At 37.6% G+C, this 108,859-nt stretch overlaps 1 protein-coding gene across 3 annotated transcripts; it reads right to left on the reverse strand.

Annotated features, from left to right (window-relative positions):
• Positions 1–31,297: 31,297 nt before the first annotated feature.
• LOC149934922 (uncharacterized) lies at positions 31,298–92,469 on the reverse strand. Of its 3 annotated transcripts, XM_090154391.1 has the most exons (31): positions 92,394–92,469; positions 91,998–92,069; positions 90,460–90,755; positions 44,048–44,291; positions 42,897–43,244; positions 42,699–42,828; positions 42,254–42,378; positions 41,502–41,774; positions 41,334–41,434; positions 41,208–41,266; positions 40,977–41,128; positions 40,778–40,915; positions 38,745–40,691; positions 38,590–38,685; positions 38,178–38,519; positions 37,977–38,105; positions 37,004–37,114; positions 36,614–36,910; positions 35,864–36,014; positions 35,424–35,716; positions 35,217–35,353; positions 34,917–35,152; positions 34,617–34,837; positions 34,092–34,550; positions 33,923–34,021; positions 33,714–33,837; positions 33,547–33,654; positions 33,418–33,473; positions 32,869–33,348; positions 32,683–32,813; positions 31,298–32,611 (listed from the first exon to the last, which is right to left on the reverse strand). In XM_090154391.1, the coding sequence occupies exons 3-31, from the start codon at positions 90,490–90,492 to the stop codon at positions 32,453–32,455; spliced, it is 7,179 nt and encodes a 2,392-aa protein (XP_090010517.1). In that variant the 5' UTR covers positions 90,493–90,755; positions 91,998–92,069; positions 92,394–92,469; the 3' UTR covers positions 31,298–32,452. The 3 variants fall into 3 exon arrangements, with proteins under 3 accessions (XP_090010517.1, XP_090010518.1, XP_090010516.1); XM_090154392.1 differs by lacking the exon at positions 92,394–92,469 and having other exon boundaries at positions 91,998–92,151; XM_090154390.1 differs by lacking the exons at positions 90,460–90,755; positions 91,998–92,069; positions 92,394–92,469 and adding an exon at positions 44,504–44,665.
• Positions 92,470–108,859: the final 16,390 nt, after the last annotated feature.

Genomic DNA, 108,859 nt, shown 5'->3' on the forward strand with positions numbered 1-108,859 from the left:
AACGGCCATATTTTGGAATTGGGAGAGGAAAACGCTGGCGGAAAACGACTTAAGAGATTTGTGGAAAACCATGCCCTGGTCATTGGAAATTTGGCGCCGATATGCGAAGGAATATATACAAGAAAAGGCCCAAAATCATTAACGACAGTGGACTATGTGCTGTATTGCGAGACTTTACTCGAAGCTGTAACCATAGATATAAGAAATGTATATAAAGGTCTAGATAAATTTCGGGGCGTCTAAGCCTAACATAAAATACGGAATTGACACCTAGCAGACGCCGAGGAAGGCACGTGACCAAGAGCGCGAGCTCTCTTAGCATTTTAGTACTAAGAAGTAGTAGTAGTACCTTTCCGCAGGCCGTAGTCTTTAGACACCATCTGTTGGTGACTTTTAGTATAATTTTAAAGCAGGAGACAATGGCTCTCGCGACGATAGCACGAGCTTTCTTACCGATAGATAGCGCCTTATAAGGATAGCCTGCAGAAATTACGCGTTTCTGCTAGCTGTCACCTTCGTATTGACTCCCTTTGAAATATTTTATCTAGACCTTTATATACGTTTCATATATCTATGGCTGTAACCCATGTCAAAATAGACGACACTGGAATGGAAAGTGTTACCAGTGATCATTTTGGGATTTTTTCTACTTTGGACCTAACTGCTCTGCACCAGATGAAGAAACCGGATGTCGGGAGTACTCACGAAGTATTACACCCTAAAATCTTTTGGGATTTTAGTGACGAGGAGGGTTTGAAAAACTTCTCGCTGGCAATGGAAAGTGAAGCGGAAGCGGGACTGCACTCCTACGATAGTTTCGTCGACCGCCTACTGTTGTGCCTGAAAATGAATCTTAAGACCAGGCGGGTGAGTGGGAATTTGAAAGGTGGTTTCACGCCCAAACTCTGGTGGGACCAAGAAGTAGCCCAGAGCATTACAGACCGGAAGCTAGCAAATAGGGAACACCGACATGCCATTTCAATGAACATGGGAGTGGAAGAAATTCGATATAAATGGCTTGAGTACCAGAAGGCTCGAAGGATCTCAAAGACCTTAATCGAAAAGAAAATAAACTCCCACAAGTCCAAGGTTGAGAGAGAAATTGAAAAATCTGGAAAGGATAAAGGGAAAAAATTCTGGAAGTTTATGAAGGGTATCCGTAATCAGAACAAAGTTGAAGCCCGAAAGTTTCAGGGGGTCAAGGCTAGAGACGGTTCGATCCTAGTACGGAGGAAAGACATTGCGAATCGGGTTACCGAATATATGAAAGACTTGGAAAACGCGCTTCTTTCCCCTGGAAGACAGGACAGCAACCGGGAGAATGACGTGCAAAGGCCTGTTGAGTATAAAAATAAAACTGCTGACCCCTTCACAATCCAAGAACTATTGACAGGCATTGCCAATTTAAAAACTGGCAAAGCTGCGGGAAGATATGACATCTATGCTGAATGCCTCCGGGCATTGGGACCCATAGCAAAGGAGAGCCTCAGACAACTTCTAAACACAATCCTCGAAACTGACAATGTACCGGCGGCTTGGCTGGAGGCTCGGGTCACTCTGATCTTCAAAGGAAAAGGAAAAGATGAACTAGACATAGAAGCGTCATCTATAAACTATATACGATTATATTGAAGAATCGCCTCTCGACGCTTCTTGAAGATAAAGATCTACTTAGTGAAATGCAGAGCGGTTTCCGCCCAAATCGGCGTATAGCGGACCACCTATTTGTTATCACACAACTTATAGAGCTGTCCCTCACCCAGGGTAAACAGCTACAAATTGCCTTCCTGGACATCCAAAAGGCATATGATACCGTAGACAGGAAACAACTCTGGGAATGTATGAAGAATAAAGGGATACCTCCCGCTCTTATAAGAGCAATCTCGGCCTTATATGCGAAATGCTACTATTTCTATACCATCGGCCAAGTAACAACCCCAGCGTTTGAAAGTCGGGTAGGATTACGACAAGGATGCCCACTCTCCCCGGTGCTATTCGTAATATTCATAGATGAACTGGCCTCCAGCCTTTTGGAGAGGAAAGTCGGCGCAACTATCGGTAAAGAAAACTATAAACTAATGATCACGTGCCTTATGTATGCAGACGACATTGCTCTTTTCGCGAACAATGCTCAGGACATGCAGAAACTCTTAGACGCCTGCACGGAATTCGCTACCCATACGGGTCTGTCTTTCAGCCCACCAAAATCAGTAATCCTTGTTATCGGGGGGGGGGGGGGGCAATCAACATACCGCGCTATACCTACAATCAGCCGAACTGAAGTATGTCGATAGTTTTCAGTACCTAGGGGTTACCTTCAACTCTAATGCCAACTATATGGATCTAATGGAGATAATACTCATTAAACGGTGTAACAAGTTAAGATGGCAGTTCGAAATATGGCGGAAAAGTCGTACAACAAATACACAGTAGGAAGACTCTTATGGAAAGTCGTCGCAGTGCCGGCGTTAACGTATGGGAACGAGGTACTCTGTTTCTCCCCACGCCTTGGTCGAGTACTAGAGAGAACCCAGTTCGAAGTGGGGAAGACAGCCCTCAACGCAGGGCTGGTCGACCATGATAGACAGAGAGGCCCGTAGCAAATTATGTTACGGTGGTCGCCTGAAATTCTTACCTGACTCGAGCCTCCCTAAACAAATGCACGACTTTATAAGGCAGAACGGGCTGGAAACTAGCTGGACAAAAAGATTTGCGCAAATGGACAAAGTGGCCGGAATTGGTACAAAAAGAGGCGCCCTCACCACTTACAAGGACTGGCAAACGACAGTTAACAGCGAGGCACAAGACCACGCTGAAACGAAATGGCGAGCAGATGTGCGATCAAAACGAAGCCTGGAGCTCTACTCAGTGAAAAAAAAACCCCAGAAAGAGGGTTGTTATAGGGGTACATGGAGCAGTGGGTTCTTATTCCAGGCCAAGACAGGCTCTCTCCTCACTAGCCACAGACAGTCGGAATTGTTCGATTTCTCCCCTCACTGCCACCTCTGTGGCGCGACGAGGGAAAATCTGAGACATGTATTACTCGAATGCCCAGAAACAGCAGTGAATGACGACGCGGTAGAGTGGCGAAAGGCAAATTTAAACACAGACTTGAAACATCTTTTAGGCCTAGAAGCGGCTGACGAGCCTAACTGGAACCCCTCGGTAATCTGCTCGATTCTAATTACGTGGCAAAAGAGAAAACTTACTATAAATTCGGGACACCCGGCCGCAGGTACTACAGTTACCACAGTGGCCATTTGACCATTTGAACAATCTAATAATTTAACAATTTGACAATTTAACACTGGAACACTGAACGTTGTTTGGGATATATGATCTACCCGAAGTTTTTGTATTATTTGCTAGGTTACTTTACTTTATTATATTATTAGTTTTTATCTTACTAGACTGTCCATTTTGTCCCATCCTTTGGATGTATTGAATATATTATTGTATTTTGATAGCTGTGCTCACTTTTTGTAGAGCCGCCCTGTTTTAAAAGGGTGTCATCCTGACGGCTTAAATAAAACCTTTAAACCTTTATATGGCTAAAAATAAATAATTATTAACTAACTCACCGTAACTTGAGTTAAAAAGGATCGTGTTGACAGAATAAAATTATTTTTAAACAACTTCAAAGGTTTGTTTGTTACATTTCAATTTCGCATCAAATTCGCGAAAAAATTAAATTGCCATATAGCTTCCACCACTAGAGACAGATGCCGCCACGGTAGAACGATAAAGTTGATAAAGTCTCCTTATTGAACGAAATTGGTCCCGCGCTAGCCAGATTTAGTTGTACCTCTATTTATTCCCAACTCAATGATTGGAACTATACTTATACCTAAGTATAGATTCTTTTACGCGTGTTTTTCATGGGTGTCGCCATTACCGTGCTATACGCGAGAGAACGGGTTTTGGGGGAAAGAACTTTCCACGGTAGAGCTACGTGCAGCAAGTCGATGGCAGCTGCCTGTGGAGCAAATCGTGGGAGGGTCCTTAATGGGGGGAAAGACGCGCGTAAAAGAGTGTTGGTTTAGTTCCTATGTCTATGGTGCTTTCACTTGGACAATCTATAATAATACTTTTATTGTCAGGATAGAGAAAGTGAAATACACTTATTGGGCTCCTGAGTACGCACTTATATTACCAAGCATTCAAAAACAATATTAACATAAAACAAAATAATACAAAACAAGATTACCAACACAAGACAGAGATATAGATAAAAAACAAACCAAGGGGATAATATGAAAACTAAGCGGAACCGTATAAAAATTTTGTACAGACAAGAACAGGTGAATTGGGGAAGCTAAAGAGATTAAGCGGTACATAATACAACACACTATACAATAATATAAAACTAAATCAGATATTTACAAGGGGGAAATGGGGAATGACTAGAAGGTCCAGCCCCGAAACTTGTCCAAACGTGATTTAAAAGAACCAACCGAGGATTTAGTTTTGACGGCAGAGGGGAGCTCATTCCAGTGGTTTATAGTACGTTGAGTGAAAAAGACCCGTCTGGTTAAACAGCTGCACCTGATTTTGTACAGGGTTGGTGCTTTTCGACCAGACAACTTAATTGTAAAGAACTGGTCGGCCGTCAAGTCATAGAAACCATGGAAAATCTTAAAAGTTTCAATGAGGTCAGTTCGAAGGCGGCGATCAGAAAGGGACAAAAGGCCCAGAGGCTTAAGGCGGTTAGGATAGGGGAGGGTACGCAAAGCCGGGACAAGTTTCGTGGCTTTCCTTTGCACACCGTTCCAATCTTTCAACGTCTTTAACAAGGTGAGGAGACCAAATGCTCGAGCAATAGTCGAGTTGAGGACGGACATAAGCATTATACAAAATCTTAAACGATTTAGCACTAAAAAAAGAGAAAGAGCGCCTTAATAGATAAAGGGCTCTCATTCCCCGGGCTGAAGCAGCTTTGCTGTGAGTGTCCCCTAACATTCGGCCCGTGAGCATCACTCCCAAATCACGAATGATATTTTGAGATTCTATTAGTCTGCCACCAAGACGATACTGGAAGAGGGGGTTGTTACCATAGAAATCTCATAGGTAACTAGAATGCTGCCGTGTAACTGGCAAATGGGCCAAACGCCGTGGCAGACGATTGCCAGATCTCAGCCAATCAGAGCTCAAAGAGTGGTTCTGCCAAGAATTTAATGTCACCAGAGAGAATGACGTCACCTATCTCCCGCTATAGTAGCGGATCCAAGGAGGATTATTATCCTCCTTGGCGGAACCACTCTACGGCCTCTCATTGGCTGAAGGTTCAAGGCGAACTGGCGTCAAGCTCGGCCGTAGGCGGCAGCATTCTAGTTACCTATGAGATTTCTATGGTTGTTACCATTGAGTTGGGAATATTAATCTGGAGATCCAATCAAATCTGCTCCCCGCGAAACAAGTTTTTGAAAAATACGAATGTGCCGTCTGCTCTAAAATGACGAGCAAACGTTATCATATGACCCGTGGCGCCATCCATTATTTTGAAGAAAAAAAATATTTTTGCTTGAAAACGCGTATTATTTGAACGAATCATTGAGAGATAGACGGCGCCACGGGTAGAATGATAACGTTTTCTCGTCATTTGGGACGCCGATGGGAGCAGACGACAGTATTCGTATTTTTAAAAACTGGTTTCGCGAAATACTGAAATCCGACGTTTCGATTGGACCTCTAGATTAATATTCCCAACTCAATGGTTGTTACCCCCACAATGCAGAACCATGGAGTCGTTTTTGAAACTTTTTGCTGATGACAGCAAGGTTGGCCGTGGAATTACCTCAGTGTCTGATGCTCTTTTACTTCAAACCGATGTCAATGCATTGGATTATTGGGTGGGCTCGAACGGTATGAGTTTCAACTCCACCAAATCATTAGTTCTGCCATGGAGGAAGAGAGAGGAGGCTTTATGAATAACCTTTTTACCCCGGGAGCTTGATGCCAACTCCCACAGGGTAGGAAAGTGGGGGCTGACAAAAAAGGGGATCAGCACCTGTCAACTCTCACGGCCTGGCTGCGCGTTCTCTAGTTGGCTCCCTCTATTTTTGTTGAAATTGTTGCCCGTTGTGAAATTACACCGAGTACGCCTAAACACTAAAAGAGGGCGCCAAATAGGGAACGCGTGAGACGACACGAAAACCGACGGATGCTGATCCCCTTTTTTTGTCCGCCCCCACTCTCCTACCCTGTGGGAGTTGGCATCAAGCTCCCGGGGTAAAAAGGTTATTCATAAAGCCTCCTCTCTCTTCCTCCATGGCAGAACTAATGATTTGGTGGAGTTGAAACTCATACCGTTCGAGCCCACCCAATAATCCAATGCATTGACATCGGTTTGAAGTAAAAGAGCATCAGACACTGAGGTAATTCCACGGCCAACCTTGCTGTCATCAGCAAAAAGTTTCAAAAACGACTCCTTGACAAAAATTACAAAAAGTGTCGGGCCCAAAACAGACCCCTGGGGAACGCCACTAGTGACCGAGCACCAGGACGAGGTGACGCTATGAAGAACAACACGCTGAGACCTATTACCAAGGAAATCAGCAATCCAGTTAACAATGATTGGGGGAACCTCTAAGAGCTCCAATTTGCGAATAAGTAGGGAGTGCGGGACTGTGTCAAATGCTTTTCGTAGGTCGAAGTAAATAAGGTCAACGGCGTCCCCATTATCAAGACAGCGCGTGACAGCCTCCATAGTCGAGAGCAGATTCGTGAAGCAGGAGCGTCGGAGGAGAAAGCCATGTTGGCCATTTGAAAAGAACGACCGTTTTGAAAGGGAAGGCACAAGAGTGTCACGAACATTTGTTTCGAGCTCTTTACTGGGGAGACAGGTCAAACTAATAGCTTGGACAATCTCATTTCTCCCTCTGTCGGTTATCCCTTTCACAATTTTTTTTAATAAAACAATAAGATTTCTATGCTTAGGCCTTATATAAAGAAAAATTTTTATCTTAAAAATATTTTAAAATCTATGACACACTTCCGAATCCCAGTTAATTTCATTCGTGGATTCCAATAAAGGTAGAGGCGTGGTATTTGAAGTACTAGACATAGAAATAGGATAACAAACTAGAACGCTTAATCGAATGGCTTACAAGGCACCGATTAGATTCTTGGCTAAAACGACAGTAACGCCATCTGCGCTGCCTCTAGAGGCGCGCTCGCGCGTAACTTGGTTAAAAGTTTTCCCCCGCCCCATTGAAATTAATGTAAAGTTGGCGATAATTAAACGTTAATTAACCTACCAAATGATATAAGAAATATTCCACTGACAATTTTTCCCGTTTATATGAACTTAAATGTAATATACAATCGTTTTGAAAAATCGTTTATCGCTTTATAACATTCAAAAATAATATTTTTCCCGCACCATGTAGATAACCGAACATCTGCTCGTCTAGGTAAAGTTTGTGTTGTCAACGCGCGTATTAGAAAGCAAAATGAGATTTTAGAAAGTAGCTAGGTTGTAATTCGGAACGATATTAATACTTTTCACGAATTTTATCATCAGTGAATTATAAATATGACTTGAAATCAGTTTCAAGGTTTATTTAAAAGCTAGTTTCATAACTTTTCATCCATAATTGGTTCGTTCAGAATGTATCTTTAAAGTAGACGAAAATTTTAAGGCGCTGAATCTTGCCCAGTCTTAAGCCTCGGTTTAATCTACTGCGTATTTTGAAATGAAAAAACCCGATTACTATCGTTCAATCTTGGTTAAATGATGGCGAACGAACCTTGTAATAAGAAACAAATAACGAATTACGTTCTAAGCTTATTTAACGCCAAAAATTGCACGTATTTCGTTATTTGTTTCGTATTAAAAATATTATAACTAGGCGACGAGCCCGCGAAGCGGGAGAGTCGTCGCCTGGTTATATATAGGTACCTTGACTTTTAACATTAAACACGTTGCCTTCACGCTATGGGAAAGTTAAGGGGAAAAGTAGGCGATTTGGGTGGTGAGATGCCGTTTTGTTTTTTTTACTATAGAATTTTTTCCACGCGGGTACAGGTAAAAAGGGTTGTTGTATAGTGGTAAAACTTTTAAAGGAACTTCGATTATAGTTTCATTGAGTGCCTTTGCTATATAATTTCTATTAAATTTAAATAGAAAATTTATAATTAATTTTCTAAAAATATTGAATATTTCCAGATAAATATAAATAGGTCTCACCAGATGGCGGTAGCGTTTTGGTCAGAAATTTTTACTTTGTTGTGTTAGCCTCTTTTAGACTTTTACTGACTTTGGTCCATGAAAAATAAAATAAAATGGCGTCCATATGCGATGCATAAGCTCGAGAATCTTAAGCCTTGGTCTTTTAGTAAAAAAATATGTGATAGGTTAATGAAAATAAGCACTCATCGTGGTAGATTGTGGTGTAGTGTTTATAAGCGTTAAATTTCGTCGTAATGTGGTGGGTTCGAATCTAGTAAGGGCGAAAATTGTTAAATGTACGAATGTTTTAAATAAATATTAAATGTAATGAAATTAATATATATGTAATTTAATTATTTTAAATGTAATTAAGTTATTATAAATTTAATTAAATTATTATAAATGTAATTAAGTTATTATAAATGTAATTCTTTGAATATTTGTATGCTCTCACTTTCAAGTTAAACTTAGTGTGGCGTTGGTAGCTCCTACTGGATTGGCTGCTCATAACATAGGAGTAGTTACTCTGCACCGTTTGCTAATGCTACCTGTCCAACGTGGCAGAACTGCGAAATATTACAAATTAGGTCCAGACACTTTGTAGATAATGCAGAACACACTGGGCCTATTGAAGCTACTAATAATTGATGAGTTTTTTATGGTATCTTCGGCTTTGCTAGCTTATATCCATTTAAGATTATATGAGATAACTTGTAAAGAAAAACCGTTCGGTGGCATTTCAATTTTGGCTTTCGGGGATTTGTTGCGATTACAAAAGGGGATCGTATATTTTCTATGCTTACTCATATAGAAGCTCGTAAACTTATTGGCTCAGTTGGTGGATTCAATTTATTTCGTCAGTGTTTCAAATTTGATGAGTTAACAATTAATAAAAGACAGAAGGGAGACTTTGCCTACGGAGAAATGTTGAGTAGACTGAGGGTTGGGAAGGTCACTTCTGAAGATGTTGATCTTTTGAAGACGCCTCATTCCAAAAGCAGACAATATTGAGGAGGTTGCCAGCTATTATGATACATTGTGCAAAGAAGGTAAAAAACCTGTTTGTCTGTTATAAACCATCAACATGACTTGTGCAATGCCATAAACAGTGCTATGCTTAAAACATGTGGTAATCCTATTTTAGAAATATTGAGTGTGGATAAAGCCTATGGGCAGCAAGAAATGCATAAAACAGTTAAAGAGCAGCTTGGGAAGCTTGAGAGCAATTTATCAGTGACAGCAGGATTGGAATCCAGACTTCTGCTTTGCCTAAATGCACGTATTATGTTAAGGAGAAATCTTGATATGGATAAAGGACTTGTTAATGGAGCCATGGGTACTGTAAATGGGTTTAAAAAGAGTGCGAATGGAATTATTTCACAATTGGTTTATTTGATAATCATACCATTGAAGAAAAGATTTAAAGAGTTACAGTTAAGTTTGAAATTATGACAAGAAGTCAATTTCCAGTGGTTTTGGCTTATGGGGTTACTATACATAAGTGTCAAGGTATGAGTGTGGAATGTGCTTTGATAAATATAGGACCGAGCTTCTTTAAAAGTGGGATGGCACGCGTCGCTCTTTCGAGAGTCACATCTTTGGATGGCCTTCATTTGCTTGATTTTGATGCGTCTAAAATTTATCCTGATTGTAAAGCAATAGTTGATTATAATCGCCTAAGAATTGAGTTTAGGCCTGATTTACCACAAATAACCTTTAATCTAAAAAGATCAGCAAAAACAAGTTTGCCCGTGTCAGTAACGGCATTTGAACAAACTGGGAATGAAATGGATTTGGGTATTGAAGCTGTGGTAAGCAATGAAGCTGGTCCCTCCAAGGCTAGAGTGCCTAAATCTGAAAGTTGAATAACGATAACTCCTGCTATGCTATCTCCACTTTACAAGCTTTTTTCCAAATTCCAGAATTTGTCAGAAGCATTCGAGAAAAAGTTATTTCTCCGGGACCAGCAACTGTTGCATTGCAACAATTGCTGCATCATGGAAGATCCTGATATTTCACTTTTAGGAACTTCTATTGTCAGGGGTACACTTGATGTACAATTTCATAGATCCAGTGGAATTTTTGATTAATCTGTTACGAAAACTTGAAGATTAAAATGTTCGTATTGATAATTTATTTTCAAGTCGTATGCAGTATCAAAGTAGATGTCCAAATTGTCCTAATGATATAGTTTATAATCAGCAACCTCATGATGGTAATGTTTTCTTTGTTAATGTATTAGCTGTTAAAAAAAACTTTAGTTTTAATGAATTGTTGGACTACTGGGAGTTGTTTCAACACCCTTGTGTTCAGTGCCAAAATAAAGTGAAGGAACGTCGAATGATTTTGTATTCTTCTAGTAAATATTTAAATTGGAATTTGGTCAGTTTTACTAACCGGGGGCTGAACAAATTAAAATTCACACTCCAATTAAAGAGTTTAGTTCTGATAAAGTAAAAATTAATGAACAAAAGCTGCTGTAGTTCATATTGGAAAAGATTGCTCAGCGGGGCATTAAATAGCTGCTCTAAAGGATCCTGGTTCTGGAAAAGGGTGGACACTTTGCAATGACAGCCAAATAAGTCAAAGAAAAAGGTTTTTTTAATAATTTGACTGATGTTTATTGTTTATTTTTAGAAAAACTATAATTTCATAAATGGCTGCATGTATTGGAAATTTTACTTGGTCGAGATACTTCAGTGTGTCCTAAGAACTTGGATCAAAAAGTTGGATTCCCTTGTCATTCAAAAGTGGCTGATGGCAAAGTAGTTTTCACATAAAACGCGAGTGAAATTCATTGGTGGTATTAGTTAGTTACCAAAAATAGTTTCCAAAATTGGTTAAGTAATATATATTGCTCGCTATTAGTTTGTAGTCTTATAGATAGTACTATTTTTTTTAAGTTATGGGAGGGTAAGAAATGAACTGGAATACGAGCGATGTATGAGACAAACCCTGCAATCATTTTTTTGGTTTAGAAAATGCAATTTATCATATTAGAAAAGTTTATGAAAAGCTGGTAATTTATTGACCTAAAGTAAGTAACAAAGCATTAGGATTATGTTTCATGTATAATTTTATTATTTTTACTATTTGTGTGTTTTTTACCTCTCCGATGGGACTATGTCCTCTAGGAGGGGTTATACAATCACCGTGTCTGTCTGTCTGTGTGTGTGTCTGTCTGTCTGGGTGTGTATATGTGTGTGTGTATGTATATATGTATATGTATATGTGTGTGTATGTATATATGTATATGTATATGTATATGTATATGTGTGTGTATGTATATATGTATATGTATATGTGTGAGTGTATGTATATATGTATATGTATATGTGTGTGTATGTATATATGTATATGTATATGTGTGTGTATGTATATATGTATATGTATATGTGTGTGTATGTATATATGTATGTGTGTGTATGTATATGTGTGTGTATGTATATATGTATATGTGTGTGTATGTATATGTGTGTATGTATATATGTATATGTGTGTGTATGTATATATGTATATGTGTGTCTGTCTGTGTGTCTGTCTGTGTATGTATCCTGCGAATGGGTTTGGTTTGGATGGTTTTTTTTCGTTAACGCTCACCGTCGCGACGGTTTTAACTCAGTTTGATTGTTGTAATGTTTATGTGTAGGGTGTGAATGTTGAGTTTGTGTTATGACGGTTGTGGGTGTTGAGTTTGTTGTGTTCGTGTTATGATGGTTGTGGGTGTTGAGTCTGTTGTGTTTGTGTTTGTTGAGTCTGTTGTGTTTTGTGAACTTGTTAAAGTCTAAATATTTTACGTATGAAAATTTAAAGGTCAAATCTTGTTTGTCTATTCTTTGATCTTATATTTTTATCTTTTGTTTTTTGAGGTTATTTTTTTCCACGAAAACGTTCAGTTTTGGAGGAACCTTTACAGTGTGTACGTCGTGTTATTTAGCTTATCCGGTTTCATAATAATAACGTCGAAAATTCCTGTTTGTTAATGGTAAGGTGTCTAAATTTTTGAAGGAATTTGTTGCTTGATTGCGTTATATTTTTCTTCCGGTTATTTATTCTTTGAAGCCTGATCGATGGAGTTAATATTATATATTTTCTATTAAGTATTTTTGTTTTGAAGGCTGATCGATTGGGTTAATATTAAATATTTTTATAGGTTATTTTTGCTCTGAAGCCTGATCGATTGAGTTATTTTATATTTTTCTATTTGTTATTTTTGCTCTGAAGTCTGATTGATTGGGTTATTATTATAAATTTTTCTATGAATTATTTTTGCTCTGAAGTCTGATTTGGTTACTATTATTTATTTTTCTTTTAATTTTTTTTGGCTCTGAAGCCTGATTGATTGGGTTGTTATTATATATTTTTCTATTGGTAATTTTGGCTCCGAAATTTGGTCGATTGGGCTTTTGTATTTTAATTCGTTAATTGTGTTGAGCTTTTGGGCGGTATTGTTAGCATTAAATTATTGTTCTTTGTGTGAAATGGTTTAAAGTAGGTTTTTTGTTGCTATTAAGGAATTGTTTTATGCCACGAAGTTTGTTTTATTGAATTTGGTGAAGTGCTTTTTAAATAAGAGTTAGCAAATTTTGAATATTAGATGGCAGGAGAAGAACTAAGAAATGGTATCGGTTTTACCCAGGTTATCTTCATCATGGGCGAGTGTTGAAATAAAATGAGCGTTAAAGATGCGGCAAGTATTGCGTAAGTGAGAAAACTAATAACAAATACCCTCTGTAGATATTTCTTTCATTGAAATTGGCTTCGTATTAATTGATAAACTTGTAATGTTAAGAGGGTTCAATTCAATTGTGCATTGTTTTAGTACGTCTAACTCACTGTTGTAACTACTTAGTTTAAAATATTCTGAATAAATTAATTTCGGTTGTTTCGTCTCAATAATTTTTATTATAATTAAAATTTTATACCGGGTGGGATCGAACCAGGATTACGTTTTCAGTAAATAACTCTGAATTGCGGAGATATATCTTTAAGGGTCATCTCGATAAATAAATACAACTATGGACAATTCTTCTGAGGAGAGGTATATTTTGGCTGGCCAACTTGTTTTTTAATGTAGAAAGAGCCCCCTTCCCCGTATATTGTAGTGTCTTATAATGCATTTAGGGTTAAGTTATGTTGAAAGTTTACAACTAATCATCTATAGGACTAGGAGTTACTGATTAATTGTTTAGCTTGCTTTGACTAGACAACAATATTTTACTTCACAAACACTACTAATTATTCATTTACTATATGCTATTGTAACAATCAAGAAAGAAAACGTTTTTGTACTGTAAAATTAGTGGTTTAACAATGCAAAGCAGATATCATTGGACCAGTGCCGTATATTTTGCTAACCCGTGGGACTGTGGGGACTGAAGAATATGAAAGATCTTGTAAAAATATTTTCTTGATGGGAGTAGTGGCATAATTCTTCGTATCAAATGGCTAGATAGCAGTTTATTTAAAATCATTCATTCCTAGATAATTCTCTGTTCAATTACTGCCAAATATTCATCTACTAAGTCAGTAAAGGTTTCGTGCTGCTACATTACTGGAATTGCTATACAATGTAAAGCAGCTGTCATTGGACTAGTGCTGTATATTTGTCTAACCCATGGGACTGTGGGGACCGGAGAATAAAAGAGACCTTGTAAAAATATTATCTTGGTCGGAGAAGTGGTGTACTTCTTTGATATCCAGTGGCTGGAGACCAGTTTATTTCAAGTCAGTTAGTCCATACGACATCAATGGAATGGATACACAATGATTAGCAGATGTCATTGGACTAGCGCCGAATATTCGTTTTTTTCTTTGATTGTGAGATTATATCAAATGGCTGAGAAAGTGGTTTATTTGAACTCAGTTAGTCCTTTATAACTCATTGTGCAAATGCTGCCATATATTTCTCTTTTATATATCAGTTGGATATCCAAAAGAAAAAAGGTGTGTAGAATTGAGCGATTGCCGAAATTAGAATTCTAGTGAGCTTACAAAGCTGATGTACCATTTCTTGTGAGAAAAACCTGAATAAGGTATTTTCACAAATCTTCCTAAACAATTCAATTCAATTAAATTTTATTATTTAATTACAGCTCAGGTTGGGGCCGAAGTCATCCTGCGACTTATTTGCAAGTTTTAATGACTGCTTTTTTGACTTTTGACTGTCTAAATTTTTAATTCACACCATAAAGACAGCAAACTAATGAAATAATAATTTTTTTTGAGTAAAAAATAACCCAAATGTAAATGAAAATCTTGAAACGGAAAATTTGGGTTAAACAAAATTAGGTTGTTCTTAAGATAATATAATAGCAACTCAAATTTGGTCATACTATCGAACTTAAAGTTCCCATAAAACAAGTATACTTGTTTTATTCCTCCAAGATTTTGCATCGTTTCCATGAGTGCTTGAAAGGATTCTTAATTTTTGATTCTAAAGGTATAGAATATTTTTAATTTTATTTACTATTTATAATTTAAATTTTTCCAATATTTAAAATTTATTTTTATGTTGTGTTGATATTTCAGCGGAAGAACATAATGAGCTCCCTTGTTTAAATTTATTGCAAATTGCCAAGGCCCTACGATGATCAAATTTATAAACAAAAATAATTGTTAATTTATAACCCAAAATTGAGTCATATATTAACCATATTTTGGGAAACTTATAAATTTAACCCAAAATATCGTTATTAAAATAACCCATTTTGGGTTAAAACGAAAACCACCCAATATTTTGTTTGGTTAAATACTGACCCAACAATGGGTAAAAAAAAACCCTTTAATTGTTAAATTATAACCCAAAATGTAGTCATATATTAACCATATTTTGAGCTAATGTTCAACGCATATTTGGGTAACTTATAAATTTAACCCAAAATAGCGTTATGAAAATAAATCTTTTTGGGTGAAAATTAAAACAACTCAATATTTTGTTTGGTTAAATACTGACCCAACAATGGGTAAAAAAACAACCCAATTTGGGTCAAAAACAACCCAATATTTTTAAGAGTGAAGCTTCCCAAGCTGCTCTTTAACTGTTTAATGCATTTCTTGCTGCCCATAGGCCTTATCCTCACTCAATATTTCTAAAATAGGATTACCACATTTTTGAAGCATAGCACTGTTTATGTCATTGCACATTTTGATGGTTGATAACAGACAAACAGGTTTTTTACCTTCTTTGCACAATGTATCATAATAGCTGGCAACCTCCTCAATATTGTCTGCTTTTGGAATGAGGCGTGTCTTCAAAAGATCAACATCTTCAGAAGTGACCTTCCCAACCCTCAGTCTACTCAACATTTCTCAGTAGGCAAAGTCTCCCTTCTGTCTTTTATTAATTGTTAACTCATCAAATTTGAAACACTGATGAAATAAATTGAATCCACCAACTGAGCCAATAAGTTTACGAGCTTCTATATGAGTAAGCACAGAAAATGCAGGCACCACCTTAGGCCCTAGTCATCTAGCGACTTATTATGCCTTAACTTCTCCAAGGCATTCAACTCTATCCCTCACTCTTGCCGTCTGGATGCCCTTCACTCTGCAGTTGTCGTGGGGGACGAATTAGCGTGGATTGAAAACTACTTGCATGACCGTCGTCATCCTCTTGGAGTTCTATTTGCCAGGGGGTACCCCAAGGTGAGATTCTGATGCCCCTCCTTTTCAATGTCCTGATTAACTCAATGCCAGATGCAGTCATCTTCGGGCTATTATTGCTTTTTGCGGACGACTCCAAACTTTCGGATAAATTAAAGTCGCTCTCCGATTGTTTGCGTTTGCAGGCGGACCTTGATTCGGTTACAAACTGGGCCACTAACCATGGGTTGTCCTTTAACAGTTCAAAGTGTTCGGTGCTCCACTTTGGATCCAAAATTCTTAACCATACTTACTGCATCGCTGGGGGGGGCCACTGAAGACTACTCTCTCTCTCTCTCTCTCTCTCTCTGAACGTGATCTCGGTGTCATTATTGATCCAGCCCTAAAATTTACCTCTCAAACCAATAAAGTCACTAACAAGGATACGACCCGAGGTGGTTCCCACCGATTTGGTTCAAAGTTGGGGGATTGTTAGACCTAGATGTAACATGCAACCCATTAAAGGGAAAAGTTACGCTGGGCTTCCGTTTTGCCATGGCAACCAAAAATGTTTTTGATAACATAAAATAAGAAAAAGTCTGTGTAATATAACATGCGAAAATGACAAATTCTAAGGCCCCCCCTGTGCAAAACTTCAATTAATCAAAAAAAATTATTTAAAAAAAAACAAAAAATAGTAAATTTAACATTTTTGGATTACTTTGGACAAATAGGGGGGAATAAAAACCCTTTTGGGTGAACTCGAGCTAATTATTGGTAATTTGGAAAATGATTGTTAATTCAGAAAATGGTTGTTAATTCAGAAAATGGTTGTAATTCAGGAAATTTTGGGTAATTTGGAAAATTATTGGTAATTTGGGAAATAATTGGTAATTTGGGAAATAATTTGTTATTCTGGAAATTATTGTTAATTCTTGAAACTAATGGTAATTCTGGAAACTTTTGGTAATTCTTGAAACTAATGGTAATTCTGGAAATTATTGGTAACTCGGGAAATTATTGGTAACTTGGGAAATTATTGGTAACACGGGATATTATTGGTAACACGGGAAATTATTGGTAACTCAGGAAATTATTGGTAACTTGGGAAATTATTGATAACTCGGGAAATTATTGATAATCGATAATTTTTCTAATAACAATCAAGATATATATTGTTATGCGCTATTTTGCATACGGCAGATTTCAAATTAATGTACAAATAATTTCGGCAGTTATCGCATCATAAGTTATATTTATATAAACCTTATTTCAAAATGGCGTCGGATTATTATTGGAAAAACCATAGGTCTAATTAACTCGGGCAGGTAATGAAACGTAGAAAATTTCTGATTAATCGACGAATATTTACGGAACTTATCGCACGATGAGTTTTATTGATATCCACCATTTTCCAAAATGGTGTCGGATTTCTATGAAAATCTATAGTACGAATTCGTTCGGGCAGATAATGTAACGTAGAAAATCTCAGGTTAATCGGATACAAATTACCTAACTTATTGCACCATGATTTATATTTGTATCCGCCATTTTATAAAATGGCGTCGTTTTTCTATCGAAATCTAAAAATCTATTAACATCGTTCAGATAATGTAATGTAGAAATTTTAAGATTTATCGGTGAAAATATATGGCAGTTCTCACGGCATAAGTTTTACAAATATTTTGTATTATACCTAAAATTTCGACGTATTTATTCAAATTAGCTCGAGTTCACCCAAAATGGTTTTTATTCCCCCCTATTTGCCCAAAGTAATCCAAAACTGTTAAATTTACTATTTTTTTAATTTTTTTTTTAAATAATTTTTTTTTTTATTAATTGAAGTTTTGCACAGGAATTATAATTTGTCATTTTCGCATGTTATTTTACATAGACTTTTTCTTATTTTATGTTGTCAAAAACATTTTTGGTTGCCATGGCAAAACGGAAGCCCAGCGTAACTTTTACCTTTAACGGGTTTCATGTTACATCTAGGTCTAACAATCCCCCAACTTTGAACCAAATCGGTGAGAACCACCTCGGGTCGTCTCCTCGTAAGTGGGTTCACTTTATAGCAGGACTAGAGCGCCGCAACCTTTACTTTCACTCCCCGCATATTATTCGCACGTTGTATAACCCTCTGGTCAGTGGCGTAAAGAGCACCAAACGTTTATGATTAAAATCGGTGGTATTTAAAAATGGCCCCGAGTCGTTTTTCGTGGGGGGGGGGGGGGGGGGTTCTTAGTTACGCCTCTGACTCTGGCTCACCCAATATTTGATTATTGGTTCCCTATTTGGACCCCACCTTGTAACTGATCAATTGGCACTTCAAAAGGCCCAGAACCGCTTTTCAAAATTAGCCTCCAAATTTTCAATCCCTTCCTGCACCCTCTCGACTTAAATCTTTTAAAATTCAATCAGTTTCACTTCGCCATAAAATTAACAACCTTAGTTTGCTACATAATTTTTTTTATAACGACTTGGTTCTAGACTTTGATGAATTTTTCACCGTACCTGTTGGTTCGCGTACAAGGGGTCATTCCTTAAAGTTGAATAAGACCCGAGGTCTTACTACCGCTCGACTTAACTCATTTGCTCACAGCGTTATAAACGACTGGAATTCTTTGCCCCAAGAACTTATTTCCCTCAAAGACTATTCCAAATTTCGAAGCTCTTTAATAGAACATTTCAATAAGGAATAATGATTATTTGTATTCGATTACCTGTATAATACTGTCTACTGGTCATTGCCCACCGATAATTTTTTTGGATTGATTTTATATTTTTCTTTTTTTCTCTTTTTATACTGTCCCTTTAATAGTATTATAAACTATATGCTATACAGGGTGTCCACTAAAAAATGAACCAGGGTGAATATCTCAAAATCTGTTATGAGTACGAATTTGAAATTTTCAGGTCGCATAGAGCGCATAGGGGGAACACCTACTATGAAAATGTCGATGACCTTGAACCATGTCTTCAAGGTCATTCAAAAATTATCCCGAGAACCGTAAGTGTTAGAAAGTTCGTTCCAATTAGAAAACTAATACACATCACGTTTTATGTCTAAACAGCTTTGACTCGATCGGATTTGACCAATAGGAAGTCGAGAAAATGTTTACTAAAATCACAAAGGTCGTAAAAGGGAAAATTTCAGTAAAGCTATAATAACTCGAAAACAATTCGTGTTACATTATTGAATTTGGTAGACAAACTCATCATAGTGGGAGTCTTCTAAGTTTGTAAAATTGGATGACCATGAAAACACGGTTCAAGGTCGTTTATCTCGCGATCCAGGTTTCCATTAGAAAAGTGCGCATCACCACATTCTCGTCCAAGTAGCTTTGAACCATGTCTTCAAGGACATTCGAAAATGACCTTGAGAAATAACTCGAAACTTAATTAATCTTTAATTTAAAAATTAAAGGTCAAAGTTTTAATTTTACGAGAAAGAATTAGAAATGCATATCATGAAACCACAGAAGAAATTTATAAAAGTTATCTAATCCAACAATTTCGTGTTTAGGTTTGGTTTTGTATCCTTTAACTGATTCGTGTAAAATGTCCATGATATTTGATCTAACTATAGGGCGTCCTTTATAAATAAGTTCACCACTGTTAGACCATTCAATTTTACTGTTTCTTTCAATCTACTTGTACAAAGCAATGACGTGTTTAAGATGAGAATCTGGTATCGCGAATTTCGCGATAGCTATTTCGAAATACCAATCTTTCTTTCTTTTCGGTTCTTCAACGATTTTTGCCTTCTTAGTTCTTTTGTTCCGTTGTAATAAATGGTTGTACAACTCTACTTTTTGTGACTGATTAAGATTCTGATTATTTAAAACAGTTTTCGTATCCAAGTTTTCGTCAAATTTTGGTTGCGAATTGAGTCGTCGATAAACGTCTTCGGGGACTAAGATCATCGTTCTAGCCATTTTTAATAGCTCTACTTATAGCCGCGCCTGCTGCACTGCTCACAATTGAACGAAGAGGTGCTAAGAGTAACGGTAAAAACCCGCCCTTCTGTATAAGAATCTTTTTCCGTTTTGCTATTGTATGTCAACACGCATTTCCCAGTCGTCAAGACAGTTGTGTTGCGTCTGCGACGGATGTTCTATTTGACACCCATAACAACATTTACGTACACCATTCGTCAGCTGTTCAATAATGTCGTCTTTTACAAGGTATACACTCGTCTTGCTTCATTGAGATACGTGGTTACGTCATCGTGCATATCCATCATGGTCTTGGTGAGCTTATATCCAATACATAGACCTTTTTGGTTGGTAACATCTTACCGTACAGCTCGTCGAATCCTGGTCGCATTTCCCTGATGGCTAATATCTTGGTGTCCCTATACGTACGCAGTTCCACTCGCTTTGTCTCGGAGCCCGTGAAAAACCAAGTAAATCCCTGGACATCAGACTTTTCGAAGAAAGACAAAATTTCATCCTTTTTCCGATAAAGTTCGTGAAAATCCGCTTCGGATAATGTAATTCGTGTAGCCCCGTTTCTGAGTCATAGTCGTACATCTTGATTTGTGGTAATTTCAATGAATTTTTCTGATGACAAAGCAAACAAAAGTTCTGCAGCCATTTTGTTTATAGTACTTGTTTTCTTCTGGGCTATATTCACTTTTCTACTTATTGCAGTTGTTTTGGGCTCGAATGATTTTTCTCTCGGATATATTCCGCTACTTATACTATTACATTGCATAATAAATAACAACACTTAAACAACCCTCTTTCTAGCAGCATCCCAGCCCTTCACAGCCTCTCTGTTTTTCAATCACAACCTCCCAGCCTCTCACAGCCTTTACCAGGATCCCAGCCTCACGCAGCCTCCCAGCCTCATTGTTTTTTAATTACAGCCTCCCAGCCTCCCGCAGCTTCTTTTGGGCTTGAACCGGTACTTTCCTACTACTGTTGTTACTTTAGCCTAAAACTTGTTTGAATTACCGTATTTTTAAAGGGGCTTTTTTAAATTCATGATCTTGCGTGAAGTATAGTTTCTGATCTGATATCTCGAATAAAAACTGATAGTAAATTGGGATAAAGGAAACTTATATAGTTTATTATTTTTAGATTTTAATTCAGATTACTTTGAACCAGCTAGCTGTTGTCTATAGATGAATAAAAAAAATTGATTTTGATACGGTAGAAAAAATCTTGAAGTTTTATAGGCAAAATAACCGATATTCTATCGTAAGTAGAACCATCACGTTTATTTACAATTACACATGGTGATGATATTATCATCGGTCAAAGAGTATTTACCCCACCCGATTATTTTGGTTGTTGAATAGTCAATTTCTTGAAATTAAACACTCATCTTGCACAAAGGGTATATTAAAAATCTGTGGTTTCGTCATATCCACGTTCTATAAACAGTGCTCGAAACGGATGAAACTTGTAACGGCGAAGGGTTCGCTACAGTGGCGTAGCGTACACGGGGTTTGCCAGACAGGTTTCCCTGGGCCCCGACCTTTTGGGGGCCCCATCGCGATCGCAAACAAGAAGAGGTGGCCCGCGTGGGAATCACTGCAGGTGGAAAAATATTATTGTAAAAATAATTATTTCAACTATTCCATTATTTTATCTAAAATATTCTATACATTGAATTTTTATGAGTAGTGCCCCATTCAAAGCTGGATATTATTACAGTAGAAAGCTATAACAAACAATGCGATATTCTGCTTTTCCTGCACAAGTAGTTTTCAAAAACTGTTTCTTATTGCACTTCAGACTTTGTTTTTATGTTTTATAAGATATCTTCAAACTTAAAGTAAAGTGGGATACACGAATTTAATAAGTGTACAAATTATAGTTCGTAGCTAGAACAGCTTCCTTAATTAAATTAGGTATATTTGTTACTGTGTTTACGTTTCTAGGCCTACTTGAAATCATAGGCAGTATATATATATACTGTCTATGGTTTGGCCTTAAAAAAATTACTAAAGCAGGGTACATGAAAATGTAAAATGTGTCTGAACTAAACTCACTTTGTCACGTGAAGTCGAGGGTAAAAATTGATTTTTATAAACTACATTTTGTATCTTTTTTAATTATTTTTTTTTTTTAATTTTTAACAAGGCACCACCTTAGGCCTAAGTCATCATGCGACTTTTGAAGCCATTAGTTCAGGTGGCCGGGTTACAATGCGTAGGAGGGTGGTGGCAAGCCCTGCATGCCACGCGTTCGAGCCAACAGCTCCCTACACTAACTATTACCGTTAACCTCAACAAGTTTTTATGGAAGGGGAAACCGAAGATCTCGGGGGAAAACCCCTTAAACCAGTGGGGAGAGAACTTGCAAACTCTACGCAGAAGGAGTTGTTCCGAGTTTTCACCCAGTGCCACAACGTATATAATCATTAAAGGGATATGCAAGTGATTTTGCATGGGCTTTGCGTCGTAATTTTAGGAATTGGTAAATTTGTAGTCATAATTTTACCCAAATTACCTAAAATCTGAACCGTTTAGAATTTAGTAATAGTCTGAACTTGTTTAAGTTGACATTTATGGGTGCGTTTTAAAAACACCTAGGGTGGGGGCCCCTTTTTCGCGTTTAAACCTGGACCCCACGTCAATTCGTTACGCCACTGGTTCGCTACAAAAATAAACAAACAAAGCGTATTTAAATTAGTAACACTTAAGAATGATTTTGATTGAATAAAGCTGTTGCTTTAATATTATTCGGAAATCTGATCTTAGAACACATATTTAAAAATGTGAAAAACCTGCTTTGTAAAACAATGACTTTTGCTTAAGGGTAAACATTTCCTGCATTTATGGAAAATGTTCTATAAAAAGTATAGTTTCCGTGTTAAGTTTAGCCATAAATATTTGGTCAAAATCGTGAAAATCACTTATCTGAATTTTACAAGCGTGTAGCGTACCTTACTTAAGAAAAATACAGTGAAAGGATTCACAATTCTAACTAAAATAAATTTTTGGTGAGAAATACAAATTTCTTTTTTTAAGAGCCATATTTTTATTACCTCTCCGAGGGGACAAAGTCCCCTAGGAGGGGTTATACAACGACCGTGTCTGTCTGTGGGTCTGTGGGTGGGTCTGTGGGTGGGTCTGTGGGTGGGTCTGTGGGTGGGTCTGTGGGTGTGTCTGTCTGTCAGGACTGCGAACGCGTTCGCATTTTCGGTGCAAAGTGTAATCACTGCGTACGCAGTTTCTCAAAGGGTTGGCAAAACCACCGTGTGACGGTGAGCGTTAACGGATGCATTTGCGGTTTGGTTTGGATGGTGTTTTTTCGCTCACCGTCGTGACGGTTTGGTGTATAACGTTTTTGTAATGTTTATGCGTAGGTTGTGAGTGTTGAATTTGTTGTGTTTGTGTTCTGATGGATGTGCATGTTGAATCTGTTGTGTTTATATGGGCGTTTTCTCTCCAACTTCTGCTTAATGACTTTGGGACGGACCGAGTGCTGAGTGTAATGCTACCTCTCAACGTTCAATGGCAGGGTTTCCACCAGTTGTACACGGTATTCGTCTTAGTATCAATTTGCGATCGCATCGGGCGGGATTTGAACCCGAGACCTCCTGATTGACAGGCGGACGTTCTACCACAGAACCACCGACACTTGTTACGCCTTATTGAAAATTAGACCTTCAGCTTTATCGGAAGCGTATTTAATAGAGTACGAAATTTTGGTTTAATTGAAATAGAATTGAAATTGAAATTATTGCATCGAAGAAATTCTAATTTAGCGTTTCTCTATTGATTAAAAACAAATGCGCCACCCAGGTTTCGAACCCAGACCATTCGGCTTGGCAGTCGAGCGCTCTACCACAGAACCACCGATAGCTGCTTAGATTCACTGAAATTAAGACAGGCATCGTAAGCATAATAGGTAATAAAGTCTTTTTTTATTAATGAATTTATGAAGGCCTAATCTGGTATTTTTTAAAGGTTAAATCTTGTTTTAGCGCAGTCAGCCGAGATTAGAGGGTTAAAGGGTAGACCCTGTGGGTAGTCCACTTTCTTAACGACCTATATATAGTTCTGTTAATTCAAAGGAGATAATTTAACGTTAATTGCTATAAAAGCTGGCGGTTAGTCAAGTGGCTCTCTGTGCTTTGTTGATGGTAAGGTTTTTGCTTCTTGTAAATACATTTGGTGTGGATATTTGGATATCTACGATTTCTTGGGTGTGCGAGTCATTATATGATATTGGAAATTGGACGGCATTGGTCTTTTTCATGTGGTATGCGTCACAACGTCAACAGGAAGTGAACGAGTCGTCCACTACCAGATATCTACGGTATCTTCATCAAGGGCGAGTGTTGAAATAAAATGAGCGTTAAAGATGCGGCAAGTATTTCGTAAGCGAGTAATTCCAAAAAGCCTCTGTAGATATTTCTTTCATTAAAATTTGCTTCGTATTATATTTAACTGATAAACTTGTTCTGTAAAAGGGTTTAATTCAATTGTGCATTGTTATAGTACGTCTAACGTACTGTTGTAACTACTTAACTTATGATATTCTGAATAAATTAAAATTGGTCGTTTCGTCTCAATTATTTTAATTATAATTAAAATTTTATACCGGGCGGGATAGAAATGGGTTAATATTTTTAACAAATAACTCTAAATTGCGGAGATATATCTTTAAGGGTTATCTCGAGAAATTAATACCACTAGGGACAATTCTACCGAGGAGAGGTATATTTTGGCTTGCCAACTTGTTACCTCTCCGAGGGGACAAAGTCCCCTAGGAGGGGTTATACAACGACCGTGTCTGTCTGTGGGTGGGTCTGTGGGTGGGTCTGTGGGTGGGTCTGTGGGTGTGTCTGTCTGTCAGGACTGCGAACGCGTTCGCATTTTCGGTGCAAAGTGTAATCACTGCGTACGCAGTTTCTCAAAGGGTTGGCAAAACCACCGTGTGACGGTGAGCGTTAACGGATGCATTTGCGGTTTGGTTTGGATGGTGTTTTTTCGCTCACCGTCGTGACGGTTTGGTGTATTACGGTTTTTGTAATGTTTATGCGTAGGTTGTGAGTGTTGAATTTGTTGTGTTTGTGTTCTGATGGATGTGCATGTTGAGTCTGTTGTGTTTATATGGGCGTTTTCTCTCCAACGTCTTCTTAATGACTTTGGGACGGACCGAGTGCTGAGTGTAATGCTACCTCTCAACGTCCAATGGCAGGGTTTCCACCAGTTGTACACGGTATTCGTCTTAGTATCAATTTGCGATCGCATCGGGCGGGATTTGAACCCGAGACCCCCTGATTGACAGGCGGACGTTCTACCACAGAACCACCGACACTTGTTACGCCTTATTGAAAATTAGACCTTCAGCTTTATCGGAAGCGTATTTAATAGAGTACGAAATTTTGGTTTAATTGAAATAGAATTGAAATTGAAATTATTGCATCGAAGAAATTCTAATTTAGCGTTTCTCTATTGATTAAAAACAAATGCGCCACCCAGGTTTCGAACCCAGACCATTCGGCTTGGCAGTCGAGCGCTCTACCACAGAACCACCGATAGCTGCTTAGATTCACTGAAATTAAGACAGGCATCGTAAGCATAATAGGTAATAAAGTCTTTTTTTATTAATGAATTTATGAAGGCCTAATCTGGTATTTTTTAAAGGTTAAATCTTGTTTTAGCGCAGTCAGCCGAGATTAGAGGGTTAAAGGGTAGACCCTGTGGGTGGTTCACTTTCTTAACGACCTATATATAGCTCTGTTAATTCAAAGGAGATAATTTAACGTTAATTGCTTTAAAAGCTGGCGGTTAGTCAAGTGGCTCTCTGTGCTTTGTTGATGGTAAGGTTTTTGCTTCTTGTAAATACATTTGGTGTGGATATTTGGATATCTACGATTTCTAACGCAGTCAATGATTTCTTGGGTGTGCGAGTCATTATATGATATTGGAAATTGGACGGCATTGGTCTTTTTCATGTGGTATGCGTCACAACGTCAACAGGAAGTGAACGAGTCGTCCACTACCAGATATCTACGGTATCTTCATCAAGGGCGAGTGTTGAAATAAAATGAGCGTTAAAGATGCGGCAAGTATTTCGTAAGCGAGTAATTCCAAAAAGCCTCTGTAGATATTTCATTAAAATTTGCTTCGTATTATATTTAACTGATAAACTTGTTCTGTAAAAGGGTTTAATTCAATTGTGCATTGTTATAGTACGTCTAACTTACTGTTGTAACTACTTAACTTATGATATTCTGAATAAATTAAAATTGGTCGTTTCGTCTCAATTATTTTAATTATAATAAAAATTTTATACCGGGCGGGATAGAAATGGGTTAATATTTTTAACAAATAACTCTAAATTGCGGAGATATATCTTTAAGGGTTATCTCGAGAAATTAATACCACTAGGGACAATTCTTCCGAGGAGAGGTATATTTTGGCTGGCCAACTTGTTAAATATTGTATGGAATTTTCATAAAATAGCTACTGGTGTACTCGGCGTGTTGTATCAGTCTAATCTGCAAACAAGTTGGCAAGCCAAAATATACCTCACTATGGGGTGCCAAACCGGAAAAAACTAAACAAGATAGTTCTAGATATATTTCAGTTTTCTAGACCCATTTCAGTTTTCTAGACCCGTTTCAGTTTTCTAGACACGTTTCAGTTTTCTAGACCCGTTTCAGTTTTCTAGACCCATTTCAGTTTTCTAGACCCATTTCAGTTTTCTAGATACGTTTCAGTTTTCTAGAGACGTTTCAGTTTTCTAGACCCATTTCAGTTTTCTAGACCCATTTCAGTTTTCTAGACCCATTTCAGTTTTCTAGACCCGTTTCAGTTTTCTAGAGACGTTTCAGTTTTCTAGAGACGTTTCAGTTTTCTAGACCCATTTCAGTTTTCTAGACCCATTTCAGTTTTCTAGACCCATTTCAGTTTTCTAGACAATTTTCAGTTTTCTAGACCCATTTCAGTTTTCTAGACACGTTTCAGTTTTCTAGACACTTTTCAGTTTTCTAGACACATTTTACGAAGCTCTCTCTAGGTATTTTACGCGACGTTCAATCTGGATATTTTACGAATCTCTCTAGGTATTTTACGCGACGTTTTCTATGTATGTTAGGGTTCATTTTTAAGCAGTTGTTACATTACAAACTCAATGTAATATAGCAACTGCTTAAAAATGAACCTCGGTTCGAAAGCTCGCCTTTTTTAAATGGAATTTTAACATTTTAATTCTATTAATTAAATTTTAGTCGTGAAATATCTTGTCTCCATTATTATCCATTTTTAAACTATAACTTCTAAGTTATATATACCCACAGCTAACCCAAAATTAGGTCATTTGGGTAGGCCCCAAACAGGTGATAGCCCAGGTCCTCCAAAGTTAACGGTCTACCCTTGGTTATTGTAATAAACTATTGTAAATATTATAAGGTAATTATTAAATAAGCTATTCGCCCAGTGGCGTAGCTGATGGTCCGCAGGGCCCGCGAGGCGGGGGGGCCTCGAGCTTCGGGGGTGCCCCGCTAACCATAAAAAATAAATAAATAGGGGGGCCTCATAGAGATTTTTGCGGGGGGGGGGGGCTCTGAGTTCTCAGCTACGCCACTGTATTCGCCATTTTGATTGAGATTAGCCCTGATGATAGGCCTGCGCCTAGTGAAAACGAAGAAGGCAAAACCAACTTGATTCAATTGTTAAATACGTGAGTTAAAAACACGAGTAAAACACGTTTAGATATTTCTATTTTAGTATGTTTTACCAAGGAAGATGAGATCTTCCTTGGTTTTACGAAAACAAATATGTGGCCATAAAACAACCCAATGAGCAAAGTTTAAATTGAGAGAAACCCGTCAGTCTATCGAGATTGAAACGGAACGAAAATTCAAGGTCGTAAGCTAGAGAGGATAGAAAGTAGATTGGTCTACTTTTATGACAAGGGGTGATAATATATTCAACGGAATGAGACGTGTTTCCGTTGTTGTATTTAGCGTTTTTCAGAGTTATTTATTTCGCAAGCTATTTCGGGATTTTGAAAGCGATTTCGGGATTTTCAACGTGGTTTCGAGTTTTTGTGGGGATTTTCAAAATCATTCTAAACGATTTGATGATTTTGAGATTTTGACGTTGATTTCAAGATTTATAAAATCAACTTGTTGCGATGTGTACGGGATTTTGGCAAATGTCGGAGCCCTCGGACTAAGTAATGAATGGACTACAAGACTAGTACAAGTGCGTATCAAAACGGCCAGCGCGAGAATCTATAACATTTAAATTCACGTGAGGATTGCTATTTGCTACAATAGTATCACGTGACCCATTTGTTTTGTATTCCGACCGCCTAGGGGGCGCCGATTTCGTTTATTCTGACGTCAGGGCGTCGTCTGCTTACCGACAAGCTCTCATTAAAGCAAATCGCGGTCTTGTAAGAACCTTGGGTTTGGTGTAACTCAATTTTCGTTTAAGGGAGGTCGCCACCGTAGAAATATAAACAATCACTGCCCTAATCTACAGCTATTGGTTCAAATTAGGACACGTGTACCAACCATCCTTGGAAATAACGGTGGTCAGGTGGTCAGACCAGTAAATTAATTGATCAGACCAGTTTATTTATTCAAAATTAGGGGGGTCACTGGTCACCGTGTCCAGTTTATTAATTCGAAAGAATAACAAAAAACAGAAGGTGACCAGTTTAATAATTCCAAATAATAGGAGATGACCTATTAATTCAAGGTTTATATCAATTTGGATTTCCCTATTCACTGGATTTCTATGTACAGCGACTCCTCTTACTACCGCCGGGGCCGCCCGTCGAGGTTTTATGTAGATTCCCTTCGCTCGCATCCCTCGAACGAGTCGAACTGTCTAACCCCCCTCTGGCCTCAAACCCTCAATCCTCTAGTCTCGCTTTCCCCCGAGTACGGTAGGCTACCTGGCTACGCGGTAACGGACCGGGGACGCTGGAGTTACGGGGCCTAGAGAAAGAGAGGTAATACGGTAAATTACGAGGGTCTTCTAGGCTATGGTAGTAGTCTTAGGTGAGATAGTACTATATTGTACTATTCTGGTCGTACTCGTAAAATAAAGTTAACTATTTTAAATACGAGTAAAGTTAATGTTACCAACATAATCTAACTTCTAAACATGTAGTATATGTTTTTTTAGGCATATAAATGACATCAGAACATTTTATATAAGACCAGTTTAATAATTCATAAGCAAGGGGGTCACTGGTCATAAGGACCAGTTTAATAATTCATATGCTAGGGGGTCAGTGGTCATAAGGACCAGTTTTAAAAAAAAACCTTATTTCCAAGGCTGGTACCAACAATTTGTTACAATTTCTTAGAAAGTAGAAATTGGTAAAATGGGTATATGCCGACCAAGAAAATAGATAATTTTAAGTTTCAACAACACTAAAAACCAACATTCATTATTCGATATTAAAGCAGCGGCGCGTTTAGGTAAATTGTGGCACTAGGCGCATTTGTATTTTGGGGCCCTTTTTTCACAAGGCCATTTAAGCCAAGGATTTCATTTCGGGGGATGGGGGGGGGGGGGGGTTCTTTGGGAATTTACAGATAACGTATAGCGTAGCTTAGTATGGTCTGAAAATTTTATTTCATGTTGAAACTAGTGTTGAATGTAAATAAATCTTTTTTTATATAAATTTAATTTTGTTTAAAATATTTATTACGAAAAATAAAGCTATTTCGCAAATTTCAACATTTCTAATGGAAGCGTTATGTCGCATTTGGTTGTGGCGTATATACAAATTACTTTTCAATTTCACCGATTTTGTTGAAACTAGGTGGGTATGTAGACCTTATGGTAACATGAAATTTCACCAAGGGAAAAATTGCAATGGGCATTAGTTTTGCCATGGCAACCGAAAATGTTTTTGACAACACAGTATGTATATTTAATCATTGAAAATAACATGGGAATCTGAAAAAATTTCAAATTTCAAAACCAAAAAAAAATAGATCAAAATTGACAAATGAAATGACTTTTATGATATTTTGATGAATTTTGGTCAATTTGATCAAAATATGTTGAAATTGATCAATTGTTATTTTTGGGGTAGTTTTTTGGGAGCCCATATCTCTGAAACGAAGCAATTTAGGACCCATGTTTATGAGACATTTTTTACTCATAGAGACCCATAGAACGCATATAGAAAGTTTCGGTACTCTTATCCGTAGAACCCTGTATAGCATGGACTAATTAATTAGTCCTTGTACATAGCGTGGCTCAGCTGAAAAGGACGTTGAGCAGTATTTTTTTGTTGTGATTCACTGGTAAATGGAACACTTTTTAATATAATAATGTGGTAGGGCACACGACGACGGGAATTTTCGAATAAATGGAACTAATTTATTTTAGTATCAGCTTTGGATTTGGAGCTTCTCCGGATTTTGGTTTTTCGGCTAAAATGAGGCCCCTAAAAATCGGGGGCCCTAGGGCGCGCGCCTCGTGCGCCTGTGGGGAAAATCGCCACTGTATTAAAGTACCCTTAATCAAGCCGCGGGTTGCTTCAAAGATTTCAGCTAATTCGCAGACTTATCTATGACCTTATGGATTACGTCACACCTATTAAAGGTTAAAGACTTCAGATAATAAATACCACCGCAACGGTACAAGTACCATTCGATCCTCCAAAATGTAAGCCCGTGTCTGCCATCTATAGTCTTTATCCGAGATGAATTTATCAGTCACCGCGACGACGCGTTCTTTTGGTAAGCGCGATCGTTCAGTTGAATACGCGGTTGAAACCGTTGAATGCAGTTTTCCCTCTCTCTCACTGGCGAAGGCGAAAATTTTCCCTAACCTAAAATACATAGAAAACGTCGCGTAAAATACCTAGAGAGAGCTTCGTAAAATGTGTTTAGAAAACTGAAATGTGTGACACATTTCAGTTTTCTAGACACATAATTTATGTGTCTAGAAAACTGAAATGGGTCTAGAAAACTGAAATGGGTCTAGAAAACTGAAATGGGTCTAGAAAACTGAAATGGGTCTAGAAAACTGAAATGGGTCTAGAAAACTGAAATGGGTCTAGAAAACTGAAATGTGCCTAGAAAACTGAAATGGGTCTAGAAAACTGAAATGGGCCTAGAAAACTGAAATGGGCCTAGAAAACTGAAATGGGCCTAGAAAACTGAAATGGGTCTAGAAAAATGAAATGGGCTTAAAAAACTGAAATGCCTCTAGAAAACTGAAATGCCGCCACCCCCGTACTACCTCTGCCTCCACTATTGTTTTTTTTCCCCTAACGGGTCCCCTCCCCATGTAGTCAACCTATGGATTCCCCCAGGAATATTCTCCGTAAAAGAATCTATAGCATGAATCCATACCTCTACTTGGAATGCGTATCGCGGCATATTTCCGTCTCGATGTGGCTGACAGTTTTTTTGACGCACTATGTGAGAGGGGATTGTGTCTCTCGTAGGCGGGGTCAAAGCCGTCAGAGTGATCTTACCATACGCGATAAGCCAGGATAAGCATTCCAAGTAGAGGTATGGAGTCCGGCGAATAGTAATTATATTATCTATAGTTTAGATAACTAGTTTTAAATAAGCTTGAACAACACATTATCTTGTTTAACAGTTTAATTGACTCATAACAAAAATAATAATGGAACAATAGCAGAAACGATAGCATTTTGAGTTCAAGTCTGCATCATTCCTTTTGTAGCTGCGGAGGAATGTTGAATAAAATTCAGCTAGAATTAACATTGAAGCGAAAATGGATGGAGAAAATAAGGGTCCCCAAAAAGCACACGATTCTCACACAATAAATCACTAGTGTTAAAGGCACAAAAAACATTCGGAACATGATCGCGCAACGAGTACTGTCCAAAACAAAATTGTTGTTTAACGTGGTTAAAAATGTTTTATCACAGTAGTTAAAATGGAGGGTATGGTTTACGGTAAAAAGGGTCTTGTAAAATACTTACGTAGCCTGTTAGTTACTTCTTGTAAATCCTTTTAAAAGTTTTTGCGCGAAAAAGAATAAAAAACTACCGAAACAGCACCGAATTTAAGAAAATACAAAGCAATGAAAGGTATTTGAATAACGGGATACACTTCATCTTGACGTATATGTAGTTTAAAAACCATGTCTTCTGTGGGAATATTAGTCATTTGGTTAATTCCTTTCTAAAACTAATATAATAATACGAGTGTTTAATATAAACCTCGCATTTCCAGCAAAATATAAGCTCAAAAACTAAAAACAAAATGGGTTTTTCATGATTGCCCCAAAAGTTCCCATACACCCCACATGATCCAACATCGGCAAAACGTAAATACGTCATTAGGGAAAATATAGATTAAAAAAACCTAATAGGAAAATGTCGCTTTGGTTTTAATTTTATTTGGTATTTTTTTGGCGTAAAAAAATACGTGATGTTCGTAAAAAAAGGCACTTGTTTTGAAACATCGCGTCCAAGTGTCCGAATCAGTTCGGCGCGATTTCGAGAAACTTTTATAAATACTAAGAACTATTTACGTGCTACCCTCAAAATGTGGGTACTAAGAAAATGAAAAAGATTTCGCGATCAATTATTTAAAGTGTTTTTCGCACTTCGCGACCTAAAAACAAATAACTAGGGGTTCGGTTGAGCACATTCCCTTCGAAACACGAAACTGGCAACAAAAAAACTTGAAAAATTGTTATAAAGTTGGCTAAGACTAACGTCCCGCGTTATTTTTTTGCACACTGATTTTTTTCCAGGATTTAACGCGTTAATTTTCCTTAATTGTAGCGGCGATCCATTTGGAATGCGAATATACGTTAGAGTAGGTGGCGTTGGAACCGCAATCATTGTTCTGCGCGGATAATAAACCGTGAAGTTCCCAATGGTGACTACGGTTTATGCACATTAGGGCGGCTCCTGGTTCATTCTATAAAAACATTTGAGGCAAATACACGGTTTTAGACTTGTTTTACGGTTTTAGCGCCATTTGTAAATTACCTGTTGGTTGTAACTGGGTCCATCAACCAGTCCGGGACAAAGGATGTCGTCCGATTCGAGACGAGTAGAGTTGCATTGGTTCTCGGTATCAACCATAGTAGACACGGGTTTGTAATATAAATTCAAGCCGTCTGAAAAAAAAAAAATTAGTCCATTTTTCGAACAATATCAAACGCGAAGACATACCATCACTTTTTTCCCATATCGCAACCACGCAGAGTTCCCTCGGTTGGAAACTTCTTTGAGGGAGGCACACGGCGCTAGTGAATCGACCGAATCCGAGTGATGTTGAGAGTCGTACTAGCGCCACGTCATTTCGGCTACAAGCGACGTCAGTGTCGTTATTCTGGTCGCGATTCGACGGGTGAGGGAAAATGGAATCAACGACCGTTATCGAAGGACCTGGATCTTGGTCACTGGAGCTTGATGTTCCGGTTATTGCCGTCCAGTTGGAAGAACTATTTTGAAGACAACTCCAAGACGACAGTAACCATCGTTTGGACAGTACGTTAGCGCTGCAGCGTCGTTCTCCGTTTTTCAAGATGGCCATGGACGGCCATTCGCCGTCTCTGGCCTCTGTACTGGTCCCACCAGACCCTACGCGTCGTGCCTGCCGACCTTCCGTAGAGTCGCTTTCCTCACTCTTCAAACTCCATAGGCCACATTCTGCGTTTGATTGAACCGTAACTTATAAGTTATTTTCCCCATTAATAATCTAAGATAATTGGTACGTACGAAATTCGGAACAAGTTACTCCTACGATTTCGTCACTGACACATTCAGCTGTTTCGCTGGAATAACAAGGTCAATAGGTTATTTACCATATTTTACTTTGATTACAAAACAACAAAACGGGCGACTTACTTGGCAAAAACGATGCCTTGAACTAGTTTGCTATTGGAGTTTTCCACTTGTAGGTTCATGTCATTCGACTGGTTTTGAAGGGGAACATGATCTGTCACTAAAGCGCTCCTAATATGAATAATTATTATTAAAAACTAATATTTAAATCAAAATAAATAATTTATTACATGTATCCCAGCTGGTTACAGACTTTATGACTGAGATCACCCGTCCAATTGTCCGCGCAGATAGTGGACCACCCGAAACTGTGATGACGAACTTCAACGACGGAGGTCGACTGGTTTAGACGAACTGGTTCGAAAATGGGAATCGGTTATTTTATTCGTATGTAAAAATACACGAAAAATATAAACCAAAGAGTTAATTGATTACTTACCACAACTCCATTCGTCACTCTGGTCGGGACAATGATAAACTCCGTCGCAGACATTTTCCAACGGAGTGCACGAGTTACTTCCCAGACAGCGAAATACATCTAGAAAATGTAGATTTCAGGCAAACAATATTAGTAGTTTGAAATGTAACCTTTTTTGAAAATTAATTACCTCCATCACATTCGTCTGTGTTGTTGGAAACCAAGGGCCAAATGGTGGTCACTGATTCGTCAGTTACGTTTTCCATGACGCGTAGGCCAGAAACGTCCGTGACAGATTCGTTACCGCGAGAGGTAGTCTCTACGGGTATAACTGTCGTTATGGTGGCGTTCTCGTCGATAACGACAACTTCGGTGGTCGTAGCGGGATCGTAAACTATAATGGGCTTCGGGATTCGTTGTTCGTGGGTAGTCGTTTCGACATCGCCGTTGATATTGGCGGTAGTCGTATTGATGGATTCCGAAATTGGTTCATCGTCGATAGAATAGGTTTCATTTGAAACGTCGATGCTATTGATTGAGCCTCCATCTATTAACGACACGGACGACATGTTGGAAAAGGTTGAGTTAATACTGTCCACAAGTTCGACTAAGGACATATTAAAGTTTCCATCGGAGTTGCTAAGTTCATCTATTTCGGACAAAATAGTTATAGACACAGAGTCCGTAAAGTGTAATGAAATGAAGGTATGGTTACCGGGAACGGTGGTGTTGTTGAAATCAAAATCTTCACTTTCGTTTCCTGTTTTGGAGACCACGTGCGATTCTACGGTAACTACGTCCAACGTCTCGTTATCTTCTCGAGTAAAAGGATCAGTCGAGTTGAGGTACGTATCGATTGATTCGGTGCTGTTATCGCTCGCGTTACGCTGATCCGAATAAGGTGACAACGGATCAACGCTGTTGTCTATTGGGTCGCTGAAGGTTTCCAAATAAAAGTCCAACAGTTTTAATCTACGCCGATAAAAAATATATCGTTAAAATTGACTACACTTACTTTCCGGAAATAAGGGAGGCGTCCTCTTGAATCCTGTAGGGGAGGATGGCGTCCGTCCTGGATTTGTACATCTTCATTCCCACTACCTTCTCGATATAATTTCGCATGGCGAAGACGTTAGTGTAAACGGCGGGGTGTTCCTTGTAGGCGCCACAATGTCTCTGGTAGCTTAGAAGTCCAGCCAAGTACCATTTCTCATGAACCGAGATACAGGCTAAACTAGCGGCGTCGTCTTTCTATATTTTCGAATGATATTATTTAGTTATCGAGCAAATCGAGTCAGACAACCGGGTGACTTACGTGGCACAATCTGTCACTCTTGGTACACAGCATTCGTATTCCGACTCCACCGTTATAATGTCCTTGGTCGTTGCAGTGCTCGCGTTCTTTCACCATCAGAGGCAAGTAAGTTATTGACCCTTTACGGGTGCTAGCATCTGTTAAAGAAATGGCTTATTTATTTTAAATGCCGTAATTACTAAAAGGGGAAAGTAGAAAAATTCTGACCTAAAGCGTTTGGATCCTTCATGCTGCTCGTGAAACAAGTAATTCCAGATTTGACCTCGTCGTCTGGAAGGCAAACAGCGGCCATATTCTGGTCGAAGTTTAAAGGCTGGGTCAATCGGATCAAAGCCATGTCGAAATCGAAGAGAATGCGTGATCTGAAGATGGACGAATGAGGATGGGACACCACGTTTCGGATTTGTCGAACTTGAGTCAGGTTGGAGGATAATGTTAGGGATATGAGATCGACCTGCTCGACTTTGGCTTCCCAGTTTGTATAGTTGTTCGGTAGTTGTCTACAAAAAGACCGAATTATATAGAAGACAAATCTCGCAAGGGGACATAATTTAGACTAAAAACCTTAAGAGACATAATTTAGACTAAAAACCTTAAGAGACAATTTAGACTAAAAACCTTAAGAGACATAATTTAAAATAACATACTTAAGACAGCCAACTGATGTGATCAACCACAGTGGGGTCAAGATTTCCGCCCTGCAACTACGATAACCATTTTCACTACTAATAGTAGCCATAAATGGCCACTGTTCAACTTTTTTACTAGTACCATCTTCGTGTTTCAAATCGCCGCAATCTAGAAACATTTAAAAATACTTAGTTATTACGGAATCCATCAACAATTTTAAGACGCCGTTCTGCTTAAGCGTAGTATGACAATCTTTCTATTAAGAGGTCAGCGCACTTGCCCAATAACGAATTGCAACTAGTCACATAGTAGTCCGTTACTATAGAGAAAGGGAAAATATAATTGTCTCGTCGCTCCATCTAATGACCGCTAGTGGAACGTAAAATTTGTAGCGTGTAAATTATAGTAGACTCAAAGGCTGTCAGGGCCGGCCCTAGCTAGGGCGCACGGAGCGGCCACTCCAGGCGCCAAGTCTCAGGGGGCGCCTCAGTGGTAAAGAAAAGGGAAAAAAGGATTTTTATATTAGGGGCAAGCAAGGGGAGTCGCCATAATCGGATTTCGTTCCATCCTAAAACTTGCCTCGGGCCGGCACTGAAGGCTGTACACTACGATACACAGTCTGATGAGTTCGAAACTGCCGAAAGAGTTGCACAAAAAGGGAGTGCGCTGACTTTCCCATAAAAAGATCATGGTATCAGGGCTTTAATTTATTTTTTCTTTAAGTTATACCGTTGGAAATCAAATCTTAAGTGAAGTGAATACCATACCGTATTTTACGCAAGATACAGTAGCTACCGCATCGGAGTGGCAGTTATTTCTGGCTTCGGCGTTGGATAGCCAGTAGCCGGAAGACAAGTCGTTCTGAGGAATCCATTGGTAAAAGCTGCTGATATTGCTGTAAACTTGCACGTGTCCGACACTCTCGGCGGAGCTGAAACCTAGTTCCTGGCAGAGTTCATCGCCACCTTTTTTGTTCCATGGAAACTCAGGGTCGTTACAAAGAAGGCCCCAGATATTGGCCTTGGCGTCAAAAATCTGGATGACACCGTTGGAATCCACTTTGACTGCCAAAGAAAAAGGATTTCCGGTGTAATAGAAGCTACCGACAAAACGTCTAGAAATTTCCGATTGAATTATTCATTAGAAGGATGGCCTACCGCATTCCATTTCGTCGCTTCCGTCGCTACAGTCTGGCAGACCGTTGCATCGTTTTGATTCGGATATGCAATCACCGTTCGTGCACTGAAATTGCTGCTCCGCTTGACATTCTGTTTCGAAACCCAACGAATTAGTTTACGTTCTTAGATAAAAGGCCGTATAAATCTCGACTACATAGACGAAACACTAAAGATAAGCTTTAGAATTACTACACTCACAATTTGTCAGTTGCGGGTTAAGAAAGGCAACATATCTAGTACATTTGGCGAAAGGATATTAGCACGAATTTCCAGTAAATGGGTGGCCGGAATTTCGAATTTAGCTTATTTTCTGTTGAATTCCTAAAGGTTCCTACGAGTGTTATATTAATCGATTTTAGAAATGTCTATTGAGTAAATTTCAAAGTGATAAATATTTATGTAAATTATTATTTTTAAGCTTTATTATAGCGTATTTTTAGCATTATGCTCCTAAACCATCCTCGGCATTACCCGTTCTATACTTACCTTGAACTCGCCGAACTGAATTTTTTTAGATATGCCTCACTTTTAGTAACAAAATTAATTATTACAACTGTTTTAAATCTTATCTAAGTTAATTACCACTTTGAAATATAACGCAATGGACGGTATTTTCAAAATTTATATTACCGCGGATGTATACTTAGAAATTCCACCGTAAACAGGTTAAAATCCGAAATTCCCGCCGGTGATTTACAGGAAATTTGTGCTGGTATCTATCCGACGAATGTACTAGATATTTTACCTTTCTTAAGTAAAGTAAGCTAATTTTTCTTTGCTTTTGGAACAGTTATAATTTTTAATAGCCGTTGGTCTCATGCAAAAATCAGATGGAGCCATCGTTATCTGGAAGCTAACGCGGTGTAGTGTGAACTAAGTAATCAGGTACATAACTGTTTTTAAGTGTAATCGTGGGTTAAAGGACCTTTCATGAAAATAGTGGTATACGTACTACACTCTTTCTCTTCTTCGTCTTCGCCTCCTTTGCAATCCTTGGAACCATCGCATTTCAAACCAGGAGGAAGACATAGACCGTCATTACAGAAGAAACTACCCGATGTCTGACAAGCTGATCTATCCACTGTAACCAAACGAACAAAATTACTTCTCCGCGTTACGGTCTTCGTTTTGTAACTGAAAATAGCGAACTTACCACAATCGCGTTCGTCACTCTTATCGAGACAATTGTAATGTCCGTCGCAAATTTCCAGCGGTTTGATACAATAGCTGTTATCGCTGCAACTAACTTTCTGGATGCGATCGCAATAGGCTTTGCCACCGCATTCTTCCTCGTCACTGCCGTCAAAACAATCGCTGACGCCGTCACAGCGGACCTTCCGCATGACGCACTGGCTGGTGTTAACACACTTGAAGTTTTCGCCGCAAGATTCCAAACAGTCGCTTTCGTCGAAGCCGTCTACGCAGTCACTAATACCATCGCACAGTTTACTTTTGCTCAAACATTCTACAGAAAAGTTTGTACATCTAAATTTATCTACGATAAAGGAAATAATAAATTAATGTGGAGAAAAACCAAGACTGTTAGATTAGGAAGATAACGCTACCATTAGGGCAGCCTTCGATGAAAGAAGCATTGGTCAATTCGTCCAAAACATTCTTTACGACGTTATCAACGGGCATAGCGTCAGTCTCATTATGGACTATTCATTGGAAATAAAAGTTAGAACTGCCTCAAAACTAAAAGTACAAAGAATCTTACCTCCGACTTCATCTTCCGGCGTAGTCCAGTTGTTACTAACGTACTCAGTATCGTTTATATAAACGAGGCCGTCGTAAGCGGTAGCGTTCCTAAGCAAATCATCCTCGTACGCGATAGTAGAATTGGCATCTCCATCTAACCTTCTCCCACTGATGGATGCCACGTCACTCATAGTGCTATTTTCCAAAAACGCATTGGTTAGCAACTCTTCGTCGGAGGAATTAGTGTCCAATCCGAAATTAGTCGCGTTTAAAATAAATTCTGTAGTGTCATTCATAGGTAAAGCACTTTCAGTTACTGAATTATCAGATTCGGTGCTGTCGGGAGCGGTCGAGTTGCTCTGATCGATTACTTTAGTGGTGTTAGCCAAAGTTTTAGAAATCTCACCGACCAAAGTGTCGTTCGGTAGAAGAGTCGCGAATTCATCAACCAAGGTATCGTTCAGTAACGATTCAGTCATCCAAGTTTCGTTCGCATCTAAGTAAACGTCAGATGTGAGTGTGACGTTAAGATTCTCATCTATCTCCGTTGAGTTGTTGACAACGGGAATCTTAACATTATCATCAATCTCTATGGAGTGGTTGACAACAGAAACCGACTCTGTAGTCTCTGTAGTATTCACCTCTTGGTATGATACGTTGTTGGCGGTGGTGAATTCCGTATTAACGCTCGCTGCGTCTTCGGTGACCTCGGTAGAGATATCATTGGTAGAGTTGACACCGTCGTTACCCAAAACTGAGTTTAAAATGGTTCCATTTTCAGCTGGTACTACTATTTCCGTGAAGAAAGCGCCAAAATAGGACGGCGTGGCTTCCGAATTTCTCTCTGCTCGCGTATTTTCCTCTGGTCTAGAAACGCCGGGGGTTCCGCTAGACAATGTCGTTGTTTCGCTAGAGAGAGTTATCGTGGTAGCTTCGGTGGATGACACCGGAACGTACGATTCCGTGATGCTTGGTCCACTTACTGCAATTTCGCCCACTAGTATAGTTTCAGTAACAGACTGCGTTTGAGTCGTCGTTTCCAATTCCAGCACCGAAGGTTTGGTGATATTTTCCGTAGTAGCCGAAGTGGTTTCGATGTTCTTTACGAAAGATTCCAGTGTTGTCGTATTTTCTAGTTCAGTAACTACTAAGGAAACGTCGGATTCCGCCGTGTGAGAGAGGGTGACACTAGAATTGACTTCAGTTTGAGTTTCCAGAGATGACGTTTCCGAAGAATTAACTGGAAACTCTGTCGAATTAAAGTGGCTGGTTACCTCATCGACGTTAAGGGAGTAAATGGTTGTATCCGGTATCTGTTCAACCAACGTGGAAGTTGAGGTTGAGAGAAGCTTTGTGTTTTCTTCCGTAATGGTTGTGGCGTTCTTAACCGTTCCTTCAGTTACAATCTCTACGGTGGATATATTAGTTTCATTTCCGGTAAAACTTCGTCCTTCCCCTCTGTCCGATGCCGTGACCGTTGAGAGTACTGTTATAAGTATATCCTCGTTTGGAATGGGCGTGGTGTCCAAAATGACGGAAACGGAACTAGCCGTTGCATCTGACGTTGTACTTGTTGTATCGTTTGTACTTTCGTTTGACGAATTCAACACTATCGAGTCGCTAATCGTAGTTTCAAAGGGTGGACTTCCGGTGGTCAAAGGCGCAACTTTTGTCACAGGTGGAAAAGTAGTTGACGAAAGAGACGTAAGTTCCGCAGTAGAAGTAGTTGTTTCCATAGCGGAAATAGACGAAGCATTTGCTTGAACTTCATTTGTTTCCGTTACAATGATTTTGACACTTTCAGTAACCGTCGTTGGTATTTCGCTAGAAGCTTCCGTCTCCACCTGAACAGTAATCACTCCCCCCATCAGCGTAGTTGCAGCCCGAGACACGGTAGTTGTTGCCGCTGTAGAGGAACTTTCAAAGGTCGAAACGGCACTAGTAAGACTAGGAACGGATGATTCGTCTGAAATAATTTCAAGATCAATTAACTTCATTAAAGGTATACGAATGGATCATTTATATCTTAAAGACCAAAGAAGAAGCGCTTACTTTGATTTAGGCACGTGACTAAATCGGCTTGCAAATCTCTATCGTCGAAACAGGAACAAGTCTTAATGTACGTCTCATCATCCCAACTACAAACATCGGAACATCCACCATTCGAGACTTGGCATTCGTTTCTAGGGACTAGAGAAATCTTATTATTACCCACTCACAGCAAATACTATAAATTACGAAATAATATTACTTTGAACGGCGATTGACTTCGGGTCGACTAAAAATTCGTTCAAGTACCCATTATGTTTGTCTAAATATGCCTGAATGACCTTCTGGATATCTCGCGGGTCGTAATTTTGATGAGCAAAAGAGGTCACGAACTGAACTTTGATGGAACCTTGCCTGGGGAGACACGCGTTATGTTATCACTGTCCTTCGGTACCGTACCGTATGTAAAAACAGCGCGAAGTTTGAAACTTACTGGAGGCGGGTGATATTGACTTTGATAAAGCCTTCCGTTTCATTAAAGACTTTTCTCAACTAAAGGTATTAAATGTTTAGTGAAGGTCATTGCTAATTTTAGAGAATACAAGCGTCAGGCGCATACCTCTTCGTGTAACTCGGAAATAATTTTATCGTAGTTACTATCCTTTAAATCCGTGAGGTTACGGTTGACAACTGAGAGTTGTCCGCTAAGAACGTATGGCACTGGAGGAAAATTACTTAAATGGTTACTCTTAATCGTTAACGGAATTGCGAGGAGACAATTTCATACCTATCACAGGCGCTTGGGTAGTGACTATCGGTAACTGACTGACTAAATTATTAGCGGCGGTTGTGGCACTCGCGGATTCTTCCGCGTGGGCGGCGAGTGACGTCCTCCTAGGCGAAGGTCGAGGGGTCGAGGTGAGGGCCGCCGGCAGAGTGGACGTAAGAGGTAGGACGGAGTCGTCGCGGCTCCCCATGGACACTGAGGCTTGCGCCGGAAGTTCCAGCGACGGACTAGACGCGCTAAACATTTCGGACTGTCCAGCCGGTAAGATACCCGCTAAAGAACCGAAACAAACAATAGGAAAAAGTCAATAAATCAGGAACATAAAATTCGTTGAAAAGGAAATAGGAAAAGCTATTTTGTTTTTGTTATTTCAAGGTTTGCCAAGTTGTAAATCTCGTTTTCTGCCGGTAATTTATTTATTCACTTTCTATTGTTCGGTTCCCAATATATATATATCTATTAAAAGGCGCTTGCTTGTAAAATTTTCAGGATGGAGTCTGCCTGGATAATCCAGAGGTTAAGCGAAAGAAACTTCTAGGATTTCGCTACGCATTGTCAAAGCGTACCGAAGTTCCCGTTTGGACTTCACCAAAAGCTTCGCTTAACCTCTCTATCACGGCGTTTGCGGTTTTTGTATAGAGTTGTATGTAAAAGGAAGGGTAACCTATTTGGCGGCGTCGTGTAAAGGCAAATCAAAACACTTTAAACACACACGCAAAACAAAAGCGAAATAGAGGAAATGGAGTACTGACTGGCAGCCAGGACGCCAATGAGCACAGCTGCCGCTAGAACGGCCAACAGACAGGCGGACAGCGCCACCTTCTTCCAACTGCATCCTCCCTTTCTCTTCTCGTTCGTCAGGTAGAGCTTTTCACCCCTGTTTAAAACAAACAATTATTTTCATCGCGTTTTAAATATCACGCGGGCTAACAAACTGGGAAGGGTCAGCGAGTAAAGCGTGAAAATTTAAAACCCCGCTAAACCACGATTCGCCGAAACATAAGCCCCGAAGTCACAAATAAATTCCAATGTTCGAATTAAAGCGTAAACTGCTGGGGCAAGTTAGAGAGCCTCGTAGGGCTATTAGCATTGACCAACAACTTAAGAGTTTGTCGCTCGCGGGTGGAATCGAAGGGAGGACATTCTACAGTTTGAGAGCTAATTAGTATTCGGGCGCACGCGTGACGATTAACTTACCTCAGGAACTTTTTACGTGTATTGGCCGGAATGAAATATTCTTCTAAAGCGGACTTTTTAGGCGCCGTTTTCTCGCTCGTCAAAGGACTGGAAACGGGCACTCCGTCTTTGACTTTCTGTTGAGAGTTGTCTACAAAGATTTCAAAAGCGCGGATTCTATACACTACGTTCCCAAAGAGCGAAAAGACAACGACCTACCCATTATGGTCATGGTGGTTTCTTTATCTCCCCCTTTCTCCTTGATGTGACCATTGACGGGAAGACCATTCATGGGAATGACCACGCTGTCGGAGACGGGACGCGCTTTCTTCTCCTGGGATTCGGGCGTCCGCGTCTCCTTTTTGTTGTTGCTGTCGTCTTTATTATTGGCCACTTCTTTCTTCTTGAGCCTGATTCGACCACTGTGGTGATTGAGCAGAGCGTCTTCCGGGATGGTGATATGGTTGGCGGTGCCATTTTGTTTAATGGCATCGTTCAGGGTCGTCCCGTTCAGATGACCTCCGCCGTTCATCAAATAGTTTGGGTTGGACGTCGGCGTTTCTGTTTCTAGCGACGATAGCAAAAATATCGTGACTATTGGAGCCCTGTAGCGATTATATTTGGCCACGCAAAATAAAGTACGGCGGTTGCGATAAAGAAAATTGAAAAAATACGGACATTCCAGACTGACGTCTTTCGACAACTCATTAAAGCGAACGAAATTTACCGTTTATAAACAACCTAATTTAAAACGAGCGATGGACTCTTCCTTATCTATCCGAATAAAGGTTAGTTTTCACTAGGGCAAAAACGACCCGCCGCCGCAAAGACGGAAAAAACGTATTAGGCCTAGCGAAGATTTAAAAAGTTGGAGCTCACCGTCGCGGAGTTTTTGTCTTAGTGAAAACAAGCCTTTGCTGTCGTATAAAAAGAGAACTGAAGAGAAAAGCCGCTCGGGTAAAAACAGATTCCCAGTGGCCACATCCGCGTACGGTAGTGATACTGATAAGTCGTAAAAAATGATCGAGCCGCAGACTCGTTATCATCAAGGTCGTGCCGGCGTATAGCTACTTGAATCTATTTCTTCCGTTAAAGTGTTGAGAAGTATAACATGCCACCATTTAGAGTATCTCCCCCGTCGCCAAATAATATCGCGAGGAAACTACCCTCCAAATCGCGCTGAATACTAAGATGCTTAACACCTCATTCATCCTCACCCTTTTCTGGGACACCACTATTTCACTCGAGAAGGTTAAAACGACGACGTCTCCTCGAATGAAACCAGGATGGATTTACGCGAGATTATCCATCCGTTCGACAAAAATAAGCTCGCAATTCGAACGTTGATAATTTGCTAAAGCGATACTCACTAGTGGGTGTATCCAGCGTTGTACTACTGGTGTTCAAATGGTCGTCACTGTCCCCTAGGAATGCGGGATTTACCGTGCCATTGCAGACCGTATCGGAATCCGTCGTTTGCTTGGCCTCTTTTTGACTTCGTTTGGACGCCCTTTGACGGCTGGACCTCCTAAGGTCACTACCATTTTCAGTGGGTACTCCGTTGACCGTGGAGGTCAGTTTGCTTGACTCTTTGGCATCGTTCATTTGCGAATCCTGCAATTTGAAATATACGTCTTATTAACCAAATAAAAACCTCTTGGGTATATCGCGCAAATTGGTAGGTTGGTCTTTTCTCAAAGTACTGATAAACTAGCTATGGCACTGAGGTAGGCCACATATTACAACCAAAAATAGCCAGCCTTGACAAGGCTTAAAACAATATGGCGACACCCACGGTAAATCGTGCGCAATCGATTGATAGCTACATGTATGAATGTGTAGCCCGAAGCCCATTTTAATGTTATTGATATTTGGCCATTAACCCTTTCAGATTTTAAAAGCGGAATAAATATCCCCGTGAATATAAATAATTCATTTGATTTTCTCTCTCTCTCAACTCTCTTTTTCATTGAAATAAGTCATAGTCTACATATCGTGGGCGTTGGGAGTTTTTTAACACGTAAAATGTTCGAAATGGGGCGTTCGATTTATGGTAGACGTAGCTTAGTCAGGACACCGGGAAATTTCGGTAGCGAAAAAATAAAACTTTTCAATAAATCATCGTGAATAGGCTAAGGTTGGGTCTTGTCAGATTATCACTCAAATAAGATAAATATATAAGGTCTATATACTTAAAATTGTAAGAAGCTAAAAATAATCTCCATTAAAAAGGTAAGCGGGGAAATTCGCGCGACATTCTCAAGCCGGTCCTGAAAGCAAAATTAACGACCGCCGCGGTTTTTTCTCTTCGTGTTGTGATAAAAAATTTGTAACATATCTGAAGGAGGAAATAGACCAACTATATCGCGTCTAGCTTCTCTCTTTCTCGTCTGGGATCGTTAAATGGGACACGCGGTCAACCGTCATTTCGCGTCTGACCACGAAACGAAAAAGACTTTCAAAGACAACGCCGATCGTATATTCTAGTGACCCATCCTAAATTTATACGACGGATAAAGGACACATTTGTTTGCCAAAATTTATAGCTTAATTATAGCTACAGGTTATATAAAAATAATAGGTTCAGATGGCGTGTGGCGTTAGTACCGCAGGGTCGAACGAAACCTAGCGTGCCAATTCTCTAAAGGCAGATAAAACTTGCCTAAAATAGCCGAAATTTATTTATACATTTTTACCCGAGATGGAAACGTAAAATGCACAAAATTAAAAAGCGTGTAATGTGGGCAAATCCAAACAGCGGGATTGTTAAACGAGATATAATTTATACTCGCAATTAAACGCTCACCGAACACCCACGGGGGGAAATTTGGGGTACTATAATATTATATTAATGGATTAATAAAGCAAAAAAATACCCGATTTCAACAGACCGTAACGTTATTAATCATCGACTTAACTTAAATAATTTCCCAAAATACGCTAAATAAAATTATAAATTATAAAAAAGCTAAACTTTATTTGTATATTTTCACTCGTTCCATATATTTGAAAATTTATTCGTAACAAACAGCCAGTTTTAATTCAATGTTAATATACCTTAAGTGTCTTAGTTTTGAGATATATTTATCGGAGAAATTAAGGTTCTTTAAATTGAGTATAGAACGCGTTTCAGTCTTATTTTTAATCTATCTTCATCGTGGAAAAGAAGAAACTGAAAAATAAAAAAGCCGACACCGGTTTTAGGAAGGTATATATTTTGATGGCGGGGTTGGTTTCGTTCATCGTCTTCGAGAGAAGATGAATCCCCGCAGGCCATAGACCTTGTTCCGTAGAAAATAGGAGGCGATTTACATGCAGATGAGTTTAAAAAAATGGGTGTTTCGTCTTATTTCTCTTAAAAAGAGAAAAGCGTAGCAGCCTTTTTTTCCTCTTGAAAAAATATCTTGGGCCCAATTTCAGATATAAATTTCTCGAATGAAACAGTCTTATACATTTACTATTGTTGTAAGTGCGCTAGGCCATACACCTGTATGGATAACGCGTGCTCTGGGGTATCATTTCTCAATATGTTATATTAAATGAAATATTTGATTGGTTTCCATGGAGTCATTGATACCCGTTATGTCATACGTTCCAATGAAGAACGCAATGTGTTCCCTTGGTAGGCATTGTCTAGGTTTAACGCGTGGTAGGTGGATACTTCACTTGTTCTTGGGTTTTGAGCTGTTGTAGCGCAATTTTCGTGTTGAGTTCGTGTTAAGTTAGTGTTTTTTAGGCTGATTTTAAGATTTTGGAACTAACTTTCACCCAGATATCAAGATTTCAAAGCCAGCGTTGGCAAAAATAGGTTTTTGCCGGGACATGTGGGAAAAAACGGAAGAAATTGAAAAAAAACCCTTTTCATGCTAAATCAATCATTGAGTTACTAATTTGGTCATTGCAAATAGGAGATATGAAGAAAAGCCAGAAGAAGAGTGAATAGAATAGAAGAATATCACTGTTTTTATTATTTATTTTTTATTAAATTTTTCCACTAGACGTGAAAAAAACTATGGAAATACGTTTTTCCATACGCTTTTTAACAGGAAAACAACAGGTGGAAAAAACTGCCGATTTCCAGATTTTTAAAATCATATTTTTCTAGAGTTTACGGGATTTGCATGAATGTCGGACCCCTCGGTTCTGACACTAACAGTGCCCACTTAATACTCTAAACAATTCGCCAGTCACACCAATAGAACAGCACCAATATCGACTTTTAAGCAGATGATAAAATCAGATATTATCTTATTTACTCTGGCTTTTGAGATGTAGAAAGTGTAGTCCGAATTCCTTGGCAAATAGTTCATAATTATCATTACCGAAAGAGGCGAAAAGTTTGATTTAGGGTACAAAAGTGTACACTTTTAATTCCAGAACAAGCGAAAAGTACCATCTTCGACATCGGTACATCTTGTTGCATTTTCTCTATACTTCTTAAAGTACCTTAAAAACAGCCTATTAACGGAATATTACGATATAATGTACCTGGCCTCGTCTTTTAACACACTATTACTTAAAAATAAGACGCTTCGGCAATGTTTATTGAGGTTACCCAAGATAACTAATTTGACTAAGCGCTTATTCTGGAGTAGCGTGAAAAAATATTCCTTAAATTGAGATAGCGTTATTTCTTTTCCCATTCAACGATGATATTTCGCAAAAAAAAAAAACGAAATTATCTCCTGGGACAACACACCGCGGGGGGATCGATACGGTTGTGTCATCTCCGATATTTTGGACAATCGCGCCTTGACGACACCAGGGAAGACCAAAATGTGGGACAATATAGGTCTTTCCCTGGATCTTCTCGGAGACGTTCAACGAATTAATTACGTGATTTTCGCAACATCCACCTCAAAGAAATGTTAACGCGCACACTTTCGACCGTGGTTCAAGTAACTTCAAACTATTTGCCAATCGCGTACCTGGGTAATTTCAAATTCTTTGCCAATCGCCTATCCGGCTAATTTCAAATTCTTTGCCAATCGCGTACCTGGGTAATTTCAAATTCTTTGCCAATCGCCTACCTGGGTAATTTCAAATTCTTTGCCAATCGCGTACCTGGGTAATTTCAAATTCTTTGCCAATCGCCTATCCGGGTAATTTCAAATTCTTTGCCAATCGCGTACCTGGGTAATTTCAAATTCTTTGCCAATCGCCTACCTTGGTAATTTCAAATTCTTTGCCAATCGCCTACCTGGGTAATTTCAAATTCTTTGCCAATCGCCTACCTGGGTAATTTCAAATTCTTTGCCAATCGCCTACCTGGGTAATTTCAAATTCTTTGCCAATCGCGTACCTGGGTAATTTCAAATTCTTTGCCAATCGCCTACCTGGGTAATTTCAAATTCTTTGCCAATCGCCTACCCGGGTAATTTCAAATTCTTGGCCAATCGCGTATAATTGTACATGAAATACGTATTATATATACACATATATATAAAACTAATAAAAAAATATGAAACTTATTCATCATATAAGCTAAATTTCGTCCAATTAAACGACTAATATTTTAATGACCTTGCAATTCTTCAGACAGAATATAAAATAGTTTCGAGTCCTACAAAGAAAATCATTCTCAAATAGCGCATTCCACTTGTGAAAATAACAGAGTCCGCTCTCACCAGTACAAGAATCCGAATGGACTAACCGTAAGCCCTGGAAGAGTCCATCGTTTAAATTTATCAGGAGCAAAGCGAGACAAGAGTCTACCCTCAAGAGAGCTCACTTCAGTCATTTGAATCGCGATGCTTCGAGAGAGAAAAAAATTGAATATTCATGTACCGGATAATTTATTAATTTTCTTCCCCTTTGGGTAGAGCTTGTCCTACATACATAAGAACGACAAATTCACGAAATAGCAATTAATAAAAATGTATTTTTTTTATATACAGCCACATGACGCCCCCCTCTTGTTAATTCTGTCGAAGGGCCGATTGTCAGCTAGCCCTAGTTTCTCAAAGCGGGGTAAAAATAATCCGAGGTGGCGCAGACGTCTAAAAAACAGCGCCACCATCCGCGTGATTTGGAAATCGTTTTAATTTACCCAATGCAATTGCGAAGACTTTCGATTTTTTCTCAGACATTTTTTCCCGGTCGTAGTGTTTACATTAGCAGAATGAAGACGTTCATTAAAACGTATTCTCCATTTAGTCTGACCCACATTTCAGAAGTCAATAGATACGATCATCCCAGCGGCAATAACTTTCTCTGTTTAACCAAAGTGAAAAACCCTGAATGTAGGCTTCACGGATGGTTATCAATTGTTAAAAAAATCGAAACTTCCGGGCCCCAGAGTCACCGAATTGGAAAAACCACAACCAGTGGCGGATTAGCTACCATCCGGGGACCCTAGGCTTCAACTTCACTAGGCTCCCTCTAGGCTTCAACTTCACTAGGCTCCCTCTAGGCTTCAACTTCACTAGGCTCCCTCTAGGCTTCAACTTCACTAGGCTCCCTCTAGGCTTCAACTTCACTAGGCTCCCTCTAGGCTTCAACTTCACTAGGCTCCCTCTAGGCTTCAACTTCACTAGGCTCCCTCTAGGCTTCAACTTCACTAGGCTCCCTCTAGGCTTCAACTTCACTAGGCTCCCTCTAGGCTTCAACTTCACTAGGCTCCCTCTAGGCTTCAACTTCACTAGGCTCCCTCTAGGCTTCAACTTCACTAGGCTCCCTCTAGGCTTCAACTTCACTAGGCTCCCTCTAGGCTTCAACTTCACTAGGCTCCCTCTAGGCTTCAACTTCACTAGGCTCCCTCTAGGCTTCAACTTCACTAGGCTCCCTCTAGGCTTCAACTTCACTAGGCTCCCTCTAGGCTTCAACTTCACTAGGCTCCCTCTAGGCTTCAACTTCACTAGGCTCCCTCTAGGCTTCAACTTCACTAGGCTCCCTCTAGGCTTCAACTTCACTAGGCTCCCTCTAGGCTTCAACTTCACTAGGCTCCCTCTAGGCTTCAACTTCACTAGGCTCCCTCTAGGCTTCAACTTCACTAGGCTCCCTCTAGGCTTCAACTTCACTAGGCTCCCTCTAGGCTTCAACTTCACTAGGCTCCCTCTAGGCTTCAACTTCACTAGGCTCCCTCTAGGCTTCAACTTCACTAGGCTCCCTCTAGGCTTCAACTTCACTAGGCTCCCTCTAGGCTTCAACTTCACTAGGCTCCCTCTAGGCTTCAACTTCACTAGGCTCCCTCTAGGCTTCAACTTCACTAGGCTCCCTCTAGGCTTCAACTTCACTAGGCTCCCTCTAGGCTTCAACTTCACTAGGCTCCCTCTAGGCTTCAACTTCACTAGGCTCCCTCTAGGCTTCAACTTCACTAGGCTCCCTCTAGGCTTCAACTTCACTAGGCTCCCTCTAGGCTTCAACTTCACTAGGCTCCCTCTAGGCTTCAACTTCACTAGGCTCCCTCTAGGCTTCAACTTCACTAGGCTCCCTCTAGGCTTCAACTTCACTAGGCTCCCTCTAGGCTTCAACTTCACTAGGCTCCCTCTAGGCTTCAACTTCACTAGGCTCCCTCTAGGCTTCAACTTCACTAGGCTCCCTCTAGGCTTCAACTTCACTAGGCTCCCTCTAGGCTTCAACTTCACTAGGCTCCCTCTAGGCTTCAACTTCACTAGGCTCCCTCTAGGCTTCAACTTCACTAGGCTCCCTCTAGGCTTCAACTTCACTAGGCTCCCTCTAGGCTTCAACTTCACTAGGCTCCCTCTAGGCTTCAACTTCACTAGGCTCCCTCTAGGCTTCAACTTCACTAGGCTCCCTCTAGGCTTCAACTTCACTAGGCTCCCTCTAGGCTTCAACTTCACTAGGCTCCCTCTAGGCTTCAACTTCACTAGGCTCCCTCTAGGCTTCAACTTCACTAGGCTCCCTCTAGGCTTCAACTTCACTAGGCTCCCTCTAGGCTTCAACTTCACTAGGCTCCCTCTAGGCTTCAACTTCACTAGGCTCCCTCTAGGCTTCAACTTCACTAGGCTCCCTCTAGGCTTCAACTTCACTAGGCTCCCTCTAGGCTTCAACTCCACTAGGCTCCCTCTAGGCTTCAACTCCACTAGGCTCCCTCTAGGCTTCAACTCCACTAGGCTCCCTCTAGGCTTCAACTTCACTAGGCTCCCTCTAGGCTTCAACTTCACTAGGCCCCCTCTAGGCTTCAACTTCACTAGGCTCCCTCTAGGCTTCAACTTCACTAGGCTCCCTCTAGGCTTCAACTTCACTAGGCTCCCTCTAGGCTTCAACTTCACTAGGCTCCCTCTAGGCTCCCACTTCACTAGGCTCCCTCTAGGCTCCCACTTCACTAGGCTCCCACTTCACTAGGCTCCCTCTAGGCTTCAACTTCACTAGGCTCCCTCTAGGCTTCAACTTCACTAGGCTCCCTCTAGGCTTCAACTTCACTAGGCTCCCTCTAGGCTTCAACTTCACTAGGCTCCCTCTAGGCTTCAACTTCACTAGGCTCCCTCTAGGCTTCAACTTCACTAGGCTCCCTCTAGGCTTCAACTTCACTAGGCTCCCTCTAGGCTTCAACTTCACTAGGCTCCCTCTAGGCTTCAACTTCACTAGGCTCCCTCTAGGCTTCAACTTCACTAGGCTCCCTCTAGGCTTCAACTTCACTAGGCTCCCTCTAGGCTTCAACTTCACTAGGCTCCCTCTAGGCTTCAACTCCACTAGGCTCCCTCTAGGCTTCAACTCCACTAGGCTCCCTCTAGGCTTCAACTCCACTAGGCTCCCTCTAGGCTTCAACTCCACTAGGCTCCCTCTAGGCTTCAACTTCACTAGGCTCCCTCTAGGCTTCAACTTCACTAGGCTCCCTCTAGGCTTCAACTTCACTAGGCTCCCTCTAGGCTTCAACTTCACTAGGCTCCCTCTAGGCTTCAACTTCACTAGGCTCCCTCTAGGCTTCAACTTCACTAGGCTCCCTCTAGGCTTCAACTTCACTAGGCTCCCTCTAGGCTTCAACTTCACTAGGCTCCAACTTCACTAGGCTCCAACTTCACTAGGCTCCAACTTCACTAGGCTCCAACTTCACTAGGCTCCAACTTCACTAGGCTCCAACTTCACTAGGCTCCAACTTCACTAGGCTCCAACTTCACTAGGCTCCAACTTCACTAGGCTCCAACTTCACTAGGCTCCAACTTCACTAGGCTCCCTCTAGGCTTCAACTTCACTAGGCTCCCTCTAGGCTTCAACTTCACTAGGCTCCCTCTAGGCTTCAACTTCACTAGGCTCCTTCTAGGCTTCAACTTCACTAGGCTCCCTCGAGCTTTTGGCCAGTGCCGGCACTTAGTTAGGTGGCCTACTCAGCCTATCGATTAACGCACCACTGACCACTCCGGCGTTTGAAAAATCTTGGTAAAAACTCATGATAACAGATCCGGACCATCTTACTCCGTTTATTTTTACAGTCCTATTTCCAACGCCAAAATTATTAAAATTCAAGCGCTGGTGTGGCCCTAGAATCTGCGCGAAAACGACAAAAAGTCCAACAAACTTTAGAGGGATAAAAATCGTAAAACTAAACTATTAAATTTAACTCGGTACTTCAGTCACTAGGCTAAAATCAAACTGAAGACTACATATAAATCATTAAATTATTGCCGCCAAAGCCAGATGAAGCTATAATACGTAGAAATAGTCGTTTACGAAGGTCGAAGATATTCTTGCGCTAATGGACCGTAAGTTAAACCCAAAGTCAATGTCTATATATTGCCGAGGTCTATTGTCAAAGTTGTATCCGTAAAGGGCGGATTTATTTGGCTTTCAGTCAATCTACAAGATAATGGTCTTCTCCCGTGTATGACGTATTGGTAACGATGTTACACACTAATTCCTCCCCCCAAACGTTAATGATACAGCTGTAATAACAACCTATAATTAGCAAAAGCTTAGCCGAAAATATATACTTTAGAAATACGAAATAATTATAGTATTCTACACTAAAACAAAATTTATTAATACTTAAAAATTTTATAAATAAATATTTTATATATTTTACCATTATAATTTATTAAATATTATTTATACAAAAACATAAATAAATTTACCTAACCAATAATTTAATAAATAACTTTACCTAACCATCAATTTAATAAATAACTTTACCTGACCATCAATTTAATAAATAACTTTACCTGACCATCAATTTAATAAATAACTTTACCTGACCATCAATTTAATAAATAACTTTACCTGACCATCAATTTAATAAATAACTTTACCTGACCATCAATTTAATAAATAACTTTACCTGACCATCAATTTAATAAATAACTTTACCTAACCATTAATTTCATAAATAACTTTACCTAACCATTAATTTCATAAATAACTTTACCTAACCAATTAATTTAATAAATAACTTTACCTAACCATTAATTTAATAAATAACTTTACCTAACCAATTAATTTAATAAATAATTATAAATATCTTACCATTAAAATTGAAGGTATTAATCCTCCCGCTACAATCCGGACGAAACGTTTAAATCACTTTCAAACAACATTACGAATATGAAATTTAAATAATTTCTATTCCGCAAAAGCAAACCGCGAAATGTAGACAATGGGGCGACGGGTGGATGATCCAAAACTATCAGATACCGGAACAGGATAAACGGAGAAGCGAACAAAAGACCGACCGTTCTTCGTACGGCACCCCGAGCTATTGAAATGAAAATTCGCTTCATACAATATAAAATGATTAAAACAAGCAAACGGCTACGTAAACATCACGTCATATCCGTTATGAAGGACGATTGAAAAACAGGTCCATCAATTTCGTTCGCACCTCGATCTGAACGCGCGCTATTTTTTCCAAGAAATTTTAACGCTTTTTAAATAACGTATAAAAAGAAATAGGCATGGCGTAATTGCTATTGTCGCACGACGAAATTTTTGGGTTGGGTTGGGTTGGAAAATTAAACTGAAGAAATTAAAGATTCATAGCCCAGCTATTTTTGAAATTTGTCTTTTAATGAAAATAAAATATTCCACTGTGTATAATAAGAAGTAGTTTTATTATACACAGTGGACTAATTTATTTTCATTACTACATGTATAAGTGCCAAAATGTCTTCAAAAATGTGTCTTTTTTTCAACCAAAATAAATATAAATCGCAGGGTCTCCGCTTAATTTAAGTTGGATATTGACCGTAAAATTCAATACCGCGTTATGTCACCGATAACAATTATTTCAACAAGAAAACATTTTTATAAATATAAGTTTTGTACTTTCTTTCTTGGAATTACGTTTTTGTTTTAAATAATATTTTTTTGTATTAAATAATATATATTGTAGCAAGAATGTCTTTACTTATAATGTTACCCAAGACCACTAAAGCAGTCGCCACTAATAAATCAATAGATGTTTTTCAAAGGCACAATTTTCCAATAAGAGCACAACTTACTCAAGCTCTCGTAGAAAAATCATTATGTTCATTTACTTAGACAAATTATCCGTTTTTTTTGTCCAATCGTTTTATTTTAAACAGGGTTTCCATGATCTTTTAAATGTAAAAGCGAATGCTAGTACGAACTTGTAGGAGTGCGGATCGTAAAGAGCTAAAGCTACGTCTACAAGTTTTCCTTTCACGTTTTCGAGGGGTAGCTTAACCCGTCTGCTCTTGGGTACTTGAATGCATTCTTGATTGTAAGTCTAATTAAAATACGTAACGCAATTTGTATCCCTTTGTTAATGGTTATAATATGTGAATATTTTAAAACTTCACGTCCTATTTATGAAATATTCCACAGAAGTTAAAGGTCACACGCGAATACTGAAATCTGTTTTTTTAGGACAACAGATATCAGATTGCGAAGCGGCGACAATTTGTTCATTAAGACAGTACTTTTTATTAGCACAGCCGGTTCGTAGAAATCTAGTCGTGTCAAAACTTCGAAAAGTGAAAGGGAATTGAAACATTTCAAAGTGACAATTATATATTAGAAATCGAGGAATCGAAGTTCGGAATGTCAACTTCGACTCCTCCCCCCAGTCTCCCTTTACCGTCGATATTTTTGCGTCACTTTGATTGCAAAATTAGACATTTGTGGGCGGAGATCAGTAATTATTGAAATAAGATATTTAACTTTGGATATAGTGGGACAAGGCTTCAACCGTTAAAATTTAATTTTTCTCCGCAAAGCGATTTGTGTTATTAATTATTTTAGGATTGAGTTTCAGACAGTACAGGGTTCAGGCGCCATTCAGAACGTCAATTCGACGCTGTTTGTCGTCAGGAAGTTGATAATATACTACCGCCGGTACGCCCCCCCCTTACAAATTGTTTTTAAAAGCAACTGTCCCACATTTAAATAACGCGTTGAAATCCATCTTCTATTTGTAAAAATAGGCCAAACGTGTTTTAACAGTCTCTCTACAAAGCACAATGGAAGCGGTAGAGGCTCTAGGGTAAGCTGCTGTAGGCTACGATCTTCTGGAATTTACAAAATACTCAGATTTGTTAAAGCTAGGAGCAACAAACACAAGGAGAATGCAGCTAGCCTTTAAACACGCTAACGCAGTGTTGTGTACAAATTTCATTGGACGAGCTTTTTCACTGAACGTTTTATAGAAAGGGGGAAGACAACTTCCGAATTTCCCCCTTCCGACGGCAGCAGGCGCTAAAGCGTCTAACCAATGAGAAATGTACGCAAAAAATGCACAACTTTTGACAGGTTGCGTTCTCCTTGCGTGGGGTGCTGTGTTTGTTGCTCCTAGGTTAAATGAAGTATTGATAAATCAGCAAAACTATGTAAATGTACCGCTAAAAGACAATCGACGTGTGAAAGCTTAGCGACGCTATTGCTGTAAAACAAAATTGCATTCGACACTGAGAAGTATACAAAAAGAAAAATTTATTTCTAAAAATAAATGATAATCCTATCAATTTCAATAGAATATAAACACCTAAGTTAAGAGTTACCCAAATATCAATCGCGGTCAAATTTAACATCGATTACGTATGAAAGGAATGAAATTGTATAAGAATGAAGAGAGAAAAAACACCTTTCAAAAATTCTTGAAATGTGTGTCACAAACGATAGCGAAAACTGGAAAAGATGGGCAATGTCTGATTAAAGAGAGAGTGAATCTGATCTTCACTTTTACAAATTCCACCGAAAAAAAAACACGTTAATTGGAAGGGGGTTAAATACCATTTAATGGGTCCTAGCTCTTAATTCAACCCCTCCGAATAAAATCCACATTCTTCGGAGTATGAGAGAGAGAGAAAAAACCACCTCGTTGAAAATGTACGCTTTGATATTACACACGCATGTATAAAAAATAAAGATAGTCATTTGTAGGGCAAGAGCAAAGGATAAGTACAGAAATTCTTAAGAATTTTTCAAAGTCTCGTCGTGCCCGGGGCGGGTTTACCATATAAAACGAACCAACCAAATGATAGTGAAAATAAAACTAGATTTATATTTATACGCGTTAGATACGCGTGATATATGTACATTATACTTTTATTTTCGTTCGCGAAGTAACGAGCACCCAGCGGACGATATATATATAAATTCTCGCGTAAAAAACATGATCAAAGAACGGTTTAGGCTTAGAGTAAAAAAAGCTAATTTCCTCATTGCCATAAAGGTTCAATCAGCCACAAGGCATTTCTTAGGAAAATAATTTGAATGCCTTTTTTAAACATTTCACAAAAAGGATACGTCAGTGTTTTCTGGGTATAAACGTTAATACAGCTTAAATGGCCGTCGATTTCGCAATAACAAATTACCACAAACATGTAAGACTAAATTCAACCGTTGCAGCGGTCACGAATTTACCATAAAATTATTAAGAAAATAGTAATAGAAGACCGATCCTACCAATTTGAGGTTCACAAATTCTTAAGAAAGGTTTGAAGGAAATTATTTTTTTTTAAACGTAGTAAAGTTATAGCATTTAATGTAACGATTTGAATATAGTGGCTCAAAGTATTTTTAAATTATTAAGTACAGACTTAAATTCTAGGCATATAAACGTAAAAAACATCTCTAATAGTTGTTCAGAAGTTAATGTTCGTACCTTAATAATCCAGGAAAACACCGGTAAATACAGGTGTATATAATAATTTAATTAATATGTACCAGAAGTTGATAATATAACACTTTCGAAGTATGCATATATACTGTGTATAGAAAAGTTGTACTATCGCAGACTCCCCGCTAATGCGGAGCTAACTAACTTTCTAAAACTATTACAGACCGGGTTGGCAAAAACAGGTTTTTGCCGGGACATGTGAGAAAAACTGGTAAAAAGCGGAAAAAACTCTTTTCATGCTAAATTAATCATTGATATATCTATTAAGTGACTAATTTGGTCATTTCAAATAGGAGAGATACTGCTTTTATTATTTATTTTTTATTGAATTTGCCACTAGAGGTGGAAAAAACCATGGAAGTACGATTTTCCACACTGTTTTTAACAGGAAAACAATAGGTGGAATAAACCTCCGGAAAAATCTAGCTTTTTCCACCCGGTTTTTTCCACCCTTGGCAAAATTGTGCCAACCCTGATTACAGACTAAATATAGTTTATAAATAAGTAAATATTTCCAGATAGGATAATTTTCACATTTTACATATTACGTATTTTCAATACAACGGGGTATTTTTCAATGGTGTATGTAATTCGCGTTAATTGAACACTGTTTCGAACCCGAGTTTCATTTTTAAGACATCGATGAAAACTTATCATGCAAGATATTTCATATACCATAAAATTATTAAAGTTGTTAAAATCTTTTATTAATTAAAGTTTTGTTTAAATGCCTTCATTTTTGACCAACAGGGATACTTCTTTGGGAAGAATATTTTTGTACACTTCTGTATATATATATAGAGAGACACAGACGATGCAAAATAATACGTGTCCCGTACGTATATCATAAAAATCAAAATCACGAAAATAAGAATCTTTTAACAACCGGTTTCCGTATTGATTAGATTTTAAATACAGCCTTTTCTTTCAATTATATCATGTACTTTCTAAAAGAAAAACGGAGATTATTTATTCATTGGAGAGTCCGATTTCCAAGGTGAAAATCGTAGTCATTGCCGAAACTCAGGGGCCCAAAAACAACCTTTACATAGAATTTCATGCAAATTTACCTTCGAATTTACCGCAATATCTAAAACCTATAAATCTAGCAATTAGAATTAACCGTTTTAAATATTTTTGGCCTAGAAAAAGTAATAAAATGAGGGCGCACAAGGTAGATACTTTAACAATAGATACTGTATGGGCTATATAAGTTTTTAATAATTTTTGGAAATAAGAAGAAAATAAAACACGTATCTCAATGGCGATTGCCAACACCTTAAATGTTCAAAAGGGCTACGTGGAATGGCAGGGCGTATACCCCTAAATTCCGCGGCCAAGATTCGAAAAATCGACCCTACAATAATTCTACGAAATTTTGTTATGCAAAACTAGTTTAAAGAGAGTAAAAAATTTAAACTAAAATATATTTAACACGCGCTTAAAATTTGTCTTCGGACAAAGATTGGTCAGGATTATTTAATTCAAAATTGGTTTGATATATAACTCAACGTCGGATTCGACCCAAGGACGACCTGGCATTTAAAAGGAAGGCCCACATCGCCCCTCCCCTTCTTTATACAAATTATCAGTTAATCTTGAAGTAAGACTAGTTTTAAGATGGTTAACTATACAATATCGTCCTTCCGAATCAGAGGACATGATACAATTACTATGAGATCATTGGGCTCAATGAAAGGTCAATTTCCAGTGACTCGCCCACTAAAAAATGGGTGAATTTGTCCCGCAGGTATACGTAGGTGTTGAAATACAAATTAACGGATTAAAATCAGCGTGAGCTTCATAGGCAGTTTAAATAAACTAAAGTAACGTTCGGACTATGCAATTTTATCGGTGCTAATTAGTTCGCGTCCGATGAATCAACTAGTTGGCCTCCTTACGTTGTTCACAACTTTCCACTGAAAAATGCATCTACATTCAATTTTGGTGGGTCGTAAAAGAGGACTAACGTTTTGGGTTCATCCTGTTGGATTATCGGGATTTTTAATTGTCCTATTTCCTTTGAAAATTATATCTTTTAAATAAAAATCCATAACCATTGTGTTTTTAATAATAACCATATATACTAAGCAGATGACCGGTCAAAGGTTACGTAGTCACCTAAACGAAAAACGTGAGTTGATCCCCAAATTAGTGTATCAACTTTGCTGAATACGCTGCTTATTTCATTACAAATGAGATGGACCCATTTCCTTAAAGTTTACCCGCAGAAACGTATACTGTATTATTTCCATTTCAAACTACGATAAACGGGGTTTTCAATTATAATTTAATAGATATATTTCTACGTACTAAATACGCAGAGACAATTGCGGAATCCAAATACCTTTTCCCTACAGCGAACGAGAAAAAATATTTTACAATTTACCCTTTCATTCGCCAAGATAGGTATATTTCTCCCGGGGCTTCAACAACACCGCGTCTTAGCAGCGCAATAGTAGCAAATGATTTCCCCTAAATTTATTTAATCCCAGGTTTTTTTCTCTTAAGATTTTTAAGACGAAGTTATTATACCGAAAGTTTACGAAGTAACTAATAAAGGGGCTTACCTATTTCGTTCGAGGAATTCGCAGTTAAGGGTTGTAATCGCTTCCTAAAAATTATTATTGATAGCCGTTCCAATTTTACTACAGTACTCCTTTTTTCTAGGTATTTAATTCGGAGGAGTGTCAGACTTTGGGAGCCAGCCTAAAAGACCACGCGAGCTACTTCCTGAACAGATTTTTCTACGGAGAAACGATTTCAGTCCGAACTGCTAATAATTTAAACGCGAAGTGTCTAGGGAAATTTTATAGTACAATTTTTATTTCTTATATTTTCATTCTCGTATAGTTTTTGAAAGTATATTGCACGTAGGAATGTCGGAGATTACACACGGTGATTCATAGCTTAAATAACCCTAATTTTCTTACATGTAGAAGGCCTTTTCCCCCACTATTGTCGAAGGTCAAATGAAACACTAAAATAGGTTATAAACAAAAGTTTGCTTCGCGCATCGAAACTCTCGTAGAATTTTGTATTTTGAAATCGAGTTTAAATCGAAGCCATTTGTTATTTGTTATTGGAATATTATCAAAGATAAAGTTAACAGCGTAAATAAAAGTAACCTTGATTTACTTGAATTTAATATAAAATGTGCCGGAACTATGTTACGTTATTGTACAGGAAAATGAGTAATATGATTAAATCAGGGACGGTTATTAAAAATGAACAGAACCCTAATTTAAATCGTATAAACCAAATCACATTTTGCTTACATGAAAATATCTAATGAAGTCATTAGAGGTTCGATTTAAATGCCTATTTATACTAGATTAAATAATTTAAATTTTGGCGCCATCTAGTAAAACTTGGGGTTTTTAAAAATCGAACCTTCAATGGCGTTACCCATAGCAAAGGATCTTCTCACTAAATGTGTATTGGTCCACAGTATAAGTAGCTTTCCTAGTTCCGTTGATATTTTTAATGAACTAAAAATGAACAGTTGGCGCCATCTGGTAAGACTTCAGTTATTTAAAATTCGGTCTCTAATGGCGTTACCCCCGTCACAGGATCTTTTCTCTGGGCTTCCTAAATATGCATTGGTTTTTAGAACTCTCCAAGTTCCGTTGATATTTTAAGAAGGTGTTTTTATGAAATAAAAAAAAAATAGTTGGCGCCATCTGGTAAGACTTCAGTTATTTAAAAATATGTCTCTAATGGCGTTACCCCTGTCAAAGGATCTTTTCTCTGGGCTTCCTAAATATGTATTGGTCCTTCAAACTTTCCAAGTTCCGTTTATATTTTGAAGAAGGTGGGCTAATGAATTTTAAGACTAGAACTGGCGAGAGAGATAGTAAAGTGTTTGATTGTGGGAAACGTTTTTCCTTCTCATTTAAAGAAAACAAAAGGTCAGGATTGCGTGACTGTCCGTTGAGTGGACACGCTTGAAGACCGCCACTCCGCACCGCAAGCTTTCTTTTCTCCTCGATTCATACGGCTACCGAAACTGTCTTTAAGAAGCCGCGATTGTCTCTAAGGTCTCCGTCTCTACACCACGTAAAGAACAATCAAATTGAAAAGGCTCTAATTTGCGAGAAGTCAAACTAAGGAAGATGGCTTCATCCCCTCCAAAAAAAAAACCTAAAAAAAACAGAGGCTTGAAACTATAGAATTTTCTTGGAAATTAAAGTTACAGCTCTGAAACTATTTTTTATAAATGATATTTGAACCGATCAGGCCCCAGTGAAGACATTGCTGCGGGACACGAGAGTTGTAGACTAAGTACCTTCGCCATCCGAGTCACGTAGAGACCATCATAGATAATATGACATACCTTAAATGAAGGAAATGCCACAAAGTATTATTCGAAGTAATTAAAGATAATATGGACAATTTCTTTCTTGAGTAAATGGAGAATGATACAGGGTATATTCGAAGAGTGGAATTCTGTCACCAAAATGATAAACGGTATCGTTGGCATATCCGCCGGAAATGGCTAATAGTTTTATACGCGCGCGCCCTTTTTTTAATTATCCAAATTATTTTAATTGAAAAGTGGATATATGGCGAGCCAGGGCTATGTTTTTTAATTTAAAAAATTTTGATTAAAATCGGTTTTTTATTGATTTTGAAGCATTTTGTGCCTCTTTCTTATGAAAATTAAAATTAACCTTACTATTTGTAATTTAGTTTGCTCCAAACTGACATTGCTATAATAGGCATACTTTGATCAAAATTTTGAAAATAACTATGTAAACTGGGATATCAATTTCTTAAAATTTATTTAAATCAGACAACACTGTGGCAAAGAAAACCGCTATTTTCAAGTAAAACGTGGAGTCGTGGACCCAACCACACTGTCTCCTGCTAGTTTGTTAGTAAGCAGTATATTGAATTTTCAAAAATACCATCTCGCATCATGTTGTTAATCATAGTCTAATTTAAGTTGGTATTTATTTATGAAGTTTTACCAGAACTGTTTATATATTAACCAAATAGATCAATTAAATATTGAAATCTGAGAGATGGAGCAGGTATTCCACTTAAAATATCGTTTGATTTTGGGCGAGGGGTTATTCACTGTTGCAAAATTTTGTACACCTGATTTCAGAATTCACTTTGGATTTAACGTTATGAAAGCTACTGATTTGAAGTGATTTCAGTGATTTCACTGCTGATTTGTAAACCTGATTTCAAAAGTGGTTAACCCCTCGATTTTGGGATAAATGCAGGTTACCTTAGATCTTAAAAATAGACAATAAACAGGGCGGCGATTGAAAATACCAAATAAAACCAAAAAACCGAAACAGGTAGCTCGATTTAATTCGCATTATTATTGAAGTCTTAATAGTGTTTTAATTTGTCGAATTTGTTATCAATTAGCTATTAACTACACTAGTTGGGAGTATTTTACATTATACCTTAGATATATTATACCTTAAATATACCATACAAATCAACCTAATTGCTCAACAACTGCAAGTATCAAACGAATGTAGGAAAGGATCATGTTGAATTCAGTGGAGGCGCCAGGATATGACATAGAAAAGAGACTATTTTTTGGGGCCCTTAAAAGGATTTTTGGGTCCCTTTATTTCCTAAATGCTAAACCTAGCAACAGTGATTTATACTTCATTTCAAGGCTCCATATTATACATTTCTGTAGACTTTTAAGGAATTAAAAAGATGGGCAACAATGGTTTTTGCTCCGCCCCATATCCCTGGCGCCGCCACTGAAAGAATTGAGGAATTTGCAATTTTTGGGTACGGGATTTCGAATCTCAGTGATTTAAAGAAATAAGAAACTGATTTCGAGATTTTGGATCTGATTTTCAGATTGATTTCAAGATCTTTAAAATAATTTTTCACTATGTGTGTACTCTATTTGTACGGATGTCATACCCATCACTACTACAGTCACCTACTATACTACTCAGTAATTTAATAGAACTACGTAGCATTAACCATTGCTGTCATGTAGGTATACAATTTTCCTTCAAAAACTTTCAATGACGTCACTGTGTCAAGTCCCTATAGTGAGCAGTAATGGCGGCGATGGCGGCGCCCACTTTTTGGCGCGTAACTAACTTGTAAGTCTATAGGGATACGTCTAAATAAGAACGCTGATGAAATAACGGAAAACGATTTAATGCGCAGATAGATCGGAAACTTGCTCATCCGCAAAAGCATTAAAAATTGCAATTGTTTTGTCGGAAATTTCGTGAATGAGAAAATAAGCGATTGCACGAATGATTTTGCGCAATCTTCTATTTTGTTTTCATCAATTTCTTTAATATAATATTTATGGAAGCTTAACTTCCATAAAATTATCATTAGAAACCTGCCGGATTCGCCAAAAAGCGCTATTCTCTTCGAGTTCTCAATCAAACTAGTCAATTTGAACATGGACAGAATGGCGCCGAGGTTTGAAAGGCGTTATAGACACGAGGAGTCATGTATACATCGCTTATAGCAGTAAAACTATACAGATATTTTCATCTTAAAAGAAGATTGGGACTGTTCTTTAAGACAAGCTGAGCTGGACCATTTTACGCAATGGGCACTGTGCCCAGGGCTTACGAACAGATTTGCCACAATATTATCAAATTCAAATTCGTGTTTCTGACCATTTTAAGTAATTTTCACTTTTACAGAAGTTAATAAATTTAATCAACTTACATTTCAGTACAAAAAACCTTACCAAGATCTAAATAATAATAGCTGAATTTGCCATAGATCTAGACTAAAATTACCTAGAAAGTGTTAAATTTCCGAAACCTTTCAGGCCCATTTTTAATTTCCGACTTTTCCCTGACATGTGGCAACCCTGACGAAGGTTTGAAGGGGAGTTGAAAAGTTCGAAACGGCCTACGAAGTTTGGAAAAATTCAATAAAAAATGTTGAAATAGGGCCTATATAATAGCACGGCACTGAAGACCAAACTCTTAAACAGAACTTGAATTAATATTAATTAATGTTCATAGTAACAACAATACGAATAGGTTTTTAAGTGATTCAAGTAAAATTATTTAATTCAATGAAACAAACCTTCGCGGGCTCGAGACAGTTTTCAATGGGTGTCACATTGAAGACAGTGGCGGTGGAATAGGATGATATAGGGGTACATTGGAACCAGCAGATTTCATTCGGGGGTACAATAAACGTATTTGTACCCGGAATTCGGAATCCCGAGGACGAAACACGAAAACCACGAGAAAGAATAAATGTTTGAACAAAGCCATTTAATCGATTACATTGCGTGGACCGAAGCCGTGGGGACAATATTAACAAATGGATTTTAGTCACAATATGTTTAGAAAAGTTTTGGTAATTGATTGATTTCAAAAACTTCGCTGTAACCAAATTCTGTATATTTTTAAAGGCCTAGGTTTTCTTTTGCCTGTCCCCCTTTAAATTAGGCCAACATGTTCAGCGGTTGGCCTACCACCAGGGAATTTGGGCTCCACTAAGTTAATTTAAAGGGGGACAGGCAGAAAAAACATAGGCCTTTAAGGAATTTAAAAGTTAACCATAAACGTTTTCGTTAATTTTTTTGAACCCCTTTAAAATTTCAAGTTTTTAATAACCTTATGACGTAGTAAGAGATATTATAAGCTTCGGATGAAAGCAATTAAAATGAATTGTACAACGAGAGCTTTACGCTCAGCCCCTAGATAGCAATCTCTTTAACGAACTTTAATTTGAAAATTAAATTCGAATGCCCACACGGGCACAATTCGAAAAGTATTTTAGGGAGGAAGGGAGGGTAGAAACCCGGCAGAGCGTGACCACTGAAGAGGGTAACGTTTAAAATTCAAGGGCCATATAGTCTCGAGCATCTTAAAGAGAACGCTAGTCAGCAATTATTTTAAAAACGGCGGCAATTATTCCAAGCACGGGCTGATTTCGGGATGAAAGGGAAAGGGAAAGGCTGGCGGAGTTGGCGAGCATCTTCGCGGATAATAATAATATTATGTATTATGTTAATCATTTCTTATTTAAAAAACAGCCACCTTTCGTTCCCTTCATTCTTCATTTTAATTGGCGAAGTTTCCAACGCCGAGACCTCGAGACGTTATATAATTTAAAATGAAAGTTTAAGCACCAATATTCCCTACGCGAGATAAGATTTCAGACCAGCTTTTCCAGATGTACGCGTTCACGATAACACCTACGATGCTTAAGCTATTTGTACGGGTAATGATAAACCAAAGGATAAAGTATCTGACGGTTATTTTATACGGAAGAATTGGCGAAAAGGGAAATTATGCTCGTTTATCAAATTTCTCGTCAATTTGAATCAACTCCTTTCTATTGAGAAAAGCCGGTCTTTTATAGACATATCTTCATTATTTAAATTTATTTAATACCAGTATTTTCGAACTCCCTCGTAAAATGCGCCCTTTTTTTGGGGGGAAAAAGAGACTTTTGGAAAAAATTTATTTATTACACAAACATCTCAATTATGAAATTTCCAAATGTATTTTGGCTTGATTTGTTCATCATAAGGACATGGTGTTGTAAAACCAATGCCATCGATGCCAACTGGAAAAGCTACGCGTATTTAGTCTATGGGGCTGACAAAATGTCTAAAAAAGGGGCGGTTGAACACCTGGTTATTTACAACGCCAGCTGGGGATTTGTGGCTTTAAACCATTTAACGCTCACTTTGACGTTCACGTGGTTAAAAAAGACTGTCTACCCCAGTTTTGTCACCTCTGGCATCACTTAAAATTATTTTCAAAAACGACAGTACGACTCCTTACTTTTTCTCCGTGATACGCTCAATAGATTATGCGATAAAAATAATAAAAACACGCGTTTTCCTATATTTTCTCAAAGTTTAAATTCGATTTTCTTTAAACTCGATTTGTTATTTACTTCCGGTAAGTCTAAAAATACGAATATTAAACGATTTCGGTAAATCGCAAAATACATAAACGGGCCCGCAAGTATTTGTTATAAAAATATGAAGTCAAAATTATTCATTTTTTAAAAGGAAGAGTAAATTGGCGTGGGAGTAGTCGTGCTTGGCATTCACGTGAAAGTTAGCCATCTTTCCCCTTTCACCCCCTCTTCTTAAGAGGGAAAATTTATTTTCCTTCAAGAGCAGCTGGCTGGCTATTTCATGGTCACTAGCTGCGCCAATGAAAAAGGGGCCCGTTCGCACTGGGCTATTTACGGGGTATTCCCCGGATTACCATTCCCACACTAGCTATTATTATCCCACTCCTTTGAGTGTGAAAAATAAAGTTGATTCATATTCATAAGCTTTACACGTTTCGCAGAGTGGCCACAATTTGTTTTAAGATTTAAATTTGATTTTTACGGGTTTTCCATGACCAATTTTTACAGATTTTTCACGACATTTTCTAAGCTGAAATTTCGCAATTAATTTATATCTTAGTTAAATGATCGTCTCCATAAATTTCGCAAGCTAAACTTTAAATTACCTTACTTTTTTCTCACACTTTTTGTACCAATTCGTTTGACTTTTTAGGCTTATTTTCGCTCGCTTATTTTTAAATACCCGACTTTTACTCATTCCCTGACACTTTGTAACAATGGTGGTGGAGTGGTTAGCACTTTCGCTTTGCAGCAAGAGGAGCCGGGTTCGATCCCAGCTTGTGACACTGGTGTAAGGGGTTTTCCCCGAGCTCTTCGGTTTCCTCTTCCATAAAAACTTGTTTAGGTTAACGGTAATAGTTAGTGTAGGGAGCTGTTGGCTCGCGTGGTATGAAGGGCTTGCCACCACCCTCCTACGCATTGTCACCCGGCCAACTGAATTAATGGCTTGAAAAGTCACTTTATGACTTGGGTATTAGCCTAGCTGATTATTATTGGTATTAGGGAGGCTATTCTGTAAAAATCAAAATTGACAATACACGTGTGGAGAAGAAGCTGCTATCGAAATATCGAACTATCGGGCGTATTGGTCAAATTCAAAATAGTAGCCGCCTGTAATGCCGACGTAAGTAACTTTAATTAAATGTTTCGACATACGGTCAATGGTGCCAATTTAAGTCTTGGGCACCAAAAAGGAACGGGTATTTTACGTCCACTTAAGCATTTAGTTTATGATTTGATTAAAATACCGGATATAACGTAACATACTGCCACTACTTAAAATTGCACTTACACAATCGATAGTTTGATTTCTCGATATCCGCCCCTTCTCCACATGCGCATTGCCATTTTTGAGGGATAAATTTGTAATTTTTGATTTTACTGAATAATTTAATAGCGTTGTAATCATCGAACGTACACGAACTCAACAGTTTCGTGAAGAATTATGAGAGCTCACGTAAACAAAAACACGAATATTATAAATAAGGTGATAAAACCATGGAATAGAAAGGTGGAAATAGTGTAAGGAATTATTCGTTCGTAAACATCAGCTATACAGCAGACTTCCAAAATGATTAATTTTAACTAAATATTATAACTACAATTAATTTGAAATTCGGGACTCATAGGGCTGGTATTAAGGAGATGGAATCGCCCATTTACGTTTTCACGTTTTCTATAGTTTCTGATACGACAACAAAAGCTTGACCCAATGACCTGGTTAAAAAGACCAGTCTGGTTTTCGCGTTAAAGATCTCCAAAGAAGAGTCCCCGAATGCTCGGAAAACCAGGTTCGACGTAGAGAAATTTCTTTACCGCGCACTAAAAAATACCGAAAACATTTAAAAAAATCACGTTACATTAATTTTTATTTTTTTTATAAAAGTAGAGGTTTTAACACTTTTTAGTTTTCGTGAAAATGGTGTTCCTTTTCCGAGAAACTATGAGAATTTCATCGGTCTATCGTTGCCGTTAACAACAGCTGTTCGGCGGTTTCGGAAGAAAATTATTTAGCCTAGCTAAGCGGGAGTTTTTGGGTAGCCTAGTTTAGTGAAACGATCCGAAAAAGAGGAAATAAGAGATATAGAACGCCGAGATTCTGTTCCGCGCTATTTTGTAGTAGCAGACTATTGTTTTGTACGCTTAAAACGGGTAGTTATCTCTATCGTGTACCGGTACCATAGGAGAGTTGTTTTACTCGATCAGCTGGTTGCGAAGTTGAACGTTAATCAGCGTGTTTAAAACTCGCGTGATTACGGGTAATCGAGTGAGCGAATGTTTAACCCATAAATAGGCGGATTATTTTAGACTGTTCTGGGATCAGGGCCGTAGCTAACATAAATGGCACCTCCAATATAATGGAATAACATGATATTTTGGCACCCTTGGCCCCTGGGATTTTAAGTTTGAGTTTAGCTATATATAGTGTTTCCTTTTAACGTCATTTTAGTTTTTACTCCGATTCTGTCCAACTTGGGTTGGTATAACGTAGCCGGGGCAAAATGCTGTCCAGAAAAGAATACGCGAATGCTAAATACGTTTTGCGTAGTAGAGTAGATTTTTTAGGACAATTCTACTCTTGCAAATAGTTTGGGTTGTTATAATGTACTCGAGCAAGTGGATGCTTTGGTTCTAAGTCTAACAATGTATACCGTTTATTCCATAGTAGCTAATATTTTGATTTAGGGTAAAAAGGATACACTTAGTTCCAGAACAAGCGAGACAAAAGGTAGCCATAGAAGTGATTTTTACAGCTATGACGTATAGCACAATGAATCGACGTTACGAAAAAAATTATAAAATACTAGCTTTAAATCAATTAGCTGTACAAATTAAAATACTCGCCTAAACGAAACTAACAGCTACCCATTTTTTACATTTAGTACCAGCAAGGGTCGTTGCAGGCCTGATAAATATATGTGTAACTGAAGCCCCAAACCCTTTAAGACCCCGCGCTACCTTAGAGCAAGAGTCAAGCAAGTCTGAAAACCCCTATTTGAGAAAAACCCGTTTAAAGTTCGAAATCTAGCATAATAACAATGATAATCTAATAATGAAAATTGATAAAAATAGAGTGAAAATATATATTGAAAATTTTGTACTGAGTCACCTGAATTTAAAAACACACAAGGATTCTAATTTTGAATTTATTTCAATAGTCACGTATCTCGACTTACTTGACTTTGGCTCTCAGGTAGCGCCCGGTACTTGTGGGCCTAATGCCACAAAAACCTCTAAACGGTACTGGCCTATTTACTAATGTTCGATTTAAATGGATTTTTACGACTGCTCCCAATGGTATAACATCGCGTTTTACATAATGAACCATTACTCTTTCAGAAAGCAGCTTATTTCTCGCTCCCTGTTGCTCCGAGGTCAGTTACGGAGCAACATTATTTGGAGAAACAATTAAACAACTTTCGAAGAAGTTTCAAATAATTTTAAGTTTTTATTATATTAGACTAGTTAACATAATTCCGACCTCTGAAATGTAAAATATTTGGAATTTAATTTTCAATTTATTTTATGAAAAATGAAGTTTATATATTTTTGGATGAAGTACTACGTATCTAATATCTCATTTTATCTTTTGGGTAATATTTGAAAACTTTGCTACGCCTTTAAAATGTATCCTAAAATTTTCCCAGAAATACTGCTCTGAAAAAACGTCACACGGAAAATTTACTTAGAACTGCTCTCAACTCCCGCTCGATTTAAGAAAAAACAAGATGTCACGGACATTTGAGTACACACAATCCCACTGATGTATTAACTTAATAAACCCAAGAGGAATGTTATCGGAAAAGAATTATTCGAGTTACCTGGTTTTGGAAATAAGGTGGCGGAACGCGAACACGTTCATTTAAATTAATTTGTATAAAAACCAAGCGTTTCGAGTTACCTGGTTTTGGAAATAAGGTGGCGGAACGCGAACACGTTCATTTAAATTAATTTGTATAAAAACCAAGCGTTTCGAGTTAACTGGTTTTGGAAATAAGGTGGCGAAACGCGAACACGTTAATTTAAATTAATTTGTATAAAAACCAAGCGTTTCGAGTTAACTGGTTTTGGAAATAAGGACGTGAAACGCGAACACGTTCATTTAAATTAATTTGTATAAAAACCAAGCGTTTCGAGTTAACTGGTTTTGGAAATAAGGTGGCGAAACGCGAACACGTTAATTTAAATTAATTTTTATAAAAACCAAGTTTTCCGAGTTACCTGGTTTTGGAAATAAGGACGTGAAACGCGAACACGTTCATTTAAATTAATTTTTATAAAAACCAAGTTTTCCGAGTTACCTGGTTTTGGAAATAAGGTGGCGAAACGCGAACACGATCATTTAAATTAATTTGTATAAAAACCAAGCATTTCGAGTTACCTGGTTTTGGAAATAAGGTCCAAGTTTTCCGAGTTACCTGGTTTTGGAAATAAGGTCCAAGTTTTTCGAGTTACCTGGTTCTGGAAATAAGGTAGCGAAACGCGAACGAGTTAGATGACACCTGTATCAATTGGCACGAAATTCAAATATGACAATCGACCAAAAACACTAAAGGGGGCAGATGCCCCACTTCTCGGGCTCCGACCCCAAAAATTACGAAAATCCCGTCGAGGCTATAATAGTGCCTACCGATTGAGATATCAATCGCCTTTGTACCACTAACGTACCGCGAGCAATCGTGTGTACGGCAGCTGGTCAAAAAAAATATTTAGTGGCACACTTATGCTTAACTTCTGGGCATAACAAATATTTAGGGTCACACTTATTTTTTACGCGCCTGTTCATACGTTATTGTTATTGCAGGCAGGCTTTCAATGGAATGCGAATATAGCTTCAGCGCGTAAAGAATTCAGGTATGACGCGAAATGGCTAATTAACTCACTTAAAATTAACTTTTTCCAACGCGGCTGCAACCTAAGCTGGAATAGGCCTAGAAGTAACAAAACTGGTGATTTTTGATCAAATCTTACTTACCTACTTCCTGTCGTACGACGTGCGTAAAAAGGGCGTTAAACGTGCGTAAAACGTTGGGGGTCACACTTATTGTTACTTCTGGGAACACGTTGAAAGCTCGGCGCGAACGGCCTTGAAAAATGCGAGAGGGAAACTGGCGTTTAAAACTCTATAGACACGCGGATTTACCATGTCGGAAGTTGCGGGGGTCCGCATACGCTGTCGAAAAAACCTCACTTAGAATTAAAATTAAGCAACGTAATTGCAAATCTAGGGTTAAGGGAAACCACAGCTATTCAAAAATATAACTCTCATGAAAATCGGACTTAAATTAAAGAACGTTATGTAGACTTTTAGGCGAAAATATAAAACCGCGAAAATTGGGGTCCCGTAAATTAACCAGGAAACTATACTTAAATTTAAGATTTACTGATATAACTGAAGTTGTATATCCGCTGAATCCTAACCTTACCAAAAATATTTTTTTTAACGTTATCGGACTTAATTTTAAATAAAATATCAACCACACAAAGCGAAACCACAAAAAATAGTAAATTGGGCATTTGCCCAACTTCTCGGGCTCCGATCCCAAAATTACGAAAATCCCGTCGAGGCTATAATAGTGCCTATCGATTGAGATATCAATCGCCTTTGTACCACTAACGTACAGCGAGCAATCGTGTGTACGGCAGCGGCGGCGGCGGCAGCGGCGGCTACACAGTACGTGATCTTAATACACACAAATCCCTAAGGATTGTGTGTAAAAAGAGATAAATCATAAAAACGTGCAATGTTGCATTTTAAGGTAATCGCGTTTTTACAATGACTCATAGGGTCAATTGCTATCACTACGCCTAATGAACGAAATGACGTTACTTAAAAATACACGTAATCTCCCCTTGACTTCCATTCAAAGTTTCAGACCCAAAGGAAGTCCTGTTCAAATTACAACTCTCCCATTGACGAAACCTATACATTAAGTACTTATTTATTCAGCTGCTTAAACTTCAAATTTAAACGACTATCGCTTCCATACTTTCGCCAGACTTGAAAAAGGAGGTTAAAATTATATCGCACTTCAGAATTTCAAAACAAGAAATTATAATCGTGAAATTTACCAATCAAAGTATCATCGGAAAATGGAACCCAATTGGCCCTCTTTAAAAGAAAATGTACGATAATTTGTTTAAAAAAAAGACCAAACTAGTTTCGAAATTTTATATTTAACTAGGCTAAACTGAGACATCAATCTCAATATTCAAATTAGACGTAAGTCTTCGAACAATTTGCATCAATAAATTTTGACACAATCCCGTCTACACTCTCCCCATCGCGTTGAAATTAAATCTAATGAATCCGTTACGCGTGACACTTTCATTTACATAAAAAAATTCCAAGGCTTAGGGGGAAATAAACGCGTCGCCAAATTTGTAAATTTAAATTTTTCGTCAAATTTCGAGCACGAATTCGCGGGGTTTTTTATATAATGAGATTTCCGGGATAAAACAATAAACTTACGTTTACCAGGTTCTCGTTGAACACGATTATCTCTTAATTCATAAGGAAGTAAGCATTGTTATTCTCGAGAGAGTATTCGGGAGAAATTTTGAAGACCCTGCTGTAAGAAAACATGTCAAAAGACGTCGAGAGGTGCTTCTTAAGAATTGCGCAAAATTAATAAAAAAAAGATTTATTTGTCTACATAACCTACGCTTGACCGGATGATTTTAACGCGTGTCTTTCCTTAAGAAGCTAACGGAAATAATTGGAACTAGGCAATAAGCAGGTGCCTTCTCATTATAATTCACAGGTGCCAGATGGTAGCCGGCCATACCACGACCACCATGGCAGCTAGGAGCAACAAACACAACACCCCACACAAGGAGAACACCATCCGTCAAAAGTCGTGGATTTTCTTGCGTATAATTTTCATTGGTTAGACGCTTTAGCGCCTGCTGCCGCCGGAAAGGAACAATTCGGAAATTGTAAAACGTGAAGCGTAAAGGTTCGTCCAATGAAATTTGTACACAACACTGCCTTAGCGTGTTTAAAGGCTAGCTGCGTTCTCCTTGTGTTTGTTGCTCCTAGATGGCAGCATTTGTGGATGTTCGTTTCTTTTAAATTTCTCATGCGAAATTTGAAATATTCGGAGTTGCCAGACGTACGATAAATATTGTAAGCGTCGATAACTTTGAGCCAATTTTTGGACAATACGATAATTTCAACGGTGAACTTTATATTACGCTATTTTTTGATAATTATGTCTAAGAGTACGATGATATTCGATAAATTTTAAAATTAGCGATTGAAATAAGATTTTGACAATATTTTTTTCCAATCAAATGTTTTATTTTCCATGAATATAACTTCGTTTTAAGTTTAAATAACTTGCAATTTACAAAATATAATTGTCTTAGTACTAAGCGATTTGGAAACGCTGATTCAAAGCCGTAATAATACATTTCATAATTTTCCGCGAAAGAACGTAAACAAACTTTTAAAGAAAGTGAAAATATCCACACACCTGCATTTAAAATCTTGACTTCTCAATGTAAACATGGATATATAATTTAAATTTAATAAAAGTCAATGTCAAAACGATATAATTTGAGTCTTCTATCGGTGATAAGTCGAAAGAAGCAAAGGAAAAAGAAAGACTTTTGTAAGAGTCTTATCTCGATTCAATATCCAAGTTTATACTCTAAAGGTAAAAAACTGGTCCTTGACTCTATTAAATCGAGACGATGTATCGGCGACGGATGAAGGATCAAATCATTTTGGTTTCGAGAATACTACCATTACCTCTTATCCTTCCTACAAGCGCTAAATGATTGTCATTAAGCAAGTAAGACTCGCACCCAGGATTGAAGTTCTCGGTAATAATTATAAGCCAATCAAACATTACGACAACTGGATAAAACCAGACGCGACGTGGACGATATTTTTAACTAACCGTGGTATTAAAAAAAAAAGGCTTAAATATCCTTATAAGGATAAAAAGGAAAGCTTACGCATAGAAACGATACTTAAAATTTAGTATTTATTAGCCTGTGTAATAACTTCACTTAAAGGGTCACCGAAACATTTGAAATAGAATTGCAGCTAGCTCATCCTCTTCCATATCTCATTAGAGCGGATACGACCAATCAAATGTTGGCATTTTTCAAGCCCTATTTCCGAAATTGAAATGAATCAGTGACCATTTAAAGGTTATTTACTCGCTAATAGATGGCAGATAGAATATCTACGACAATAACGAGGGGTAAGACAGTCTCAGATAATCTGTACATCGAGTTCGTGCGTTTAGTACTGTTAAAGGTACATATTTTCAATAGTTCGCGAGTTCCATTTAGCACTGTCAAAAGTACGGCAGTGTACACCGAGTGTCTTACCCCTCGGACAATAGCCGCGAAATATATAAAACATGGCAACACTTACTCCCTTAATTATTAGTTCACCCTCATATAATTATATCTTAAAGATGAAAAATAATTATTAAATTTTTATTCTTTATTATTAGCAGAGTAATCTGCTCCTCTAATCTTTATTATTAACTTTATAATATTATAAGACTCTTCGCATCATTGTCTCATTTGAATACTTTTAAAGTTAAATAACATCCAGCCCTGAAAATAAACGTAAGTCTACTTCAGCAGTCAAAAATGCTTTCAATTCAAATGGATATCGCTAGTAACAGGTACCCAGCATGATGCTGATGCTTGGGAAAAAAACCGTTAAACAATTTACAGAAATATACTAAGAAAAAAAAGGTTAGTATTTCTCTTTCAAGGACGAATCCAAAGAAATCTCACGAACCGAGATTCGCGGCTTATTTTTTACTCCCTCCTTACCGTAGCAATCGGTGGCGATTTATTTTCGATGCATTTGAAGGGGGCACTCCGAAGGGGCCAAGAGGGAATGGAGAATTTGAGATGATGCTGTGGAGAGGAGAGAGTGCAATTCCTGGGCCGTGCTGAGACAGAGATGAAGAAGGGGTGGGCTAGGGAGGAGAACGGCGCCGACCTTTGGTACCGCTCGATTTACGAACCCAAGTTTCCTGTTTTTCTAAACTAAAAATTCAACGAGAGAAGATGAAAGGTGGGATGGAGAAAGCGCCGTTTCGGAGCAAAAGTTAAGCATACGCCAGAACTTACTTTTGAATGAAAGTCTAGTCGCGTGTTTTTGCATTAGCAGGGTGACCAGGGAAAAACTTTGAAAAATTTTATAGGAAAAATAGGAATTTAGAGTCGAATTATAGGCGAAATATAGGACACTAAATAGGCGAAATATAGGAAAATATAGGACACTAAATAGGAAAATATAGGAAAAAACAATAAGTTAATTATTGCATACCTATATACTTTGACTCTAATTACCTAGAATATGGACATATGTTTTTGTACACTGCTTAATTGGACTACTAAGGGCATTTAAAAAGCCAGTACATTTCAAGATTTGGTTCGAAACTGGCAGTGTTTTCACTAGATGTTCTATGACACGTACAAAAAGGTTCTTTCATTTTCAAAAGACCGTGAAATTATAGTTAAATATAGGAAAATGGGTGAAAATAAAGGAATTTATAGGAAGGCTATAAAATATAGGAAATATAGGAAGTCTGGTCACCCTGCATTAGACTTACTTATTTTTTTAATAAACCCCAATTGGTGTATAGAAACTATTTAGATTTCTAAATCGGATGTATAACCCAAAATATTTCCCAAATAGTAGTTTCTAGACTCGCTTTCACTCTCTGGAAATAGACTGCTGCTGGTCGTCTGAAAGCATAGACCATGTAACAAGAGTTACCATTATTTTTGCTTTATAGAGATGCAAATCGGATAACGAATTCTGTTACCAGGGATGTTTATATTCATTTTTTATAACGTATGTGAATTAACTATTGCCCTACGCTCATATTTATAACCAATATTTTCAACATTTCACGCAACTAAAGATAGTAAACCCAGTCTTTGTCTGCTTTCGTTTTTTCGAGCCAGAGGGTGCGTCCAATTCTAGACCAACCGTTTTAGCAGACTTAGAAGGCGGCTATTTTCCCAGGCTGTCTAAATATTCAGACAGTTGGGTCGACTATTTCGTTGAGACACCAGCCTATGATCACTCGAAAAAAGTCTGCTTAACGCACACAGCAAATATTCAAATACTACGTGAAATAATTATTTAAATAAATATTCATAATTTTAGTTATTAATCTGTTTATGTCTTACATTTAAAAGCCGAATACTTATGCATAATTTCAGCAGATTTTGACGATGGCGAGGTTGCAGACGCCATGATAACTAGTCAAGAAATTGACTGCATCGATGCTGTGTAAAATTTAATCGGCTTTTAACCTAAGTCAACCAAACGAATTCAGACACACCCTGACTTTCACAGACGAACGCCATCTATGTTTACGTTTTGTTGATTAAAATAATTTATCTCATTGGTTCCTTAAAACTATCGTCTACCGACGCGCCTGAAGCTTACACCGGTGATGTTTTTCCTTTCCCCCTCTCGTGCGAGTGTTAAATTCGGCCATGATGATGATGACCGGGGATCGTCAAACAGTCATTCTTGCAAAGACTGCTATAGAGTAGTATCGGCTACGTTATTATTCCGTAGACCCTAATACAGTCGAAGGCGGGGAGCCGATACTACTCTATTGTACTATATTAGATACCTAAACGAATTATTGATAATTTTTCTTAAGAATATCAGAGCTATAGTGTTAGTCGATGTGACCAGAACGCCGAAACGGATTTTCGGCGGCGTTATGCCGCCAGACACATTTTTTGACATTTATTTTCCACGTTGATGTATGTATGGGACAATCCACTCTGAAAATATGGCCGACGATCACTTAAGCGAAAAACGGCGCAAATTAGCGACACTTGTGCGGCTTACATATCGACTAAGTCTAATTTTTTCGTATATAGGGTGGGGCTCCATTTTGGAAATTTTGAACCGGGCGCCATATACCCCCGGTACGCCACTGATATTTTTCAAAATACGTGGTTTTCGCTTTCAGACTATGATTTTTAGTTAGAGGCTATATCCCTGGAATAGATTTAAGGTTTTTTCACGGTGATTACATCCAAATTAGCAATATGATTGCGAGTTCAAGTCCGTCCCTCTCTGTAGAACCTTAAGGAACTTCTATCACCGGGTATAAAACGTTCCGCTCACGAATATCCTCGGCTATATAATTCGAAGCGGTGAAAAAACCCGCCAACAGAATCCTCTTTCCCAAAACTAACAGCGTTCGGGAACAATGGCAAGACGAGTGGCCTTCCACTCTAGGCTTTTACCCGCACTTTTAATCACGTTCAATTTTAAAATTGTTTACTAGCCAAACAATTTAATTTGTTTTTTTCAACAGAAGTGCATAACATATATCTTACGAGTTAAGTATTCGGGTCTCTTTATTCGCTTGAAACATTTACCTTCGCTGATTTCTCAAAATATTTTTTAGAATAAAAAATTTAAATTGATTACAAATATGTAAATGTCATTTTGGCATTTTATTTATTTATTTATTCTCGATTAACTAATTATAATATTTTATTTGATTGGCCGCGCCACGTACGCCAGACTCCAGAAGCTAAAGATCATACCTTTTTTAGACAGGGGGTTACGAGTGTAAACAAATATAAAAACCACGATATTCGATTTGTGATAGAAAATATGTATCAAGTAAATTGAAAAGAAATATATTCGGATATGCTCTTACAAACCTTTTTTAATGAAAAATTAGAATAAAATGGTATGACAGTGTACTGAAACGTCTTTTATAATGATTTTATCTAATGTTATGATAGATAACTTTGTTAATATCGGCCACGAATAGCAGATATGTAGGCTGAACCCATATCGGTGCATCTCTAATTTTGTGATTATAAAACGTCATTTGTAATGGTACGAAATAAAAATATAAATGTTACGGTTGTGACTCAAGATTTTGAAAATAATTTTATTATTTAAACATAATGGTTTTTAGGAAAACTCGTCAATGTCTTTTACAGCAGAAATAAATATTTTCTATAACCCTATATTTTTCTATACTTTCTCTTTCGAGAGCTTTTTGATTGGCAATAAGCCTTGGCTGTTCTGCTAAAAAGCTTCGGGCTACGATTCCTCGGGCATCATTACTTGACAGTTCTAGAGAATGTTGTTTAGGGCCTAGTTCACGTTGCAATTCTCGGGTCTTAGTTCTCACTCTTTAACGCGCGTCTTTCCCCCATCAAGGACCCTCCCACGATTTGCTCCACAGGCAGCTGCCATAGACTGCACGTAGCTCTACCGTGGAAAGTTCTTTCCCCCAAAACCCGTTCTCTCGCGTGTAGCACGGTAATGGCGACTCCCATGAAATACGCGCGTAAAAGAATCTAATCCCGCGAATTTGGGGGAAATTGAATTTTTGAATGAATGGACACCTGACCTTTTGTTCGGGGTCTTAAATTCCTAGAAACGACTGGAAGCGCGGACCGCAGCCAGAAGGGGAAGGGAGTAGGTAGCCTTGGACGACCGCTGCTCAAACAAGGTCACGAAAGGAATGCGGGTTGAGACGAGATATAGGGCTACTTTTAGTACAAGTCATCGGATAAAATCCTTTTTCTAGGAAAAAAATAATGAGTCACTTGACGCTCGATGTCGATAATTCAAAATAACGGACCGTCGAAAACGCCGCCGTCAGTTTAGTAAAATATTTTCGGTGGCGTAATCATCGGCCATTTTCGGTATGGAGATAAACGCCCAACTCTCTCAAATGTTTTCGTGTTAAAAATTTTGCGGCGTAGCTATCGACATTTCGATAATATTAATTTTCAATTTTCTCCGTACTATAATTTCAATCTCGAACTATATAGTACGCTTTTTTTGCGGTAATTTTGCTATATTTCCTATATTTTGGCGATATTTAAAGAAATTTTAGAAAGTTCCTTTCTGTTAACTTAAGAACGCTATTTGTACCTTCATCTTAGACTCACAAATAGACCGTGGAACTTGAAAGTGTTCCGAGTTCAGAGTAAGTATATTGTAGAACGGGTTACCCCGTTGACGTACATAAATGTGCGATTTAAAAATACGCTATAATGAAGCTTAAAAATAATAATCTACATTAAATATTTATCGATCGCTTTGAAATTTACGGATTAAACATTTTTAAAATGGATTTATGTAACACGCGTAGGAACCTTCAGGAATTCAGCACATAATAGGCGAAATTCGAAATCTTTCCAACAAATGTACTTGATATTTTGCCGTTCTTAACCCGCAACTGAGTATAGTATATTATCGTTCTTGGGTATATTTAGCCACTAGGGGCCTCTATGATTAACTAAGCCTTGATTGCGCAATAACAATGAAACTCTGCTCAGTTATAATTGAACTTAAGGTGCTACTTCATACATTCTTAGTACGACTATTATGTTACTTTTGATTGCACATATATTTGGTCCTTTAGAAATATTTGTTCATTTAAATACAATGAAAACATTTCACCCTGACATAACGTTAGAAATACCAATTTTGACCTTTATCCCGAGTGGAATTTTTTAGAGGGATAAATCTTAAGTAAATTAGAGAAGTGGCCATACATGATCGATGAGGACGGGACGGGAAAACCTGAGAGACACACGAGACGCTGACGGCAACTGATTTTTGAAGTACGCAAACAAGAATTTATTTATTTTTACTTATGGCGAATGACTATATTGAAACGATCCAAGGGTATCATGGTCGAATTCCCCGCCACGAGGGGCAGGGAGAAAAAAGTCGCCGGCGTACACTTCAATAGCTTCAGTTTTAAGGAACCAATAGAACACCGGCCTGTAAGGACAGCATTGGGTGGAAACTCTGAACCACTCCTTCTGCGTAGAGTCTACATCATGTTGTACCTTGACACCCTCGACCTACACTTCCGAAACTGTTTAACTATATATTGCAGGCTCGCAGTTAGTTTGTTCTTAGTTCTGGGTGAAAATCCGGAACTACTCCTTCTGCGTTGAGTTTTCAAGTTCTCTCCCCACTGGTTAAAGGGGTTTTCCGCCAAGTTCTTCGGTTTCCCCTTCCCATAAAAAATTGTCGAGGTTAACGGTAATAGTTAGTGTAGGGAGCTGTTAATTCGCGTGGCATGAAGGGCTTGCCACCACCCTCCTACGCATTGTAACCCGGCCACCTGTTTAAAGGCATTTAGAAGTCGCTATATGACTTGGTCCTATGTTGGTGGTGCTGATTATTATTATTATTATTATTATTATTATTAATTCAATTCAAATATTTGTATACTTAAAGGGAATATAACCTCAAGTCTTTTTTAAGGTTTTTTATGTTAACAATTTAGGCGGGAAACACTAACCAGCGCCAAAAATATCTGAAGCCATAGGAGGGAGCGGGAAATGGTCTAAGTGTTGGTGTTCCACATAAAAAAACCTGAGGTTATATTCCCTTTAAGCAAGAAAATTTTGGACGAATCTATCTAATTAAATTATGCTTATTTCATCTTAAGGTTACCTGCATCTTCAATATCAAAATAATTTCTGTAAAAAGACTAATTCGGACAGTGATATTATAAATTTTTCCTGATTGTTATTTATCCTCAATTTTATTTAATAATAATAATAATAATAATAATAATAATAATAATAATAATAATAATAAATCATCATCATGGCTCTGCCCCCGTATGTTTTCCCTTGTGGGGGCTCGAACCCTGGGGCCCCCATGGGATCGCCACCACTTTGTAAGGACCTCTCAGTTAGGGACGCTTTTTAGCTCTAAGTATAAATAAATACCTTATTATATACATATATAGACATTCGTCAGGTGTACGTAAAAATGGCAATAGTGGAAAATGCACGAGTGGGTAGGAAAAGTTTTTTTTTCCCTCTTGTACTAGAAATATTTCGTGGAAAGCTTTGATCGAAAAGTACGTAGCTACTTGGGCGAAACTAGTTAAAGAGAGCTTATCCCACATTTGCCAGACGGTAGCGAGGAAAGCCCACTGCTTCGGCATGGAGCCTTCAATTAGGCTCTCAACTAATATATTACCGCCCATAAACGATGTAGCTGCAGTTTTACGAGATCTTTAAATTATGAATATAATGGTGTTATTTTAAATAAAAACGGTAACATATTTAACGATTAGCTTGAACGATTTTTATGGAATTTATTTAGTCTTACGGAGTTTAATTATATAATGATATTATAAGAAGTATAATATTTATATCCCAGTGAAGTATCCTACTTTGATAATGTAATGCGCTTGAAAAATGATTTTTCAAAAAAACTTGCTCATGTAGAGACTTCCTAAAAACAATTATATAGAAACCGTAGTTTCCCGATGTTAAAAAATTAGTGTTAAATAAAATGCTGAAAAATTTCAGGAATATTTTCTGAATTCCGAAAAAATTTCCGCAAATCGGAAAAATAAAATTGAAACAAATTACTTTTTAAGGGTAAATTTTTTTAAAATGTCTAATAACAGAAAACATACTACAAAACCTTAATGGTGTTACATTGGTAAGCAGTTTAAAGCTAGTCTAGAGGTTTAGTTTTACTTTCAGAATCGAAAAAAATTGAGGCGAAAATTTAAATATTTAAATTTGCAAACAATATTGGATTAAACAAGGAATTAAACTTTTTTATTTTTTTCGGAAAAATACGGAAAATTTTCCGGAAGGGCCTCGGTCATTTTTCCGGAAAGTTTTTCAACTTACACTTAAAAAATCATTAGGCAAAATACCGAACAAAATTTAGGTAAAAATCTATTAATCCTGAAATTTCCCTTGACAATTTTATAATTAAAAAAATCCTGGATTTTTCAAAAATCCAAAATCCCGTTCACAAAATGTTACAATTGTCCTACACTTTTTGAGAGTTTCACATTTTATATCGTCAGGGAGAGTAATACGTATTTTCAGCCTTGATTCGGTGCTATAAATTATCCTTAAAAAACTAAAGGCAAAACCGAAATTCAAATTAAATCATGGTACTTTTAAATGAAGGGTCTCTGTGACCCAACTGCTTACAAACCAATATAAATGCGAAAAATAGTAATACGTAATGAGAATTTAATTGGCGGGTGGCCAAGCTTAGACGGTAAACGTACTTAGTAGCAAAGTTAAAGGTTAAAACTCAGTAAAGCTAAAGTGAAAATCAAAACACGACAAAAATTAGCAACAAGTTTAAAAAGTGATTAAGATAGATTTTTTGTTAATTAGAAGGCTAAACTAAACGGTAGACGTTCTTAATTGTACGTGTAGGTTTGAGTGTTCCTCAAATTTAAGGGAGAGAGTTTAAATTAAGTTTTAAACCTTGGCCTATTTATTTTCGGGGAAAAGTGCGGCTCCCAACAAGGAAATTGGAGAGAACAGATTTGACATGTCAAAACGATAAAACGGTTCCCGAACTATAACGCGTGTTATTTTGAAACTCGCGAAACAATCGTGTTTATGGTAGTTCAAGTACGATTTTTCCTTCATAATTTCATACATAGCCCAGATAATTTGATGTCAATTTGAAAACAGATAAAAAAACTTCTATAGACACTTTGTTGTTCTTTAGTCTTAAGAATATTTCTACGATGTGAATTTTGTGTATGGGATTTTTAAGGTGATTTCGTAAATCTGAAACTTATTTAGAAATTTTGAAGTATGTTTTCCGCTTTTGTTCGATTTTCTCGCATATTTTGAGATTTTCAAAATTTAATTTCTTCGGTAAAGTATACTGGATTTCCACGAATTATATTGATATGCTACAGAAAAATATTCGCACTAAAAATTTTTTAAGAAACATTAAGGGTAATAAAATCAAATCTATAGTTATTACAATAAAATACTTTTTAGTTCGAATACCATTTAAGAAAATATTATTTACAAAAGGATCCTGGTCAATAAAAATATTTAAATTAATTAGAATAGTAATTATTTAAAATTTCGCTCTTTTTGTTCAATACCCAGTAACCTGACGTTTCTATAGAAATAACCAAGAAATACCTTTAAAGTATTTCAAATATTAGAAAATGTATGGATCAAAAGTTAATGTAAAGATTTTGTACCAATCAGAAAAATGATACAATAAGCAAATTATAAATATTTATTTTGTTTTTCAATTCAATATCCGAAATTTCACCTTTATAAACGAATTATACCCACCGGCAAACATAATTTAAGTATCGAATAACCGATAGTGGCTAGCCAATGAAGGACATCATGAACAGTTTTTAAATAAAGAAATTACGTTCCAAAAATTTATTTTTAGAGCAAAACGCGTATCACTTCCTGCGTTTTGTTGTTTAAATCCGGATCAATAAGAAACAATTAAGTGAGGGGGGAAAACTCGATTAAAAATGTCAAACTTCGATCCCGTAAGAGGAACTGGAACCGCCATTTCGACGACTATCCCGAAAATCAAATTCCTATTAAAGCGATCTTATTTGGAGACCACTATTAGATAATGTAAAGCTCTCGAATACAACCCCAACCTGGCATTTCGCGAGAAACCTAGAAGGAAGTAAAGTCTGCTTATTTACGAGTAAGATTCGAGTCATCAGCCCCGAAGACTAACATTTTGCGCCACCTCGGCTGCTACATGGCGCCCGTGGCGATCGAGAGACGAAAAATATATAATAAAACAATAAAAAAGACAAGCCAGAAATAAGAAAAAACATTTGACAAGCTAATGGAGGGGCTCACAGGGGCACCGAAAAAACTATTTTCAACCGTCTGATTTATGTAAAAGGTCGCTACCCAAATCATTCTCGAATAAATGTGCCAGTACTGCATCACGGAAATCACTATTTTCTATTTAAAAACTAATTTAAAAATGGGAAACGTCCACCTTTCCCCATTTTGAATTAGCCTTTTCAGATTACACAGAGGCACGTAGCGGCTAACTCGAGAAGTTCTTTAAACTAATGGATTTTCATTCGCTGGGTGGATGATTTGCTGATATAAAACAATCGACAATTCAGCAGATTATGAGTGTGATGGGCATTTTTTAAATTAATTTTTAGCTCACAAACAGCTCTTGATAACCTGACCTATTTGTATCTCACGCTCTTCTCAAGAGCAGTTTAGATAATGTCTCTCTCATAACCGCTCATATCATACAAGTTTACTGATAGCGTATCTCTTTCGTTATTTCAATTTTATCAGGAAAGCGACTGCTCTCTAATTCGCTCAATTTCTAATTGAATACTGCTCACGCTCTCTCACGCTCAGCTCAAAGAAAATATAACACCTTTCACCTGGCTCATCAAACCGTTTATTCCCATTCGACCGAAATCCCATTCGACCGAAAGAATTTTAAAATGGAGCCCAATTGGCGGGGTGATTGGTATTTTATTTATAAGGTATGTACTATCGAAGATCCATGTTTAGGTTAGGTTAGGTTTACTATTTCAGTTTTGGTTCAGTTACTTTTGTTGACTAGCTGAAGATAAAAATATAATTCATGCTCATTCCATTTTATTTTCAAATAAATGCATAGTACAAAGATATTAAAATGGCATAGCTAAATTCATAGCTACTGCATCTAGTAGGGAGAGTGCTACTTCATTTTGAGATTAAGACGGAATAAATAATTATTATTGATGTATAAATACCCTCCTTTATTAGCTATCCGCTCCATTGCAAACGACTTCAGTAACTAAATTGAAAACATATATAGCAAAAGCCAATTTATATAGCAGCGTTCGGTCGAATGGGACACATAAAAACCGCACGTTTCGGCGGAATTCGGTCGAATGGGACACCTCAAAAACCGCCTTCGGTCGAATGAGATTTCGGTCGAATGGGACTAAAGCCATCAAACAGGTCAACGAACGTAGAAAACTGAATCAGTTCTTTAAAAACCACTGAAAACTTAAACATATTACCTATATAAACAACAAATAAATGTTTAAAGCTAGTAAAATAATATGAAGTTTTGAAAAAACAACGTGATTTATTAGCCGAGAATATACGCTTTCAGTTGGTCGTGATTTAAAATTGAAAAAGAAAACTCTGCTCTTCTTCCGCTCAATCTAGGACTAAGTGCAGCGCTCATCTCTAAAGACCGCTCATTTAATCAAGCTAAATCTTGGATTATCGATCGCTCTCGCTGATTAATAACTAAATATAGAGGCAGCTCCGTTCTTCTGCTCTCCATTATTTGAAAGTTACCGCTCATTCAGACTCCAAACCTCTCGAAAATGAGTGGAATGCGCCCATCACTGGTCGCTACGTGCTTCTACGTAAACTGAAAAGGTCTATTTGTTTTCTTTCCATTTTGTTTATGTCCTAAAAAATGCCAATCGAAGAAGAAATTTTTGCCGCTAGTGGCGTGACCGACCTAGAGGTCCTCTATACAGACGATTTTGAAACCTCTAGCTCGGTGATGCCACTAGCGGTCAAGGCATGGATAGTAGATTTTAGAGGATCCGTAAAAAGCCTGGTTTTTAGCCCCCGTAAACCAATCACACTAAGGGAGTCGGCCAAGGTTATTTGAAAAAAAAACAAGTATCGCTAAGAGTGGACGATACTGTTCGAAAAAAGAAAAAAGATAAACACGAAGTACATTTTTACGCTAAAAGGTATTTTTTAACGTTTTATAGATTAAATATGATATACTAAATATCAGTTAATAGTTTTTATTGAATTAAAAAACCAAAATTAAAAATTACTAAAATATAAAGCGCAAAAAATTACGTAACAATATCAACCGCATTAGATTGCCATTTTGAAATTTTAAGATCACGTGGTACAAACGACCTTGAAAGACTCCCTCGGAGTCTCTCGAGCTGATTGATACGCGGGGAGAAATAAAATGCACTGTGGAAGGGTATCGAAAACCTGTCCTCTTAATTTACTGTCCATGGTTAAGGTTTCATTTTAGATCATCGTTGTAACCATAAAATTACCATCGAACCGATTTCAGAGTTATTGGACGATCAAGTTTTGGTTCAGCACAGCACCCCCTAGTGTCTAAATACGCCCCAGATTAAATAGACTACTACCAAGAACGATAATTGGTGGTTTCTTCTCGCTTGTTCCGGGATTTCGGAGTAGGGTAAGAAGAGTAACGCTATGACGTTATTTTACTCCAATTTGTGGTGACCATAGATATAAGAAATGTATATAAAGGTCTAGATAAATTTCGGGGCGTCTAAGCCTAACATAAAATACGGAATTGGCACCAAGCAGACACCGAGGAAGGCACGTGACCAAGAGCTCGAGCTCTCTTAGCATTTTAGTACTCAGTGCTTGACCTTTCCGCAGGCCGTAGTCTTTAGACACCATCTGTTGGTGACTTTTAGTATAATTTATCGATAGCACGATAGATAGCGCCTTATAAGGATAGCCTGCAGAAATTACGCGTTTCTGCTAGCTGTCATCTCCGTATTCACTCCCTTTGAAATATTTTATCTAGACCTTTATAAATGTTTCCTATATCTATGGTGGTGACAAATAGTTCGAGTCTGAGTAAAAACGTTTTTCCGAAATGGCTGCCTGTGTCCTTTTTAGCAGATAAATTCTGGCTAGCAGACGACCAAATCCGATTTACTCGTTTACACTTCCTTTTCGGAAGGAGTAAAGAGAGTAGCCCTAATACTCCGGAACAAGCGAATAGTTTATGGGCCGGAGTAATTATCTTCCCCGGAACAGGCGAATAAAACATTTTAGGATAAAAAAAAAAGTACACTTTTAGTGCGAGAACAGGCGAAAAGAAACTACCTATTATATTACCCAGTACGGTTGCAAGTCGAATTTGGGTGAGAATTTTAGTAAGGATAAAATGTTCGGTAAGAAAATTACTGTTAAAACAATATGGTGTCATTCTTATCGTTATGATACTTATGACCTTCGTAATTAACGAATCTACGAGAGGAAAACAAGATCTATACAGGAGTGTCATACTCATCGTTATTATGTTACTTATGACCTTCGTAATTAACGAATCTAACAAGGAGAGTACCTGAGGTGTTTATTGCCGATTTTGTTTTAAGTCGGCCGTAATGTAGACCTATATGAAATATGAAATTTCCCAAAGGAGACGTTGCACTAACCTTTCGATTTTCCATGGCAACCGAAAATATTTTGGACCACTTACGAGGAGTGTACCCGAGGTGTAAATCACCGATTTTGATGAAACTCGGGGGGTACGTAGACCTTGGGATAACATGAATTTTCACCGAGGGAAAAGTTACGCTGGGCTTCCGTTTTGCTATGGCAACCGAAAATGTTTTTGACAACTTAAAATGAAAAAATCTACATTTAAAAAAGCATGGGATTTTCTCGGTTTCACAGGGGGGGCTACTTGATGGATTTCACCCAAAATTGTTATTTTAATTTTAATTTTGGGTAGATTTTTTCATTTTAAGTTGTCAAAAACATTTTCGGTTGCCATAGCAAAACGGAAGCCCAGCGTAACTTTTCCCTTGGTGAAAATTCATGTTACCCCAAGGTCTACATACCCCCCGAGTTTCATCAAAATCGGCGATTTACACCTCGGGTACACTCCTCGTTAGTGCTCGGAATTGTTTATTCATTATCCACAAACTTTCCGATTTATTTAAAAAACGTTGGTAAAAAGAATATCATTTTAACTTATTTAATTATGTTTTTTACGCAACCAAGCATTTATTTGAATAAAAGTGGTATTTATTTAAATAATTGTTTGTTTTATTTAGATTATTTAAACATTTTACAATTTATATTCAACTATTGGTTATTTAAATAAATATTATTTAAATATCGCAGAGCTTATTTATTCATGGATAAAAATTAATCGAATGCCGAGCACTACGACCACTTACCTTATTTTTATGTTACAATTTTAGGCCAAAAATGTTCCAATTTACCCAAAATTTATGAAATTAAATGTGGTCCAAATTACTCATTTCGTGATTTTAAAATTTTGTAAACACCGAGAAAATCCCATGTTTTATTAAAAATGGAGATTTTGTTTTAAGTGGTCAAAAACATTTTCGGTTGCCATGGCAAATCTAATGGATAGTGTCACGTCTCCTTCTGGGAAATTTCATATCTTTGAACAAAATCAGCAATAAACATATCGGGTCATACTTATTATTTTAGTTATGATATTGGTAATTAATGAATCTATGAGAGGAAACCAAGCTTTTTACAGGAGTGTCATACTTATCGTTATTATGTTACTTATGACCTTCGTAATTAACGAAACTAAAAGACGAAAACAAGCTTTTTGCGGGTTTTCCATAACGTTTTGAGACACCCGACCTTAAATAACACCAAATCCAAAATTAAACTCCGATAAATTGTCAAAGATTGATTAAAAATCAAAATTCTAGAGAGGTTGCTGAAAAATGGTTTAAGGATACGCCCATAGTCTTACGGCGGAGAAATAGGCGAGGCGCAAGACACGAAGGGGTCGCATTTTATACAGGGATTGGGAGCCGAAAATACCGAAAGAAAAACGATTAAAAAGTTCAAAAACTTCGCAAGGCTGCTGAGGACACTTAAAAGTCATTCCAAGGTCGACTCGATAGGAATCTCCAAAGTAAAGAAAAGTTCTCTCCATTTTATATAACAATTTCTTACCGACTTGGGAAACGGTTCCAAAGACTCAGAATTGAGTTTGGAAATGTTACGACACTATATTATTTGGTGGTCGAACGGAGTTGGGCCCCAAACGCGACCTAGCGAATCGACCAAATTTGCAGAACGGAAAAAAAAGTAATTTACTAGCTTAGCTCCGTCGTTTTTCACTTACAAGTCGTGGGAATTTTAATGGTAAATTTGATTCTTCTCATCGGTCCTTAAACCTCGAATAAGACAGTCCCCTAATTATAAATTGTTTCATATTGGTGGGAGCCTCGCGCGGTCAAGCATGGCTGATCACCGAATTATTTTGTTTATAATGATCCAACTGTTGCGGTAATGAAACATTAAATCCCCTTATATGCTTAGCTATTGGATAGTACTACACTGACGTTTCGCTAAGTTTGAAATATATGATGGGTTACTGAATTTTTACGCGGTTCGAACGTATTAAATTAATAACTTGCTACCATAAGTAACAAAACAATAAGTATGACACTTCCTATTGCTTCAATGCTAATTTTCTAACCGAACCTTTTTTCGGCACTGATACTCTCTTCAAGCTGTGACTGGGACTCGCGACTTACCGTTTTGGATGACTACGTTTTGATAAAAAATTAAGCCTAATATCGGAGAGCCCGTTCTAGAGTCGCGAGGGGCTTTGGCTTTGTTTTGAAGCCCGCGTGCGAATCACGCGTGATGAAAAACATGAGCTTTTGGCGCCGAAAAAAATGTTTTTAATTTTTATCATTTTAGCCTAATATTCCGCCTGTCTGTCGGAAAACATATTTCAGCTTAGCGGAAGTCTCGCGTATTTTAGACACTAGAGGGCTCTGTGCTGAGAAAACTTTCTGATTGCGCAATAACGATGAAAATCAGTTCGGTTGTAACCCAATAGAGATATTTAACGTCGTCTGCTTTCCCTAGCTTTGGCAGTGTAATGGTCGCCATTTTGAGCGGGTTTCTCAATACGAAAAAGCATTGGTGACGTAGACCCCTATACAAGTGAAATATCTCTATAGACATAATTATGCCATTGAACGGCATCGATTACTGCAAAGCGATTACTTAATCCATCACTATTTCGCCAATAGAAGCGTTATTTAAACTTTAAAAAGAGAACAAATTTAACTAAGCCTTGGCTTAAAGTCTGGCGACTCCAAAGACTACTAACAACCGAGGGGCAGGTCACTTCCATTTCGGGTGAGTCTTAATCATAGTAAAATGATTTTATCAGGATAATCGTGATTAAATCAGGGTGATCAAGATTATAAAATCTAATCACGATTTAATCAATCTAATCACGATTTAAACGTGATTTAATCAATCTAATCACAATTTAAACGTGATTTAATCAATCTAATCACAATTTAAACGTGATTTAATCAATCTAATCACAATTTAAACGTGATTTAATCAATCTAATCACAATTTAAACGTGATTTAATCAATCTAATCACAATTTAAACGTGATTTAATCAATCTAATCACAATTTAAACGTGATTTAATCATTCGAATCATGATTTAATCATTTGTAAACATTCGAACCATGATTAAACGTGATATAAGCATTCTAATCATGATCTAATCTTTTTAATCATGATTTAATCATTTAAACATGATTAAATCAGATTTAAACATTCTAAACATGATTTAAAGTAATGTAATCAACATAATCGTGATTAAATCGAATTTAAGCAAAATAATCACGGTTAAACTGGATTTAATCTTTGTAGGGGTGCGTCGTTAATCAAGGAAGTGACCTGCCCCTCGGTAACAACTCGAGGGAGTGTTGTCAATTCTTAGCATCGTAATGATTTGTGTTGTCAAATGTATTGGGAGAATAGAAATGTCATACTTATTACTTTTAAGTTACTACTCAAATTTAAATTAGACAACCCGGAATGACGTACGACGAGCAGTATCAAAATACGTTATCTTTTACAATTAGGTAATATTTCTATTTAAGAGATCCGAACCATTTTATTTCGGACTTTGAAAGCCTGTAAATAAAGCTGACGCAAAATATGAGCAATGTTTGACGTCAATACAGACATCGTTAAAATAAAATCGTTTTACACTGAGTGAGTAACCATTCGAAACGACGAGGTTTTTAGAGATAAAATTGCATGGTACGTAAACTAAAATAAATTTTTAAAACTCGAAAAACAAGGAGAAAAAGAACTACTTTTTCGCGCAAAAAATTCAAATTTATAAAGCCACACCCCTTATAGTCTAACAGAGACTTAAAACAAAGGTAAACAAAAGGGTAACTTAATCCCCGCCTTTGATAGATTTAACTCTTTACTACAAATATATTCCAAAGCACGCAAGAAGACAAGCAGCAAAAAAAAATTATCAAAAAATAGAGGAGAAAAGATTTTTACCTGAATTCCAGGCGGTTCATTCACACAAGACATTTTGCTCTACGTCGCCGAAGATCTGCTCGACGAAATTTCGACACGCGCTTTAATTTTTTTTTAGAAACGACAATGTTTAGGGTACTGAATCCCAAACAACATTCGGCGCACTGTTGTTGAAATAACGTCCAAACAAATATAGAGTTCAAAATTTTAGGTAATTATCGGAACACTTTAGCGCGCAAATCCGTCTGATAAAAACTTTTAATTTTTATTTTCCCAGTTTCAAATCTTCCTTAGAATGGACGCGATCAATATCATACCTATCAAATAAAAAAAATAAAACACGGTTAATTTTAATTCAAGGATTAATTACGACCGCACCAAGGGATTATCCCTGATACGCTATAATTATAAATACCAATGAAATCTTATTTGAATTATATTTAATAACATTGAATTTTTTGGTTTCGTAAAATATAATTCTTAAAAACTCACTTGTCTTTTTTAAAGAGAAGGTTACGACGAAGTTAATAAACAATATTTCCTCGATTAAGTTCTAGAATTATGTATTCTTTAACGCGTTATCTAGCTTACATACTTAATGTCTGATCCAATGTTCTAGCTTTCGGCCACAGCCCGTCGGCGGAACGGAGCGAAAAACCAATTTTTCAAAGGCTTAGATAAGCTATGACTAAGAAAACCGGTATAGAAAATGCATAATTTGGGGCTGCTAAAGTTTTTCGACTTTGGGATTTCCTTTAACTTTTCTCTACTCGCGTCGCTCTGCAGAAGAGAAATTTCACCCCCCCCCCCTCATACACCGTCTCCCCCCCCAGCTTCCTCCACCCTTTCCTACGTGAGGTCCTTCAGTAAATTTTACTGATCAACTTAATCTAAAATTCAAAATTGTAAACCAAATTTAGGTATTAATTTCGAAGAATTTAAATACTAAAACGCTTTGTGTAGTGATCGAGATTTAGGATTTTTTAATTTTAAAGCATTTTGAGATTAAATTTGCCAAAATTGCCACGAAAATTGATATTAATTTCACAGCTATTTAGGAACACGATCTCAGAATATTAAGTAAAATATAACTTAAATTACAACTTAACAATTATGCAGGATTTTAATGCAATATATTACATTAGATCGCTTAAACGTTAGTCAATTTGTGGGTGCTCTCTCCAGCTCTAAATTTAACTTGATTAATTAAGATTGAGGTAAATACGATAATAGTATTTTCAATACGCGAAATGATAACGATAAAAAATAATGCCCCCAATACCTTTCTATATTTAAATTTTACTACGCTTTTTCCAACCCAATATATTTCTAATAATAAATTAAAATGAATATAAAATTAAAAGTTAAATTTAATTAGAAAATAACTTATAGCTAAGACGTAATCAGTTATCAGCGTAGCCTCGGCCCTCGGCTTTATCTCGATCAAAATTAAACTCCTTTAATTTCGTAATTTCAAAGATACTCTTTAAGAAAAATATACCTTTGGGATATTAATATCCAATATTATTAGAAAAAAATGAAAAATTCGTGCCACGTACGTTTGGGGTAAAATCGACCAAAGTCTTCATGTCGCCAGTATCACATCGTGGGGAAGACGCGAAATTCCGATGCTGCAAAAATCGAACGATATAATTTTCGTTTCACGGTAGCTTCTAAAATTTAAATCGCGATAAACTAAGAACGCAATTTTTCGCAAAACAGGACCGATCAACCGCCCCGAATTGAATTAGCTAACTATTAATCCATTATCGAATATAATAACGATTTTAAAAAAACGCCGAATATTACGTATTTTTTAAATTATAAAATATATATTTAATACCGTTTACTATTATTCCTAATAAACGTTTATTTCGCGACTGAAAAGAAGCAAATTTTTTCGCGTCTCGCCAGTCGAGTCGTTTGAGTTTAATCCTATCCTACCCGGAGCGTACCTTTCGTGCACCTGTTGAGGCTGTTCTCGGTGTTCTGTCTGAAAAAGTGGGCGGTTCGGTTCCGAAGGAGGAAAAATATTTTGGATTTTTTAATACCCCCAAAAATATTCGAGTCGTGAGCGACTGAACCGGATAATAGCGCCCTCTACGTATGCAATATTATTTATTTTGATATTTAAGTTAAATTAAGTGCTAATATTTACTTTATTTTAAAATACAGGGAAATAGTTTATAACAATTAGTTTACGTTGTAAATAAACACTCGGTTAATTTTTAATTTAACAAATTGACGTATTATTGAATTATTTTACTTTATTTTACTTAAACTTTATTCATTTAAATTAAATTTAATTCTTTACATAACTTTGATTTAAATCCATTGCGTTATTGTAATTTAATTCCATTGCGTAATTTTAATTTACTTCATTTACGTAATTTTAATTTAATTCTTTTAATATAATTTTAATTTCGTTTAATTAATTTTCGTAATTTTAATTTCATTTCATTCATATACGTTATTTTAAAATAAAAATATATTAATTTTAATTATCTAAATTACGTAAATTTAATTGACATAATTTATTTTATATTTTATTTAACTTAAATGGCGTTACTTTAACTACGTCATTGAGTTAATTAAACTTAAATGACGTTACTTTAACTACGTCATTGAGTTAATTAAACTTAAATGACGTTACTTTAACTACGTCATTTAGTTAATTAAACTTAAATGACGTTACTTTAACTACGTCATTGAGTTAATTAAACTTAAATGACAAAAATTTAACTACGTTATTTAGTTGATTAAACTTAAATAACGTAAATTTATCTATGTCATTTAATTAATTTAACTTAAATGACGTAAATTTATCTACGTCATTTAGTTAATTAAACTTAAATGACGTAAATTTATCTACGTCATTTAGTTAATTAAACTTAAATGACGTAAATTTATCTACGTCATTTAGTTAATTAAACTTAAATGACGTAAATTTAACTACGTTATTTAGTTAATTAAACTTAAATGACGTAAATTTAACTACGTCATTTAGTTAATTAAACTTAAATGACGTAAATTTTGCTACGTCATTTAGTTAATTAAACTTAAATGTCATTAAATTAACTTTAATTAACTAAATGACGTAAAACTGAACTTTTATTAACTAAATGACGTAAAATTGAACTTTTATGAATTAAATGACGTAAAATTGAACTTTTATGAATTAAATGACGTAAAATTGAACTTTTATGAACTAAATGACGTAAAATTGAACTTTTAAGAACTAAATGACGTAAAATTGAACTTTTATGGACTAAATGACGTAAAATTGAACTTTTATGAACTAAATGACGTAAATTTAATTAATGGACGTAATTTTAACTTAATTAATTGATGTGATTTTAATTTAATTAATTGACACGATTTTAATTTAATTAATTGACACGATTTTAATTTAATTTAGTTAATTGACGTAATTTTAAATTAATTTAATTAATTGACGTTATTTTAAATTAATTTAATTAATTGACGTAATTTTAAATTAATTTAATTAATTGGATTCAATTTAATTTAATTTAATTAATTGGCGTAATAGTTATTGCGTGAGCTAAAAAGATTCTGACGACAATTAGGTTTCTGGGAATTACTGAATTCAAAGCCTAAATTTATATAACCTCCCCAAAGTGAGGTTCGCCAAGATACGTACTAACAATAGCAAATAACTCAAGAATATGAATATTAAATTAACCAAGTATTTGAAAACGGAAAAATTCCGGTATTTTTCTTCTCGAATATTAATTATAAAAGCCTACCGCAACGTTGTTCACCTTCAAATTTATGAGCAATTTTATTTTTAAATGGAAGTGAAAGGAACCAGAATCGGATGAGAAATTTAGAAAATGAGGCATTTTTGACTGTCTTTTCTAAAAACCAGCCTTTAAGTTTATTTTTCCAAACTGCTCGTCTGCGAGAAAAATTTCCTTATTTGTGTTAATATGGGCGTATTCGCCTCCTGACAACCGAAAAGCGAGAGTTTTCAATACAACATCTAAATGCACCAAATAAAAAATAACGAATAATTGCGGTACAACGTCATTGCGTACTTTTGGGGCAGGGATGTCTACTCTCCTCCCGTGGAACCAATACGTTCTACCAGAAGTATATAAATAACTTCAGTGAGAAGTATCTACCTTCCTTGTTCTGCTAATAATAATAATAATCAGCTTGGATAATTTTATTCGCTTCAAACCTGTACGTTGTTAGAGTACTGCTGATTTTATAAATAGGTTAGGTATTGAAATATAGTTAATTATTTTTATAATTATTACTTTAAAAGTCAGTAACGTAATTTTTTAAATTTTACATAATAAAATAGTAATATTTGCTTTAAAGTTCATTCATATACGTTATTTTAAAATAAAAATAAAAATAATTTAATTAATTAAATTACGTAGATTTAATTAATTAAATTACGTAGATTTAATTAATTAAATTACGTAGATTTAATTAATTAAATTACGTAGATTTAATTAATTAAATTACGTAGATTTAATTTATTAAATTACGTAGATTTAATTAATTAAATTACGTAGATTTAATTAATTAAATTAAGTAGATTTAATTAATTAAATTACGTAAATTTAATTGACATAATTTATTTTAATTAACTTATTGACGTAAATTTAATTGACATAATTTATTTTAATTAACCAAATTACGTAAATTTAATTGACATAATTTATTTTATATTTTATTTAACTTAAAGATCCCTAACTATCGTAATTTTTTAAATTTTACATAATTTAATAGTAATATTTGCGTTAAAGTTGGAGCCATAATGTGGTGAGGATACATGTTTCATTTTATGGTCTAGTGATGCATGCTTACCTCCTAAAATACATATTATGTACTTTTGGTAATAGCTATCTTATGAGGCCCCTCTCGCAAGAATGCCCCCAAATCCAGGCCTCTCTTTTTCCAGAGATTTATCCACTTTCTTCCAAGAATATTTTCCGATTTTTCCAAATTCCATCCCTGAGAATTTCTTTAAAAAAATAGAAAGAATGAGAATGGGGCGAGACAACGAATGACGTAACGCTAATCTTTGAATATTCCCCGAAAAAATCGAGTCTACAGACAACTCACGCCCCGAGACAAAATATAGATTTTTTTCAAGCTCACTATGACTTCCTTTGTTCTTAAAGGTTTAAAGAGGCATTTCTTTAAGGGATCCTAAAAAAAGCGGTAAAAAAATATACCAGCCGTGGGTGTTTCGTGAACTAAGTCTAGAGCCAATTTGTACGAATCCGCTCCCCCAAAAAAGATGGGCAAACTGGTTACTTTTAGAACCACGATTCGACAAAGAAAAAATAAATTCTGTTTCCCTTCCATTTCATTTCTATGGTCAAATTGTGGATTTTTTCGAAGCTTCGGAGAAAGGCTATACTCCTTATGTTACGGTTTCGCAAATATTTCAACTATTTAGGACCTCAAAACCTTGGTTTTTATCGCGCGAAATGAATCGTCCTAGCATTCCTCGACCCACTAAACCTATAGTTTCGATCTCCGAAAATGGGAATTACAGGATACAGCTATATTTTATCATAGTTATTTTTTTTTTAATTTCGAAGAGTCGTTTTTTTTGGGTGATATTCCAATAGTTGTGGTCGATATTACCCCGCTAAAAATTATCTCCTTAGATTCCTATCTCTATATTTGGCACGAAAATTGCGCCATTTTCTTTGTATTTTAAATTAAATAATCTGGCAATACTGCTACCATTTTCTCCCCGGCTCAGGCTGATAAACATTTGAATAATGAAACTCGAACCAAATAGATCTTCGAGTCAAAAACGAATAAAAATGGAATTAAAATAGCCAGAATTTCCGGTTTCGCCCTAGTTAGAGCACTTTTATTGGCCCATGGTACCGAGCAGGGAATCTGGCGCGCGGAAAGAGAAGCTAACCCTAAACATTACAAATTTCAAAACGCGTCGCGTAGCAACGGAAAGCCAAATAATGGGATATTTTTGGAGAATGATATGTACGTATAGTTAATTTAATATAGAATCCTTGGTTAGGGTTTATTTTTTTTTTGCCCCCGTATTATTATGAACTTTTCTACCATTTCGCGTTATTTAACTGCATTACTGTCCAGTCCATAGGTGGTTTTTATTAACTTTCACTTTACATTGATAAACATTTGCCTGGCAGCGCTGTTTTATAAACTGGGATATAATGACGTTTGCTGCTGAAAATAATTATCAGGGTTGTTAAAAATGCTTTTTATTTTTTTCAAAATTGAAATCACAAAATACTTTCTCCATAACTCATAATGTAAAATGCAAAATAATTTCTCCATAACTCATAATGTAAAATGCAAAAAAATTTCTCCATAACTCAAAATGCAAAATACAAAATGAATTTTGAAAATATTGGTTTTTCTAAATGCAAAATGTAAAATGGTTTTTGCAGCTTAAAATAAAAATACGAAATGCATTTTGAAAATATTGGTTTTTCTGAATGCAAAATGTAAAATGGTTTTTGCAGCTTAAAATAAAAATACGAAATGCATTTTGAAAATGGTTTTTCAAATGCACTCAGTTTACTTTTAATTATTATTATTAATTAGTAATTAATAAAAATTACACAGAGATTTCAAAACCATCATCGCAGCCAGCGTGGGAAAAAAGCCTTGGCAGTGTACGAATGTTCGTCTGCTTCTGAGTAAGTGAGTAACTGAGTATCGCCATCTAGGATTACTTGGGATTATATAGCCGACGAAGTATTTTGAAAATATTTTTCCACATAGCAAACCCACAAAATGCAAAATACTTTTTCTAACTCCAAATGCATTTTGAACAACCCTGATAATTATATTCTAAGCTTTCCAACCGTTATTTTGAATTATCGACTAAGATAAGAATTTATTTATACTAAACGGAGAATGACTATACGGGGGCAAATCATTATCGTATTACCCCCCTGGCACGAGTCACCGGCGTCTGATTGACGCGCCGGAAGATATAAGTTTTAGGGAACCAATGAGATTAATTTATTGTAGGGGGAAGTAGCTTACTCTTCGAGCGTGAGGTGGATTGAGAGCAACGCTAAAAATGGTCTTTAATCTTAAATATAAATAAATATATTCTTGACTAAGGCTTTTCGTGACCAATCAATAGGTCTAAGTACTAAACAGAAACCAGCAAGTCCACTTAAAATACGATGAATCTATTCCGAGAAATTCTCCAAACTTTGGTTACTCGGAGCTATTTTTAAGATCTTAGTAAGGGAAGCGATTGCGTGACTCAAACGGGGGTCAACTAGTTTTATTCTATATCTGTTCGTGTATTTCCGGTGAATTTAAACACGCCACTATTCGGGAAGATGAGACAGACAGAAGCAACTAGAGAAACCGATACAATGTCAATAGCTTTATAGCGCCTCGTAACCCGCATCCAATTAGCGTGACTGCTTTACGGTGTATGTGCCCTTAACGTATCTTTTCAAGACCCGTCTTCTGGTAAACCACCAGCGGTGATGTAAAGACTCCGCTATGATAGCTACTAAATAAATGTCGCGCATAATGAAGGCATATTTTTGAAACGTTTCCCGGGTCGCCCGACCGTGAAAGGTTCCGAAGATTATAATAAAAAATTGTCCGCGATGGGGCTATAATGGCAGAACTTTATTGTTAAGCCCGACGGAAACCGATATCCTTCGGATTTTAAACGAGAAAAATAAAGGAAAAATTAGCGAAAAAATTCAAATTATGGAAATTATTCGGGGAAATGTTCACCGGTGCATTTACTATGAGAGGACAAACAATCCAACTAACAATTAACGTGGCGACGACGTTCCAGAGATTTTAAAAGGTCTCGCTACGTTGCTCACCGATCTTACTTTCTCTAAGGCCGGATTAGGGCCTACAATTTTACGGGTGTTAAAATACAGCGTCGATCAAGACGATTCTTACGTAAAATTATACAAATTTATATCCCTTTTAAAAAGTATCAGACAACAATGGGGGAACAAAAAAATTCAAGGCGTTGGAAAAGTTCGATTGAGTGCATTCTCAATGACAATAATTTTATGTTAACACAAAATCAGAAGCCTCGCGCACCATTACAAAAATTCCCCTTCGCCCATGCCCAAGGAGACAGGGGAAGCCGGTACAAATTACCGGGGCCCGGATTTGAACAAGCGAAATAAATTTCTTCCGGGTTTCTCCCCGAAAATGCAAGATATCTTGAGTAGCAACAGCTCTCTTACCAGGGCCCGGCTATTTTTTTTTCTAATGAACAGTGCCGTATTTCCGCCTAGGCCAACCTAGGCCGTGGCCTTGGGTATTTACTTCGAGCATAGAAATCTCATAGGTAACTAGAATGCTGCCGCCTACGGCCGAGCTTGACGCCAGTTTGCCTTGAACCTTCAGCCAATGAGAGGCCGTAGAGTGGTTCCGCCAAGGAGGATAATAATCCTCCTTGGATCCGCTACTATAGCGGGAGATAGGTGACGTCATTATCTCTGGTGACATTAAATTCTTGGCAGAACCACTCTTTGAGCTCTGATTGGCTGAGATCTGGCTATCGTCTGCCACGGCGTTTGGCCCATTTGCCAGTTACACGGCAGCATTCTAGTTACCTATGGGATTTCTATGACTTCGAGAGCCAGTCCAATAGGCGCTTAAAAAATCATCCTCCCAGGATATTGCCAAGAAGTAATACTTCCGAGAGCCAGGACTCGCATGCTATTGTTTATATAGTGCTTGTGGAAATAATGGAAACTATTCACCTGTAAACAGAACGTCGTGTTTTTGCCAAGCCTTAATATGTCAAAAAAGCTACCTGGTTAAAAGGAACGTCATGGGGAACGTTTGTTGCTGCCGTCTTAAGGCATGGGCTAAATGGGCTACAGCCCAGGGCCCCCGCCAGTTTTGGGGCCCCGGAAAGGCCAGCCATACAGCCTCTACTCTAGGGATAAGGGTTTAGTTGGTTAAATATTATTTATGCTTATTTAACATTTTGTATTTGTCTAAAGTAATTTGACTCATCGCCACATCGCGTATCATACGGTACCTACAATTTCTAAAACCTAACAGCGAGTCACTGTCAGTAAAAATTTTATTTTCAGGAGGCCTATGTTACAGTTGGCCGACCGTTGTGGATCGCAAAGGTCTTAAGAAATAATTTAGCCCAGGGTCCCAAAAGGTCTTAAGACGGGCATGGCCGTAAAGGTGAAAAATTTCCATTATTTTAACAAGCACTATATAAACAGAGTCTTGTGATTTCTTGGGAGGATGATTTATTGAAGCGTCTATTACAGAAACGGTTTCTCTTTGGCATTTCACGAATACGTTAAAGATAAAAAAAATGCGTTAATGGTCCTTTTGAACTTCCCGTTTCTTAACCGATTGAATGAACTACAATAGAGTAGAGATGCTGCTACCATCTAACGGCGGCTATTGCTATTATAAAAAAACGCATAACGTAGATTGTGGAGTAGCAGCTCCATCTATCCTTAGATCAATAAATCCCAGCAGACTGGTGAAAAAGCGTGCTTTTTTAAAGCGCCTCAATCTCTATCGGGCAGTAATAATAATAATAATAATCAGCTCGGCTAATACCCAAGGCACCACCCTAGGCCTAAGTCATCGAGCGACTTTTAAAGCCTCTAATTCAGGTGGCCGGGTTACAATGCGTAGGAGGGTGGTGGCAAGCCCTGCAAGTCACGCGAGCCAACAGCTCCCTACACTAACTATTACCGTTAACCTCAACAAGTTTTTATGGAAGGGGAAACCGAAGATCTCGGGGGAAAACCCCTTAAACCAGTGGGGAGACAACTTGCAAACTCAACGCAGGAGTTGTTCCGAGTTTTCACCCAGTGCCACAAGTTGGGATCGAACCCGGCTCCTCTTGCTGCGAGGCGAAAGCACTAACCACCCCAGTGAAAGTCGGACAGCTCTACGGCTCCTCTGCACTCATCTCATTCGCTCATTCTCTACGCGACGGCATCCGCTGCTTATCTGCCTAAATTAGACAAAGTACAAAATGCGGCGAGAGCAGACGGTCCTAAAAGTCCGTCGAGAAGAGGAATTAGAGGATGTCACTTTCCGGGAGACCAGAGCGCTAGTACCGCGGCAGACGTACTCGCCGGCTGTGCAACGACACAGGAGCCCAAGGCCGAGGTGTCTGCCCCGCCCAGGAGCCCCCGAACCCAGAAATTTCCAGTGCAAATACTCCGGTGTACATCATTGCGGGTGATCTCTCCAAACTGATTACTCACTTGGTTGAAGTTTGAGAAAACTTCCAGGGAAAGTCAAATAAGAGAGAGGCGTTGAAGACACTCACGCTTTTTTCCCATTGGGTCGATTCTCATTCATCCGAATCCCATTCGACCAACTGTCCCATTTGACCGACATTTTGTTTGCTCACAAGTGAAAGTATGAAACCTAACCTAACCTAACCTTACCTAACGAAATAAACAGATTTCAATTTTATATTACTTTTTCGAATAAATGGGATTCGACCCAATGGGATTGCAAAATTAGAATTCGATCAATTGCGAAAGTATATTTTTTGATTCGATCCATTGGGAATTCGACCCAATAGGATTCTATCCAACGGGAATATACCGACACTCACGGCGACACTGACCCAGGACTGCCGGACACTATTGATATTCTTAGGGGATTTTCTCCCTGTGCGTTCAATTATCGGGTTTCAAGAAACCTTTATCTCTCCTGCGGATACCATTAATCAACATTTTGTATATTTTCGGGCTAATCACGTTTGTGATCCAACTTCAGGTACGGGGTCTCAGGGTGGGGTAGAAATTATTCTGTTCGACAAGTCCATCTCGAGGATCCGTCTTCCTTCGCCGCTTTGTGTTGGCGTTGAAAACCTGGTCTTGAAACCGGCTGGGTCACTCTGTTCAACTTTTATTATCAAACTTATATCCGTCCACATCTTGATTATTGTTCAAGTATTTGGTCTTCTCAGCTGGTAAAGGATATTGAGAGGCTTGAAAGAGTGCAGCGTAAGGCCACCAAAATGGAATCTGGCCTTCGATCTCTTTCTTACCCAGACTGTCTTGAACGCCTTGGCCTTAGGTCCCTGTTGAATAGACGTCTGCGAACTGATTTGGTTGAGGCCTACAAAATAATTCACGAGGCTTATGACGTCCCGGCCGACTCCTTCTTTACCATTCGCTGGACGATTTGGAAAGTTCCTACGATATTTCAGGAACTTAATACATGTACCTCACGCCATGTTTTCTTCACACAGAGTTGTGAACTTTTGGAATGCCCTCCCGGCCCTAATTAAGATCTAATAAGTGTAAGATTCCTTTTCCCATTCAATAAAATTTATTATTATAATTGGTTTTGTTGAAACAAGAGGCCCAAATAGCAATGGCTGGATCTAAAAGAGGCGCTACTCCATAAACACAGGTAAACTCTACCACTGGCTGGAAAGCTTTCTGTCCGAGAGGAGTGCAATGGTCAGAGTGAGGGACCCCATCTCCACTATGTTTTATGTAAAAAGGGGCTTACCACAGTGCATCGCTCTTAGCTCTACGTTATTCAACATTCTTCTTCCGCAAATTGTTGACATAGGTCCATTGGGTGTGTGCTACATGGTGAGCATACAGATTACTTGGCTATTTGGGCCTCTGGTCTACATAAAGTTACTCTTGAGGAGCACCTCCAGTCAGCTCTTGATAATATGGAAGCATACAGCGGAGAGTGGGGCCTCACATTTCAGTCAGAAAGTACATGGTGCAGGGTTACAATGACGGGGTTCAAACGGTTGAACATTTATTGTTCTCGTGGTTGGGTACACAGATTCATCGTTTTCGGATTCGGGATGGCCTGGTTAGTGGTGGATGTCGGAGGATTAAGGAAACCTATTGAGAGTTCAGACATAGCGATAATCATCCAGGTGTGTGATTTGCTTCGGGCGGCTAACATTCGGAGATTTTCAAATTGAAATGGTATTCTTTTAGTGTCGAACATTTCTCGCTCGTTCTACAGGTAATTGGAGTTATTCTAGTGATATTTGCCATGTATCAGTAACATTCTAGTACTCATTTCTATCTGAATTATTGCAGTATTTTTGTAATTGGAGTGAAGGCCATGCTACCATTGGCACCAAAGAAAATTTTTGATTGGAAAAAAGTTGCTTTAAAAAATAACTATTTTTGAACTCACGCGGAAAAGGTTTCGTTGGACTTGCGAAAATATTGAAAACCATCTCATAAAGTAAGTTTCCTTAAAACTATCCAATATAATATACAGAGCAAATTGTAGCCCAATGAATATATTTCCTGTTAATTGTTTCAATTATTTTGAAACAAAGAAAACAAACTAATCATGAAGGCTTTAATTATACTCTATAACCATGAATACATTCATCCTATAATCCAGTTTCCTTTTCTAAATGGCAGTGTCTGATCACGGCCAACTTAGATCCACTGCTACTCGTAGCAGTGGATCTAAGTTGGCCGTGGTCTGATGGAGTGTTTACTAATGAACGAACTGACTTTTATAATCTGATGAACTTCAAAATGAAACTGAAGTTGAGTTAATTTCAAGTTAGTGCAAAATTTATTGTGGTACCCATTTTGCTGTAACAAAATTCACAATTGTTTCTTTATACGCAATCAGTTAGAGCCTTTAGTTTGTAAAACAATTGAGCAAATGAGATTGCTTTGACAGTCCGCACTTATACAAAAAAGGTAAATTTTCTTTCAAAATTGGCGCCATATTGCTCACTCAATTGGGATTTAATGAGTTAATTATCGAAAGAATTGCTGTATGTAAAGTAATTTCACTATATGTATACTAGTTGTTATTTATTTTGAATTTAACTTTTTCCTCTCTCAAAGGAAGACGAGCCTTGTAAATTTTCTGCTAGTGCTTTGAGACGTTCAATTCAATTCAATATCAGCTTCAGTTTGAAAGAAATAAAAAAACTGACCATCATACAATGGAAACAAAAGCATTTTCCGACAAAGAAAATCTCTGCCCTAAAGCTATTCATTAAGTTGAGGATTTGTTACTAATTAATTAGCCATCAAAATTAAGCTCAAAGATTTCCCTGTGCATAACCAAAAACTGTAGAAAATATGACTAAAAGTTTTGAAGGCGAAGGAGACGAAACACCAATGAAAAAACCTTCTTATTTTTTACCTCGATTGTCCATATTGCAACCAAATATTAGAAATCAGAGGGTTGCGAGATAGAAAAGGTAAAACTCTGACCGAATATATGGAAATGAAAACGCAATGGAATTATGGGACGCAATTTGGCATCTCGAACGGCTCCATGCCAGTTTTTAACTTTTATTTCGTTTTGTTTTTTATTCCCTTATTGTTTCTAAGCCTTAGTGACAGGTTTTGCGGTACAGGTAATAGTAGGGTGGCGAAGTAGTTAGCAGTTAGCACTCTCACTTCGCAGCAAGAGGAGCCGGTTCAGGGTTCGATCCCAACTTGTGTTGCTGGTTAAAGCTCTTCGGTTTCCCATTTCCATTAAACTTGCTGGTGTTAACGGTAATAGTAAGTGTAGTTTGATGGGCTTTCCACCACCTTCATACGCAAATTAACCCGGTCACCGGTAATTGGCTTCACAAGTCAATAGTTGATTGTGTGTGGTACCTTGGTATTAGCTTAGCTGTTTATAATTGAACTTCCCTGATTTCGCATTATTTATCTACCCTATCCTTAATATGGGAGTGCAAGCGCTCGTCATACAAAAACAAATTTCGGTTCCTCCTCTCAGTCAGCCGGTTGGCTTGTCTCCGGGTCTTCATGTTCTTACAGTACATTATCCACAGCCTGCTGGTTAATCGACGTCCTTTCTCACTGTGGTTCTCAGTTTCTTACCTCTGGCCTTTCCCAACCACCTCCTCGGTTGTCAAATCAGCCTATTCAGACCTAATACTCACTCTTTTTGTGCTTTCGCTGTTCCTTATCATCCAGACTCAGCTGTATATGTTATGTGTCTTAAGTCTCTTTTGCCGTGTCCGTCTGGTTCCCCAACCATGGTGGGCTGCCTTTTCTCCTCCCACAGCTATCTTGACTAATACTCAAGGATGTATATAATGTATAAGCATAATGAACTTTTTCAGCTCTTTCGGGTGCGTAAGGCTGCTCTTGCAGCTATAACTGAAACCATAAGCCTATCAACCCTAAGTTTGAATCGAAAGGCAGTGTTGGTTCAAGCTAACGACTGTCGAAAGTACAGCGCTAAATCCACCCGGTGGCGGAAAAGAGAAACGTAACGCGTCTCGCAATGCATGATGCCAGCTGCTTTAGTAAGATAGAGGTGCGTAGAGAGAGAAAGGGGAAGGAAGAATCTTCAATTTATCTCTACCAGGTGCCGATACTATCGCCTGATTTATTCTTTTTCGCCCGTCCAGTGGTGTTACAAACTTAGGTTTGATAGGCTTATGCTGAAACTGACTGATCATCAGAACATTCGGATGATGAACACAATGTTTCTGGGTGTTCCTTTTTTAGACAAGACCATCACTCGAGTAATTATGGTGTGTTTCTCTTTGTGTGGATTACTCGTTTGCTGCGTAGACTCTTCTCTTTTCTTATATTGATCTGCCTAATTTTTCTCCAGATGTGCAGGGCCTTGACATTTTAATAGTGTATCTCACCCACAGTGGCCTTCCTTCTGTTGTAACCATTATCACTGTAATCGTTCTAATAGACCCTAGCAGTTTGGACTCGGTATTACCCGAGACTAACCTGAGCTTGTTGAAGCGAGGGTAACATCCGAATACACACCCTTACCCTGATTGGAGCCGGGTGCTGTCAAAGACAGACCAACGAGTAAAGAGGAAAGGGAAAGGTCCCAGCACCTTAAACCTCTGTCCAGGCGGAAGGCTAGAATACAACGGGGTGTCACCTGGTGCCCCGAGGGGATCGTTAGCGATACCATATTTCCGCTTCCCCGGTACCACTCAGCCCTCAGCACGATACCTCACACCTTGGCTTAAGGAAGAAGCCGAGCCTTGATTGGCCAGCGTGGGGAGTTGCCTCCCCACCTATTACTCCGTTCCACCACGAAGAGGTTCAAGGTTGCAGTTTATGGAAGGGCACTTAAGGTTAAGTAAACAGTGAAATTGAGAATTAGGTTATTATGAAAAAAGTTGTGTATATTGCTAATTTTATGACCGGTCCCAGTAAACTGAATATTAAGAAATTTTAAGCGGGCTGGGACTGGAAGTTTATTAAGTTTAGTGGAAAGTTTTGTAAACTGATTTTGGCCTTTTTGGAGTTGAAGTTTATCAGATTCTAAGCGTAAGGTCCAGATAGGGGAACAGTAGTCAAATACAGGAAGAATTTTAAAAGAACCTAAAAATGGATAAAATAATAATAATAATAATCAGCTAGGATAATACCCAAGGCACCACCCTAGGCCTAAGCCATCGAGCGACTTTTAAAGCCTTTAATTCAGGGTTACAATGCGTATTAAGGTAAATTGTATACATAATATGTTGCCTTCAATATGAATCTTTGCCTTAAGTTGAAACTTGTGCGCAATTTGTGGAAACATCATAATATGCTAGTTGGTGGCCGAAATGGCAAAGTATTTTTCCATCTGAGAGTGTTGTTAAAGATGCGTGAATCTGGAAAATCAAGGGGCCTTAAATAAACTCCTTACCTTAAAAATTGAGTTGCTGGTTCGAAGGTGCCTCAACCATCAAGGACGGCGGCAAAGTAATAAAAGTATATATTTGTACCCCGCAAAAATCATTAGAGCGCGTATGTAACATCGTAAGCGCGCTTTTGGAGTCGGAGCAGAGGACTATTGAAATTGCAAGATGAGCGGAAGCATATGAAAGTGGCAATTGAATGGCCAACAGCTCTATCCTGTTGATGGGATGGCTGGGATCCACCAAAGACCGTAATAACTGTTAAAAAAAAATGTTCTAATTTGAACAAATCGCCGTTCAGAAGGTTGTCCCTGTAACAGAACGCCATTTTGTTCTGTAAAATTGATTTGTTGTTGAAGTTTATACATACTTATTGGAGAGACTATGCGTCCAGTCCTCACCCGAATTAAAGAACATCAACGCGCCATAAATAACCGCGGTCGACCCTCATAATAGCCTATCACATCATACAATAAACTCCGGCCACATTATAAACTTCAACAACAAATCAATTTTACACACCGAGAAACATAATTTCAAACGTAAATTCGTAGAGAAAATTTTGATTAAAAAACTAGGCAATTTAAACTTAGATAAAGACGGCGATATATCACCTATTTGGGATATTGATAATATTGACATAGTCTCTCCAACTACATCTTCATAAATTTAATTGTTATAAACCTAAAATATTGTTGAACTGATCTTTTATGTCGCTACTCTGTATAAAAATGTACCTAGAAACATGGCGTCATTTAACCCACTGCTAATGTTTATAAATACCCTTGTTCTTATAATCCCACTACACTTGACAAAGGATTTCGTTAAGTCCGAAACGTTGTGCCTTAACGTTGATGTCATTTTTCATCACGTTTTGTATATTGTATGTATATTTTTAAAATGTTATAACAAGTTTTAAATTTATTAAAGGATTTTCTAAATAGTACAAACAGTCTCATGAGTTGTCCGTAATAAATCTATATATTTTTATTTAATACACCACCATTACAAAAATCAGTTCTTTTATTTTACTAGTCTAGTAGTTGGTCGATGCTTCAACCCATTGAGTTGGGAATAAATAGAGGTACAACTAAATCTGGCTGGCGTGGGACCAATTTCGTTCCATAAGGAGACTATATCAACTTTATCGTTCTACCGTGGCGGCATCTGTCTCTAGTGGTGGCAATACGTACGTCTTGAACTCGGAATCCCTGTGGGTACTTATCTTCATGTTCCAAACTTTTGTTCCATCCTTTGTTTGGAACTCTTTGCCGGACCCCCTGAAATGGCGCCCGAACTGCAGCTCTATGTCCATTCAATTTCCCACACTAGCGTAATATGAATTTGTTTTGTCAGATTTAAGAAACTTAGAACTTCAGAAGGTTCAATAAATATAAATTTAAATTGAAGATGGCACAGCCAAAATAGTAACCTCTTCCTCCTGGCACTCTTGATTTTAGCCCTTTGATTAAAAAACGCGACTCAACACTGGCATAGTTAGATAGAGAATCGAGTGCCGTTGAAGATAATTCGTCGATTCCCGGGGACCTATACGCCGTATTTCCCATCGGGTGGTGAAATATCCCACTTTGATTAAAAACCGTGGCTCAGCACTGGCATAGGAAGATAGAGAGAACTAATACCAATCGAATGACACCTGAATTAAATTTATATCGAGTGCCTAGTGCCTACGTTGAAGAGAATTCGTCCATTCCCGGGGACCTATACGGCGTAATTTCCAATCAGCTAGGGGAGAAATATCCCCCTTTGATTAAAAACCGTGGCTCAGCACTGACATAGGTAGATAGAGACGCCTGAATTAAATTTATATTGAGTGCCGTTGAAGATAATTCGTCGATTCCCGGGGACCTATTCGGAGCTATAGCTCCCACTGTATAATTCACCACCGCATGAACCAGAAGCGAAAATAACAGCCTCTTATCTCTCCTCTATACTAGAGCATGGATTAAATATACTTACCTTGTAAGGTTATTTAATCCACGACTAGAGGAAGAGGCTAAAAAGTAAGAGGGTTCACGATGCAAGCAATACATTTCAAAATAATCTTTGTCAGGATTCAGGGATCGGCGCTTTTTAAAATAAGGAAATAAAAATAATCGTAAATTGAAATACATTAAAACATTTAAAGTTGAGAAACTTGAGGCCCATATGATGCCAGATCGTGGGATTTTTAGGGTGTTTTTTTTTTGGAAATGGGATAATGGGTTTTCTTAACCAATTCAAAGGGTTTTGTGGGATTTTCCACTTTTTGGGAGATTTTCGATCGCCAGTTCAAAATACCCCCGAAAATTTTTCTAAAGAAATATTGATACTGCCTTCCGAGAAAAAAGAAAGTACCCCCTTCCACCTGTTCGGCTCAATAACGGTCCTAACTTTTACTTTTCATTCTCATAAGCCACTGTACCCACCCTTAGTCCCCCCTCCATAAAGAACGCAAGGCGTCGCGAGCCGCAAGGAAGAACGGGTGGATCATGACGTGGACCAAGTTCTAAGAAAGGCAAAAGGTCGCTGCTGAGGTTGCAGCTGGTCTTCGCATTTCTTGGAATTCGTCCACAGTCTTATCTCCGAAACAACTTTGGAGTAGAGAAAAACGAATCTGTCCATTGTCCAATTTGAAGAGGAGCAACGGTCAAATGGGGGGGGGGGGGAAGCGCATTCTAAGGCTTAAACTATCATCACGTTACTGTGGAATGCATATTGCATTTTGAGATCTAGCTTTGAGGCCAATAATATCAATTGCACTAACTTTAAGCCAGAACCCCCACATTTCAAACTCCACAA

Source organism: Leiobunum rupestre, chromosome 7 (assembly GCF_980474605.1).
Source record: "Leiobunum rupestre chromosome 7, qqLeiRupe1.1.hap1, whole genome shotgun sequence".
NCBI classification, from domain to species: domain Eukaryota; kingdom Metazoa; phylum Arthropoda; class Arachnida; order Opiliones; family Sclerosomatidae; genus Leiobunum; species Leiobunum rupestre.

Bases quoted from the DNA above. Each gene is read 5' to 3' on its own strand.
- LOC149934922 (XM_090154390.1), bottom strand. From the start codon at position 44,647: ATGAAAAAGAGAGTTGAGAGAGAGAGAAAATCAAATGAATTATTTATA. The intron at 42,829-42,896 runs GTAGGTCGTTGT...AAATCTTTGTAG, and splicing joins AACCACCATGACCATAATGG to ACAACTCTCAACAGAAAGTC. The intron at 34,551-34,616 runs GTAACCATACCT...TGTCCGAAATAG, and splicing joins CAACAACACCACCGTTCCCG to ATGAACTTAGCAACTCCGAT.